The 144,179-nt window shown below is 39.3% G+C and overlaps 2 protein-coding genes, 1 long non-coding RNA gene and 1 other non-coding gene across 14 annotated transcripts in view; 1 reads left to right on the forward strand and 3 right to left on the reverse strand.

The window, feature by feature from the left end:
- ADAMDEC1 (ADAM like decysin 1) overlaps window positions 1-10,614 on the reverse strand; it is a 17,470-nt gene extending 6,856 nt beyond the window's left edge. The window contains exons 1-11 of the mRNA XM_030311855.1: window positions 10,503-10,614; window positions 8,403-8,518; window positions 6,643-6,719; window positions 5,620-5,698; window positions 4,112-4,188; window positions 2,879-3,065; window positions 2,600-2,662; window positions 1,630-1,701; window positions 1,295-1,464; window positions 854-935; window positions 6-136 (exon numbers count right to left, since the gene is read on the reverse strand). Of these exons, the coding sequence (XP_030167715.1) occupies window positions 6-136; window positions 854-935; window positions 1,295-1,464; window positions 1,630-1,701; window positions 2,600-2,662; window positions 2,879-3,065; window positions 4,112-4,188; window positions 5,620-5,698; window positions 6,643-6,719; window positions 8,403-8,518; window positions 10,503-10,551 (1,103 nt within the window). The 5' untranslated portion in view covers window positions 10,552-10,614. The remainder of the gene's footprint in view (window positions 1-5; window positions 137-853; window positions 936-1,294; window positions 1,465-1,629; window positions 1,702-2,599; window positions 2,663-2,878; window positions 3,066-4,111; window positions 4,189-5,619; window positions 5,699-6,642; window positions 6,720-8,402; window positions 8,519-10,502) is intronic.
- An 8,743-nt stretch (window positions 10,615-19,357) lies between these two features.
- Window positions 19,358-28,612, reverse strand: LOC115511464. Its single transcript, XR_003968072.1, has 3 exons — window positions 28,522-28,612; window positions 27,443-27,448; window positions 19,358-19,369 (listed from the first exon to the last, which is right to left on the reverse strand). It is a non-coding gene; the product is annotated as an uncharacterized LOC115511464 (long non-coding RNA).
- Window positions 28,613-40,419: 11,807 nt separating this feature from the next.
- ADAM28 (ADAM metallopeptidase domain 28) lies at window positions 40,420-114,530 on the reverse strand. 11 transcript variants are annotated; one of them, XM_030312365.1, is made up of 24 exons: window positions 114,396-114,530; window positions 108,714-108,817; window positions 102,032-102,108; window positions 98,890-98,968; window positions 97,426-97,502; window positions 95,628-95,820; window positions 92,851-92,922; window positions 91,880-91,951; window positions 86,777-86,946; window positions 83,750-83,834; window positions 76,231-76,361; window positions 74,776-74,953; window positions 72,423-72,512; window positions 69,755-69,950; window positions 64,801-64,903; window positions 61,997-62,156; window positions 60,970-61,050; window positions 60,583-60,661; window positions 46,584-46,692; window positions 45,476-45,554; window positions 44,732-44,797; window positions 44,152-44,217; window positions 42,808-42,867; window positions 41,902-42,018 (listed from the first exon to the last, which is right to left on the reverse strand). In XM_030312365.1, exons 1-24 carry the CDS (start codon window positions 114,451-114,453, stop codon window positions 41,998-42,000), a joined length of 2,406 nt encoding a protein of 801 aa, XP_030168225.1. In that variant the 5' UTR covers window positions 114,454-114,530; the 3' UTR covers window positions 41,902-41,997. The 11 variants fall into 11 exon arrangements, with proteins under 11 accessions (XP_030168226.1, XP_030168225.1, XP_030168228.1 ...); XM_030312368.1 differs by lacking the exon at window positions 44,732-44,797; XM_030312367.1 differs by lacking the exon at window positions 42,808-42,867.
- LOC115513207 lies at window positions 67,946-68,050 on the forward strand. The gene has a single exon (XR_003968616.1). It is a non-coding gene; the product is annotated as a U6 spliceosomal RNA (small nuclear RNA).
- Window positions 114,531-144,179: the final 29,649 nt, after the last annotated feature.

Genomic DNA, 144,179 nt, shown 5'->3' on the forward strand with positions numbered 1-144,179 from the left:
CTCACCTCAGATATTGATTCATCACACAACTCCCTGAGGGACACTTGGTGTAATATGGAACATCAGGCATACCAAGGACATGACCTAATTCATGTGACATCACTCCTACAAGAGACACACTATTCTTTTTCTTAGCCTAGAAAGAAGCAAAAAAACAAACAAACAAACAAACAAAAAAACCCAAAAACATCTATTACTTACGATATTTAGTTATTTCCTAGCTAAAAAAAATAGTTTGACAGATGAAAAATAATGAGTCATTAAGCTCTTTTCCCCGCCATTGGCTATCGTAAAATGTTGAACTGACATTTGAACTGGTTGGCCTCTGTGAATCCAACCATCTAGTCAGTGCTCAATAAATACTTGCTGAACTAATGAGGAGTTCTTGGTAAACCATGATTAAATTGAAGTAATGACATTCTTCATAGGAAGTACAATACTATGTTTTCAAAGCCCTCCAAGAACAATTGCCAGAATGGTTGGCATTGGTAATGCTTGGCCAAATGACACCAAAATGCACCTTGACTGACCTCTCTGGCCATTGATACTGAAGATGATTAATTGGAGTTGGCTCAGGCCACAGAGGGCATCTTGGTTCCCTTTCTGTTCCAATTTCCTGTTTTTACTCCCTAATACCAACTAAAGAATGAATACTTCTGGGAGGGCCAGTCTAAGGAAATATTCTATTGTATAATCTAAAGGAGCTTCAGTGTAATGATCTACCAGTAGGTTAATTTCTACTTTTATTTACTGACTCAGCAAACGTTCGTTGTGCTAACTCTGTAGAAGGCATTATTCTGGTCTATCATAGAGGATATGGAACCACAGGGAGCCTTACTATGAGTTTACCAACCTCAATAACGGCAACTGAAGATGGGGAGCACAAGGAATTCGTGGCTGCCATTCCTACACGTCGATTGGTGAAGTCAATTCCACTGTGTGAAAGTTACAGGCATATTGTCACAACGTAAGTCTTTGGAACCATTAGCTTTTGTCAGTTATGCTCTAGATTTCCTGTTTCTCTACCCTTTTCATATTCAGTAGGCCCCAGAAAGTCTTCTGCTATTCCATAGCATTGTAACGATCACAGATGGTTATCCCACATCCAGGAGTCCATTTTAGTGACCTGACATGGGTCTCCACATTCTTACAGGTGAACTCCTAATGGCAGAACTTCAGGTTCCCCGACAACGGCTTGGGGAGATAGCATTGAACAGAAATCTCTACCAAGAGCCGTTTGGGATAACTATCCACCCTACCTACCTACGCCTTGCCCTGGCCAGCACGTGCTCACCTGAGTAGCTGTGCATGATCGTGTATCTTCATTTTCTCCAGGTTGGAACGATGCCAATTCAGAAAGTTGTTAAAGGTGGCACCTGTGTTGGGTACCACCTTTATCTTATCAGCGTCAGACCAGATTTCCATACCCACCAATGCCACTTGAACATCTATTGTTTTATAGATCTGTGGGAAGAGCGTCTTTTTTTCATGAAAATGTTTACGGTTTCCCAAAACTGCTGATGTCAAGCCACTGTGACCCTCCCAACTCCTTCTTTGGCGAAAACTCCTTCTGTGGCGACTCCCCAGGCTTCTATGTGGAAATGCATGTTTACAGGGCAAATATCTTACCACATTGAGTAGGTTCATCACATCAAACAAAAAGCTTCTTATCAAAGTTAGATTCCCCTTATATATGTTGTACTGTAAAATACAAAATGCGAACACGATTAAAAAATAAAGTGGATGTGGCACAGAATTTAACATTTTAAGAAAAATTACAAATTTCAACATAAGTAAACGTGTATTCATTCATGTCTGACTTATATAACACTCTGTGTTTCAACAAATTCTTTCTAAACGTAAGAATTCTTTAGTGTTCAGTGGTTTTCATTTGTAAGGATGAAGAAATCAAATGAACAATTTCAATGTTTCTAACCAATTCAACAACATTAAAATTTGATTATAAAGCAGTATTTGCTAAGCTAGAATCACAGATTCTAGTACCTGTGTAAATATAAATATAATTTGTAAAATATATGTAGTTTTCTATCTGCTTTATGTTTACATAATGGAGTGAGAATTTAAAAAATATTTTAATAACCCATTCTTTAAATTTTTCATGATTATGGTTGATTTCTTGGAGCTATCTGGTATTGAGTATGCTTCCAATATCTGAATATACTGGCAGCAGGTGGATATTAAAGGGGGTGGGTAAGTGACAACCATCGCCCACAAGGCAGGTGGAAAAGACATGACATTCAGGTGGGCAGGGCCTGAGTTTTCAGCTAGAATAGCTTATGGCTTGTGTTCACTGGATAAGAAATCTTAAATTTTTTTTTTAACGTTTATTTATTTTTGAGACAGGAAGAGACAGAGCATGAACAGGGGAGGGGCAGAGAGAGAGGGAGACACAGAATCTGAAACAGGCTCCAGGCTCTGAGCTGTCAGCACAGAGCCCGACGCGGGGTTCGAACTCACGGACTGTGAGATCATGACCTGAGCCAAAGCAGGACGCTTAACCGACCAAGCCACCCAGGCGCCCCGAGAAATCTTAACAGTTGACCTAACTGCCCGAGAAGCACCCATATTTTATACTCACGAAGGCATTATCCAGCACCAAAAAGAGATCAATGTATTTCTCAGCCTGAAGAAAGTCTTCTTGCTTTACAAAGAGTAAAATAACATCATTAATAACTATCTTTATCCTAAAGACTGGAAAAACTTACAATATTTTTTTTTGCCAGGGGGAAATTCCATCAAAGAATAAGTAAATGAATTATAGCCTTTACCTATAGCAGTAACTGTTGAACACAATGGTATATCATACATCATTGCTGAGACAGTGGAAGAAATGATGACATAGGAAAGCTACACTTACCTCCGGGCTATTGAGTGACCTAGAGGTTCGAATATGGCCTTGTTTCTTGCCAACACTTCTTACACCACAGGTGTGATTAGCCAGGTCAAGCTCTTCCTGGTTATATGTGATGACAGCATGTTCTTCTTGGTCTGTACTTTTCAGAGGCTTTATCATGTATCTTTGGTCATGATACGCGAAGTATCCTCTGTGAAACACAGAGAATCGTATTTCAAGATTCTCTGCCACACAAAGTCACAAAACTGACCAGAATGGAGTTATACCTCTCCCTAAATCCTAAGCTCACGCACATAGTTTTCATTCATAGGCCTTCCAGCTAACTTTTGCTAATTTAAATTATAATCCATACTTGTCAATCGTCAAATGAGGGTTATATTATTTACTAGAAAATTCTAAACAAGAATTGCTCAGATGAAGCTGTCCCAAAGGATTTGACATTCAGAGCATAAGTTCGGGGAATGTTTGTCCATAGTTCATTTATCCACTTAACAAATATTTCTTGAAAGCTCCTAGGAATATAATGGAAGATGGAGTAAAAGAGTATTGAGATACTAAGAACCCCAGAGAAGAGAAAAAATGATGAGCAAATCAGCCAGAGGAACAGGTTGGAACGAGGAGTAACTTAGAGAAGTTGTCTTTTTTGGTAAGAAAATCAATTCAGAAACATAAAGTGAATTCATATGATGGAATGTGACAAATACAACATAGATAGCCATCAAACATTACATCTATGAATGCAGATGTGATATGGGAGGAGGCTTGTGATATGGGTGATATGTGATATGGGTGATATGTGATATTTGGTGATATGGGAAGAGGCTTGTGAGATCACATGATGAAAATATATGTCTATATGCACAAAGGCTGCAAGCATGACAAATAGTTAATGATAGTGTCATTTATAAGCACAATTTTGCAGTGGTTATTATTTTTTTTGGTGGTGCTTTTTCTTACTTCTCAAATTTTTCCAAACTGGCAAGAATTATCTTTGCAAACAGAAATATCACACACACAAGTGCACGTGCGCACACATACACTCTCAAAATTACGTTCAGCATAATTTTTAACCGATTATAAAATGATTCCAAGAGTGATACCTGACTCTTCATTTTAATAGTGTTTTACCCCTGCAGGAGATTTTACCAAGATAGGAAGACATGATTTCCAGGAAGACTCAGTTCTGTGCCATTAGAATGGTGCTTGCTGTTTAATATTTTTGCAAATGGCTCTCACCTCAACCCATCACAAAGACTAATGCTGGCAACAGAATCCTTTTCATTGAGGATGTGTCCTTTATAGTAGCAATGCTCCTAAAGTTGGAAACGAGAAATATACACATTTTTTTTAAACTGTAAGAATAAATGTATCACAGTTGGGGTGAAAGCTGTTATTTTGAATATGTAGGAAAATTCTTCACTTAGTGGCAGTGGCCAGACCAGTTCCCAGACACAAAAACAGTGAGAACTTCAGAGATTTTATGAACTGCTCCACTACTCACCCTGGAAACTCCATCTTTGACAGCAATGTTCTCTTTCTGGCACTCATGGCACAAAAGAAACGTCCAGGGAGTATGAACCTAAGTGGGCTCATGGTGAACTTGGACACTGCATTTTGAACACTGGCGAGTCTCCCTGGGATCGACGATGCTCCCAGAGAGCTCTCAAGTTGGAGGACCAACTTTTGAGAATTTGGCTTCCCTGTGCTGAGTCCCTAAGACACTGTGTGTCACATGTGTATAAAATGAGGAAAGCATTTTTCTAGATACCAGGCTCCTCAAGAAGCCACACTACCACTCCTGAGCCCCTCATAATTGCTGGTCCAACTCATCATTTTAATTTGTGTGCTAGTGGAATCCTAGAGATTCAGACATGGTTCATGCTCCATATGAGCAAAGTAGGGGGTCCCTTATGTAGAACGATCCAACAAAGCCATTGAAGAAACTCTTGTTCAAAATAAACTGGTCTCAGGGTCTGAAATTCCATATATGTTTTTCTTGCATTTGGAAGAAATCTTGTCATCATAACATTTTCTTGTAGAGGATTTGGAAAAAGTACCAAATTAATATGCCATCAGCCATTCACATTTGAGCCTGAATTAATTTAAATATTAGCAAAAATCAAGATATCCTTGAAATGAGAGTTTTGATGTGAGAAGGGAACAAAGAACCATTTTATTACAGAAGTTTTGTCTTTTTATAGAGACATGTTTTGGGTGCCCAAGGAGAGCGGCTCTGAGAAACTCATTTAACTTCTTAATACTCCATGATTGAGTCTTTCTGTGTTCTCTTCCTGCCCTTTCCTTGGCATTGATTTTGTATGTTTGACCTCTAGGCCTTGGCATTATCTATAGCATGGTGGTTTAACGAGGTGTTATATGAATTAAATAATTGATGTCCCATTACTGACCTCAGGATACATGCATAGATTGTTCAAAAATAATAAATGGCTACATGACTTTTCAAGAAGCTACTGGGGAAGATATTTCTAACTTTTTGATAAGATGGTCTAAGGGAAAGTGGACTGGTAGTTGCTTCTACAAATATAATACTTGAAAGCCTCCTACTGTATCCTTACCTTTCTAAAAAGCTGACTATGATTTTTTCATTTGTTCTCTCATTGGTCATAGATGAGCACCTTTGTTCCTAGTCCTTCGATTTCTTTTTTATTTGCCCTTGCATCTATGCATCGTACAACATAAGTAGTAGATCCCAGAAAAAGTCCCAGAAAGCATTCAGAACCTACCATGTTCTGAGGGCTTGTAGTGATTTTCTCCCCTCCGGGTGAGTAATACGTTTCGGTGTAGTCTGGCCCCAAGAGATGTCTGCAAAGTTCAAAAAGTTGCATGATACACGTAAGGCGGTAATAAGGGCTAATGTTCTTGAAATGCATTGCAGCACAAAAAGAATGATTATGTCTATGATGAGAAAGAACATTCTGACCCACTGATTCTTTTCTAACATTGGAACTCTGCTGCTGAAGCCAACCAAAGCCTTAGTTATACCCACTAGATCCAAGGGAAGAAATACCCCCAGATACTTTTCAGCTGCAAATTCTCTATCCTCAAATGCGTTATTTTTAGATTCTTTACAGCAAAGACACAGTCACCACAGGGTCTCTGAAGGGTGTTGGGTCACAAATATGCATAAAAGACCATTGTGTTCAGGGAGAAGTTTACTGACAGTTGTAGAACTTGGTAGAGCCCCATCCCTTGGGATCTATCTCAGGGCTGTGTGTCCTGAATGACTCCTACATATGTTCTTTTTTTTTAGAGAGAGAAGGAGCGCCAGAGGCGGAGAGGGGCAGAGGAAGAGAGACAGAAAATCTCAAGCAGGCTTCACGCTCAGCTCATAGCCCGATGCAAGGCTTGATCCCATGACGCTGGGATCATGACCCGAGCTGAAATCAAGAATTGGACACTCAACTGACTGAGCCACCTAGACGCCCCACACATGTTCTTATAAAAGTAATGGGAGGTCACGTCAAAGATTTGAGTTTATCTGGGTAGAAAAGATTTTCAGTAAATCAGGGGAAGTATGAAGGAAGAAAGGCATTATCTGTGTTCTTCCCTTTCTTTATACTTTGCATGTAATTTCCTCAGAAAGCATCAACCTTCTTAGATAACATTAGCACAGCCTAATAACATCTAAAACCCAATATACTTCATGCCTTCTATCTCAAATCACACGAAATAGAGTCTCAAGAAGGTGTATTTTTCCACATTCTCTTAATATAATCTATTGGTTAGACTCAGGAAGTACAACTTACTTGCTCTTTTGTAGGTGAAGAACAACTTCTTCTCCATTTAATGTAATCTGATACTGAAGTTCAGGTTCATATCTGTCCTAAAAATATTTAATAACAAAATGATATCAATTTATATTTCTGATATCAATTATGTGTCTGATATAAAAATGATATCAATTTATATTATATTATAATAAATGATACATGTGGTATCCATAGAAGAATAATTACAAATGCATATAGGATAAAATAATTCTTTTATCTATACAAAATATATAAAACAAAACATAAATTGAACATTTTTTAAAAATTTTTTTTAACGTTTATTTATTTTTGAGACAGAGACAGGCAGAGCATGAACAGGGGAGGGGCAGAGAGAGAGGGAGACACAGACTCTGAAACGGGCTCCAGGCTCTGAGCTGTCAGCACAGAGCCTGACGCGGGGCTCGAACTCACGGATCATGAGATCGTGCCCTGAGCTGAAGTCGGACACTTAACCGACTGAGCCACCCAGGCGCCCCTAAATTGTACATTAAGATGGAATAACAAAAAGTCCAGTAGTGCAGTAATGGTGATAAGTAATAGACTTATTCAACATAGGCAATAATATTCAATATTATTATTATTCAATAATATTCAATAATATTCACAGGTTAAACTAGTTCTAAGATGTAAGATAAGGATTTATTATTTACCTTACTATACACTATACTGTCCTATGTATCCTAATTGATCACTAATGGTATAATAATAAGTTAATATTTTTATTATTTAAAAATTTTTTTTACATTTATTTCTTTTTCTGAGAGACAGAGAGAGACAGAGCACGAGCAGGGGAGGTGCAGAGAGAGAGGGAGGCACAGAATCGGAAGCAAGCTCCAGGCTCTGAGCTGTCAGCACAGAGCCTGACGCGGGGCTGGAACTCATGAACCATGAGCCGAAGTCGGTCGCATAACCAACTGAGCCACCCAGGAGCCCCTATTTTTATTATTTTAAAACCAAACCAAATATACTAAAGAAAACCAAGTAAAAACCTACTAAGAATTAAATAAAGTAAAAAATATTTTAAAAGTAAAAGTTACAAATATTTGCAACAACGTGATAGTCGAAGAGTCAATGTCTTTAATCAATTAAAAAAATTTTTTTAGTTAATTAATTTATTTTTAAGAGAGAAAGAGAGTAAGAGAGAGAATGAGTGGGGGAGGGTCAGAGAGAGAGAGGGAGAGAGAGAATCCCAAGCAGGCTCTGCACTGCCCTCGTGGGGCCCCAGACAGGGCTGGAACTCATGAAATGTGAGATCATAACCTGAGCCAAAACCAAGAGTCTGATGCTTAATCGACTGAGGCACCCAGGCGCCCATCTTTAATAAATTTTGTAAATCATGCTACTTAATGGGATAATGTTGAGTTCTCCATTACAGACAAGATGACCATGGAAAAGGCAATTCAGTGGGACACGAGGTGAGGGTAGGGGGAATACATAGGTTTGGTGAACTTGGTAAGAAACACCTTCTAGAAATGACTGCCTTCCTATGCTCTCCCCCTATCCTCTAAATTTGGAGAGATGTCCAAACAGCTTTGTTCTTTCTGAGCAAGTGAAACAGTTAACTGCCTTCTTACGGCTTAACTGTAAAAGCATTCTGAGAAATCCTGCATTCTTTCCTGGACAAAGGGGACCTGTGGATATGGGCTTCAAAAGTCAACTATTAGACATCGCTTCCATGGGTGAAGAGGCTCTTAACTGGTTCTTTGTAAAATCCCATAGTCATTCACACTGCTTACCTCTTTGCCATTCTCTGTCTGGTTGTTTTGTATCTCCCTTTTGTGTAAAATGTGTAGTTTTTTAGGGCGAACTACTTCATAGAGCTCTAATTCAGGTGTTTGCTTTATGGCCATTGCTAGAAAGAGAGAGAGGTAATATTGATATAACACATTTAAAGTCTTTGGTATTGTTTTGGTTTGGGTTGGTTGGTTTTGTTGAAATGGTATGGAAGACCGAATTCCCGTCCAGAAAGTAAACCTTAGGAGAAACAAGTTACGCCTTCCTCCTTCTCCTTATCACCTTGGATAACAAAGAATTTTTCTTTTGCTCTATCTACCTATTCTGGAAAGATATGGCAATGCGTTGGATGATCTCTCAATATGTGGGAGATTATGGAAGCCAGGAATCCTTCCCTGTAGTCCAGTTCCCTCCTCTTCTCTTCTCTAGTCTGGTTCAAAATTGAGGATTTTTCTCTCAGTGTTCTCAGAGATTCCTTTTCTCTTTCTGTCTTTTTCTCTTTGTGGTGAAACCTCAGACTACCCCTTCCAAAAATCAAAAATTTTTTTTAATTTTTTTTTAACGTTTATTTATTTTTGAGACAGAGAGAGACAGAGCATGAACGGGGGAGGGGCAGAGAGAGAGGGAGACACAGAATCGGAAACAGGCTCCAGGCTCTGAGCCATCAGCCCAGAGCCCGACGCGGGGCTCGAACTCACGGACCGCGAGATCGTGACCTGAGCTGAAGTCGGACGCTTAACCGACTGAGCCACCCAGGCGCCCCCCAAAAATCAAATTTTTATAAACAGACAATACTTCATTCTTAAGGAAGACCCTACTGACCGCTATTTTCTTTCAAAGCGTAACAATGAACCGTTACGTTCTTTGTCTCATCAGCATTTGCCCTCAAGACTCCAGATTTCATAGGGAGACAAAGTTTTTGTGATCCCTGCCGAAGCAACTTTAAAGCATCAGATAGCAAGTAGGAAAACCAGATAGCAAGTAGACTAAGTGAACTTCGTGTCCTTCTTGATACACTTGGTATAATATTACATAGACCATTTCCTAGAGCTGATAATTGGAGCCAAAAGATGTGGTCTTAAGTCCTAGCCAAATGACCTTATATAAAAGCTATTTTTCTTTCCAATCAGGTTACTTATTTAAAAAACGGAGGTCGGTGTAAACATTGAATGACATAAAATATACCAAATTATGTAGCGCCAGTCTAGGAAGATGACATATACACCTTATGTACTTTTTCTTTTAATTGTTCGATGTAAGGTCAGTCTTGTTTTTAAATGCTCCCATTTTCAAAGATGAATGTCTGTGCTTAAAGACAATTTCCCACTGACAGACAGCGTGGCCTTGGGAACTCCAAGCAGTTTTATACCTGGCTGATGTGAAGAACCAGAAGGAAACTTCTCAAGTAAAAAATTTCTCCTAGCCAGTCCCCAAAGTTCTGCTACGATGCTATCTTAGAAAGGATTCATCACATAGGAAAACAGGACATTTATAAATTTATTACTAGAAATTTTTTTTAACGATGGAGAATGTGAATCCAATTAATGTAAAGAGTTGTGGGATTTAGAAGAGAATAAATTTTAATAGATTTTAGGCTTAACTCCATTAGTAAATTTTCAGTTGGCCAATTAATTTTTAATTTTGCTTAATGCTGCAATTATGTCTAATTTGATGCTAATTTTACTTAAGAGTTATCCATTCTAGCACAGTTTTTGGTCAAATTGTGTCTGGATAAATGATTGTCTCCTTACGGGGTAGAAAATATCAATGTTATTCGAGATAACATTGGAGATGGGGAGGAAATTCTTGATTTCTGGTCTGGAAGTGAATTCTCTGGTGTCATTTAGGCTGTGTGCCTTAGAAAATAAAATTATAGATCCAGTAGCATATTGAATAAGAGGTAAAGTTTGAGGTGCATCCTAATGAAATTATTATACCAATCATAACACCTTGAGTATGAGCGTGGAGTATATGTAGATTAAGTAAATATAGCAAAATGCAGTGATCTTTGGGTCATATGAGCATGTTATTTTCTCAAGAGTACTTTCAAATGCATTAAGCAATTTGACTTTTGTATAAAATGTCAGTATTTTGGTGCTTACCTTGAGTTGGAGTGATGAGCCAGAGGATAGAAAGTAGGACCAAAGGCATGTTGCCTCCTGCAGGTAGCTGAGAAGTCGCACACAGCCTGAAACTGTGGTCTCCCCAGCTGTCCAGCTTTATCTTCCCCTACTTATCTTTACAAATTGAAAAAAAAAAGCACAAAACCTCAAGTACTGTCTGTGAGATTGAGGAATGTTTCCTAATGGTGTTGGGAAATGGTGAAAAAATTGCAGTGACCACATCATGAGAATGTTCCTCATTTAAGAGAGGTGTTTATATCTGTGGTTACAGCTTGTGAAGGAATTTCCATCTGGACAACTGCTTGGCTCTCATGCTCCCTACAGTGGTGGGAAAGAACCCACTGAGACGGGGATGCCTGTGCACATATTTGCATATTCGCCACACGGAACCATCCCAATTGCCGCTCAGTATCCTTATAGAAATTGATCTACACATTTAGAAAATATATTAGTGGTCCGTACATTTTTGAGAAATCAGCACAGAGAACACAGAAGCTCTACAGCAAGCATTAGGCAAAGTCTTACGATATCTGATCTTTTAGTCTCCTTGTCTGTGAAAATGGCTAATAACAACACCTACCCCAAGCTTCTTATAAGGAAGGCAACGCACACACACACGTGCATGCACACATATACATGTAAGACTTTAAAGAAACGTGCAAATGTAAATTCCCTTGGCAGCGTTAGACTCAACCAAATTATACTGCACATGAAGTACACTCGAAGCATACTATGAGTTCTACTGCAGAAAAATTACCATCTACTTCTGATTACAAAAATAATGCTTTTTCATGGTCACAAATATCAAGAGAATATTGAAGAAAAAAATTGATCACCCAATGGCTCATTCTCAAGAAAGGACTTCTGCTAACCTTGTGGCATTTTTACCTCTTTTCTATGTACTGATAAAAGAAAAGAAATAAAAGAAAATTAAAATTTATAACTGTTAGTTCTTACTGTAGTGAGAAAGGGTTCGGGGAACCTGTTATATTTTTGCATAGCATGAAGCAGTTTTGCATTCATGTACGTCTCTGCGTGTATTTCTTTGAGTACCGTTTCTAATGGTTTCTTTCAGATACATCAGTAGAAATGGTATTATGTAGTTAAAATAGGGAAATCGACGTGAGATTCTTTGTATCCATTGACCTGGTACTTCTCAGAGAATTGTTGCCAAGTTCCATTTCCATTTATAGTTTTCCCAATCTAAAAAGCTATGCTTTTTAACTGCTGAGACTACTTTGCACCAATAGGTTTGGGAACTTGCTAGCTCCTGAATGCAAGTTTTGTAGAAACTTCTCTATGTCTATACGCTTTTGTGTCCTCTTACATCCTTTTGAGCCATTTAAATATTCTCTGTAATTTTATGCACATTTTGCTGGTCCAGAAGATCCACATTCTATATGCATCCTAGCGTGGTTGCCATTAAAATTTAACAACCTTAATTAATATCTCCACTATCAAAGAACACAAGGCCTTTTTGTGTTTAACACTTAACCACAACCCACCCCTTGCCTCCATACACGTTGTTCTCAAGTATTTTAGTTCCAACATGATTCTCACGCCCAAGTTAGTCATTATCATTAGTTGTATGTTTTATACAGATGATGCCATTTGAAATCACATATATGTCAATTTCTTTGTTCACAAATTTTTGAACACCAGTTTGTTTTTTCAGAGAAATTTCCTAGTAAAACATGTAGTTGACCTTTGAACAATGCAGGGCATACGGGTACTGACCCCCTAAATGCAGTTGAAAATCTGTGTGTAAATTTTGACCACCCAAAAACTTAACTATGGATAGCCTATTGTTGACCAGAAGTCTATCGATAACAGTGGATGAACACATATTTTGTATATTATACGTGTTGTATACTGTATTCTCACAATGAAGTGAGCTAGAGAAAAGAAAATGTTATTAAGAAAATCATAAGAAAGGGAAAATAGATTTACAGTACTGTACTGTATTTCTTGGAAAAAATCCTAGTAAAGTGGACCCATGAAATTTATTTATTATGAAATTTATTGTCAAATTGGTTTCCATACAACACCCAGTGCTCATCCCAACAGGTGACTTCCTCAATACCCATCACCCACCCCCCCCTCCCTCCCACCCCCCATCAACCCTCAGTTTGTTCTCAGTTTTTAGGAGTCTCTTATGTTTTGGCTCCCTCCCTCTCTAACCATTTTTTTTCTTCCCCTCCCCCATTGTCTTCTGTTAAGTTTCTCAGGATCCACATAGGAGTGAAAACATATGGAATCTGTCCTTCTTTGTAGGACTTATTTCACTTAGCATAACACTCTCCAGTTCCATCCATATTGCTACAAAAAGCCATATTTCATTCTTTCTCACTGCCACGTATAATTCCATTGTGTATATAAACCACAATTTCTTTATCCATTCATCAGTTGATGGACATTTAGGCTCTTTCCACAATTTGGCTATTGTTGAAAGTGCTCCTATAAACATTGGGGTACAAGTGCCCTTATGCATCAGTAATCCTGTATACCTTGGGTCAATTCCTAGCAGGGCTAGCTGGGTCATAGGGTAGGTCTATTTTTAATTTTTTGAGGAACCTCCACACTGTTTTCCAGAGTGGCTGCACCAGTTTGCATTCCCACCAACAGTGCAAGAGGGTTCCCGTTTCTCCACATCCTCTCCAGCATCTATAGTCTCCTGTTTTGCTCATTTTAGCTACTCTGACTGGAGTGAGATGGTATCTGAGTGTGGTTTTGATTTGTATTTCCCTAATGAGGAGCAACATTGAGCATCTTTTCATGTGCCTGTTGGCCATCTGGATGTCTTCTTTAGAGAAGTGTCTATCGTGTTTTCTGCCCATTTCTTCACTGGATTATTTGTTTTTCGGATGTAGAGTTTGGTGAGCTCTTTATAGATTTTGGATACTAGCCTTTTGTCCGATATGTCATTTGCAAATATCATTTCCCATTCCATTGGTTGCCTTTTAGTTTTGTTGATTGTTTCCTTTGCAGTGCAGAAGCTTTTTATCTTCATGAGGTCCCAATAGTTCATTTTTGCTTTAAATTCCCTTGCCTTTGGGAATGTGTCAAGTAAGAAATTGCTGCGGCTGAGGTCAGAGAGGTGTTTCCCTGCTTTCTCCTCTAAGGTTTTGATTGTTTCCTGTCTCACATTCAGGTCCTTTATCCATTTTGAGTTTATTTTTGTGAATGGTGTAAGAAAGTGGTCTAGTTTCATCCTGCATGTTGCTGTCCAGTTCTCCCAGCACCATCTGTTAAAGAGACTGTCTTTTTTCCATTGGATATTCTTTCCTGCTTTGTCAAAGATGAGTTGGCCATACTTCTGTGGGTCTAGTTCTGGGGTTTCCATTCTATTCCATTGGTCTATGTGTCTGTTTTTGTGCCAATACCATGCTGTCTTGATGATGACAGCTTTGTAGTAGAGGCTAAAGTCTGAGATTGTGATGCCTCCCGCTTTGGTCTTCTTCTTCAAAATTACTTTGGCTATTCAGGGTCTTTTGTAATTCCATACAAATTTTAGGACTGTTTGTTCTAGCTTCGAGAAGAATGCTGGTGCAATTTTGATTGGGATTGCATTGAATGTGCAGATAGCTTTGGGTCGTATTGACATTTTAACAATATTTATTCTTCCAATCCATGAGCGCGGAATGTTTTTCCATTTCTTCTTCAATTTCCTTCATAAGCTTTCTATAGTTTTCAGCATACAGATCTTTTACATCTTTGGTCAGGTTTATTCCTAGGTATTTTATGCTTCTTGGTGCAATTGTGAATGGGATCAGTTTCTTTATTTGTCTTTCTGTTGCTTCATTATTAGTGTATAAGAATGCAACTGATTTCTGTACATTGATTTTGTATCCTGTGACTTTGCTGAATTCATGTATCAGTTCTAGCAGACTTTTGGTGGAATATATCAGGTTTTCCATGTATAATATCATGTCATCTGCAAAAAGTGAAAGTTTGACTTCATCTTTGCCTATTTTGTTGCCTTTGATTTCCTTTTGTTGTCTGATTGCTGATGCTAGAACTTCCAACACTATGTTAAACAACAGCAGTGAGGGTGGACATCCCTGTCTTGTTCCACACTTCAGGGAGAAAGCTCTCAGTTTTTCCCCATTGAGGATGATATTAGCTGTGGGCTTTTCAGAAATGGCTTTTATGTTGTTTAAATATGTTCCTTCTATCCCGACTTTCTCAAGGGTTTTTACTAAGAAAGGATGCTGAATTTTGTCAAATGCTTTTTCTGCATTGATTGACAGGATCATATGGTTCTTACCTTTTCTTTTATTAATGTGATGTATCACATTGATTGATTTGCAAATGTTGAACCAGCCCTGCATCCCAGGAATGAATCCCACTTGATCATGGTGAATAATTCTTTTTACATGTTGTTGAATTCGATTTGCTAGTATCTTATTGAGAATTTTTGCATCCATATTCATCAGAGATATTGGCCTGTAGTTCTCTTTTTTTACTGGGTCTCTGACTGGTTTAGGGATCAAAGTTATGCTGGCTACATAGAATGAGTCTGGAAGTTTTCCTTCTCCTTTCTATTTTTGGGAATAGCTTGAGAAGGATAGGTATTATCTCTGCTTTAAACGTCTGGTAGAATTCCCCTGGAAAGCCATCTGGTCCTGGACTCTTATTTGTTGGGAGACTTTTGATAACTGATTCAATCTCTTTGCTGGTTATGGGTCTGTTCAAGCTCTCTATTTTTTCCTGTTTGAGTTTTGGAAGTGTGTGGGTGTTTAGGAACTTGTCCATTTCTTCCAGGTTGTCCAGTTTGTTGGCATATAATTTTTCATAGTATTCCCTGACAATTGCTTGTATTTCTGAGGGATTGGTTGTAATAATTCCATTTTCATTCATGATTTTATCTATTTGGGTCATCTCCCTTTTTTTTCTGAGAAGCCTGGCTAGAGGTTTATCAATTTTGTTTATTTTTTCAAAAAACCAACTCTTGGTTTCGTTGATCTGTTCTACAGTTTTTTTAGATTCTATATTGTTTATTTCTGCTCTGATCTTTATTATTTCTCTTCTTCTGCTGGGTTTGGGGTGTCTTTGCTGTTCTGCTTCTAGTTCCTTTAGGTGTGCTGTTAGATTTTGTATTTGGGATTTTTCTTGTTTTTTTGAGATAGGCCTGGATTGCAATGTATTTTCCTCTCAGGACTGCCTTTGCTGCATCCCAAAGCGTTTGGATTGGACCCATGCAATTTAAACCTGTGTTGTTCTGGGTCAGTTGTATTCTTTGATAAAAACTGCATTAAAATTTCCTTAGAGAAACACTTTAATTGTTTCTTTTTAAATTTTTGCTGAGAGGACATTTATTTCATCCTCTTCTTTAATGATAGTTTAGCTGGAATACAGTTTTAGAATGACAATGTCTTTCAGTATTTGGGAGCCGTTTTATTATCTTTTGACAACTATTGTTAGAATTCAAAATTCTACCTTCAATCTAGGAAGTGGAATTTATTTTATTAATTAATTATTCATTGAGATTATTTTGTTTATTAAGTATTACAAGATAAGTTAAATATTTATCGAGACCATGTTAAGTTTGAGTTCATACTAAGTTAATACTACATTTCTGGGCATTCCAAGATGATCCTGATACTGTCTTTACTATTGAGATATCCCCGCAACCAAGTCTCCTAATTAAGATAAACTTAAAACAGATACAATTTATACAGATGGTAAACATGATGGCTGAGGTTTGTGCATTGAGTACAGGTAGATTTTAGAAGCACTTCATTTGGTGGGTGGAAAGAACCAAATAATATTAACTGAAAAACAAATAGGAGAATAGATATTCTGGTGAGAGAAAATTATGTGAGCAAAGCCATGGGTATGTAGAAAATCATATTATATTTGTAGACTATAATATGTTCTCCATGGCTTGGATATAACATTAGAAATAATAGGCATATGATATAAAACTTGTGATACATGTGGGGTCAAGTTACGGGGAGACAAATGCTGAAGACCTTAAAGAAAAAGGAACACATCTGAGAAACATCTAGCTCATAAAATTGTCAGACTTGCTCACTGATGGGGTGTAGCAAGTGAGGGAGCTAGAGGAATCTGGAATGGGTTCTAAGGGTGGCCGAAGCAACTGTGTGAATCTTATAGATGGCATCCTCCAGTCTGGTCAGTTGACGGGAGTTTCATTTTAGTTATATCTCCCACAGTTATATCTCCTAAAGATATATCCTTTGGAAGTGCATCTCCTCAATGATAATAGATGTTCAAATATGTTCATTGAACACACACATTGTGAGAGAGGTTTCTAAACTGAACTTTCTGGTTGGAATACGAATGTTGTTTATTAGACAGTTAACTACCACCCTATAAATTCAAACTGTGAAAACAACAGTGAAGAGATTGTTTATTTGCTGCATCTGGAGGCAATGAGGAATGACATATATGTGTACCCTCATGAGTACAATATCCAAGGAATGACTAAACATAGGACTTACTCTATCATGATAAAACTAAGAAATCAGATCCACTTCCTGACCACAGAGAATTTTTTTCCCATAAAACTTACAACTCACATTCTGGAATTTTTCATAACAAAGCATATTTGATAATGGGAGGTGCGTGTTTAAACACTGTCTAACTAGAAAAGAAAATGGAACAGTATCACGGATAAAAATTGCAATAATCCCTTAAAAAGTCAGGATTTTCATACATATTACCTTATTTGGTCATCATAATAGATCTAAGTGGTAAGTTCAAAGATTTCAGATCCCATTTTACAGACGAGTCAAAGAGATTACGTGACTTACTTCAAATGATTTACAGAGTCTGCAATATATTTCCCAAGTCATGGAGGTAGAAGAGGGTTTGGTACGAGAACTGAAGTCATTCAAATATTTATTTTATTGTGGGAGAGATCTATGATGGTTTCAATGCCTCAGGAAGCCTATTGTGAAAATATGAGAGGGTAGGAATTAGTGGGCTGGGTAAAAATTTTGAGATGAGAAGAGAGAAGTCAGAATAATTGCTGAGAACAATGGAAGGAGAGCCAAGGACGGGTGAAAAGATTGGTTAGTATTGATAAAATAACTAAGGTTACAAATCACAGGAAGGATTAGATGTATAGGAGCTTCACATTAGAGAATGTGTTAGGTTCTCTAGTTTTCAGAAATGGAAATAAAGTTTGTTACTGTTACAGTGAAAGTTCTCCCAAGGTAAGGTCCAAGAACTACAATGCTAGTGTGCTTTTTGGTCTTAAAATCCTAAAAAGTTCTAGAATTATAGCAGAATTTATCAATATGGAGAAGTAGCATGGTACATAACCAAAGGTAATTCTAAGGGTAGGGACACGTAAATTTCAAATCCCAGTGATTATACAGATTATAGTTTATTGAAAATCCAACCAGCAGCAAGGGGCTCTGCTCCACACAGTCGTTCAGAGACACAAGATGATGGGGGGAAGGGGGTGCCATTTTCCACATGTAACTTGCAATGTTACTATGGAAATAAATACCTAGCTGGAAGATGGGGAAAGAGAAAGAATAGAGCATTTACGAGGCTCCGCTGAAAATGATGACATCGCATCCGTGGAACACCACTGGCCAGACTCAGTCGCATGCATGGTCCCACAGAGCAGTTAGAGAGGCTGGGACAACAGTCTAGCTATATGACTCAGAGGAAAAGAAAATGGGTTTGATGAACAAATATGCCACACAGCTCTAATGTGTGTTCGTTAAATAAAAAGTTGTTAGGTACCACAGATGAGGAAGAACAGAAGGTGATATAGCTGAGCAATGTGAAACTCAAGCGAAATAGAAGTGAAAAAGTAAGTTTTAAAACCATCTGTAGCGAACTTGTAGTTTTCCCGCTTATGTGGGAAATAAGCAGAGTATGAGAAAAATATCCCTGAAAGGTAACAAGGTCTTTGCATGGAGAGTGAGATTTCAGGTATTATGGATGGTAAAGGAATTGAAGATGAGGGGTAAGTTTGCAGTGAAGAAAGATCTCTAGATATTTCAGTAAAAGGAGTGAGAGAGGGTTCCGTAGAGTTTGCCCATTTAGTCAACAAGTATGTAGAACTATTTATACTCCAGGTTTTGTGCAAGTGTTTTGGGGGACGTGAGATTGAAGAGTAGAATTTGGAGAAAATTACTCTGAACAGTAAGTGGAACAATGCAAAAGGGGAGAATATAAAGTTGGGGAAAAGGGGGTATTGCGGGTATCAATGAAGGAATGCTTCCAGCTCTGTTGGATGAACTTGAATCAGACCAGTCCTCCACAAGTGATATATATATATGTATATGTATATATTATGTATATACATATACATATATATCATATATACATATGTGTATATATATATGATATATAATATATCATAAATGCATATATCATACATATACGTACATATATATCATATGTATATATATCATATATGATATACATTTATATATAAACTATTTTATAGATATACTATATATACTATACTATATATATTATATATACGATCGTATATAAAATATATTATATACGATCGTATATAATATGTAGTACATACGTTCGTATATAATATATATTATATAATATAATTATATACTATATAATATATATTATATATATGATCGTATACAATACATATAATATATATACTATTTTATAGTTTATATGTATATATAAACTATAGTATATTGTTTATAGCCAGGCACTTGGCAATTCATAGGTTTCAACTAAGACATTAAGAAGCTGAGCAGAGTTCTCAGTGGTCTTATAAGCGCTAAAAAAAGCAAAAATTGGAATTAGGTGTCCCCCAAGAAGGTTAGTTGGGATCTCTGAAAGACTTCACCATGTTAGTAAAGGCAAACAAAAAATACTCCAGTCTTTACAGAGGTTGAAAACTAGCTTCTGGTCAATTTAGTCCCAGGTTGTACTAAGAGTGATCTACATTGATACTAACTGCCTGCGAGAAGGAAAGGTACAGTTTGATATATCCACACAGTGAAATACCAGACAGCAATGAAAGTCTACCAAGTGCCACATGCAGAATCATGGATAAATATCACATACATGTTTTGAAAAAAAAGTCAGGCTCTATGATTCTACTGTAATGCATTCCCAACCTAGCAAAAATCAGTTTTTAGATATCATATAATGGTTTCCTTTGGGAAAGAAGAACTATAGTGACTGCAAAGATATATGACTGAGTCTTCCAGGGCAATGTTAATGTTACATTTCTTTTTTCTGTTTTCTTTTTAGAGAGAGAGACAGAGACAGAGACAGAGACAGAGCGCACATGACTGGGGGAGAAGGACAGAGGGAGACAGAGAGAGAGAGAATCCTAGGCAAGCTCCATACTAAGTGCAGAACCCAATGCATGGCTTGATCCCAAGACAATGGGATCACGACCTGAGCCAAAATCAAGAGTCAGAGGCTCAGCTGACTATGCCACCGAGGCAGCTCTAATGTTACATTTCTTAAGGGAGGTGTTATTACATGGGATATATGCCTTGTAAAAATTCATTGAGCTGCACCATTAGAAATTTTGTGTGTTTTTCTAAATATTCATATGCATATCACCTCTATAAAATTTTTAACATTTGTATTTATGTATATATATTTGTCTTGAATAGGATAGCAACAATTTAAAACAGTTGGTTTATTGGGTACTTTATTAAAATTTTTTTAAACTGTTATTGCTACAGGCTTATTTATGCAATAAAGAATGCATTTTAAAGAGGCTGTTATGAAATCTTCATTCTTTAAAAAGAAAACATTTCTATGAGCCTCTACACACTTTAGGCTGTTAGTATAAAGGCTTTCACTAAAGGAAATTACTATATCTTTTCAAATGTGTATACTTCATCCAGATTTATTCCTGGAAGGAACATAATGATTTAACCTATCCCTAAGATTAGCATGTCTGATAAAACAAATATTAATATCAAGAAAGAGTTATATTAAATTCTGCCAACATTCTCCATCTGTTGAAATTCCTATAATTATTCTGCAATTTCAGTCTAAGGAAGTTAAGTGTGCATTTTATTTTCCTTGGGAAAGCACTGTTAACTAATAAAAAGACCCTGAAAAAAGGTACTAAAAGACAAAAAGAGTAAGAAAAAAAGAAAGACTCGAAATTCTACTAGGACCTAATAACATTCGAGACTTGAAATTTTATACAACTTAATATACTATTGTCATGGATAGTGATCGTTTTTTTTTTATTGGATATCATGGGATGAAAGTTGGATTAATTGCAACATTTGGTTTATAACACATTCTTATCAGTCTACACATAGCTCACTTAAAATAAAGATTAAGATTTAGTTTGTCAGTTATTCATTTTTAGTAATGTGACAGTACTTGCGAAACCACCACCCAAAACCAAATCTACAACCTTTGACGATAACGTACCTCTCACCCCATCCATCAGGTTGACACATCTATTTGCCTGCTGCCCGATCTAAATTTAAGCGTTGTTTCAAATTCTGTGTTCATCACTCCTTTCCTTTCCTTTTTGCAATAATCTTACTGAATCTTCATATAGTTCTTCTTACCTATTGCTGTATAACAAACTATTTTAAAGCCTTCATGGCTTAAAACAAGAATTTATTATTATTATTGTTATTATTATTATTATTAATTATTAATTATTTCCCACTATTCTGTAGGTCAGGAATTTAGACAGGGTACAATTTGCCTCCATGCCATGATATCCCTGGGGTTTCTGCTGAACTAACCCAAATGGTTAGGGGCTGGCCAGAAGTAATCAGGTGATTACTGTCTGTCTCTGGCTAGTTTTGCCTTCTTCAGAGTATATGGGAGACTTAGAGTACACAGACTTCTGTCATGGTGGCTTAGAACTTCAGGAGGACCAAGCCAAAAGCTGTGAGTTCCCTTAAAGGCTAAGCCTACAAATGGCTTAACATCACTCAATTGGCCGGGCCACCAAAACACCGTGTAAGAGAACGGGAAACAGACTCTGATTCTTGACGACAAGAGTGTAAAAAGTTATGCATCGTGTTTCCTCTGCCACACCTTTGCACATGCGTTTTAAATCATTTTGAAATTAAAAAAAAAATCTGGGAATTTTATTGAAATTTTACTGATCTATTTTTGGATAGTTGGTATATTTAAAATATTGTTTTCCTACCCAAGATCATGATCGATCTATTAATTTGTTTAGTAATGATTTTATTATATCTAAAAAAAAACATAGTTTTTTTCTTGTAAACATTCTTCACGGCTTTCAGATTTATTGCTAGTTGTTTCGCACTACTGTTTTATTTACTGTAGTTACTTTTCTCGATATTTCTTGCTTTGTTTTTACATGTATTTATGCAGTTGTCCTAGCAGCATTAAACGTATTTTTAAATATGTTTGGCTTTTGGATAGTAGTTACCTCTTTATTCATTACTTTTTCAGTGCTGCCCTCTCCTTACTTTCTGGGACTCAAATGGAATGGATGTTGTTTTTTTGTTGTTGTTATAGCCTCACAGGGGTCTGAGGTTCTGTTTGTTAGTCTATTTTCTCAGTATTTTGTCTAAATAATTTTTATAGTTCTATCTTCAAATACACGGGCTCTTTCCGCTGTTTTCTTCATTCTCCTCTTCAATTCATCTTTCGAGGTTTTTGTTTAATTTAGGTGACCATATTTTTCAGTTCTAAAATTTCCATTTGATTCTTCTCTATGTCTTTTATTTCTTTACTGGGACTTTTTTTCTTCCCCTTGAGAAAGAGAGAGAGAGGCGGAGAACATGGGTGGCTGAGTCAGTTCAGCATCCAACTTTGGCTAAAGTCGGGATCTCACAGTTCATGGGTTCAAGCCCCGCATTGAGCTCTGTGCTGATGGCTCAGAGCCTGGAGCCTGCTTCGGATTCTGTGTGTCTCTCTCTGTCTGCCCTTCCCCTACTCGTGCTCTGTCTCTCTTTGTCTCAAAAATAAATAAATGTTAAAAAATAAAAGAGAGGGAGAGAGAGAGAGAGAGAGGGAGAGCATGTACTCATCAGGGAGGGGCAGAGAGAGTGGGAGAGAGAGAGAGACTCTTAAGCACACTCCATGCTCAGCACAGAGCTGGATGTGGGACTTGATCCCACAACCCTGGGATCATAACCTGAGCCCAAATCAAGACACACTTAACTGACTGAGCCATCCAGGCACCTCAGCGGGGACTTTCTTTTATTGCTAAGAATCTCTATTATTTTCTTTTGCTTCAAGCATGTTAATAATTGCTTCTTTATGCATCTTTATAATGACTACTTTAAAACCTTCATCAGATCATTCTATAATCTCTGTCATCTCAATGTTGTCATAAATAACGTGGGTTTTATTTTGGGGGGTGGGGGATTTTTTGTTTTGTTTTGTTTTGTCTTAATTCAGCTTGAGATATCTAGGTGCTTCTTATTAAACTTGCACCCTGGGGATATTATGTTTTGAAACTCGATAGTACTTAGGTTTTCTGTTTTACTGGCTTGTTCTCACACCACCCTGACAGGAGAAGGGGGAAACTGCCTCATTACCTCCTAGTACAGGTAGAAATCCACATTCTCTACTTGGGCTTCACTGACACCTAAGAGTGGGCGTGTTTCTCATTACTGTTGGGTAGGAATGGGGGTTCTAGCCTTCCACGAGGTCTCCACTGATACTTCCCTCTCTGGAGGGGTAGGATCACCTTGTTACTGGCCTCTGTCTGGCCTCCATGGACACCTTGATTCAGGAAGGTGGCCTTGTTACTCCGGGGAGGTGTTGAAATCCTTGATTGTCCACTGAGAGTCCTCTGACAACACCCCCTGTGGTGAGTAGGGCGGGACCACCGCCTTCTTGCCACGTAGTAGAATCTAGGCTCTCTACTTCATTCCCACGGAGACCAAGGAAAGGCGGGGCCGTCATGCTTATTACTGTCCGGTGAGAATGAAAGGCCCAGGCTTCCACTAAGCCCAGTCTCACCGCCGCCCCCCTCCCCCCCCTTCCCCAGGATGGTGTTCGGAGGGCTAGGGGCAGCCTCGCAGGTGTTGTTCCTGGTCCTTTGGCTAAAGTAAAAAGACTTTCGTTGGGACTTTTCTGTGCCCATGGACACTTTCAGGTTAATGGCTTCTAGATCCAATCTGGGCGTAAAAGAAAACCCAGCGAACCCACTGCTATATCTTTTCTTGCATCCTGAGATCCTAGAAGTTCTGTTTCCTTTCCACCTTTTAGACCTTTATTATATTTATTATCTATACTCCATATAGGGTTTTTAGTTGTATTTAATAAGGGAAATGAGGAAAAAGTGCATCTACTCCGCCTTCCTGATTCAATGGCTTTTAAAGGATTTTTTCTCTTAAAAAAAAATTTCTTTTTCTTAACGTTTATTCATTATTGAGAGACACAGAGCGTGAGCAGGGAAGGAGGAGAGAGAGAGAGAGAGAGAGAGAGAGAGAGAATCTGAAGCAGGATCCAGGCTCTGAGCTGAAAGCACAGAGCCCGACGCGGGGCTCGAACTCACGAACGTTGAGATCATGGCCTGAGCCGAAGTCGGTTGCCCAACCCACCGAGCCACCCAGGCGCCCCTGGATTTTTTCTCTTTTATCTTAGCTGCTGAATTTTTTACAATAAAGTGTTCATGCCGCTTCACTGGTATCCTTTTAATAGCTAAAGGATCTAATTGTGATGTCATCTCCTTCATGCCTAATATTGGCAATTCCTACTTGCTCTTTATACTTGATGTGTTTTGGTAAACTTTTACCAATTTAGTTTTCCTTTTCAAATAATCAAATTACGGCTTTGTTAATTCCTTGATTAGTTTTCTGTGTGTCACTTCATTTTTCCTTGTTTTTACAACTTTAAATTTAATTTACTTTGATATTTTTTTAAATCATTAACTTTTGGGGCACCTGGGTGGCTCAGTCGGTTAAGCATCTGACTTCGGCTCAGGTCACGATCTCACGGTTCATGGGTTTGAGCCCCACGTCGGGCTCTGTGCTGACAGTTCAGAGTCTGGAGCCTGCTTCGGATTCTGTGTCTCCCTCTCTCTCTCTCTCTGCCCCTCCCCCCCCTCGTGCTCTGTCTCTCTCTCTCTCTCAAAAATAAACACCAAAAATGTAAATCATTAATTTTTAATTATTCAGATAAATTATTGATTTCAAACTTCTAACATAAGCATTGGGAAGCATAAGCATCTATTCCCCAGCATTGTCCAATACATTTCTGTATCATATATTTATGTTTTTCAGTTAAAAATATCTCCAAATTTCAGGGTTTTTATTATTCATTCACGAGATTTCGAGGTGTGCTACTTAATTTCCAAATATCTGGAGCTTTCCGAGATATCACATTTTAATGGAATTCTAACATATTTCTGTGGTGTGCTGGGCAATACTTTGTAATATTTCAACCTCTTGAAATATACGAGACACATTGACCACATATTTTCTGTGGTCATGAACGTAGTATTCTTTATTGATTAGGCTCGACTAGCTGCCTCGTCAATAGTGTTGTTCAAATCTTCTGTAACTGTACTGTTAACATTTTTTCCTGGTTATTCTATCAATGACTGTGGATTTACCTATGTCTCCTTTAATGTTTATCAGTCTCTGTTTCATGTATTTTGAAGTTTTATTACTAGGTGCACAACATTTGAGATGATTATGTCTTCGTGATGAAAATTCCTCTTTATTGCCAGCTGTATTTCTTGTAAAAAAAATCTACTTTTCTCTGATATTTATATAGCCATACTATCTTTTTTATGACTTTTCAGAAACTTTCTGGAAAAATTTCTACATTTTATCTTTGCAATTTACCAATTTATTTTTCTATTCGTTCTATTTTATTCTGCATGTGAACTTTCACATTTTTTACACCTAATATATATTTTTTTTAATTTTTCCCGGTTCTGGTTTTATATTTGGAGTGTCTTCCCTTATACCTATTAATATGTTTATACTTATTAATAGTATGATGTTTGGCTCCTGTCTTCTAGCATTTCTGCTGAGGTTGGAATCTGTAATCCAATATATTGGCTTTGTTTAGAAATGTTTGTATTCTCTAATGTGCTGTTTTGGGGTTTCATTTTTACATGACGCCATTGCTGATTCTAATAAACAATGCATGTGGAGAAGGGCAGCCTATATTGTCAGCTAGAAAAGGTTAGGGGGTGGGGAGTTGATGAATCTGCTACCAGGTTTCTGGGGAAACCTAAGGTACTAGAAAACCAGTCAATTACTCACCCACAGAGAGCTCTCGGGTCAGATCATCACATTTTGTCCCCAGAGAAGCTGCATGAGAAAAACTCCTTAGATGCCACTTCCCTTGTGGGCTTCAAGGGGATGGGGTAAGACAGCCACTGCCAGGGGCTGGTCTCATTTCCCCTGGCTTTCCACGGCACAGGGCTTCTCTCTTGCCCTGATTTCATTCCTGAGCCACCAGGCCTAGTCCCCCCACCCCGCTGCAGGATACAGACAATGCCATGGGTTCAAGACAACGCTGGAAAGCAGCCGGAGAAGTAAAATATCACTTTCTCCTCCACTTTCACCCTCTCAGAGCCTTACCAAACTGCCTGCTATCTTCCAAACTGCCTACAGTCCCACACAGAAGTGTGGGAACGAACCCACCCCCACTCCCACGTTCTCCGGAGGATCCTGCCAGTTCTCCAAAGTTCTTTCTGCGAAAAAGGGCGGCTGTGTCACATTAGTGAGTTGGCTTGAAGTGGCTGGATGTTGTTTTTATGCAAACAAGATATACAGGTAGTCTTTCCTTATTAAATTTACTTAGATCATTCCATTGAGTGGATCTTTCAACACCTCTTTTTAATATAAGGCCTCTTTGTATCAGCCTAGCTTCCTTCCCTCCTCTTTGCGTTTCCATTTTGTGCTTTAAGAGGAAAGCAGAAGTCTAAACCCAAACCCCTCACGTGCTGTCAGCTGTGGGATACTGTTGCACGAAGCTGCTGGGGTTATCTGAGGTCATTTGACCTCAGTAGGTGGGAAATTCACCACTTGAGATGAAAGGATTCAAGTGTAAGTTCTCTTGTGGCATTATCTCCAGTCACAACAAAATAAAAGGGGGCTGGGTTGGGTTCAAAAGGCTGTGTCTGGCAGATAAGCACACAAAAAGTACTCATTAAGAATTAAGAGAATCAAGAATATCATTAAGAATTGCAAATTAAAACAGTGAGAAACTGTTACTACACCCCTATTAGAAGAGCCAGAATGCTGACAATACCAAATGTTGGCAAGGATGGGAAACTACGGGAACTCTCATTCATTGCTGGTGGGAGGGCAAAATGGCGAAGTTTGGAAGAAGGTTTGACATAACACGCTCTTACCATACGAAGCACAAACTGCATTCCTTAATATTTACCCAAAGGAATGAAACCTTACGTTGACACAAAAACATGAACGTGGATGTTTGTACCAGTGTTATTCATAATTACTAAAATTCAAAGCAAGCTTTAGGGAGTGGATGGATAAATAAACTGTGGTACACCCAGAAAATGGAATTTTATGTAGTGCTAAAAAAGAGCTATCAAGTATGAAAACACGAGGAAGAAACTTGAATGCATATTCCTAGGTGAAAAAAGCCTATTTGAGAAAGGTTACATGCTATAAGATTCCAACTATATGAATTCTGGAAAGGGAAAAACTTTGGACACAGTAAAAGGATCAGTGATTGCCAAGGATTGGGGAGGAGGGTACTGAATCCACGACGCAAAGAGGATTTTCAGGGAAGTGAAAATACACCGTATGGTACTATACTGGTGGATACATTCCATTATACATTTGTCCAACCTAGAGAATGTACAATACTACGTTTGAACCCTAAGACAAACGATGGACTTTGAGTGATAATGATGTAAAATGTTAGGTTCATCAACCCTACAGATGCACCACTCCGGAGGGGGATGTCGATGGAGGTGGGGAGACTGTACACATGAGGAGCAGAGAATCTATGGGAAATCCTTTCACTTCCACTCAGTGAACCAAGAACTGCTATAGATATTAAATTATTAAACAAGTTGTGTCTCCTCTGTTTGAACATGGGCATGAACCACAAAGGAACAAGGGAATGATGAGTGTGCATTACAGCTGACCAGATTACCCCAAAGTGCTTTGGCCTCCCCTACAACTGCATGCATATTCTTGTGTATGCTTGATATCCTTATACATTTTTTTTGTTTGCTTATCAACCACTAAGAGAGAAAAAAGATAGCCTCAAGTCTAAATGTTGCTTATTCTTGATTATTTACAAGCTTATTTTTCAATATGGTCTGTAGCTTTAGTTTCTAATACTTAACCTTGTTTTCCTTCTATTCCAATTAAAGCCCTGGGGTTTTATCAAGAGCACCAATGAAATAGCCTATGTTTAGAATTTAATTACAATGCTTTGGATAAGAAGTCGAGATTACTGGAAAACAAATATTTTTAAGTGTTTTTAATCCAATTACTTTTGCCCCTCCTGCATTAACTTACCTGAATAATAAAGATCAACAATGGGAATAAGATACAGGTAGCAAAGAATGGCTGAAATATTCCCATTAAGCCTTTGGTTTTTAACCAGGAGTACCCAGGGGTATTTTTTAAAGTAAGATAGATGATTTCATTGCTCACTTTTGGTCAAGAATCATTATTACATGGTGTTGAGAAAACTGGACAGGTACATGCAAAAAAATGAAACTTGACCACTTTGTTACAGCATACACATATGCATACACACACATACACAAACATGCACACTCAAATATATTAAAGATTTAAATGTAAGAGGTGAAACCATCAAAGTCCTGGAAAAAAAAAAGTAGGCAGTAAGCTCCTTGACATTGAACTTCTAACATTTTTTTGGATCTATCTCCTTGCAAAGTCCAAGAGTAGCAAAAATAAATCAATGGGAATATATTAAGCTAAAAAGCTTTTGCACAGTGAGGGAAACCATCAACACAATGAAAAGGCAGCCTCCTGAATAGGAGAAGATATTTGTCAACGATACAATGAAAGGGAGTTAATATCCAAAATATGTAAAGAATGTATACAATTCAACAAAAAACAAACAGCCCCATTAAAACATGGACAGAAGACATGTACAGACATGTATTCAGCGAAGACATCCACATGGCCAGCAGACACATGAAGAGATGCTCAACATTGCTAATCTTCAGGGAACTGCAAATCAACATGCCAATGAGCTAAAACCTCACAATTGTCAGAATGGCTATTATCCAAAAGACAAGAAATAACAAGTGTCTGTGAGGACGTGGAGAAGAGTAAACTATGGGTGGGAATGTAAATTGGTGCAGCCACTGTGGAGGCCAGGAGGAAGGTTCCTCAAAAACTTAAAAAACAGAACTACCCTATGATCCAGCCATTCCCCTTTGGGCTTTTTATCTGACGAAAATGAAAACGCTGATTTGAAAAGATATGTATATCCCTCTGTTCTTGACAGCATTCTTTACCATAGCCAAGATATGGAAGCAACATAAATGTCTACCCACTGAAGAATGGATAAAGAAGGTATGGCATATATAAATATTACTCATCCATTAAAAAAAAAGAATGAAAACTTGCCATTTGTGACAACGTGGACGACCTAAAGGGTATATGCTAAGTGAAATAAGTCAGACAAAGACAACGTGGACGACCTAAAGGGTATATGCTAAGTGAAATAAGTCAGACAAAGACAACGTGGACGACCTAAAGGGTATATGCTAAGTGAAATAAGTCAAAGACAATGTGGACGACCTAAAGGGTATATGCTAAGTGAAATAAGTCAGACAAAGACAAATACTGTATGCTTTCACATGCACGTGGAATCTAAAAAAACACAGCAGAAGGACGCACAAAAGGAAACAGAAATGGACTCATAGATTCAGAGGACAAAGGGGCAGTTGCCACAGGGGAGAGTAAGTTGGGGTTCAGGTGAAATAGGTGAAGGGGATTAAGAGGTACATACTCCTACTTATAAAATAAATAAGTCAAGGGATTTATGGACAGCATAGGGAATGGCGTCAGTAATAATGACTTCGTATTGTGACAGATGGTAACTAGATCTATCAAGGTGATCATATCATAAAGTATAAACATTTGGAATCACTATGTTGGACACCTGAAACTAATATTTCATGTCAATTGTAATTCAATAAAAAATCATTATACATGAAAACCCCTCTCATTATTGATTTTTAGAAAATGAAAAATGTTATATATAACTTTGTTGTTATTTATTTTACTCCAAGCAGAATTGATGACAGATGCAATCATTACGGGGTAAGAGAGAAAATATTGTGATACTCTCTGTATATATTAGTGAACGTAAAAGATCAATTCAATGAGCCTAGGAGTGGTTCTGTAGAAAGTAAAATAGATTAAGGCTCTCACATAATTAATTGAGATAGAAACATTTATAACTAATGTTTGTGCAGTGATAGAAAATATAAGCAATGTCACTTAGTGTAAAGCCATTGTTTTTTCAGGTATTAAATTCCCTCCATGGAAAATGTACATATGTTATGATGTACACCTGAAAAAGATTCCTGGGGTGCCCGGTTAAGTGTCTGACTCTTGATTTTGGCTAAGGTCATGATCTCATGGTTCGTGAGTTTGAGCCCGGCATCCAGCTCTGCACTCACCGCGTGGAGCCTGCTTAGGATTCTTTGTCTCCCTCTCTCTCCCCTGCTTGCTATCTCTCCCTCTCAAAGTAATGAAATAAACATTAAAAAAATTCCTTTAGGGGTGCCTGGCTGGCTCATTTGGAAGAGCATGCAACCGTTAATCTTAGGGTTGTGATTTTGAGCCCCACGTGGGGTATAGGAATTATTTAAATTAAACTTACAAAAATTCCCTTTAATACCTTAAAACAGATGAAAATGCCTATTTTATTTGCTCAAGGTTGATATGCGATCATAGCTTGAGAAGGTGCTATTACTGGGTTTCTCAATTCATGGTGTGCAGCTCAGTTAAAAATAATTACTCCATGGGGCGCTGGGTGGCTCAGTCAGTTAAGCGTCACACTTCCACTCAGGTCATGATCTCATGGATCGTGGGTTCGAGCCCCGCATGGGGCTCTGTGCTGACAGCTCAGACCCTGGACCCTGCTCGGATTCTGTGTCTCCCTCTCTCTGGGCCTCTTCCCGACTCACACTCTCTCTCTCTCTCAAAAATAAATAATAAAAATGATAAATAAAACTAAAAATAATTACTCCATTACCTTGACAAGTGGTAAAAGTCACTGACAAAAAGGTTGGGCCATGCCCTAACTTGAGTGCATGCATTGTTCCCTGCTGGGGTACCTTTCTCACTGGGTGTGAACAGAAGGGGGCTTGGCACAGGGAGCCAGGAGTCTGTATATACGAAATACCTAGGGCCTACATCAGTGTGAGAGCCCAGGGAAGAGACGTTCCCAGATTTGGTCACGAAAACTTCTTTCAGACTTCAGAGGCAGAAGAGCTGTACTCCTGAGCCACTGACTTTTATTTATTTGGTTGGTTGCTTTGGCTCTGTTTATGTGATTTTTCTTATGCTTCGTGAGTTCGACAATGTATGAAGTCATGATTCATCAGGTTTACTGAGGCTAGGCTGAAGAAAAATCGTTTTATTTATATTGAATGAGCCCCTTTTGTATGTTTTTTTTTCTTTTACAGTCTTGATAAACCACCTATGATTTCAGATTTAAATGGTACCTCCCTGAGAAACTTCTTGTGCCCTCCCTTGATGAACAGTTCCTCTGTGCTCCCTAGTGCTGATGTTTTAACAACTTGCCTCTATTTTAGCAATTATTTTATTTATGCGTTTATTTATGTCAGTCTTTAAAAGCAGGCTTAGGGGGAGCCTGGGTGGCTCAGTCAGTTAGGCGTCCAACCCTTGGTTTTGGCTCAGGTCATGATCTTGAACTGCTCGGGATTCTCTCTCTCTCTCTCTCTCTCTCTCTCTCTCTCTCCTTCTCTCTCTGCCCCCCCGCCCCCGCTCGTGCTCTCTCTCTCAAAATAAATAAATGACCTTAAAACAAAAACAATAATAATAACAAAAGAGGCTGTGAATCCCTGGAAAGCAGGGAAAAGAGTTTATTCTTCCCATTCCCAGTAGCAACATAGTGAATGAGGGTTTTGTAAATGTCTGAATTAAAGAACGACAACAAAAAAACCCATCCAGGTAAGTGCATAACTGCACAATGCATAAATCCAGGATCTTGACGGAAGACCTTTGTAAAACAAAGACTTTTTGAATACGTCCATTTTCTTAATTTTTTTTAAATGTTTATTCGTGTTTTGAGAGACACAGCATGAGTGGGGGAGGGGCAGAGAGAGAGGGAGACACAGAATCTGAAGCAGGCGCCAGGCTCTGAACTGAAAGCATAGAGCAGGGCCTGGGGCTCCAACTCACGGACCATGAGACCATGAGATCATGACCTGACCCAAAATCAGATGCTTAACCAACTGGGCCACCCTGGCGCCCCTGATGACTTGCATTTTCAAGGCTCTATGGTGATCACCAGTCAGGAGAATGGGGACAAAAATCGGAAGTGATTTTCAGAAGGAGTGGGTAGTCAGGGGGCCTAAGATTTGACTGCAACAAGAAATTGACAGCCGTACTCAAATTAAAATAAACAGTAAGCTAAAAACAGACAAAAAGTGAAATTGTAATTGGAAATAAAGTGGAATTTCTATACTTAGTACAGTAATACTAAAGCGCCTTTTGGTGCAAAATAGTTTTGCTGCAAGCAGTGTGGTTGCGTAGAGGGAACTAAACACTTGGATTCAGAATAGTCGGGTTTGAATCCCTATTCCAACACTTACTAGCTGTGTGAGGTAGAGGAAAATCACCTATCGTATCTTGGCTTCTCGTCTGTTAAATGACGACACATGCATTTTCACACCAATTTGTTGAGAGAATGAAACACATACTGGTAGAAATCCTATCGCTTGCTACAAATGTAAACTTTTATGGTTACCCTATGATAGTCTCATTTAACAAATCATCACTGCTGTAATTTCATTGTTTCTAATGGCTTTGTGGACTCAGGTACATGTTGATGTCCCTGAATCATTAATTCGGGATCACTGCCCAGGCCAGCCTCAGATCTAGGCCATTAGAATCGTCAGAATCAAGGATCATTGCACAGGACAGCCTCAGATCTAGGACAGTGTTTGATCTACCCCAGAAGTTCTGCCTGAGATTTAGATTTAATGTAAGAAGGTGGAGACCGGCTGAGGGAAGGCCACCCCAAAATGGGCCCCTGTGACATGAAGATTATTGTGCCGCAGGCAACTGAGACTCTATAAAGCTCACGAGAAACTTGTGCCCCTCTCTTAACTACCTAGGAAAATCTAAATTGGGGGTCTTTCCCAGAATAAGAATTGTTAGCAGAGATCAATTTAATCTGAGTGACCCATCTGTGTGACATCTAGTTACCCAACATCTGCCCTTTTTCTTAATGCCCCGTGAAGTGCATTCCTGTCCTCTGAAGCCCCAGAACCCCTTCTCTTTATTTCAGAGTGGCATTTATACCTCATTTTGCTTGTCTTTGAAATTCCCGTCTGGGTGGATTCCCCGTAGTCACACTCTTAAATTTGATTTCCTCGTGTTAATCTGTCTCGTGTCAATTCGATTCTTAGTCCAGCTAGAAGGACCCTTGAAGGAATTCTTACTCCCTGACACACTTCAGAGGAAGAATAAAACATCAAGAGAAATACAGGCTCACTAATGAACTATGTACAAGTAATAAGTCATTTTGGCTGGATTCCTGCTCAAAGCTGTTTGAAACAGTAGCCCACGCAGAGGGGCCTCATCTCTGACAAATCCAAGGACAGAGGCATACTTTTAGAATCTCTCTTCTGTTTTTATTTTATATTAAAAAAAATTGTTTTTAATGTTTATTTTTTTTAAAGAGACAGAGACAGAGCACGAGCGGCGGTGGGCGGGGGTGGGGGGCAGAAAGAGAGGGAGACACAGAATCCGAAGCAGGCTCCAGGCTCCGAGCCATCAGCACAGAGCCTGATGCGGGGCTTGAACTCGAACCGCGAGATCAGGACCTGAGCCGAAGTCGGACGCTTCACCGACTGAGCCACCCAGGCACCCCATTTATCCATTTTATATTTTCATATGCCTTAACGTGTGTCTTAGAAAACCCTCTTTGGAAATTGGGAAGTTGTGAATTGTTCATTCCATTTCATGGGTGAGGAAATTTAAAGATGCCCAAAGAGTTTAAATTATTGACTAGGTCTAAAAAAAAACCAGTTGTTAGAAGAGCAAGGGGTCTGTCTCTGCTTTTAGCCCTGTTTTCAGGGGGAAAAAATTCTTATTTTCGCCTGTCCATTTCAACTGAATTTTCTCTTGACCTTCCTGGTTCCCCATCTGATGCTCCAGCTCCCACGGGATCTGCTCGGCTCTGCCATTGGCAAAGAAAACAAAAGAAGTCTCTGCCTGGAACTGACTCCTGTAGACTCCATTCCATCGATAGCTACAGCATGTCCCAAAAGACACACACATCTCTGTGAGCTCTTTCACAGCAGTTAAAGAGTTTCGAAAGCCGAATTGATGGCACGCATGGACTTACAGGGAAACGTGCTAGGCGCGAAGCCACAACAGTTGGCCTGTGAATCCGGGGTCTCCACTGTGAGAAATACAAGGATTTCTGCAGTTCCGAGGCTGAGACCATTTCTCCTCAGAAATTACTCAGGAGGAGCCCACTATCTCTATCCCTAGTGTCACCGCCCTGTTTTCTACCTAAGATAGATTTTCGAACTTCCTCGCTCCTTCTCCCATCAGGGTTGTACACGGTGGATTTCAACACTGAAATGATACAGATGGTTAATAAGACGGTTGAGGCAGATGAGTCTAAGAAAGCAATCTCAGACATGTTTTTGTTTGTTTGTTTGTTGTTAAGAAGAAGATAGAACTGATCCTGATTTATGGGGCGCCTGGGTGGCTCAGTGGGGTGAGCATCCGAATTCAGCTCAGGTCATGATCTTGCAGTTGGTGAGTTCAAGGCCCACTTCGGATCCTCTGTCCCACTCTCTCTCTGCCCTGCTCAGAAGTACAGATTAAAACAAAGTCGTAAAAGTCATTATTTGGCTAGAAAATAAGCAAGGATAAAGAGCAATCTCAATATGAATGCATATGTGGAGACCCAGAAATTATCCCCAGCTGCTTCAAACAGAAAAGGAGATATATTAAAATCATATTAGTCTCTTCAACCTTAAAAAGAATGAAATTCTGATACATTCTACAACACGGAGGAACCTTGAAAACAGTATGGTAAGTGAAACAAGCCAAAATAGTGTATATTATCACTTCCGTCAAATGTGTAGAGTAGGCACATCTATATGGACAGAGGTAGAATAGAGGTTATCAGGGACTGGGGGAAAGAGTGAAGGGAAGATATTTACTGGGTAGGATGATAAATAAGCTCTGAAAATGGATAGTAATGATAGTTATACAGCATTGTGAATGTATTTAATGCACTGAACTTTAAATTTGAAATGGTTAAGACGGTAGCTTTTTTGTTGTGTAGATGTTCAAAAAATACCCCCCCAAATAACCAGATTTTAGCCTTAATGTCCATCATCTGATGAATGGATAAAGAAATTGTGGTTTATATACACGATGGAATACTACGTGGCAGTGAGAAAGAATGAAATATGGCCTTTTGTAGCAACGTGGAGGGAACTGGAGAGTGTTATGCTAAGTGAAATAAGCCATACAGAGAAGGACAGATACCATATGTTTTCACTCTTATGTGGATCCTGAGAAACTTAACAGAAGACCATGGGGGAGGGGAAGGGAAAAATTTTAGAGGAAGAGAGCCAAACCATAAGAGACTCTTAAAAACTGAGAACAAACTGAGGGTCTATGGGGGGTGGGACGGAGGGGTGGGTGGGTGATGGGTATTAAGGAGGGCACCCGTTGGGATGAGCACTGGGTGTTGTATGGAAACCAATTTGACAATAAATTTCATATTAAAAATAAAATAAAATAAAATAAAATAAAATAAAATAAAAATAAAAATAGGCAAAGGCAGGGCACCTGGGTGGCTCAGTCAGTTAAGTACCTGACTTTGGCTCAGGTCATGATGTCACAGTTTATGAGTTCGAGCCCCACATCAGGCTCTGGGCTGACAGCACAGAGCCCACTTCAGATCCTCTGTCTCCCTCTCTCCCCGTCCCTCCCCCTTGTCTCTCAAAAATAAATAAACTTAAAAAAAAATAGGCAAAGGACCCGAACAGACACATTTTCCAAAGATGATATACGAATGACTAACAAGTATATGAAAAAGTGCTCAACTTCACTAATCAGGGAAACACAAATCAAAACCACAATGAAATATCACTTTACGCCTACTGGGCTGGTTATTATCAAAAGAGACCAGAGACAGGATTGGTTTGGGGAGGGTGTTGAGAAGGGAAACCCTTTTACACTGTTGGGTGGGATGTAAATTGGTGCAGCCCCCGTGGAAAACAGTACGGAAGATCCTCAAAAATTTAAAAATAGAACTTCCATATGACGCAGCAATTCCACTTCCGGATATTTATCCAAAATAATCGAAATCAGAATCCGGAAGAATTATCTGTAATCCGCATGTGCATTGCAGCACTCTGTACAATACCAAAAATGTAGAAACCATGTAAACGTCCATCAGCGGATGAATGGGTTTTTCAAAATGTGATGTATACGTATAATGGAGTACTATTCAACCTTAAAGAAGAGAGAAAATCCTGATATATGCAACAACGTGGGTGAACCTGAAAGACATTATGCTAAATGAAATCAGCCGGCCACAGCAGGATAAATATTACCTGAATTGATTTACATGAAGTATCTAATACACGCAAACTCATAGAAGCAAAGCAGCTAATCGACGGACATACAATTTCAACTGTGTAAGAAAAAGAAGCTCTAGAGATTTGCTGCACAACATTGTGCTTATAGATAACAATGTTGTATTTATTGTACACTTAAAAATCTGTTAGAGGGTACATTTCATGTCAAGCGTTCTCACCACAATAATTTTTTTTTTAAATGGATTTAAAAAAAAGAGTTTGGACTTCAACACGAGGTGTGAGAGAGAGAAGAGTTAAATATCAACAAGGAGATGACTTCATGTAAATTACACACCAAAATTTCCTTCTGCTTAAGGATTTAGCTTCTATAACAATTTTTCTGACTTAGCGTGATAATAATAGTGATATTGTATTAGTGATGTCAGCATAGCAGACTGCCCGGGGCTAGTTGCTAAGCAATGTCTAAAGTTGTCGGTGGCAAGGGAAGGTCTTTTTCTGGAAGCAACAGAAAAAACTGGGCAAATTCAAGAGCAGATACGCCAAGATGGTTGCACAGATTTTGTCGATGGAGGCATTCCCCTAATGAAGCAGGAAAGCCTGATGAGGTAGGTTTCAGTATCACCGACAAGGTCAGCCACTCCTGGTCTGGCCCTAGTAGATGGTTTTAGCTAAAAAGCGAAGAGAATCTGGGCCGAGGAGAACATGGAAGATTTACTCATGGCCCAACTTATTTGCAGATTACACTCAGGATGTTAGCGTACTGAAGTTCTTTAGCTGAAGCGATTGATTCTTTTGACAAGGATATAAACTGCGAGAATATTACAGGTCAGGACAGAACTTTCGGGCCATGAAGGGGAGCCAACTGGAAAGTGGCAGTGCTACATCTGTGAAAACAATCGTGTGTCTGGCATCCCGGCAGTGGAGTACTCAAGCGGCTGAAGAAGGACACACTCTTGAAAAATACTTTGAGAAGCACCAACAAGGTCTAAACAGAAGTTGCTTTGTCAACTGAATTTTAATGTTTTTTTTTTTTAATTTTTTTTTTCAACGTTTATTTATTTTTGGGACAGAGCGAGACAGAGCATGAACGGGGGAGGGGCAGAGAGAGAGGGAGACACAGAATCGGAAACAGGCTCCAGGCTCTGAGCCATCAGCCCAGAGCCCGACACGGGGCTCGAACTCCCGGACCGCGAGATCGTGACCTGGCTGAGGTCGGAGGCTCAACCGACTGCGCCACCCAGGCGCCCCTGTCAACTGAATTTTAAAAGTAAAATTCTGGAAACCAAAGGCAAAACTAGGTCATTAGCAGGCTTTTACACGACTAACATAAGATGAGAAAGAAGAGACTGTTGTGGAGCAAATTTGAGAAACAACAATAAAATGCCGTAAAATTAGTAAAAAGGAGCATGGACAGTGTAAAACATAAAACCGGAAATTTGAAAGATCAACTTAAGGAATTCTTCAAAAATGCCAAGGAAACAGGCGAACAAATCTGAGAGAGAACATGATATATGAGAAGACTGGATAGCAGAGATCTCAAGCAGATCACCAATACTTTTTATTAAAAAAAAATTTAATGTTTATTATTTGAGGGGGAGAGAGAGAGAGAGAGAGAGAGAGTGCAAGCAGGGGAGGGGGAGAGAGAGAGGGAGACACAGAATTGGAAGCAGGCTTCAGGCTCTGAGCTGTCAGTACACAGCCCAGTGTGGGGCTCGAACTCACCAACCGTGAGATCATGACCTGAGCTGAAGTTGGGGGCTTAAGTGACTGAGCCACCCAGGCGCCCCAGATCATTGATACTCTTAAAAAAAAGAGAGAGAGAAGAATAAGTAAAAGAGAATAGAAAGAGAAAAAAAACTGAGATTATGGAATTCCTATTAAAGATAGTGGTTAATTCTATCTAAACCTGTCTGGAATATTCAAAACATTTGATCTCTACTCCTTTGCAGTAGTTAATCTATTGCTGAATAACAAATTTCCCCAAACCTGAGCCCCCGGGTGGCTCAGTTGATTGAGTGTCCGACTCTTGATTTCAGCTCAGGTCGTGGTCTCACGGTTCGTGAGATCGAGCCCTGTGTCGGGCTCCGCGCTGACATTGCGGAGCCCGCTTGGGATTCTTTCCTTTCCTCTCTCTCTGCCTCTCTCTCTCTCTCTCTCTCAAAATAAATAAATAAACACAAAAAACTTTCCCCAAACCACAGCAGCTGAAAAGAACATGTATTTATTCTCTCAAAGTTTCTATTTTTGTAGAATCTGGGCAAACCGGAGCTGAGTCTTCTGCTTCTGTTTTTCTCATCAGATAGCAGCTGAGGTCTACCTGGGATGGGGGCTGTTCCTGAGCTCATTCCATGTTCATTAGCAGAATTAGCCCCTTCCGTGTTGTTGGCCTGACACGTGCAGCTCACGCTGTCTGTCGCTCAGAGGCCACCCTCAAGTCGTTACCGTATAAGTGGCATTATTACTCACTTAAGTAATAATACAGTCTCACCCTGTCCACAATTTCTGATTGCAGCTAAAAGGTGCGCTCTTTGTCACCCGTACCTCACACAACTTGGTCATTTCATGCAAAGTTAAAAACATTTTCAAAACTCATAAAAAGCAGTAACTTGGTGAGGTGCTAAGGAGTATTTAGAGAAACCACATGCTACACCAGCCATACAGTACGTGAAAAAGACCATAGTTTAATCTATCATCTTAAAGCAGAGAAAGTAAAAACAACCAATTATACAAGCAGGTTCGGTAGCATACTCGAGGTAGTTAAACGTCACATCAAGGGGCGCCTGGGTGGCTCAGTCGGATGAGCGGCCGACTTCGGCTCAGGTCACGATCTCGAGGTCTGTGAGTTCGAGCCCCGCGTCGGGCTGTGTGCTGACCGCTCAGAGCCTGGAGCCTGTTTCGGATTCTGTGTCTCCCTCTCTCTGACCCTCCCCCGTTCATGCTCTGTCTCTCTCTGTCTCAAAAACAAATAAATGTTAAAAATTTTTTAAACGTCACATCGAGGAATTCTCTTAAGGTTGGTTAAGTGGCAGATCTAATTTGGAAAACGGGACCGTGAAATCAAAGTCTTTGCTTTGAACTGTCTAAATTGTCCCACAGTTTAGCTCAGTAGGAAACTCGGCAGGGCTTGGGTTCAAAGTCTTAGGATAAGAGAATCATTTTACCGTCATTGTCCTCGAGGTATCTGTCTTCATAAGGAGCTGTGAGGTCTCTGCATTAGACACCTACGGCCACCATTTCAGAATTTACAGAGAAGTTCAGATGCCTCCTCTTGAGAGCGGATGTTTGATTTTTAGCTTGGGTCATGCGGTAGCTAGTTGGAGATTCCTAAGTGAAGGATTTCTATTTTATCAGTATTAAAAAGAGTGAGATAGGGACAGGAATGAAAACAAAAACCGAAGAACAAACAAAGAAATAAAATAAACAATACAGGAAAGATCCATAGGCTTGTCATAAGTAAGACTATGGCCTTATGGGAAATAGGGATTTCTTTCTGGGTTAGGGCAAGGTCTTCTGAAATTTCACCCTACAGATAAAGCTATACTTTTTAATGTGTTCTTTAGTGTACTCCCACATGGAAGGAAAGGGTGCTATAATAGGAGTGATTTGACAGATGGATTCTGGGTTTGCTGGGGACTGAGTTTCACTTTTGAGGCCAAAATGAGCTTATATAGAAACTCACACTGCGAGAGGAAACAAATTTCTGGTGGGTAAAGTCCCCCATGGAAAGGAAGGTGTATGGGACCAAGTCCATGGTGGAAGTTGGTAAACGGGCCAAGTGTAACAAACAAACAAACAAACGGTGAAGATTAAGTGGCCCTAATTTCCCACATGGAAAGCATGTGCCCCGATAATGGTAGCAGCTACTTTATTAGATAGGATGACTTCTGAAGCAATTAAGAAAACCTGGGGGGGGGGGGCACCTGGGCAGCTCAATTAGTTAAGCCATCCAATTTTTTATTTCAGCTCAGGTCATGATTTCACGGTTCACGGGCTCAAGCCCCACATTGGGGGTCTGCACTGGGCATGGAGACTGCTTAAGATTCTCTCTCCCCCTCTCCCTCTGCCCCTCCCCTGCTCACGTGCACATGCTCTGTCTCTTGAAGAGAAAAGAAGAGAAAGAAGAGAAGAGAAGAGAAGAGAAGAGAAGAGAAGAGAAGAGAAGAAAAGAAAAAAATAAAACCCAACTTGAAATGGCTTAAACAGCAAGCAAATTTTATTGATCACATAACAGGAAATCCCAATAAAGTATAGGGTAAATTCAACAGTTATTAATCTACCAGTTCAATGACATCATCAAGAGACCAGGTTTTATTCTTTTTACCTTTCTGCTCTATCTTACTGAGTATATCAGCCTTGCCCTCATAATCGCAACATGGTTGCAACAATACCAGATAGGCTATCCAGATGCCGACAGCCAGAAGAATATATTTTGTAGAAATTTCCTAAGGTATCTTTTCTCTGGTCTCATCGGCAAAACAAAACAAAACAAAAAAGAGCGAAGTCATACACTTACCAAATCAAGCACTAGTAAAGGAAATACGATTATTATGACTGCTTTACAGTAATAGCAATTTATTCTGAGATGGAGTCTGGAGTGCCTTTTCTAAAACATGGGCAGCTGAATAAAACTGGTGTTCTGAAAGCAAGGAAGGCAACCAATAATGTTTATGCCAACACCAGTCAACTAGACTAATGGTTGCTGTGGGCAATGTGATTCCAGGGCTGCCAAATCATTTGATTACTTTTAAAAAGCTGGAACTCTGGATGTTTATGCAAGATCTCCCAATTTTTAAATATTGGCAATGCATTCAAAACATCTTAAAATACGTTATGACCAAAATCATCCCATCCAAATAAAACAACTCTGTAGTCCAGATATGTCCTGCAAACTACCAGTTTAAAACCTCTGGTTTACGTTATGAATTTATGTAACTAAAACTTTCTCCACTTAGAAAGCAAAGTTCACTTTAACCTTGCCAGTAACTGAATTATACAAATTTCTGGGAAAAAAATTAACTAATAAAGTTTTATTCACTTATAGTAAACTTCAAATGACATAGCTAATAAGGATTGCAATAAATGGTGTAGGAAAAAAGATGTTATATGAATCAGAGAATGTTTATATGATTTTGTTGTCAGTGTTCTAATTTGACAGGTTAATTGTCAAAACAATCAAGATGTTGCTAGTTATCTAATGATGAATATACAATGTTCTTCCATCCCTCTCAGTTTCCTGTAATTTACTCAGGGTTTTTATTTGTTTGTTTGCTGGCTTTAAGCAGAGGGTAAATTACTTCTTACTAAATGAGAAAATCAAGATACTCAAAATATTTGAGGAACTAGTAATCAATACAACAGTAAGAAGAGGGGGGTGTCTAGGAAAGTCATCTAATTAGACACGTCAGATTCATAGCTCTTTGTTTAGAATCATCTTCTTTCCTGTGAATATGGAGAATAGAAATCTTAAATTCATACAAAGATTCTCAAAAGTATGTCTCTCTAGAAAATTTTTGTTTAATCTCCTCAAAGTAGAACATGAATCAAGAAATGTTAACATACTCCCAGTCCCTCTCCCATCCAGAAGCAAAAAGAAAGAAAGAAAGAAAGAAAGAAAGAAAGAAAGAAAGAAAGAAAGAAAGAAAGAAAGAAATGTTAACATCCTTGGGTATCAAGAGCAAATAATAAGGGGAAAGTAAGTACATTTCTCTTCCGTCCAGACTGTCCAGTCTTCTAAGTTGATTATTACCCACCACCTGCTTAGTTGCTGCTTCAGACCTTTGGGTTGGAACCCTGAAAAAGACAAGTTCTTAAATGATCAACTTATTCCAAAAATTTAGATATTATATAACTTTTGAACTCTTAAGAAATTAAAATAAATTCTGTGTATTCACACATCCTATTTTATAGATTATTTGATATATCACAGTGAAGGGGTGGAAACATGGGAAGGTAGGGAAAGAAAGTGAGAAAAACCTCACACTGGGATCCAAATACGCATCTGACTAATTGGTATAATATGAAGGAGGTGAGGGATCAACAGAAAACTTATGAGACATTGGATGATTATTCTATGAGAAATGTCCTCTATCTCACTTCTATTTCTGAGAAAATGACGAATATTAGGATCATCATCCCTTTCCAGATAAAACCCTTCCATCTTCCTCTTGGGTTTGACCAAACTTAGAAGGAAGACATCTCAGGGGCGCCTGGGTGGCTCAGTCGGTTGGGCGTCCGACTTCGGCTCAGGTCATGATCTCGCGGTCCATGAGTTCCAGCCCCGCGTCAGGCTCTGTGCTGACAGCTCAGAGCCTGGAGACTGCTTCATATTCCGTCTCCCTCTCTCTGCCCCTCCCTTACTCATGCTTTGTCTCTCTCTCTCTCCCTGTCAAAAATAAATACACTTTAAAAAAAATCTTTTAAAAAAATTTTTAAAAAAGAAGGAAGACATCTTAGCTCCTATCCTATAATCATACAAACACTGTTCTTAGCGAATATCTTCCAGGAAGACATGGTTAGAACTTCTCTCCTTCATAGTAGGAGTGTGACAAGATTACAACAGTTTGGCTATTGATTTCTTACCTTAGGTGTTGACGTTGTTTTATCCTTAAAAACAGTAGAGGGAAGCACTTTTGTGGCATACTATATTAGGGACAAAAATAATAGTAGGTCATTAGAAATGCTATGCATTTCCAATCTTCGGTATATTTATTTCCTAATTTAAATCATTCCTTACCTCCCCATCACTCATTTAAATTCTACCCAACTTTCAGGGTCGAGTTCAAATTCTAACCACATAGTCAATGGATCTTTTTCTTACTTTAAATTAATCTGACCCCATTCATTTCCCTTTTGACCACATTCTTCTCGTTCATATGACTTGCTTTGGTGCAAAAAAATACGTGAGGAATTAAGTGCTCTATATGTATATGACTAGTTTACACACTAAGCATGTAAACTTTTTGAAAAAAAAATTTAGTTCTTTCTCATTTACCCACAACAGAGTACCAAGTATGAAGAAACAATGTGCTCAGTAATTACTCAAGTGAATGAATCCTACTTTTTACTTCGTAGTGCCTGACTTTTATTGCAGGTTTGCCTATATATGGTCTGTTTTTTATTTTTTATTTTTTTATTATTTTTTATTATTTTTTTAACATTTATTTATTTTTGAGACAGAGAGAGACAGAGCATGAACAGGGGAGGGGCAGAGAGAGAGGGAGACACAGAATCCAAAACAGGCTCCAGGCTCTGAGCTGTCAGCCCAGAGCCTGATGCAGGGCTTGAACCCACAGACCGCGAGATCATGACCTGAGCCGAAGTCGGATGCTCAACCGACTGAGCCACCCAGGCGCCCCTGGTCTGTTTTTTAATATCCTATCTTCCACAGACAATTGTGGCTAATATAGGGCTTATTCTGTCTATATCATATTAAAAAGTAAAATATAATTTATAATAAAATTTTATATTCTCCAAAGTAAGCATCTAGAAACTATCCTTTGAAGGACACTGTTTACCTCCTATAGCAGAACTAGTCATCATTTCTTGATGATTATGTAACAGTAAAATTATTTTTAACATATGGGGGGTGGGAGGGAGGGGAGGGGAGGGGATGGGCATTGAAGAGGGCATCTTTTGGGATGAGCACTGGGTGTTGCATGGAAACTAATTGGACAATAAATTTCATATAATAAAAAAAAATTTAAATAAAATAAAAGAATTATTTTTAACAACAAAAAATTAATACCCATACTAATTTATAGATAGTAAGTAGGCCTTGCTTTCTCAGATATACCTGTGTGCTACAATACCTCAGGTTGACCTAGGGAGCACATATCCTGAGAAAGAATCTATAGATTTACAGACGCCATTCACATCCAGCCCAGATGACATTTAAGGAGTCACTAGTGACTACCTGATACTTACAAGGAAAGAGGAAGTGGACACGGTTGTAGGTATTGGGGGCGGTGGAAAATCTGGCTTCGTAATTAGCTAGTGAAAAGGTAAAAGAAATAAAATAAAATAAAAAAATAATGCAAAGATGGGGCCTTGAAAAGAGATGTGCTGAATGGAAAGGCTTCAATCATTTCTAGACATGGTGAACTCATGATCCTGCCCATGAAAATAGTCTAAACCTGTAAGTTCAAGTGCTTTCATTTAGGTATGCACGTGCGATTCAGAAATAAGCTCAGCGCCAGTAGACAGACGACGAAGACGGCACTCTATACAGCAGATTTCTACTCTTCTCGTATTATTAAGTTACCAACTTTTCCTACCGCCATAATTCAGGTTCAGAGGTTAAACGTAGGAATGTAGTGGAAAAGCCCACCTTCTCACATTTTGCATTTTCAAAAAGTTTTGCAGGAAAATCTAGCTTTCATATAAATATTCGCACAGATTTTCACATTCTTCTGAGGAAACAATGGGCTATCGTGGGTTATGTCTCTTGCTAGTATTTCCCTGCTATTAGATTGGAAGCGATATTTAAGAGAGGTTGCTAACTCACAAAAGAAGCTGGAGGCTCAGTGCCCTCTACTGGCAGATCAGGTGTATGGAGCTTCATCTGAGTCATCTAAAAATAATAATAATAATATCTTAAAATGAAATGATCGGTTTCCTAAGTTCAACTTCCAAATAAGCAGTCCTCTCAAGACACGGGAGATCAGAAACTGAGATGACATAAGAGACCAGACAGGAAATCACAGTGGCCCCGCTGCTGCATTCTGCTGTAACCAGAGCTGTTAGAGACAGGTAAGTTTCCATTAAACATCACGGCCAATGGCATTGCCATTAACCAACCTCTACCCGAATTTCTAAACTTGCAAGACACAGCCAGGGCTTTAAGGGTTATACATATTATATATGCTGTTATGGAACTATACATATCGTTGTCTTTATTGGGACATTTGCAAAAGGGAAAGGGTCCACCTACAGTCAGTGTGTGTGTGGGTGGGGGGAGAGAGAGAGAGAGAGAGAGAGAGATCTGGAGTCTGCCCTCCTTGTTCTCTTTACTTCTTTGCATTTGTGAACTTCAGCAAAGAGCCTCTGCATTTTGGGAAAACTCTTTTGGATTTAAAACAAAGGCAAAGGAGAAATTTCTGAATGTGTAGTTAAGGAGCTCCCAAATTCTTACTATATACTAACTGGTGGACTGGATTTGTAAAACGCCGCTGAGTAGGAACAATAGAAGAGACAATGAGAGAATCATGAACCGGGGCCCAAGGCAAACACACTACCAACTATGGTTCACCTCTTGGGGTCGTACAGCCTTCACCGTCTGTGGGTTCTTCTTCTGTTTGCGAGGCCTGGTGCCAGTGGTAGATGCTGGCCTGTATATGAAAGCATATCATATACATTGACTTAGCAGTTCCTTCACCATGATGAGGACATTCAAGAGAAGTTTGCCAATTTCCTTTGCCTGTTGCATCATCTTTGGTCATTGACTGGCCTTTCTTCTGTTCTCTAGGACATTCTTAACGTTTCCTTGTCCTGGAATTCATAATCACCACCACGAATTTTCTTTGTGATTCTCTACACAGCCCTGAATTCCTAATAACGATGGCACTGAATCAACGGTTGTAAAAATTATGTTATTTCATTAATGATTTAGTCACTCAATATTTAGGAAAACCCATTACATGTGAGTAAGTCGGTGTTTTAAAAATGCTAGAAAGACGCTACAGTGTCAAGACCGTGTTTGAAAGACGAGGCAATCTAGGTGGAAAGCCAGATTCCACTGATTTACTTTGTAAAACTTTGAACATATTTTTAGCCTCTCTGAACCTTTGCTTCCACTTTAGGACAAGTGTAAAGTGCCTGGCTTTGCAAGAGTGTTGTAAGAATTAATATACAATACCTTTTCATCTATAAAATGGCATTAACAGTTAGTACTTCACAACCTTCTTGTGAAGATTAGAGATAATGAATGTAAAAAGACTTAGCACAGCACGTGTCATAAGCTAGCGACCGATAAGTGTTACACATTATATTCCTACAATGGCTGTAAAATCCTTAATGATGAGAGTTAGAATAACTCTATTAATTATATTATTAATTATATTTATTAATTATAAATAAATAGAATAGATAGATTAAATAAATAGAATAACTCTATTAATTATATTATTAATTATATTTATTAATTATAAATACAGTGATCAACACAAAAAGACATGTCTTACTGTGCAGGATTTCCCAGTAAAACTGACACCCAGCATCTGGTCCAAGAAAAAAATGCATCTGGACTCGTTTCAGAGTATTCGAAGGGAACCCTAATTAACTTTGAGAATTTGGGTCACCTCCTTAAATTTAAAATAAATTAAAGGCCAAAAAGTCCCCAAAGCAAGATAGAAGGCTACCTCTGGACTTTCTTCTGCTTTCGTCTGGGGCTTTGGTGCCAGATTACTATAGCAACCACCACAAATATGACAGCCACGGGGAACAGCACCCCGACCACAATGGAGAAGTCTGCAACAAAGAGAAGCAGAGCTGGTGAGGGCATGAGAAATTCACAAACATGCATCACTCTAGTCCTTATTTCTTTTCTCATCACAAATTCCACCTCCCGTTTCCCACCTGCCCCCCACCCCCCGTCCAAAACATGCATTCCCTGGAAAATCTCTAATAGTCAATAAAATAAAAATGCATTTTGATCTTGAGTGTTGTAATGTTATGCAGATAGAGAAAGTAAAGGGGAAATCCATATTTTACTAAACATTGCATATGAGGGAAGTCAGGCTTCATGCTGCTGAGAATTCTTAGAAGGCACGACGTCTGTAACCTCTGGAAAGTGTAGGGCTGGGAGAGGAGAGGAAATACAAAGTCAGGAGATGGAAGAAAAGGAGTGGCACACTTTTCACACTCAGCCTTGGAAGCAGAGAAAAAGAAACGGAAGGCTTGAGATCATATTCCTGTCGGTAGCAAATAAGGAGTGAAGACACGAAGACCAGAATTGAGAGCGACACAAGCGAGTGTCTTACTGATGTTGGCTCCAGAGCAGAATGATTACGGACAGAAAAGAGATCATGTGACCCAGTGAACTGCGGCATGATTTGAACACGTTTCCTGGATCTAGATGGTGTTTCCTCTGTTTTAATTCCTGATTTAAGTAATGAAGGCAACTTCAATCTTTTGCTACCGCAGACATTAATTTCTCTTATAATAGAAGCTTCAGAGACCAGGAGGTACAAGTGAGAGGGGGCAATGCAAACAACTACTGCTTTCTTATTAGAGCTCAGCAGAGCAATAATAAGATTAAATTTTGCAGAAACGCGAGAAAAACTCCCAAGTGTGAACACGCATACGTGCAGACGGAGACAAATATGTCAGAAGCAGAATTTTAAGATAATAACAAACATCTAATATTTTCCACCTTGCATAACAATTCCGATCCAAAAGGCCAAAGGAAATAAAATTCTGAAGGGTTTGTGTTGAATATGGTATAGATATATTCAGAATCAAAAAAAAAAAAAAAAAAAAGGACTGGCACTAACATTAAAATTGTAACTATTTTCGGAAGACTAACATGGCACCAGAAGAAATAAAGAGGAAATTGACTGCTTCACAAACACCCCTAATTCGAAAGGACAAGGTCTGCAGAGAAAGCTGGGGTATAAGACAGATGAGAAGTATCGTAATTGGAAGTAGGTATGCATTTGAAGATGGAAATAATTGAAGAGAAAATACACTCTTCTGTTTCTGGTAATGGCGGTCTGGGAAATTCAGACTAACTCTCCCACTAAGAGCAACTAAGACATTTTTCCAAAAAAAAAACAAAAGTTGTTAAAGTTATGCAATATTTGAAAAAAAAATTGGGGAACGGGCATCTCACTGGCTCAGTTGGTTAAGTGTCCAACTCTGGTTCAGGTCATGATCTTACAGTTCGTGAGTTCGAGCCCCACGTTGGGTTCTGGGCTGACAGCTCAGAGCCTGGAGCCTGCTTCAGATTCTGTGTCTCCCTTTCTCTCTGCCCCTCCCTGTCTCGTGCTTTTCCTCTCTCTCAAAAATAAACAAACATTAAGAAAATTAAATTTAAGAAATAGGGGAAAATGACCTTGGAAAGATTAGTGAGAGGGCAGGAACCCAGAAAGACAGAAAGGAAAATGATCCTGGTCTTGGAAGTTCAGAAATGCAGGAAGGAATGAAAAGTAAATAAATCAAGCATGAACCCGAATTTAAACTATGGCCTTTGAGTGACAATTGTGTGTCATCGGTTGTGACAATGTACCACTCTGGTGGAGGATGTTGATAGTGAGGAAGGCTTTGCGTCAGGGAAGGATGGCCAGGCAGAAGGTATATGGGGATTTTCTACTTTCTGCTCAATTTTGCTGTGAACCCAAAACTTTTCTAAAAAGTAACGTCGATTTTTTAAAACACCAAATAAAATGAATATTTTCATAATGGCCACTAAAATAATATAAAATAAATACATAATCTCTGAATTAATAAAAAGAAAAATAGAATGATTAAAATCCTCAGTAAGTCCATAAGAAAGCAAGGAAGAAGAGAAAAAGGAACGTAGAACAGGAGAACAAATAAAAATCATATAATATGATTGTAGATTACACCCAAGTATATCAGTAGTTACCTTTAATTTAAATGGACTAAGTACCCTGGTTTAAAAATATATATCGTAAGACTAAAAATTTAAGAATGTGTATATTTCCACACTTTTCAAAAACAAGAGACAGATATAAAACACGATGCTTCAGAAAGAATGAAAGAACAAGTACGGAAAAATGTTATACCAATGCAAAGGAGACCAACAGAAATTTGGTACAGCTATATTAGTCTTCCTATAGACTTTAAAAAGCATGAAGGGGTTCCTGGGTGGCTCAGTCAGCTAAGCGGCTGACTTCAGTTCAGGTCATGATCTCGTGGCTCGTGAGTTCAAGCCCCTCCTCAGGCTCTGTGCTGACAGCTCAGAGCCTGGAGCCTGTTTTGGATTCTGTCGCCTTCTCTCTCTGCCCCTCCCCCTCTCGCGCACTGTCCTCCTCTCTCTCAAAAAGAAGCAAACACTAAAAAAAAACTTGTAAAAGAAGAAGACCGGAGATACACAGAAGCATTGCATGCGGATTAAAGTGCCAATTCACTGAGAAGACATAACAGTTCTAAACTTTTTTTTTTTTTTAATTTTTTTTTTCAACGTTTATTTATTTTTGGGACAGAGAGAGACAGAGCATGAACGGGGGAGGGGCAGAGAGAGAGGGAGACACAGAATCCGAAACAGGCTCCAGGCTCTGAGCCATCAGCCCGGAGCCCGACGCGGGGCTCGAACTCCCGGACCGCGAGATCGTGACCTGGCTGAAGTCGGACGCTTAACCGACTGCGCCACCCAGGCGCCCCATAAACTTTTACGTAATAGTAGCGTGGTCACAAAATATATAAGCACTGGTAGAACAAGAAGTCATAACCAAGTTCACAGTTATAGTGAGGGATTCTAAGACTCCTGGCTCAGTAACTGATAGCACAAACAAACAAGAAATCAGTAGGGATTGATACACGCACACACGGTGAACAAAGGTGGCCTCACGAACATAGAAAATGCTGCACAGAACAACCGTAGAATACATATTTTTGTGTGCACAGACAGAAGACTCACAAGTATGGGCACATGCCGAGCCACGCAGCAAGCAAGTCTCCACATATATCAACAGATTCTTACCCTAGTAGTTTCTCTGATCCTTATGGGATTATGTTAAGTATTAATTAACAACACGTGGAAAGTCTGAATAAGCACACACGTTAAGAAACATATGTCTAAGCATTTCAAGGGCCAAAGAAGAGAGAAAATGGAAAACACAGTATAATTTGAATCAAACGATAATGAAAATATCCTTTAGCAAATGGACGACAACTAAGAGAGGTCTTAGAGAAAAATGTATGGATTTATAAACCTCAAAAAATGTATTGAAAAAGGGGGCTGTGGGGCGCCTGGGTGGCGCAGTCGGTTAAGCGTCCGACTTCAGCCAGGTCACGATCTCGCGGTCCGGGAGTTCGAGCCCCGCGTCGGGCTCTGGGCTGATGGCTCAGAGCCTGGAGCCTGTTTCCGATTCTGTGTCTCCCTCTCTCTCTGCCCCTCCCCTGTTCATGCTCTGTCTCTCTCTGTCCCAAAAATAAATAAAAAAACGTTGAAAAAAAAATTAAAGAAAAAGGGGGCTGAAAGTTAATGAACCAAATATCCCTCTCGAGAATTTATTTAAGACAAAATAAACTTAAGGAAAGGGACTGGAATAGGATAAATTACAGTATAAATTGAAATAGCAAACAAAATGTAAAAAAAGAAAAACAATAAAAAAATAACAACAATTGAAAATTTGTATTTGGATGATATTTAAAAAGAGAAAAAACGATTCTACAGATTACATTGATAGAAAGAAAAGTGAGGGGGAGCCTGGGTGGCTCAGTCGGTTAAACATCCAACTCGCTTTTGGCTCAGGTCATGATCTCATGGTTCGTGGGTCCAACTCCACGTTGGGCTCTTTGCTGACAGTGTGGAGCCTTCTTGAGATTCTTTCTCTCCCCCTCTCTCTGCCCTTCCCCTGCTCACACTTGCTCACGCCCTCTCTGTCTCAAAATAAATAAATAAACTTAAAAAAAGTAAATGTGATGGCCAAATTAAATTTAGATAAAGCAGAAAAACTGTGTAGGAAACCATAATATAACAAAATTTATATATGAAGAAATTAAAAACCTGAAGGGTTTTATAACTACTAAAGGAATCGGCTCTTCTATTCTTATACAAGGTATTCCAGAGAATATAAAAAATGAATACTTTCTAATTCATTTTCTATGCATAACATACCATAACAACACCCACACTGAGCAAGTACAGTATAAAGAAATTACGGGACAGTATCACTCACAGGCATAAAATAGCAAACATCATCCATCAATATGTGTAAGACACACTGTTTCTATGTTGAGTTTATCCAAAGATTGCAAAGTTAAATACATGCTCACATATCAATCAATTTATTTTGAAATACTAGCTGAATAAAGGGGTAAGAAATCTCACCCAATAAAGAAAGAAAATGTCTTTGATTTAATTCTCAGCAAAGTAGGAATAGAACTGAATTTTCCTAATCTGAAGAAGATCTAAATATGTACAGAATACCTTCAGATACCGGGGCAAAATACTGCAAGTCTTTGAGATTGGAAGAAAAACAAAGAAACTTTTTATCACGATTTCTATTCTGCGTTGTACGGGAGGTTCTATTCAGTGAAGGAAAACAAATGCAAGAATTAAAATTGTAAAGATTAGAGAGATACGAACAAAGCTGTCATTTTCTGAAATAATATGATTATGTAGGAAATCTGCTAAAATTTACAGATAAATTACTAGAATTATTAAGAGAGGTAGTATAGGTGCTTGGCACAAAAATGAATATACAAAAATTAGTTGAATTTCTATATTCTAGTAATAGCTGAAAGATATTTTTCAAAAGAGCCCATTTAAAATATACAGGAAAACTTAAATTCCTAGGAACAAACCTAATAAAATATATGCAAAATTGTTGTGGTGAAGCTATCAAGTATTAGCTGGCAAAATTAAGAAAAACTAAATAAACGGATAGACATTTTGTCAATAGATTCGGAATTCAACAGCTTGTATGTGCTCATTGTTCCCATAGAGACCACAAATGTGGTCTATGTTAAATGAAAATCCCAACAGGAATTGAGTGTGTAACTTGAGATTATATGTGAAAGTACAAAAAACTACTAACCAAATCATTCATAAAGAACAGAGTTAAAGGACCACCTAGATCAAAATTATTTCAAAGACCTGGTGGTAAAAGAGTGCCATACTAGTACACAGATAAATAGGACCACCAGAAAAGAACAGATATCCCAGAAAGACACATATATGAACACTTGCTTTATTAGATAAGTGTCACTGTGGAGCCTTAGGGAAGGATGATCAAATGAACGCTGATGTGACCATCGGGCATCCATCTGGGATAAAAATGAAATTAAACATTTGCATCATACACAAAATTTCAGATAGAGACTTAAATTTGAAAAGAGAATAAAATAATGCTTTCTAGAAGACAATACACAGATATATATTCACAATTTCAGAGTAGGGAAAATTTCCTTTAAAAAGGACACACACACACACACACACACACACAAAACTAACAATAAGGAAATGATGAAAAAATTGACTATACTGCATTAAAAACTTCTGATGATCACATAACACCACAAAAAGCATAAGAAAACTCAGAAGGAGGGAAGTTATTTTTAACGTATATAACTGAAAATAGTTTATATGAAAAATATAATATTAAAACATACACAAGTGAATAAAAAGGTGGGGAGAGACAACTCACTAGAAATACAAAAAGGCTTAAACAAACACTTCACAGAAAATATAATCCAAATGGCCAAAAGATAAAGAAATGTTCTTTTATTATTCAGAGTGGTAGTAGTTACAGAAAGCAAAATTGAAAACCCAACATGCCGTCACAAAAACTTAGCCAAAGGGGCTAAAATTTGCTATCTGCCAATGGCAAATGGCTTAAAGGTCGTAGAACAATAGGGACTTATACTCACTGCTGCTGGGAGTGTTAATTTGTACAACCACCCCGGAAACAATTTGGTATGATATAGTTAAGATAAATAGATTTGAATGTGGGGTGCCTGGGTGGCGCAGCCAGTTAAGCCTCCGACCTTGGATTTCGGCTCCAGTCATCATCTCAAGGTTCATGAATTCGAGCTCCACATGGGCTCTGTGCTGATAACGCAGAGCCTGCTTGTGATTCTCTGTCTCTCTCTCTCTCTCTGCCCCTCCCCGACTTATCCTCGCTCAAAAATAAATAAGCATTTAAAAAACTGGACTTGAATGATAACATTTATGGAAATTTTTTTCAACATAGCCTTGAAGTATCCATAAAAGCAGTAAGAAAGGAAATTGTCATATCTATATCTATCTATATCTATATCAATATCGATATCGATATATAGATATAGATATAGATAGATATATAATTACACCAATACATGACAAAATTGTGATAGTATGCACAATAGCAAAAATAAACTAATTTCAGATACATGTAAGAACATGGATGATTTTGAAAACATGGTATAGAGGAAAGGGTTAACCTTCAGAAGGAGAGAGGACATTAGGACAGGTATGGAGCCAGGGGAGGAGATGTCTGGACTGCTGGCAATGCTCTGTTCCTTTGCCCAGATTGCATTGTATGAATACTCATTTTATAATTTATATTACATATATATATATGTTATAGTATAAATGTATATAAATAATATATTGAATGTATCTATTTATATGTTTTCTGTATAAATTTTACTGAAAAAGTGGCTTTAATTAAGTAAGCTTGAAAGCCCATGGTTATATATGGCCATACTATAGAGTAGGGATCTTAACCTTTTATGTGCCACAGATCATTTTGGAAATCTGATAAAACCTGTAAGCCCTTTCCCTGAATGTTTTTTTTTTTATTAAAAAAATTTTTTTTTAACGTTTATTTATTTTTGAGACAGAGAGAGACAGAGCATGAACGGGGGAGGGTCAGAGAGAGAGGGAGACACAGAATCTGAAACAGGCTCCAGGCTCTGAGCTGTCAGCACAGAGCCCAACGCAGGGCTCGAACTCACGGACTGTGAGATCATGACCTGAGCCGAAGTCGGACGCTCAACCAACAGAGCCACCCAGGCGCCCGTCCCTGAATGTTTTTAAATTCATTAATAAAATGTATAGCACTAAAAAGGAAGCCAATGATGTTGGAATACACTTGTCAAAATATTATAAAACAATCTGTGATATAGTTAAATATTTGCTTCTTTTTAAGCCCTAAATTATAAGATCTAATGGTAGATTAATAACCACCATAATTTCAAACTAGAGATACATATATGTGATACTTAAAGATTCATGTAGCCATCAGCCCTCAACAGGTACAAAAAGATCGAGATCATACCATGCATATTTTCAGATCACAATGCTATGAAACTTGAAATCAACCACAAGAAAAAGTTTGGAAAGCCCTCAAATACATGGAGGTTGAAGAATATTCTCCTAAAGAATGAATGGGTTAACCAGGAAACTAAAGAAGAAATAAAAAATACATGGAAGCAAATGAAAATGAAAATATGACAGTCCAAACCCTTTGGGATGCATCAAAGACAATCCTAAGAAGAAAATACATTGCAATTCAGGTCTATCTCAAGAAGCAAGAAAGGTCCCAAATATACAGTCTAACTTTACATCCAAAGGAGATAGAAAAGCAAATAAAGCCTAAAGCCAGCAGAAGAAGGGGAATAATAAAGATTAGAGCAGAAATAAATGATATAGAAACAAACAAACAGACAAAATACAGAACAGATCAATGAAACTAAGAGCTGGTTTTTTGAAAGAAGAAACAAAATTGATAAACCCCCTAGCCAGACTTATCAAAAGAGAGAGAGAGAGAGAGAGAGAGAGAGAGAGAGAGAAAACCCAAACAGATAAAATAACAAATGAAAGAAGAGACATCACAACCAACACCACAGAAATACAAACAATTTTAAGAGAATACTATGAAAAATTATACACCAACAAACTGGGCAATCTGGAAGAAATGGACCAATTCTTAGGGACTCATGCACTACCAAAACTGAAACAGAAAGAAACAGAAAATTTGAAAAGACACATAACCAGCAAAGAAATTGAATAAGTTATCAAAAATCTCTCAACAAACAAAGGTCCTGGGCCAGATGGCTTCCTACGGGAATTCTACCAGACATTTAAAGCAGAGTTAATACCTATTCTTTTCAAACTGACCCCCAAAAATGGAAATGGAAAGAAAGCTTCCCACCTCATTCTATGAAGCCAACATTACCTTGATTTTAAAACTAAACAAAGACCCCCCTGAAAAGGAAAATTACAGGCCAATATTCCTGGCAAAACTGGATGCAAAAATTCTCCACAAGATACTAGCAAATTGAATTCAACAGTGCATTGAAAGAATGATTCACCACAATCAAGTGGAATTTATTCCTGGGCTGCAGGTCTGGTTCAGTATTCACAAATCAACCAATGTGACATACCACATCGTAAAAAGAAAGGATAAAAAGTATATGAGCCTCTCAATGGATGCAGAAAAAGCATTTGACAAAATACAGCCTCCTTTCTTGATAAAAAACCTCAAGAAAGTAGGGATAGAAGGAACATAATTCAAAATCATAAAGGCCATACACAAAAGACTCACAGATAATATCATCCTCAATGGGGAAAAACGAAGAGCTTCCCCTCTAAGGTCAGGAACACAACAGGGATGTTCACTGTCACCACCGTTATTCAGCATAGTGTTGGGAGTCCTAGCCTTATCAATCAGAAAACAAAAAGAAATAAAAGGCATCCAAATCGGCAAGGAGGAAGTCAAATTTTCACTTTTCATAGATGACATGACACTCTATGTGGAAAACCCAAAAGGCTTCACCAAAAAACTGCTAGAACTGATCCATGAATTCAGCAAATTCATAGAACATAAAACAATGTACAGAATTTGGTTGCATTTCTATACACCAATAATGAAGCAGCAGAATGAGAAATCAAGAAATCGATCCTATTTATAATTGTACCTTAACCCATAAAATATCTAGGAATAAACCTAACCAAAGAGGTAAAAGATCTGTACACTGAACACTTGAGAAAGCTTCTGAAAGAAATTGAAGAAGACGCACACAAAAAAGGAAAAACATTCCATGCTTATGGGTTAGAAGACCAAATATTACTAAAATGTCTATACTACCCAAAACAATCTATACATGCAGTGCGATCCCTATCCAAATAACACCGGCATTTTTCATAGAGTTAGAACAAACAATTCTAAAATTTGTATGGAACCAGAAAAGACTCCAAATAGCTAAAGTAACGTTGAAAAAGAAAATCAAAGCTAGAGGCATGAAAATTCTGGACTTCAAGCTATATTACAAAGCTGTAATCTTAAGATAGTATGGTACTGGCACAAAAACGGACAGAAATCAATGGAACAGAATAGAGAACCCAGAAACGGACCCATACATGCATGGCCATTTCCTCTTCAACAAAACAGGAAAGAATACCCAATGGAAAAAAGACAATCTCTTCAGCAAATGGTATTAGGAAAACTGGGCAGTGACATGCAGAAGAATGAACCTGGACCAACTTTCTCATACCATACACAAAAATAAATTCAAAATGGATGGAAAACCTAATGTGAGACAGGAAGCCATCAAAATCCTACAGGAGAATGTAGGCAGCAACCTCTTTGACCACAGCAACTTCTTACTAGACAAGTCTCCGCAGGCAAGGGAAACAAAAGCAAAAATGAACTATTGGGACCTCCTCAAGATAAAAAGCATCTGCACAGCTAAGGAAGCAATCAACAAAACCAAAAGGCAACCGACAGAATGGGAGAAGGTATTTGCAAATGACATATTGGATAAAGGATTAGTATCCAAGATCTATAAAAAACTTATCCAACTCAACACCCAAAAAAACAAATAACCCAGTGAAGAAATGGGCAGAAGACATGAACAGACACATCTCCAAAGAAGACATCCAGATGGCTAACAGACACATGCTCAACATCACTCCTCATCAGGGAAATCCCGATGTTTATAGCTGCACTGTCAGCTATAGACAAATTATGGATAGAGCCCAAATGTCCATCACCTGATGAATGTATAAAGAAGATGTGATATATATATATATATATATATATATATATATATGCATATATATATATATGCATATATATACACAACAGAATATTGCTTGGTGATCAAAAAATAATGAAATAACACGGATGGAACTAGAGTGTATTATGCTAAGCAAAATAAATCAGTCAGAGAAAGATGAATCTCATATGATTTCACTCATATGTGAAATTTAAGGAACACAACAGATGAACATAAGGGAAGGAAAGGGAAAAATAAGATAAAAACAGACAGGGAGGCAAACCATAAGAGACTCTTAACAATAGAGCACAAGTTGAGGGTTGCGGGAGGGAGGTGGTGGGGGGATGGGCTAGATGGGTGATGGGCGTTAAGGAGGGCACTTGTTGGGATGAGCCCTGGGTGTTATATGTAAGTGATGAATCACTGGGTTCTACTCCTGAAACCAACACTATACTGTATGTTAACTAACTTCCATTTAAATAAATAAATTTTTAAAAAATAAAGATTTATGCAGCAACCACAATGTGATATAAAAATATATATGATTTGTATGGGTGACAAAGTAATGGGAACTACTAATACCATCGTGGTTTGTTGCCTTACATCCCTGTAATCGTAGAAAATTCTGAATTCTAGTTAGAATTTAATAAAAATAGAAACGTAATTTTTCTCATTCAGGTTTAGATGCGAAGCCTGGATATCATGAAAACTGTCCGCTGAGGTCTGTCCTTTTGGAGACAGGACACTTTCCTGAATTAGAGGACTTTCACCAGTCTGGTGGAGGCTTTCCTTGACGGTTGGGTCAGAGGTAGTACCAGAAATGAAAACAAAAACAAAACAAAAAGAAAACCTAACGGATGAAGTTGAATCTTGACACAGTGGTTTTAACAAGGAGCATAAGTGATTCGGAGAAAAACGTCCCCAATTGTATCATGAACCACTCCAGCTGCCTCCTTGATTCCCTTAAGATATAAATTTGATGTAGTATAATGTATCTTTGCATCACCAGTCCTTGGATTTAAAGTTTTCAAGAAATACTTTAACAATGTGTGTTGGAGTTTATTCTCCTTTATTGGATGATATGCAATTGAGGGGAAAAAAGCATAAAAATATAAAAAAAGATTAGGTTTAAAATAATATGCAGAGGTAGAATACATATAGAATCTATGCTTTCAGAAATAAAAGCTATAAAGAGTCAAAGCAAATTTAGGGTGGCATCTGCTTGGTCTTCTGAACAAAATGACAACAGATTATAAAAAAAGAAGACATGAAATGAGAAGATAATAGAATGATATGAAAGTGGTTTAAGGAGGGGTGCCTGGGTGGCTCAGTCTGTTGAGCATCTGACTAAGGCTCAGGTCATGATCTCACGGTTCGTGAGTTTGAGCCCCATGTTGGGCTCTGTGCTGACAGCTCAGTGCCCGGAGCCTGCTTTGGATTCTGTGTCTCCCTCTCTCTCTGTTCCTCCTCTGCTGTGCTCTCTTCCTCTTTCTCTCTCAAAAATAAATAAAGATTTAAAAAAAAAAAGTGCTTTAAGGAAACTCAAAAATGTCACTGAATATTTTAAAATGTCACTCTAACTAAAAAAATAAAACATAATAAAATGTCATGATAACTAATAAATAGGAGTCTTAACATTGCCAAAAATTCACCGTATTTTACAAAAAATAATTTTGAAAGACTTTCCCAAAAATAACAGGCAATAGACAATGCCAAAAAAAAAAAAAAAAAAAGATAATAAGGCCACCTAGTCAAGATACTTGATACAAATAATTTATATTTCTGAATTAGAAACCAAAGAAGTAGAACAGAATCCATTTTAAAATCTGTAATAATAGACACATTCCTGGAACTGAAGAAACAAATCCTCACTTTGAAAGACCTCACTGTCAAACAATCGAAATAATAAAAAGAAAACATTACCCAGGCATAACATGATGACTGGTTTTCATTGAGTAGCAATTCTAAAAACATTTAAGAGAAAAGAAACATTATTGTTAAGGGGTTATTTAACGACACCAACAAACAAAATAAGGGTAGCCTCAGGTTTTGAACTTTGAATATCAGTATCTACTTCTCAAGAGTCATGAAGTTAAAACTGTGAGTTAAAAAATCTAATCCAATCCTATCCGCTATTCATGTTTTCTACTTAGCAACAGAGTTAAATCCTTAAAAACGTTAAGTTTCATGTAAAAAGAAAGAAAAAATTACTAATGGAAGTGATTTAGCCAATCAAGAGAAGAAACAAAGTTCAACATGAGGGAAGTCATAGTTTAAAAGGATTTTTAGGGGATTTAGGTGGACAGAAACAAAGTAAATTATAGCTCAGAAGCATCAGAATTATATATATATGTATTAAAGCATATATATAGTTAAGCATCAGAAGTAAATGCTATTCTTTCTTAAGAAGTCTAGCAAAGAACCAATAATTGTTTTAAATTTTTTTTTTAATTTTACATTTATTTAATTTTGAAAGACAGAGTGAGACAGGGCACAAGTGGTGGACAGGCAGAGAGAGAAGGAGACACAGAATCTGAAGCAGGCTCCAGGCTCTGAGCAAGCGCTCAGCACAGAGCCCGATGCAGGGCTTGAACCCATGAACCATGAGATCATGACCTGAGCCACAGTCAGACACTTAACCAAGTGAGCCACCCAGGCACCCCAGAACCAACAATTTTTTTTTTTTTTAAATAGCCCAAACGTCAGAAGTAGATGCCATTTTTTTCTTGGGAAGCCAACAGAGAATCTGAACTTGGGACAGATGGTTTGGTCAGGCCCGTCCCCACCTGCACCCCCATCCCTTGTGTATGCAGAATAATAGTGGGCTGTGCCTCTGGGCAAAGACCCAAGAACTGCTCTCTAGAAGCAATGGGGGATTCAAGAGCCTGAGGAACAGAATGGAGGCTAACTGCAGATGCCCACAGTAGATGAGACAGAAAAGGGAGGATCAAGGAAAGAGCGTGGAGGAAAAGCAGCTCTCTCGGGAAGTAAATGCAATGAAGAGCTCTCTCCTGGGCCAAGTACTCTTCACCATGGTGACTGGAGGTGAGGATTCCCACCCTGGCTGCTTACCACTCCGAAGTCCTAGAGGGAGGTCTCTCTATCTACCGACTGAGCTCACATCCAGATGTCCCATCCAGAGAGGTATCAGGAGGTACAACAAGCACAAAAACATACAAAGAAAACCCATGCAAGCTAATTCGAGTCAGCCTAATCCCACATTCAACAAGGGTCCCATATTCTGAAGAAAAAAACAGCACAGTGAAATAAGAGACAGGGTGAAAGACAAATCAATCAAACTCAAAAGAAACAGAGATGATTCAAGGGACAGCAGTGAACCTACAAAAATAACCGAAGCCAGATTCTTAGAGAGTTTTATGAGAGTTCTATATCTGTACATTAAGCCAAGCCCGCTATGAAAATAGAATAATCATAAAGCAAGAAAATGGGGGAAATTAAAATAAGATCGCAGCTCTAAAATTTGAGGAGATCTTTTCGTATGTCGAGCAGGAGCATAAGGACTAGAAAACATGATTGAAAAGTTGTTAGAAACCTTGAAGATTAATATTTTAGATTCAATATTTACGGAACGAGAATTCCAAGAGGAGAGAAAAAAAGGCGACGAAATCTAATGTACTACGAACTACAAGCTTGGAAGAGGAGAGCAAGATGCGTAATGTTACCTACGGAAGACCACTGTGGAGTCATCACAGTCAGGAGGGGCCCATCCTTCTTTGCACTGACACTGGAGCTCATGGTCACACACCTAGACAAGCAGTGATCCTGTCAGTTTCCACACTAGGCTGACCACCAACCCAAGGAGCCTGTTCATCCATTCAGAAGAAGGACTAACCCCTGCTCTGCACCCTTGCAACTACCTCCGTAGTGTATGGATCCATCATGGGAATTTCAATACCAGATGCCTGGAAGAAAATTTTTTACATCGAACCAAACTATTGAGCGGTTAGGCAGACTTAGTATCATTCAGCGCTGAAACGGTACTTTAGCATCGTCAGGACTGACCCGAACTTCCAAAAGATTCGGCGAGCTTGGGGAAACGTTTTCAAAACTTACGGCATGCCCTCTGCACTTGGAGGAGCAGTTGGTCGATTTGTAGGCTCTTTCGATATCCACACATTCTGCATTAATGCAAACCTGAAAGTGATGTGAAAAAAACACTGAGTTCACATCAATCCCCGATGGCTTCAGTTCTGCAAATTGCTCAGCCTTTGGAATTTAGTCTTATATTATTAGCCACTACTATTGTTATCAAACTTACCTTTTTAAAAATTTTTTAAAATTATTATTATTTTTTTTATTTTGAGAGAGAGAGAGAGAGCACAAGCGGGGGAGGGACAGAGAGACAGGGAGACCCAGAATCCCAAGCAGGCTCCAGGCTCCAAGCTATCAGTGCAGAACCCAATGTGGGGATCGAACCCACAAGCTGTGAGATCATGACCTGGGCCAAAGTCGAATGCTTAACCTACTCAGCTACCCAGGTGCCCCCGAACTGACCTTTTTATTAGGGAAATAACAACATTCTTTTGCAAATAAGAATATGGGATCTAGATAATATTTATTTTAAATATTTAGAAAGTTCTCTAGAGAATATTTCCTTATTTGACTTCATTCCTCATGGGTCTTTCTGTTTATCTACACCTTCAGTCCACTCCTGAGACAAATATTTAGCACTGAGCTAAGCATTGCACATGATACAAGGCACCCATTCCAAACAAAAACATTATGGAAAACATGTTAATATCATGTCATCTGGAATATTCAAACAATTATCATTTATCTAAAAATGAGTAGTATTTTTATTATTCTCTTTATTACTATCAGAATGGCTTATAATTTATTGAGACCCTACTGATTTGGGGGCAATAAAATTTACCTAGGTTTAATAACCTAGTACTAAGCACATAATAGTTGCTTGTTAAATAATATTGACGGGGTGATGTAGGCATGCATAAAAGAATGGCGTAAGTATTGCTTTGAAAACTGTCCTCCGTGGAACAGAAGGAGGCCTTGAGTAGCAAACATCAAGACAAAAAAACAAGACCAAAGAACATTTTGATTAAAAGCTACACTTTCAACTTACCTTCCTGTGTCCACACTTAGTTCCATTAGCTACCATGCCTATTTCTGGACTGCTGTCGTCAGGATCAAACATTTTACAGGTCAGGAAAGTTACTATATGTCCTCTCCAGGGCAAATTATCTGACCCACCTTGGCAGAACAACTTCCCACACAGGGCATCACTGAGGAAAAGCCAAAATTTGCTGCAGTTAAAATACCAGGATCCAAATTGCAGTTTTCCACAAATGTAACACAGCTCCCTATCGGTATTTAATTAATGGCATTTCTCCCTAGAGCAGAGATTCCTAGTTCTCCTTTATATCAAAGTTCCCCTTGTTCTTCGGTAATAGAACTAGTGAATAGTAACAAGAAACACTGCTACTCAAAAACAAAAAAACAAAACACAACAAAATCCTGATTTCCCAGGTTCTCGGGCAGCTAATTTTTGGCCAAGTGCCTAACTAAGTTCCGGCCAACTGCAAGAAAGCAGAATCTTGCGTGCAAATTCTTGCAGGTGGCCTTACGTGAAAGAATATGTCTTATTCCTCATTTTTCCTCATTTTGGCTTATTGGAATGCAGTGGCTGGAGCTGGAGAAGCCATGACAGACCAAAAGAAACACTTGGGAGTGAAGGTCATTTTCAAGATAAAGGAGAATGGACTTGTAACATCATGAAGGGCACACAGGGAGTCCGTTTCTATTTTGTTTCAGCTAAGGTACTTTTTTTTTTTACTTAATTTATTTGGAGAGAGACAGAGACAGTGTAAATGGGGGAGGGGCAGAGAGAAAGAGAGAATCCCAAACAGGCTCCGTGCTACCAGCACGGAGCCTGATGCGGGGCTCGAACCCACGAATCGAGAGATCATGACCTGAGCGGAAACCAAGAGTCGGACGCTTAACCGATTGAGCCACCCAGGTGCCCTAAGGTTACTTCTTATTTTCATGAATTGCACTGAGGATTTCTCCCCACTGTAACTGTGTCTATCTAAGGCTGAGTCTTGGGTGGCACGCAAGGCATCATGTGTGGTTACTGGAAGAACTATCTCCCTGCAAATAAAGATGAAACAGCTCAGCACTCAGTAAAGCCATCCACTTACTGCCAAGGTGAGTAAAGTCGATGCAAATAAAATTGGAGTCAATTGCTTCATGCAGAATTCAGAGGAGGGCTCGGAAAAACTATTCTGAGAGTGACAGAATCAGATTCTTCTGATGCTTCTGGTAGCTGTGAGGAAATGTGACTGCGGAGTGGAGAAAGGCATACATTCTCTCCAAAACGGAGAAGGTGTTTTTCTGGAGTCACTTTATACAGAAGGCTCTAGAGCACAGAGAATTCCAGGCGTAGTCTCCACTACAGCCAATGACTACTCAGAAGTGACTAGGAGGTCAGCCCGTGGAAAGAATGACACGTTTGTGCCGCTAGTTGCGGAAATGACCCAGTGCTCATACAAACGGTTATACAGGACAATAGCGTGCGCACACGCTCATAGGGAAACGGAGCTACTCTGCTCTCTTTCGCACTCGCTACCTCACAAACCACACGTTGGTCCCCCCAAAACACATACACATTTCTTTTTACATAATTGTCTTCCCTTTTAAATCTGTCCCGATTTCTTATAAAGGAGAGACCACCCAGACCCCCAAGAGATGATACTATGTCCAAAATATAGTTTGGTAATACTTATCATCTAGAACAATTATTGTTTAATAGAAAAGCGTTGAGAAATGTTAACCATCTTCAGTCTCTTGCTATGCAGTACTTTGTGTAAAATCTGGAGCAGGTACTAAGTTTAATCTGTGATAATTTGAATTTTAAAAGTCGTCTTAAAACTGTGGAATTAAAAAAAGATCTTATACAAAAATCTGAAGTCCTGGGGCACCTGGGTGGTTTAGCCAATTAAATGTCTGACTCTTGATCGCGGCTGAGGTCATGATCTCACAGCTTGTGAGTTTGAGCCTCACGTTGGGTCTGCACTGATAGCACGGAGCCTGCTTGTAAATCTCTCTCTCCCTCTTTTTCTGCCCCTCCCCCACTCACTCTCTTGCTCTTTCTTTCCAAATAAATAAATAAACATCAAGAGAAATTTCAAGCCCATTGCTTGTGATATGCTAGAATTTTCCCCACCAGAATATCAATACAAAAAGTAAAACAAATTCTCCAGATGAACTGTCAATCTTTTCTTACTGTATTTTTTTTCTTTCTGTAATACCATGGCAAGTTTTTTTTTTCCATATCTGAAATTTATTGTCAGATTGGTTTCCATACAACACCCAGGGCTCATCCCAAAAGGTGCCCTCCTCAATACCCATCACCCACCCTCCCTTCCCTCCCTCTCCCCATCAACCCTCAGCTTGTTCTCAGTTTTTAAGAGTCTCTTATGCTTTACCATGGCAAGTTTAAATAAAACTATATAAGCATTATATTGGTTATTCTTCTGCGTAGATAAATGTCTCTACTCCTTGAATCATAATGAAAGACCTAGGTGGAAAAGCACCTAAGGAATATTGTTAAATCCACATATAGATTTCCAGCCAGGCCCATTCACTGCTGCGTTTCATCCAAACATTCACTCTATTTAACAACGACTGTACTCGATGTCATCTGAAACACCGGCCGTGAGCGACTGGAAACAAGAGATCATTTCTTATTTGTCAACTCAGTCGGTAGCCTGAAACCCTAGCACATAATAGTCACCTAACGGATGCTTATCAAATGGGCGATGTCCAAATTCACTTCTGTTTAACTGGAATGAATCAGAATGTGTGTCTGGAAGAGAGTGAGTCCCCTAGTCTGTGGAGCAGGAAGGTTCAAACAACAAGGCCACTTACTTTGTTTTGCAGGGAATGCGTGTGTCATCCACTTTGCGACAGTACCCATACCTCGACCCACCTTCATTCCTGCTGTAACACGATTTATCTGCAACGCTGGTCCCTGGAACCAGGCATGGTCAGCAGGGACATATTAGAAAAGAAAAGAGATAAGGCGTTCGATGCCACAGAGGGTTCATGAAACATCAAATTAATGAAATACATAGCATGAGAAGCACTGTTAGGGCATAATCCCATTGACCCTTGTCAGAAATACAGGCTGCAATAATTTGTTACTAAGAAAGCTGGTTAGAATTTAAAATGACGTTTTAAATATTTATTTTTTGAACAATGGATAGCTACACATTTGGAAATATGGCTGACATGCTTAAGATTAAGAAAACTCCATCTAAATGTAAAGACTTAATTGGAGAGCCACAATCAGAACATTAACAACCCACAGGCAGCCATTGGAATGCTCTCCTGGTAATACTTGCCAGGAGAAATACCATTTCTTACAACGTTTAGCCAAACTGCTTTGTGCACGCACAACAATAAGCATCACGTATTTCATTTCTCATGTAATCTTTCTTAGAGCCCCATCAGATGAGCAACAGAATACAGTGGTTCAGGGTTCAGGAGCTAAATCGCAGCTGTGTGACCTTGGCCAAGTGCCTTAACCTCTGGGTTTATCTGTAACTCAACTCACTGTCCATGCCCTTCCTGAACAATGTCCAAGATGATAAAATGAGTTTTATTACCGTATTTTCTTAGTTGTTTGGTCTCAGTAATATTTACAGGCTCCTTGTTATTTAATAAAATAAAATATCTACACTGAGAAAAGTGAATAACTAGGCCTGGATAATAAGGAAAAGCAGATTCCTAATCCCAAGCTTCAGAGGTCTTGGTGCTAATGTTGTGGAAGGTATCATTCATACTCCCGGTACCACGCTGCTTCCCAATTAACAATACACTTGTCCTTTCCCCAATGACTACATATTCTGCAGAATCATAGCTATAAAAATTGCATTGCATAAATATTATATAATTTATTTTCACTCATGCTCACTCTTGGACTTTGAGATGTTTCCCAATTACTCATTATAATTTTTTTAAAAAGTGCTGGCTGAAAATCCTTTGTAAACAAATATTCCTGAATACGATTCCCGGGGAAAGGAGTGCATTTTCTTTTTAGATTCTACATACATTTTTCCAATTCTTCCTGGAAAGACTGTGCTAACTCATGTTCTTACCAGACTATAAAACTGGGTGTTTTGTCACAGCTTCACTGAAACTGAGCATTAACTGCAGAAAAGCTTTGCCAATTTGACAAACGTGGAAGGAATCAACTTTTCGCTCCTGTTTCTTACTATATTTATGTCTCCTGACTCATTAATGTGTCAGTACTTCTACTTCTCGCTAGTGAGTTAAGATGATTTTAATGTTCTTTAGATGTTTGTACTTCTTTATGACAAATTGCCTATTAATGCCTGGGCCACATTTCTAATATTTGGAACGGCAACTGACTTACAGAAATGATTTGATATTGAATAGTGATCTCGAGACCTCCTTCTATATATATGCGATAGACTTTTCAATCTTCGAAAATTAATTTGAAATAAATTTGTGAGCCCTTATGAACGGCAAAATTTGGAATTTCATTGAGGCACATCTGCTTCTCTGGTCTTTTATAAGGGCTGCCTTTGAATGTATGATTTAAAAGATCTCTCCTATTCTAATATCAGATAAATATGTTCCACATTGATTCAATAATTTTGAACATTTACTAAAGTCAGGCAATGTGTTAGGACCCCCTGGGAACACAGTTGTGAACAAAATACATAGTGTCTAGGTGCTGGGAAGTTTACAGATTCGCAGGTGAGGCAGATAGTGAAGGGTCGGGCAAAAGGACCATGTAAAAGCATTTCCTGCAGGGTTTTGTCACCAGATACTAAAGGGGAAGCTCAGAGCTTCACCTCTGTGCTCAAGTTTTTCTTTCCCCAGGTTTCTGCTATATACTGACGTCAGCCAAGGAAGCCATGTTTCTTTAACCCGCAAACCCATCCTTGTTTCCACCTGTAATTTCGCATTCGTGTCCGCCTGACCTGTGATCGGGAGGTTTGCTGAGGCCAGAATCCTGGGGTCAGCGCACTTCCTGAGGCACCAGGGGTATCCAGCGTTCTCCTCAAACTGTGTCTCAGCCCACCCTTGCCTGATCCAAAGGGTTTTATTCAGGAATTTTTTTCTAAGTTCTAGTCCATGTATTTCTCAGGCTTCTTTCTTTCTTTTTCTTTTTCTCTTTTACCGGGTGTGTTGTAAATCAGCGATCGATGTTGCTTTCCTTTCTCTTGTTTTATGTATATTTTCGGGGATTATGAAAAGTTCCTGGCATGTGGTAGCCCTCGTCAAGTATTTTCAGGAAGACGTATTTCCCCTGTTTAAAAAATTCCTTCAGCCACTTAGGTAAGAATCTGGAAGTGTTGCAGAGGAGGGTATGAAAATTAAATACACATGCACAATGGACATCCTATGCAGAAAGTCCGGAGAACTGATATTTTTAAAATTGCCTTTCTGATCAATCTGTTGAGCACAATGGAAGTTTCAGTTTATAGTTTTGGAGATTAAGTTATGCTTTTATTTTTATGGCGTAATCAGAGAATATGTCTTCTAAAATTCCAGTATGACGGACAAAACGGACATCTAAGAGATTTGGCTTTCCCAGATTGCTCCTCTGCATTCCCACAGCCCTTCTTTTCTTCCCCTTTCCTTGTACTCTGCCCATCTCCCGGCACACCGCTCCCCCCACCTCCACAGACTTCCAGGGGTGTACTCATCTGAGAAGGATCTTGATCAGGGTTTCCAGATAAAGCACAGGAGACCCAGTGAAATTTGTTTTTCTGTTAAGTTTTTATTTAAATTCGAGCTAGTTAACATAGTTGCAATGTTAGTTTCAGGTGTAGAATATAGTGAATCAACGCTTTCATACGTCACCCAGTGCTCATCACAAGTGCCCTCCTTAATCTCTATCACCTCTATTACTCATGCCCCCCAACCCCCTCTGGGAACCATCAGTTTGCTCTCTTCAGCTATGAGTCTGTTTCTTGGTTCACCTCCCTCTTTTTTTTCCCTCTTTGTTTGTTTTGTTTCTTAAATTGCACATGTGAGTGTGCTTGCTGGAGCAGCACATATACTAATATTGGAACGATACAGAGATTCACATGGTCCCTGTGCAAAGAACACATGAATTCCACAGGAGTGAAATCATATGGTATTTGTCGTTCTCTGACTTATTTCACTTAGCATTATACTCTGTAGCTCCACTCATGTCGTTGCAAATGCCAAGACCGCATTCTTTTTGATGGCTGAGTAAAATTCTATTGTGTGTATGGGGGGGTGTATATATATATATATATATATATATATATATATATAAACTGGGCCATATATATATATATATACACATACCCTCCACACACACACCATATATATATACATATATATCATATATATACACCATATATATATATACACCATATATATACCACATCTTATATGTATATACCACATATATATGTGTGTGTATATATATATACCACATCTATAAGTATATATGCATATACTTATATGTATATATATCACATATATGTGTGTGTGTGTATATATATGCGTATGTATACACATCTGTGTATGCACACACATATATATACACACACACCACATCTTATCCATTCATTACTTGAGAGACATTTGGACAGCTTCCATATCTTGGCTCTTGTAGATAATGCTGCTATAAACATCAGGGTACACGATCCCCTTGAATTCGTCTTTTTGTATTCGTTGGGTAAATACCTAGTAGCGCAATTGCTGGATCATAGGGTAATTTGATTTTTAACTCTCTAAGGAACCTCCATACTGGTTTCCAGAGTGGCTATACCAGTTTGCATTCCCACCAATAAGGCAAGAGTGTTCCCGTCTCTCCGTATCCTTTCCAGCACCTGTTGCTTCTTGTGTTGTTGATTTTAGCCATCCTGACAGGTGTGAGGTGATATCTTATTATAAACTTTGATTTGTATTTCCCCGGTGATGAGTGATGTTGAGCATCTTTTCATGTCTCTGTTGTCATCTGGATGTCTTCTTTGGAAAAAAGTCTATTCATGTCTTCTACCCATGTTTTAATTGAATTATTCATTTTTTCGGTGTTGAGTTTTGTAAGTTCTTTATGTATTTGGGATACTAACCCATTACCAGATACGTCATTTACAAATATCTTCTCCCATTCCAGTGGTTGCCTTTTAGTTTTGTTGACTGTTTCCTTCTCTGGGCAGAAACGTTTTATTTTGATGAAGTCCCAATAGTTTATTTTTGCTTTTGTTTCTCTTGCCTCCAGAGACATATCTAGAAAGAAGCTGCTACAGCCAATGTCAAAGAGGTTGCTTCCTTTGTTCTCCTCTAGGATTTTTATGGTTTCAAGTCTCACATTTAGATTTTTAATTCATTTTGAATTTACTTTTGTGTATGGTGTAAGAAAGTGGTCCAGTTTCATTCTTTTGCATGTTGCTGTCCAGTTCTCCCAACATTTGTTGAAGAGACTGTCTTTTTCCCATTGGATATTCTTTCCTGCTTTACTCATTAAATTTGAATTTCAGATAAACCAAGTTTTCTTAGTATAAGTCTACTTCAAATATTTCATGAGACATACTGATACTAAAAAACATTGTTAATCTGAAATTAAAATTTAACTGGGCCATCCTTATTTTTGTTTGCTGAATCTAGCAGTCCCCAAATTGACCATATGTCTTAAAAATGCACTTATCCCGGATTCTGAGCGGATGCACCATTTCTAAGAAAGAAGACTGGGACAGAAGACTACTTTGGCCATGATTAAACACTGTTGCCCGTTATAATACGATTTTTCCTTGCGTGCGCAGAGAGAGAGAGGCAGGAATGCCCGCAACACGGGGGTCTGCCCTCCTACCTGGTCCCCACAGCTCGGTGCACTGCTCCTGAAGAGTGGGGCACATCCCCATCAAACAGTAGCCCTTCCCATTTTGACAAGGGAAGCCGTTGATTCGGTATCTATCATCAGGGCAAATACCAGATTTGCCATCACACATTTCTGACAGGTCACACTCATCTTTTGCTGGTCTGCACACTGCACCAGGCTTTTTAAGCTGCAGGGAAATAAAAGTGAAGAGAAGTTGTGTTGTTGTTTTTTTTCCCCCACCTGACTTAACCTAATATCTCAAATTGATGCGCATAATCTTTTCCTTTTGGCCTTTTTTTGGGGGGAAAGGAGTTGCCTTTCGGTAAGATAGAATGATGCTTACATTTGCATTGTATAAACTAAAGACGTCTATCGTATCACTTCTATTGACTGTGCCCAATGGCCGGAGTCCTTAAGTAATCAATATTTCCGAATTTATAATGCAAGCACTATAGAAATATCAATGAGAAAAATACAGAAGAAAACCAAGCCTCATCTTAAACGCCAAGAAGGGATTTATCTTTTCCTTTACCGAATGCATCTTTGTCAAGATTTTCAAGATTTAAATGTGCAACTTCAGAGATGTGTTGGTGAAGTGAACCTTCTGGATTAAAGAAAATAAGTTTTTACAAGCACCAGATCAGCATGCTCTGAGACTTTCCCAGGCGTCGTGTTTCCTAATCCTTAATTCCTTTCATTGTATGCTCAAATATTTCTTTTCAACTCACTTCTTCCTATGAAATGACTTATTGTGGAGAAGAAATAACCGGATGCACATTTGATGTGTTAACTGCATCGCCATCTATTATTGCAAACCTTGGTCTTACTTCCTCAGAGAAATCTTAGTCAAACCAATTCTGCCATTTATGCAAATCTGAGGAAGGCTGTGAGGACACTGGAGGCATCTTTTTCCCTAGGTGAGGTGAGCAGGCATGCTCCCCTATCATCAGAAAACTTTCAAAATCTTTACAGTGATGACAGAATGGAATCCAAAATTTAATAAGAGCATACAAGACCCTCCAAATTCAACCCCCACTGCTCCAGCCAGACTCGCTTTCTTACCAGCTGTCCCCTGAGCCACACTTATACCTCCTGTTCTATCTTTATTCTTTCCCTCAGTCTCCTCTTTTGGGGATTTTTTTTCTTTCTGTCTGCTATCTAAAATCTACACATTACTTTAAGACTAGCGACAGCCTCATTTTCCATGAAGCCCCCTCTGTCTTCTTCAGTGCACAACGCAGTCCTTCCTTTCTACACAGGGTGGGAAGAACTTTAAATTTGGATTTGGAAGATATGGGTTTGAATCTTGGTTCTGCCAGGGGCTAGGTGCTGAAAATGGACTTCATCACTCTGAAAACCCAATTCCCTTTCTAATACTGCCTTTACAGAGCCATTATGAAAATTAAGTGAAAAGCTACACAAAGGGCATGTATCTTTATAACGTCTACCTGGGCATTTAATCATGCACGGTATTTTCATATGTTTCGGGTATGTATGTCACTACCCTAAAGAAACAGCATGTTCATTGAAGTCAAAGACTACTTTTTTTTTTTTTAATTTCCCACAATCTCTAACAAATAGCCCTTATTCAACGCTTGTTGAAAGCTACTTATGTTCTCAAGTTTTCTTCCTTTTGGTCTCTTTTCTTTCTTTCTTCTCCCTCTGATATTAAAAGAAACCAATCTCTCCCAAATACTACCCACAATCTGGTATGTTATAACTCTACACATTCCTTCTAAGAACAGTTTTTGAGCATTTAAAATGCATGAAACTCTGTGCTAGGCGAGGATGAATCAGCCCCCTGCCCTTTGGAGTCAGTCTAACTCAGGAAAGAGACACATAAACAAATAATCATAATAGAGAATCCTATGCAACAATGGAATGTAAAATTCTAAACTTGAACCTGAAAGGAAAGTCAATGAGCCCCACAGAGAAAAGGACACAGAATCCTTTATATCTGTTTTCAAGAATTTCACCCTGAAGTGACTTCTAAGTGTCAAGATAGGGGAGACTCCACAAGATTTAAAATAAAAGCTTTTCCACCAAAAGAAATATGCAACCAATTATGAGGTTTGGTGCAAGAAGGCCCTTCATCAGAAGCAGTGGCAGGTAGGAGTCCCCAGCTTTGGCTTTGGAACTGATAGTTTGGAGTTTGCCAATTCAGTGGCCCTATTATCTTACACGTTCTCTATTCTGAACCTCTATTCCCTCAAAAGCAAAATGAGATGATAATATCTAATTGAAACGGTTGTCGGAGAATCGAATAGCCTGTATTTGTAAAGCACTCATATATAAATGGTAAGCAGCAGGGGCGCCTGGGTGGCTCAGTCGGTTAAGCGGCCGACTTCAGCTCAGGTCACGATCTCACGGTCCGTGAGTTCTAGCCCCACGTCGGGCTCTGGGCTGATGGCTCAGAGCCTGGAGCCTGCTTCCGATTCTGTGTCTCCCTCTCTTTCTGCCCCTCCCCCGTTCATGCTTGTCTCTCTCTGTCTCAAAAATAAATAAAACGTTAAAAAAAAAAATTTAAATGGTAAGCAGCATTACTTTATAGACAGAAAACTAGCACTCTGCTATTTTATTCAAAGTAATCTCGGAGATTTTTAATATAGAAAAATACACAGTATTTAATTATTAAAAGAGACTAAAGTAATAATCTTACCTGGCACTTTTCACAGCATTCTCCTGATGCACATTGAAAACTTGCTTTGATTTTACAAGTTTTAGCATCACAGCAAATGTTGGTACATTCCTAAGAAATACCGGAAATAAATACAAATGCTGGTTTGGGCCTCAAATTTTGCTCTCATTTCATATTTAAAAAAAAAAATTAATGTTTAATTATTTCTGAGACAGAGAGACACAGAGCATGAGTAGGGGAGGGGCAGAAAGAGAGGGAGACACAGAATCCGAAGGAGGCTCCAGGCTCTAAGCGGTCAGCACAGAGCCCGATGCGGGGCTCGAACTCACCGCGAGATCATGACCCGGGCTGAAGTCGGACGCTTAACCGACTGAGCCACCCAGGCGCCCCTAGTTTCATATTAATTCAAAATATTATTTGTTCATCACATAAACCCTACTTTGGTAAGTCTGAATATAATTTTCATGAAAATAAAAGAACAAAGTTTAACATTAAAAAAAAAAAAACAGATTTTGGAGCCACTGGTGATTTGTTATGAACTGAATGCTACTGACACCTTCTTTCTTTAATTTGAATATCTCTTCTAGTTTGCTCAGCCTCCCATTATAGTGCTGCAAGTGATCTATTTTTAGTAGAATATGAGTGAAAACAAAAGGAAAAGGAACAGTCTTTTAAAATAAAATTTATCGGGGCGCCTGGGTGGTTCAGCTGGTTAAGCGTCCAACTTTGGCTCAGGTCATGATCTCACAGTTTGTGGGTTCGATCCCCGCATCGGGCTCTGTGCTGATGGCTCGGAGCCTGGAGCCTGCTTCAGATTCTGTGTCTCCCTCTCTCTCTGCCCCTCCCCTGCTCATGCTCTGTCTCTCTCTGTCTCAAAAATAAATAAAACATTTAAAAAAATAATAAAATAAAATTTATCTAAATAATTAAAAACATAATTAGTTGAAGTCATGAACCTACCCAGCAGTAAATTTAATCTCCAGGGCAGACACTAAAAAGCTAAAAGTGTAGTTCTTTATCCAAGTTTGACTCTTAATCCAACTCTGTGTTAAACAATAGACTTTGTCTTGCTCTCCCCACCTTGCTTCTAGGAAATCAGGTACCTGCATGAGGTTTTGGGGAAATTCCTACCTCAGAAAGTTCCTCTTATAGCTGCTTAGTATCCCTAAGATATATTTAGAGTTACAACTTGTTAGGGTTAAAACTCTCACCCTTCTTTCTTTTTCTTTTTTTTAACGTTTATTTATTTTTGAGACAGAGAGAGATAGAGCATGAACAGGGGAGGGTCAGAGAGAGAGGGAGACACAGAATGTGAAGCAGGCTCCAGGCTCTGAGCAGTCAGCACAGAGCCCGACGCGGGGCTCAAACCCACGAACTGCGAGATCGTGACCTGAGCCGAAGTCGGACGCTTAGCCTCCTGAGCCACCCAGGAGCCCCTACCCTTATTTCAAATATACACATCATCTTGGAAAAGATTCTGCTTTCTCACAGAATGAATAAATTTATGGTCATATTTTGAAGTTACTGAAAAGCTGACCCCTCGAGGGCTTGACGTGCTACTCATGTCAAGTTTTCACAAAATGGGGGCAAAGGTCCCATTCAGAACCCTGGCTGCCAAATCAATACGGTGGGATCAAGCCAGGACTCCTAACGATAAAAACTCTTCAGTCCCAAAGGGAAGAACTCAATCCCAGGGCAGGGTGGTTCTGGGATTGCTGACACAAACACCTGGGTCCATGTCTCGGCTCCTCCCTTCACCAGCTCTGTGACCTTGGCCAAGCTATTTGCACTCTGAGCACTATCACAGTGCTGTGCCTCAAGTAACCTCTCAAGAGGTCGTAGGCACATAGGAGCCATTAAGTATGTCTGCCAGATGGGACGGAAGAGAGTACAAAACTCAATTGTTGATTGTTCTTAAAAAAAAAGAAAAAGAAAAAGAAATGGGGAAGGGACCCCAAGATGGAAAGTAGGAACTCTTTTAAGCAATGCATCATTCATTGTTAGAAAAGCCGGCCTGAACATATGCAAAATTATAGAAACACACAATTTCAGAGTGAGCCTGCGTAATACAGGTTTATGGTTTATCTTCTTAGCAACTGAAAAACTCATTCGATCATTTTAGAAAGTACTTGGTTGGGGGCGCCTGGGTGGCTCAGTCAGATAAGTGTCTGACTCTTGACTTTGGCTCAGGTCTCACGAACTGTGAGATCGAGCCCCATTTCGGGCTCCTCACTGACAGGGCAGACAGAGCCTGCTTGGGATTCTCTCTATCCCTCTCTTTCTCCCCCTCCCCTGCTCACGCTCTTTCTCTCAAAATAAATAAATAAATAAACAAACATTATTTTAAAAAACCACAGAGAGTACTTGGTGGTACCTCGGGAGTCCCACAGTCACAGTCTTCTCCCATTTCTACCAACTGGTTCCCACAGATTGGGGTGGATATGATATCTGTAGGCAATGGAACATTGAGGACGCAATTTGATAATTTATCTTCAAAGAACTTATCATAGCTGACACGGCTGCAGGAACTGAAGTCTGTAGGAATATAGAAGCTGTGAAGGCAAGGAAGAAGAGAATGAAACACAGTCATGCTGAGCATGAAGGGAGCAATGTCACACATTGGGGATGATACACCCCAAACCTGCCCTAAAAGATGAAATCCAATCCAGTGCCCAATGGCTAAATCATGAGCTCATTTCTGTGCCTAAATTAGCCCTTCCGGATGGACACAAACACCTCCAACTTTTTTTTTTTTAATGTTTATTTTTGAGATTGAGAGAGACAGAGCACGAGCGGGGGAGAGGCAGAGAGAGGGGGAGACACAGAATCTGAAGCAGGCTCCAGGCTCTGAGCTGTCAGCACAGAGCCTGACGCGGGGCTCGAACCCACAAACCGCGAGATTTTGACTTGAGCCTAAATCAAGAGTTGCACACTTAACCAACTAAGCCACACGCACACCCCGGATGAATTACTTTTGATAGAATTTCTTCTTTTCACAAATAAAGATGAGGTTTAAAAATGCAGTAGTATCTGAGAGAGATAACATAAGATATGTAGCTGGCATGCTGCCATAATACAATTTTGTGGAACCCTAGGTTGAGTGAGCTGGGAAAGGGAAATACAAGAGAGGAAATATATATATGAAAGGGACTATGGGATTTTTAAGGATAAAATTCCACAGTAAGTTTACTTAGGCAAGGCAGGAATGTATAATCTCTTTATCCTTCTGGGAGAACGTTCTTCTTCTTTTTTTTTTTTAATTTTTTTTAATCTTTATTTATTTTTGAGAGAGAGTGTGTGCAGGGGAGGAACAGAGAGAGGGGAAGACACAGAATCTGAATTCAGGCTCCAGGTTCGGAGCTGTCAGCACAGAGCCCGATGCGGGGCTCAAACTCACAAACCGTCAGATCATGACCTGAGCCGAAGTCGGACGCTCAACCGATGAGCCACGCAGGCTCCTCGAGAACGTTCTTCTTTAATTAGATTTTTCTCCCAGAACTTTCTCCCTACCACTACCCAATCTGAATTTATTGAAAATGTGATAAATACCAATTATTTTCCGAAACCAGATCTGGTGTAGATAATCTGAAGTTAAAAATGTCAAGTCACCCCAACAGCAAAGACACAATATGTTTAAATGATGTCTTTAGTTAATGAAAAAAAAAATGCGCATAGATGAGGGGGAAGGCGGTTTGGTGTATTCATTCATGATTATGCTATATGATATTTAAAGGCTTGGATGTGTTGCCAAAGATGACATAAAAGAACAGCACAGTCCAGAGTGAACCAAAAACAGGGATATGAACGCATCTTTCCAAGAAAGCCTCACCTTAGTGCTCTGTCCATCACACATATTGTAGAAGGGCACTTGCAAACATAGGAGTCATGAAACATTCCAAAGTTATGGCCCATTTCATGGGCCATCGTTCCTGCTACTCTAAGCACGTTTTCACTGTGGTCCTAAGGGCAAGAACAGGGAAAACAGATCCTCTGGTTTTTAAAATAAATTATCACTCAGGGTATAATTAAATAGTTCCACTAAGTGGGGTAGATTGAATGGTTCCAGCTTCAGATTTTTCACTAATCACCATCTCTCTTTCTCTCCCCACCTTTTCCTCTCCCCTCCTGCCTCTGTCTGTCTCTATTTCTGTTTGTCTGTTTCTCTCTCTCTCTCTCTCTCTCTCTCTCATACACACACACACACACACACACACACACACACACACACAACTTTGGTACTGAATGCCCATTACAGGGCACACTGCTTTCTCTTTATTCTTGTAAATGGGGAATATTTTTAATGAGAAACATTTTGTGGTTTCCTGCCATGAGAGACAGTGGCAAAAGGTCTTCAAAAATGATAAGGAATCAGAATTGCTTAAAACTGATCTACCTCCTTCCCCTTGGCTTGTTTTTCAATGCCTTCTAATTGACTGGAGGTCTTGGATGTGTTTAGCTAATAGGGATCCAAAAGTGTTTGTTAACCTAGGACTTTAGTACCGTTGGTATCTCTCTCAGTTCTGTTACTGCCAAGCTAGACCTCAGTCAGTTCTAGACTTGCCCCATGGCATGAAGTCCAGCCCATAGGCAACTTCATTACCAGATGATTTCTGATTAGAAGTGTTGGACTGGGGGCTCCAGGTTTTTCAAGAACAATAACACAACACTAGAGAATCACTGAAGGTTGTTAATTTCCCACAGGGGAGACAGGAATCTGCCAATGACACCCACGCACAGACGCCTGATTTCCTTATCTACTTCATGTCAAAGAACGAAATAAAGAGATCCAGAAGGCACGGTACAAGGCTGGCAAATAAGGAACACCTGTGTAAGATGGGAAGCTCATATTTACAATTCACGATATTGTATCGTCCTGTCAAGAAGAACCAGTAAAGTTTGCTATTTTAGTAAGATGGAGTTACTCAAACGGGGACAAAAACAAACCAAAAAAAAAAATTGGAAAAAAATGTAAATGTGTTTAGACTTTGCAGATTGCCTTATTTGAGGTCCCTTTAAATGCATGGTGTCTTCCTTTAATTCATTATTCTCTTAACTGAAATGTTTCTTTCCTTTGGAATGACCTCTATTCTCTCTTCCCCCTCTCCACCCTTTGAAGTTTATTTTCAAGCAACTTTTCCTGACCACGTGAATCTTCATCAGTAATTCTCTCCTCTGGATTCCTACTGCAGTTTTCAATTCTATTATCATATATTTTAAGTATTGCTTTAAGTAGTCCGATTCCACTTCTGACTTTATGGTAAACTCTTTCAGGTTAGAAAGTACATATTTTATCTCCTCTGTTCATCTTACAAAGCTTGTCACAAACCCAGACTTATAAGATATATTATACACACACACACACACACACACACACACATATATATATATATATATTATATATATTCCACTTCCACCTAGGATGTACAAAGCTGGAAAAAGCATTATTCTTGTACTAACAACAAGGGCTAGCCAGATAATGATAATTTTCCTTGACTCTATCAGTCAGTTGTGGTTGCAGAACATCCACAGAACCTGAAAACTAAAAATAGGCCCTCCCAAGGACAGACGGAACTGGCTTGTCTCCAGCAAAGTGTAGAGGAGGAGATGCCAGGGATCCTACAAGTGGGGAAGTTAATTCACTTAACTTCTTAAGTGAATTGTTAAAGGCCTGGGACAGGCCAGTGCCGGGGTATAGAATCCGCGGGACCTCAGAAACAAGGGTGCTTTGCATACACTTAGAGACTCTTCTCCAAGGACCTCCTCTAGGAGCTCAGGGCACACTTTGGGAGCCAGGTAGTAGAACAGAAAGAACTTGTCTTGGTGGAGTAGTCCAGAAGGAGTAAAGTAGCAACTGCTGCAAGAAAAGAGCCTGAAGCCATATCTAGAACCTTCTCCTTTAAGGAATAGAAACCTAAAGCCACTGGGGAAAGAAATAGTAATCTCTGACAACCTAGGGTAGAACGGAAGACCCAACATGGTTAAGGGATGGGTTTAAACACACACACACACACACACACACACACACACACACACACCCTCTACTCCTGAAACAAAAAGACAAACATCTTGAGCCCAGGATCCTATAGTAATATTCATCGAGATTTTCTCCTACTGAGGGATGGTCAGAAAACTCTTCCTCAAAAGATCTGCAAAAAATAGAAAGCAGAATTTTGCTGCTGTGGGAAGGATGGAAAGAATCCCTAAGAAAGCTTTGCTTCTGACACCCAGGACCTGCCTAAGACCAAAACGAGACAAAGGCAAAGGAGAACCCCCCCCCCACCTCTGTTCCTTACCACCACATTGTAGAAGTCTGGGGAGAGCATCACTTCCAAACTTACAATCAATAAAAACACTGGACCATCAATTCACAATTTTCTAGAACTCATCCAGAGCTGAGGCCACAAGGCAACCTAAGGAAAGGTAGGCTGGCAGCTACAGGGAAAGTCAGGACATGAATGTTTACCTGGAACAGACCAGGTTCCGGCAATAACTCGTATAAAATAATCTTAAAACCCATATAGTTAGAGTGTGTGTGGTACAGCAAGAAAATACACCAAACGTGGGAGCTTCAGACATAGGGGAATTCTCACCTACTCGTGGGTTTTTCTCCACACAGACCTCATCACGTGAAAGCTCTGAGAAAGCCTCCCTCATAGTGTGGGCCTGGGGGAGGGGAACAGGAGCATGAAAAGGCATGAAATCACTCGAAGATCATTCTCCTCTCTCTGCTACGGCACAAACATGACAAGGTCCAGGGTGAAATGAGCGTGTCACTCGCCTCATTCTAATTCTAGCCCTAAACCAAGGGCTTAAGCTTCTGAGAGAAAGAGCAACAAATCCTGCCACCCAGGGCACTGGTAAAGTCTCAATACAACTATAGAAAAGGAACAGGAAGGAAAATAAAACACGTGGAAAGCTTCTACCCCTGGAAGGAAGGAGAAGGAAGGGCAGGAATACATATTGGGCTATGTCCATTAGAGGTCGCTACCTCTGGCAGTGGAACAGGAGCACTAAAAGGACCTACCCCTGACACTATAGGACACAGGACTTACCAAAGACTGAGGTTTAATAAAGCGAAAGAAAATGCCCTCTGCCCACCAAAATTCTAACGATCATCCAGTAACAAGTAACAACCACCTACCAAAGGGAGAGAGTCTGCAGCACAAAGAAACTCTCTGGGGGATCCAGTAAAGACCTAAAAATGAGTATGAAGCACACACCGAGAAAAAAACCCTCTGGAAAACCAGCCTTCACCCTAAACATAAAATAATGTGAGAGGAATTTAAAGCCTGTGATGCACTGAGGCTAGTCATAGCAACAACAACAAAATCCCCAATCCAACTCAACTCCTGCTAGATTGATTCAAACCTTACTCAAGAGGCCTAGAGGAAGGAAAGAAGTGATGATTTCCAGGCAAGGAAAAAATACACACGCACACACACACACACACACACCCCTCAGATAATGCCTTTCACAGGATGCCTGACTTTCAACAAAAAATAATAAGGCATCCAAAAAAAAACAAAAAAGAAAAAAATAAGGAAAAAGGCCTACCTTGCCAATGAACATATCCAGACTCATATCTGACACAGAGGTTAGAACTATCAGATGATACTTTAGAATAACTACGATTAATATGGTAAAAGCTCCAGTGGAAAAGATGAATAGCACACAAGTCTGGATGACAAATTTCAACAGACCTGGACACCATAAGAAAGAATCAAATGGAAATGCTAGAAATGAAAAAGACAGTAACTGAGACGAACGATATCTTCAACAGGCTTAACAATAGATTTGGAATAGCTGAGAAAATAATCACTTGACCTAACAGTTCAACAAAAATTACCCAAATGAAAACACACAGTGCAAAAAGGATAAAAAAGAAAACAAATAGAAAAGCAGAGCATATAACTTTTGAGGGGCAATATAGAATGGTCATAGATATAGGAATTTGTATCCCTGGAAGAAAAAAGGAGGAGAATAAAATAGAAGAAATATTTGATGAAGTAACGGCCCAGAATTTTCCATAATTAATCACAGATACAGCCCCAGGCCCAAGAAGTTCAAGGAACACTAAATGTGATATATTACCCATTTCTCCCAAAGTCCACTTAGTTATACCATAATTATGATCGAACTAAAGAAAATTAAAAAGAAAGGGAAAATCTTGAAGTAGAAAACAAAAAGATACATTTCAGAGCAACAAAGATAAAGTTTACAGCAGACTTCTCATCAGGAACTCTGTAATCCAGCAGAGAGTGAAGTGAAATTATTAGAAGTACTGAAAGAAAAAACATTACTAAGCCAGAATTACAAACTCAATGAAAATGTATACAAAAAAGAAAGAGAGATAAAGTCATCTGAAAGCAACCAAAAAATTCATCCACACCACACCTGTGTTACAGGAAATATTTTCAAAGAATCTTTGGGAAGAAATAAAAAATATCATACCAGATAGAAACTCTGCAAAGAAATGGAGAGGGTTGAGAATGAAATAAAGGTGAGTGTAGATAAAGCTAAGATAAACATAATACTCTTTTTATTTTCTTTTATTAAGTTTAAATGTTTATTTATTTATTTTGAGAGAGAGAGGTCAGAGAGGGGCCAGAAAGAGAGGGAAAGAGAGAATCCCAAGCAGGCTCCATGCTGTCAACACAGAGCCCAACACAGGGTTCAACTTACAAACCATAAGGACATGACTTGAGCCTGAATCAAGAGTTGGGTTCTTAACCAACTGAGTCACATAGGTGCCTCAATTTTTTTCTTACTTTAAACTGTGCTGAAAGATGACTGTCTAAGAAAAATTAGTAACAATATATTGTGTATTTATAATGTATGTAAAGTTAAACAAATGATAAAAATAGCACAAAACTGGAAGGGAGTAATTAGAGGTGTACTCTTATAACATTCTTATATTACAAGTGATGCAGCTCAGTATTATTTCAACGTAAAACAAACAGAGGTATATAATAAACCAGGGCAACCATTAAAAATAAACAAACAAAGGTAACAGTGAAAAGCTAATAATGGAGATAAAGGAAATTATTTTTTAAAAATCCACAATCCTAAAGAAGGCATAAAAAATAGACTAGATGGAATAGAAAACATCTAGAAAAAAAATTGAAGCTTTTAGTTCAATATCAATAATTATATTACACATAAGTGATTTAAATATAGGAAATAAAAGACAGAGATTGCAGAGTAATACTCCATTGTATTACTATTATACATTATATTATATAATGTATTACATTAATACATTAATACATTAATATATATTGTATTACATTATATATGTGTGTATATATATATAAATATGTACATATATATTTATATATATATATATATATATATATATATATATACACACCACATTTTCTTTATCCATTCATGCATCGATGGACATTTGGGCTCTTTCCATACTTTGGCTATTGTTGATAGTGGATGTAAATTTTAAAAAATAAAAAATAAAATTAAAAAAAAAGACAGATGGTCAGGTTAGATAAAAAGTAAAACTCACCTCTATGCCAGAAACTTTTAAATGTAGAGAAAAATATATGCTAAAAGTAAAAGTAAGGAAAAAGTTGCATCAAGCAAACTTTAGCCACAAAATGTTGGAGTAACTCTAATGATACCAGACAAAGTAGACTTCAGAACAGGAATATGTCAGGAAAAAAGAGGAACATGAAACAATAATGGATTAATTCTCCAAAAAGACATGACAACTGTTTTTGTGTATTTGCTTAACCATAGAGCTTCAGAATACATGAAGTGAAAATTTGTAGAATTGAAAGAAGAAATAGACAAATCTACAATTATACTTGGATACTTAACCACTCTCTATAAACTATTCAAAAGAACTGAACACTGTAAGTTAACTTGACATGGTTGCCAGTTATAGAATGCTCCATTCAATAACAGCAGAAGGTAATCTTTTTCAAGTTCATATGCAGTACTGACCAAGAACAAACCTCAAAAAATTTTAAAATATTAACATTCTACGAGGTATGTTCCAGATTATTAGGAACTGAATTGTGCCCACCCCCCCCCCACACTCCAATTCGTATATCGAAATCTTAACCCCCAACATGACCGTATTTGGAGATAGGGCCTCTAAGGTTAAATGAGAATATAAGTTAGGATGGGGCCCTAATCCAACATGACTGAAGAGGAAGGGATGTGTGCAAAGAGGAAAGGTCATGTGAGGGCACAGTAAGAAGGTAGCCATCTGCAAACCAAAGCGGGAGGAGACCTCAGGAGAAACCAAACTTACCAATACCTGGATATTGGATTTTTAGCCTCCAGAACTCTGAAAAAATACATTTCTGTTGTTTGAGCCATACAGTCTGGGGCATTTTGTTATGGAAGCCCTAGCAAATGAATACTCAGATCATAATATAATGAAACTAAAAGAAAATCATAATAGAAATCATTATAGTATACTTCTAAACAATACATTAGCCAAAAAGGAGATCCAAAAAGAAATTAGAAAATATTTTTAACTGAATGAAAATAAAAACACACATATCCAAATATCACAGATGCAGTCAAGCAGTGCATGGTAGGGAATTTATGCAGTAAATGTTTATATCTGAAAAAGAGAGAAGCCTCAAATGAATAATCTAAAAATGTTCCTTAAGTAATAGAAAAGAATAGCAAATTAATGGAGAGAAAGCAAAAGAAATTCAATAATCAAGAGCAGAAATCGATGAAACTGAAGGCAAGAAAACCGTAGAGAACGTCGATAAAGCAAAAGCTCCTTCTCTGAAATCAATAAAATTAATAAGTCCTTAGTAAGATCATAAGAAAAAGACATAAGTTGCTAATATCATCTGAGAAAAGATAAATAACCTGAACAGTTCTGTTATCTATGGAAGAAATTGTATTCATAGTTAAAAACATAAAGAAATGCCAGACCCATATAGTTTTACTGATGAATTGTACCAAACATTTTAGGAAGGAATAATACCAATTTTACTAAAACATTCCATAAAATTGAAACGTTGGGCACACATCATTTTATGTGGCCAGATTTACCCGATATTTGTTCTAATAACACAACATGAAAAACACATAACAGGAAAAGACAACTACAGACTAGTATCCCTCAGGATTAAACAGAATATAGAAATCCTCAAGATATGTTAGTGGGTTGAATCCAGCAATAAATAAAAAAGATAATACGTTATGGCAATGATGTGTTTATATTTGATATGCAAGACTGTTTCAACATTTGAAGTTCAATCCATGTTATTTGCCATAGCAACAAAAAAACCCTACATGATTCAGAAAAAAAGAGCATTTGACAGACTTGAACTGCAGAAACAACTATTTATCTTCAAACAAACCTGAACAATGCCAACAGAATGATAAGGAGAGCACATTGTAGACATGAAGGCAAGGCCCACGGTTGTTCCAGAAAGTTCTGTTGCTCTGAAAGAAAGAAAATAATTGATATAACAACTTATGATTCTAAATGATATTTTCTATAAACAACTCATCCAGGACTCTAAATCGTTAACAGAGAAACTCACATTGTAAATAATAACTCTTAAATATTTCCTTTAGTGTTTGAATTTGCATTAGGCATTTTTTTTAATGTGCAATGGTTGCCATATCAACTAAATATAAGCACCTGGATATAATCACCGGATATAATCATTTTTAATATTTTATATCTCTCATTCATTATTTTATATTTTTTGTTGTGGAATTCATCTCTTGCCAGGAAGTAAATAAACAGGAATGTTTTTGTCCATATATATATATATATATATATATATGTAATTTGAATATTAATATTTTCACATATGCTTTGTTTTAATTTATATTTTCTCTCATATATTTTTATATCATTTACTTTAGTTCACTTTTAGCACTGTTTTAAGCTATAGTGGGATTTGGAATTTGGGCCCATTCTGAATGTATTTGCGTTATGAAGCGTTTATGTTATTGAAATATTTCTTAAAAGGAATTTGAGCCACTTACATTTATTTGCATAGACTATTGGTTTGGTTCTAGTAATGTTAATTTCTTTTTTTAGTCTTCTTCACTTTTTTTTCTTTCCATTTGCAATGATTCCATGTGCTGCCTTTGTTATTATTCTGTGATCTGATCAAGATCCTGACCCTGGGTTGCCTCTAGTAATTTTCAAAGAATGCATTACTTAAAAAATGCCCTTAGTAGATGCATTTACATAAAAAGTTGAACCTATATTTTCCCACTTATCATAATCAAGAATGGAGAGTACTGATTTTGCCATGCAGAATAAGGAAAATTAGAGAACTTCGTCCCACTTTATACTTCCTTTGGACAATTTTCAGATATCTATTGTTTTGAAATGATATTTTGCATTATACCTGATATTTTAAAGATTTGCAGTATTTATATCCTCTTTAAAAATTATGTTATAAAGTTACTTATACTTCACTGGGTGTTGTATGGAAACCAATCTGACAATAACTTTCATATTAAGAAAAATTACTTATACTTAAGTCTGCATTTGTGTGGGTTCAATTCTCACTACCAGCTCATTTATAATAAATAAATCTTCCCCCGTTACAGAGTTAGCTATTTACTCTTTTTAGTGGATAGATTATAGCTGTACCACAAAATTCTTACCTTGTTATGCCTAGGTATAGACACAACCTTTTGTTAATTCATTAGGTATTTTTTTTTCTTTTTTAAAAAAAATTTTTTTAATGTTTATTCATTTTTGAAAGACAGAGAGAGACAGAGCACAAGCAGGGGTGGGGCAGAGAGAGGGGGAGGACACAGAATCTGAAACAGGCTCCAGGCTCTGAGCGGTCAGCACAGAGACCGATGCGGGGGTTGAACCCATGAGCCGTGAGATCATGACCTGAGCCGAAGTGGGAGGCTTAACCGACTGAGCCGCCCAGGCGCCCCGATTAGGTAAATTTTTTAATGAAAGTGCAATTATTTCTTTCCACCATATCTTTTTAGTACTTTTGTCCTGTTTATTCCAGTCTAGACAGGAAATCTACTCTTCCTGTTGGCTTGTCATTTTTTATCTATGCATTTGTCATCTTGTCTGTGATTTTTATCTCTCTACCCTATTGGTTCAAAGTATGGGAATTTACTATAATTTGAGCATGGCCCTGGAGGCAGTCTGGTAAGAGTTGAATTACCTTACTACCTATGAGCTGTGAGTCCTTGAAAAAAAATACTAACTTTCTCCAAACAAAATGAGCTCACCCTGCGGTGAACCCTTGAAAATTTAAGGAACTCACCTTTCAAAATTAAGGAACTATGGCAGCTATTCTTCAGATATAACCCCCAGAGAGCTAGGCTTGCAGTATCCCTATCCTGTGTAGTACCTTCCCTTGAATATGGGTAGATCTACGACTTGCTCTTGACCAACAGAATATACCAGAAGTGATGCTGTAATTTCTGAGGTTTGCTCATGAAAAGACTTGAGGCTTTCTCTTGGTCCTCTTACAATGCTTCTTCTGGGTGAAAACTAATCACCTTGTAAGATGCCCAGACCCCTGAGGCTGCCATGCTGGAGGCAGTCCAAGTTAGCCACTTGAAAGTTATATAGACAGAGATGACCAACCAGCCCCTGTGCTCCAGCCCTACCAGGCAGGGAACCAGAAACATAAGTCAAGAAGACTTATTTTAAGTCAGGGAGTTGTGGGTTGATGTGTCATGTGTAGTAAATAACCAATTCAGAATATTAATTAATTCTGACAGGACCTAGTCCTCTTATGTGCTATGACACCTACTGTTTTCTTAGGAAGTAACTCTTGAATAATTTTCAATTATTCATTGCTGTTTCCTTCTATCTGATTCCAGCTGCAAACTATTCCAGGCATATTCATATGCCTCAAAAGAAATTTCTCGATTTCTTTTGAGGCATATGCTCAGCAGTTTTGTGTTAATTTATAGTCACTAGATTTATTTCTCCTCCTTGCCCCTGTTTTTGATTAGTCACTTCAGCAGTACGGTAGAGAGGTGTGGGATTAGAATATGATACACAGTTTTCTTTATATCCTAGAAGTTTGTCCTCACTAATACTTAAAGCTAGTCAGGACTTTTAAAACACTGAATTGAAACTTCTCTTGCCATTATCTAAACCCGTCTTTCCTTTCTGTATACCCAATCAAAACAGACTTCTGATGAATCATTTTTAAATTGTTAGCTTTTCTTTAAAAAAGAAAAAAAGAAACACTTATAACAAAAGTTAGGGCATATTCAACACAAGATTCGATCTAATACTTTTTAAACTTTTATCCCCTTTGTGTAAGCCACTTCCTCTTACCCTATACCCCAAGAAACCACCTGCTTTGCCCAGGCTTTGGAAACTTTCTACGCTAAATACCATTTAACACACAAAAGGGAAAAACTCTACATACGTGATTAACTGAGCGATATCATGACGTTTTCTTCTTGGGAGGACACTTCCCCTCCATTTAGAAAAGTTTTCCAAGGTGAAGCTTGCATTTGGGGTTATCTTTATTTTATCCTTGTCATTCCAGATTTCCATACCAACTAAGGCCACATGAGTATTTAGCTTTTTATAAAGCTGTCCAAAGAGAATACATGTCAAAGGAATGACATAGGAGGTAATGTTATCTTTCAATATTTTCAATGTACTTTAGATTTTCAAACCTATTTCTCCCAGCACGGTAAAAACTTTCTTTCCAAACATACTTGTGAAATGGAAGTTACCACCTCTTTTCACGGATGCTAGCACCCCCATAGTCAGGCAAGGCAGACACCCTTAGGTATTTCAGGTCTGGAGACTGCTGTTTTTCAGAGCAAAAGTCCTGTCAAAATAAACTTCTCTTGCTTGCCACCTTAAGGCAGATTATAATTTTCAGTTAGTAGTTCACTACTATGACTTCAATGTAAGTGTAATGACTCAAATGCTTTGCATTGTTCCCTGAGTCAGAACATTCCAGAATTAGCAAGGTTGACTCAGTGCTGGTTTGGACATTGGAAAAAGAGCGTGCTATATGAAAAAGTTCTGCACCCGTGAGTCGCAATGAAGTGGTCCTCTGATTCTTAAACCTGGAATGAGCCAAATAACCAATGATGCATACAGGGTAACTTTTAGAAATAATCAATTAAACTTATAAGACAATATGCTTACTCTCAAAAGTTTAAGTTGCTACTATAGTTGATGTAACTGCAAAGTGTTGGTAAGAGTACAAACTTCCAGTTATAAGATGAACACGCTCTGGAGATCTAACGTACAGCTTGGTACTTATAGTTAATAATACCATATTATATACCTTAACGTTGGTGACAGTAATTCGTAAATGTTCTCACCGCAGAAAAGCAATGGTAATTATATGACGCTAACCTATGGTGGAAATCATTTTGCAGTGTTATGAGTATATCAAACCAACATACTGAACAGCTAAACCCACACAATGTGCTATGCCAATTATATCTCAATAAAGCTGGGGGAGAAAAAAAAACCCATGGTGACAGGCTTCCTCATGGGTCAACTTTGTGCTGAGAAACCTGAAGAAATGTTTTTAAGTAGTTTGGAAAATAATAAAAGCATTGAGGAATGCAGTAACCATCAAAAGAAAAGTCAAAATCTGGGGTGCCTGGGTGGCTCAGTTGGTTAAACTTCCTGATCTCGAGGTTCATGGGTTCGAGCCCCGTGTCAGGCTTTGCTGACAGCTCAGAGCCTGGAGCCCGCTTCGGATTCTGTGTCTCCCTGTCTCTCCGTCCCTCCCTCCTTGCGCTCTGCCTTCCTCTCAAAAAGGAATAAACATTAACAAAAAATTTTTTTAAAGTATTGAAACCTCACTTTGAGCAGATGCCCTTGCTTCCAAACTCAGAGTAAAGAGGCAATCAGAAGAGAACTTTGACTGGCTCCCACCACTGTCTACCTACTGAGCTAAACCTCTTCCAACAACCTGTGCTCACCTTCTTTACTCTACAGAGGAATGCTCGTGTGAGCCGAAGGCCAGCTTCTCTACTCATGCGCTAGACCTCCAATCTCTCCCCAGATCAAGGAGATGATTCCACAATTCTTCCAACCTCCTTGCATTGTCTCTGCTTAGCCTTCCACGGACTGTTCCCATCAGCATAAAAAGAATGACCCATCACAGTGGGGAGGATCTCTTTACGACCCTTTCCCCCGTCACTTACGCACCATTTCTCTGCTTCGATTTATAGCGAAATTTTTGAGGAGAATTTTCTGTATCTGCTGTCTCTAATTCCACTTCCTATTCTCGTTGGGCTCACTCTAATCGTGCCCGTACTCTAACGCTCCACAGAAATGTGCTTCATGCAGGCGACTGGTAACTTCTACGCTATTAAATCCGATGGCCAATCCTCAGTCCTCAGAAGCATCTAACGTCATTGATCATTTCTTCCTTTGATGGGTTTTTGTCTCAAGCGGCTTCCAGAACCACACTGTCCCCTGGTTTTCCTTGAAGCTCTTTGTCTCCTCTTTCCTGGTCTCTATCGGTTTCTCCTGTACTCTGACCTCTCCTCAAAGAAGCACTTCAAGGACCTGTTCTTAGGTCTCTTTTCTACTTATCTACACCATTCCTTTGGTTATCTTACACCAAGGTTGGCAAGCTTATTCCTTAAAGGTCCGGATAGAGACTGCTTCAGGCTTTGAAGCTGCGTGGTCTCTGTTGTAACTCTTCCTCACCACTAGTACTGTGGCAGGAAAGCAGCCACAGATAATGTGTAAACAAATGGTGTGGCCATGTTTCAATAAAACCGTTTTATAAAAAGGCAGCATGCCAGATACGGCCCACAGGCTACAGTCCGCTGGCCCACGTCTTATGCCATTCTGAGCACTGAGGGGCACCTGGGTGGCTCAGTCATTTAAGTGTCCGACTCTTGATTTTGGCTCAGGTCATATCCTCACGGTTCATGAGTTCAAGCCCTGCATCAGGCTCTTCACTGACCGTACGGAGCCTGCTTGGGATTCTCTCTCTCTCCCTCTTTCTCTGCCCCTCCCCTGCTCATGCGAGTTCTCTCTCTCTCTCTCTCTCTCTCTCTCTCAAAATAAATAAATAAACTTGAAAAAAAAAAGACTTTTGGATTTATCTCTCCACCCAGACTTCAAAACTTCAAACAATCTTGTATATCTAGCATTTTTACCTGGATATCTTTTTTTCTTTTTTCACCCACGAATCTTCTCTTTAATCCTTAATGATCCATCGGCACATACATACAATGATATAATGTGGCACCTCGTAGGGTCTAGACACGTGGGGGTCATTGTCAATATGGACATGTCTACCCCTGATCTCAGGGAAATTTCCTAGCATTTTCTCTGATTTTTGAAATGTAGGGTCTCCAATATTTTCATTTTTAAATATAAAAATGTAACACGAAACATGAACGTATTTTTAAAAAGTACTCAGTCATAGAACAGTTAATAAAAAGTAGCAACCCACTGCCCATTGTCACCTCCGCTAAGAAACAATACTTTTGTCAATCCAATTGACCTATGACATTATATTTATTTTAGGTATACAACATAATGATGTCCCCTGGAAATCTTTATACAAAAAGATATCTCAAAATGAATGTGTACAAAATGGAAATGCTAATCGTTCCTCTGAGTCACTATTGCCAATACATTACCCATTCTTCAAGTTGCTCAGGTCAAGATCCTTGATGTCACCTCATCTTTTCCTTTTCTCACATGTCTCATCTCTCATCTACCTCATATACTCTGTTGACTGTATTCAGAGACCAGCTAGTCTCAATAGATCCACCATCACTGCTTTTTCTCAAACCACCATCATCTCTTGCCTTGAATTAGGGAACAATCCCCTATCGGGTCTTATTTCTGCCAATTGCTTTCCTTCAGTTTATTTTCAATGCAGTGGCCAAGGTGATTTTTTAAGGACACACATCAGAACATGTTACACCTCAGCTCAGTCCCCCAATGTCTTCCTCACCCATGCGGCATAACAAAGTCCTTACATAGGTCTACAAGGACCTGCAGTTTCCAGCCACTGCTGCCTGTCATGTGTCATCTGCTCCCACCCTTTCCATGGCTTACCGCATACAGCCACAATGGCCATCCCACTGTTCCTCAAATAGGACAATCTGGGTTCTGTCCTCAGAATCTCACTCTGCCTTGCACATCCTCCCTTAGGGTCAGATGCTTCTCTCCTTTCCTTTCCATACTCAAATGTCACCTTGGACATCTTGGACTTAGGCTTCCCTATTTAACACAGCACCCAAGAGGAACCTGCCTCTCTCTCTCTCTCTCTCTCTCTCTCTCTCTCTTTTTTTATCCTGCTTTACTTTTTTATAGCATTTATAATCACCATCCTACCTACTCTTTATTTGGTATTTTTATGCTTGTCTTGGACAAGAATGTAAACTCCCTTGAAGGGAGGGATATTTGTCAGTTTTGTTCCCCACTTTATTTCTGTCATCAAAAAGTTCCTGTCACAAAGGAGATGCTCAGTGGGGCACTGGGGTGGCTCAGTCGGTTGAGTGACCGACTTCGGCTCAGGTCATGATCTCGCGGTTCGTGAGTTCGAGCCCCGCGTCGGGCTCTGTGCTGACAGCTCAGAGCCTGAAGCCTGCTTCGGATTCTGTGTCTCTCCGTCTCTCGGCCCCTTCCCTGCTCATGCTCTGTGTCTCTCTGTCTCTCAATAACAGATAAATGTTTAAAAACAAATTTACAAAGGAGATGCTCAGTAAATATGGCCAATTCTTGGGGTTCTTTGGGAGAAGTCTTTGTGGTGAGAAGACGAGACCCAGATGATGTTGGTCATTGAATCCACTTTCATTTTTTCCTCTATCCTTAGAGAACTTTCAGGCTGCCACAAAGTGACTCACCCATCTAAGGAGGCAGACTAACTAGATGTTTAACTAACAAGACGCTAACAATTAAGATTTAAACAGAAGGGATACGGAAATCATTTTTTAAAGATTTTGTGGATTAGATGATAAAATCATGTTTACAGACCAAGATCAACATCTTTCCAATAGAAATGGACTCGGAAATCCAACCAATCTAAGTTCAAATCTTATGTCTACCATTTCCTAACTTTGTGATTTTAGGCAAGCTCCTTTGCTTCCCAGGATTTAATTCTTTAGCTATAATATTAAGGCTTAGAAATATCTCAGAGTTGTGTTGAGGATTAAATGAAATAACTCTGTGCCAGCGTTCAGCTGATTTTGTTTGTTTTTCCATGTTCTTCCATAGATTTGGATTTCTGTTGGGATTTGCTGGTCAGTGATGTCTCCCCAGGCTTTAGAAAAACAAAAACGATTCAAACAAAATCATCTCTTATACGTTCTTCAACCTGAGAACAGTGTGGCAAGTAGGTGAGAAATATCTCTATCATGTAATATTAATATTCAATTAAGTAGCAAAAGTTCAAGAGCCAATCAAGCATTGTTAGTCAGGAGTGGTGACTTTCTTTCCCTGCTTCAAGAGCATTCGTAGAAAAACCCAATGGCACCGCCTCACAAATTGTTGAAATTGCACTTAATAAAATATACCGTACCATATTGACATAATTGGCCATTTCAAACACCCTCTTTCTTATTTCCTCTGGATCTTGATTGTGCTTTTTAAACTACAAACAAGAAATGAGACAAGATATGGGCATTGATAGAAATGAATATCATTAGAAGTGAAAAAAGACAACTTCAGGTTATTTTGCTTATCAGTGGTTATAATGAACAAACAGTTATGAAAGTTAACAGTTAAAAGATGCAAAATGCTTCCTTACTGCTTTAGCTAAATTAAAGCACTTTTGGAGTAGAGATGATGTTTTACGCCTTCAGTAGGAGCTCAGTATAAGTCTCTATGGAATTATCCCAAATGTATTTCCACTTAAATACCATGGTTTCATAAGCTGTGCAGATTCAGTGCAAGGAATATGCTATTCATTAAAAATATATATATGAATGGTAAATGGTAAATGAACTTAGTAGAATTAGAGGCCAAGCTTTATGACTTAAACAAATTAACTTAGATTATCATAGCATAAAACTTCTCCTTGTGGGAGCATACATGTGAACCTTAGATTTCCAATATATGAAAATGAATTCTTGCAAAAGAATATGAACAATGAATATTACCCCCCAAAAGTGCCTTTTTTCAGAAGATTCCATTCATGAGTCCTATGCATTTACCACTTTCTGATGAGCATATATTCTAACTTGCCAATGATTTAACCGCTTAATGAAAGACAAAATAACAAAGGAACTTAATTGGAAGCTAAGTTTGGAGACAAAAAGAAAGGATAAAGTGCAAAAAATTCACTTTATACATATCATATCAGGTGTACCTTCCTGAAAAGGAGAAGTCATTAACACTCTAATTAAATGTCAAATTTCCTAGGGTCAGAACAATTCAAAAAAAGGAAAAGCTCGTATTCATGATTTTTGAAAACTGATCCATATATTTAATATTTCACACAATAAATTTATATAGGAGATTTGAAAAGACATAGGTATCTGGTATAATTACCTCACCATTATCCAGGACCAAATAAAACTCTATGTATTTCTTACGTTCCCGACCCTTCCGGTCTTTTGATTTCTATAATAAATATAAAAAGGAAAATTACTGAGACAACATCATTCTCCGCAAAAGTCATTCTTTTCTTTGAAATGTGTAATTTTCTAAGAGATGGGTTGGTATCTGGCAATAAAGACAACATTATCATTTGAACTCTAACCAACCAGAATTAACTATGATGAGAGGCTCAGAATACCAGAACTAGCAGGGATATCAGTGATATTCTAGTCTGACCCCTTCATTTTGTCAGAATTTAAATGATTGCACCACTAATAAGTGTGCTGGAACTAAAACCAAAGTCTTTGGATTTTTTTGAACCACGGACTCTTCCCACTCTCCTGCCCTGAAATAGAGAAACTCTGACTTCCGCAACCTCCCAGTGTTTTCTTCTTGTAGCTTTTGTTTTTAAGTAGCCTTTCATTCCTCTCCCAGTGAATACCTCCTTCCTTAGCAATGGTGCAATGTCCAGAGCTACCATGGCACCTAGTCTGCTCTTTTATTTTTATTTTTTAAATGTTTATTTTTGAGAGAGAGAGAGAGAGAGAGAGGAGGGGCGGGGCGGGGGGGAATGGGGGAACAAAATCTGAAGCAGGCTCCAGGCTCTGAGCTGTCAGCACAGAGCCTGATGCAGGGCGGGGCTTGAACTCCTGAATCAGGAGATCATGACCTGAGCAGAAATTGGACGCTCAACCAACTGAGCCACCCAGGTGCCCCTCTGCTTGCTTCTCCTTAGGCAGGACTAGATCTCTTTCCCACATTCCAAGCTTCCCTATTTTCTGTTCCCTTTTCTCCACTAAACCACGACAACAAAAGACACATTTCATAGTGGATTGTGCCACTGAAAAGCAGCAGATACATTATTCGTACTAACTGATAAACTATCAAAGTTTATCATGTTGCATTTCAGGAAGTGCTTGTCTTTTAACAGGTGAATAAACTTCCATGAGCAAGACTTCTAGGCGTCATCTAGTGAGCTATGCACTTCCCTCCCACCCTCCACAGGAGCAGCACATTCATTTAGCACCTAACCCCACCACCAGTGCTGGGGGCACCAGGCATAAGGTAGTGAACCAGGCATGGTCCATGGGCTTAAGGAGCTCCCAGTAGACAAACAGGCATAGGGCTATCAGGTGGTGATCTTAGCGTTACTCGAAGGAATAAATGGAGTGATGGGATATTGAGTGACAAGGGAGTTATTTCAGAATATATGGCTAGTTCTGAAGACTTGGTCGTGCAGCAGACATTATTAATGAAAATGAGAAACCAGGAAAGGGAAGACACATTGGAAGATAATTCCAGCTGAGGAAAAAAAAAAAAAAAGTGAACAAGACTCTAAATCGAATTGATATTGGCATGTTGAAAGCACAGAGAAAACAGGTTGTGTTTGTCAGAACATAATGGGGGAGGTCATCGGTGGGTGGGGAGCAGAAGGTAGGTGAGGTTACGGAGGGAAGTGGGGCCCTAACCATTTGGGGTTTGTAACTCCTGTAACCCTCTCCTCTGTTTGACCACTAAGTATCAGAGGCTGTCATTAAAGCTCAACCCTTTGCTTTACCCGGGCAATCTTCCTAGGGAATCACAATGTTATACTATATTCTACTGCCATGAGCTTGAAATTATGTGGCATCGGTAGCTTTTTATGTGTTCTGCCTTATTTAAATAGGAACCCTGCACTAATCACTATCAAACGTATATCTCCAGTCTTGGCCTCTTCTCTAAAGGCCAGACTCTTATAATTACCTCCTTACTTCATGCATCCATTCGAATGTCCGATACCACAACTTAACGTGGTCAAAATTACAACCACCGATTCCCAAACTGCAGACAAAATCTGCTTCTCCCTCATTCTCCCACCTCAGTTAACAGTACCCCCATTCATCATTTGCTCAGGCCAAAACCTGGAAATAATCCTTGAGTCTTCGTCTCTAGGAGTGGTTCCTCTGGGTTCCTAGATACCATATCACGGGTAGAATTTAAACCCACAGCAAAGTGAACTCAAATCAAACCCAGCGGATTGAGATTTTCTTTTATTCAGACCACCTCTGCCCCGTGCTTAATGGATTCTGAAAACAGAAGAAATGATTAGATACAGTGTCTCCGGAAGGAAAGGAGAGTAATTATGGCAATGACCTTTTAGATCCACCTGTGGCTTCAAACAAGCCATATTCACTTTTCTTCTGTGACCGGAAGATGAATTCATGTATGTAAGAGCATTCTAAATTCCTCTGGACACATCCTGTGTTTATTTTTGCTCACTGCTACACCCCCAGCACCCATGGCAGCACTCCAAGAAAGAAATCTGTTGAATGAGTTCATTCATGAAGACGGCAGGATATTTAACGTCAAAGTAATGCTTTAGACCTTTGTCGTGTGTTGTAGCATTGGCGAAGTTGCCTTTTCCTAGAGGGCAAGCGTCATATTTACACTTCATTTTAACCTTACGCATCGATAGGTTTTAACCTTACGCATTTTAACCTTGCGCATAATAGTCGATCCGTAAATACTTATTAAATAAATCATCAATGAAAAAATCAATCAATCAATCAATCAATCAATCAATCATCAATGTACAACAAGATGTTAGTGTCTCTAGAGCCTACCATAGGGCTACTAGTTCGACAACGACTATCGAGTTTCCATTAATCGCAACTACTGAGACTGGAAGACGGGGCAACCAGGATGACATACATGCGAGCGCTGCAAATAAAAAATAAAAGTATACATACCACCAGACTGGTGGCAGGTGGAACCACATTCTGCCGAGATCCGTGTACCCACAATGTGTCATCCGTCCCGCAGGTGCTGTTAGCCTTCTTTTCCTCGGGATCATACTTGAAGAGCGCATGTTCTTGTGCATCCTGATTTGTGGGGCTTAAAGGTTCAATGAAGTACCTTTGATCTCCCTGACTGAAGTAGCCCCTGGAAAACATGAGAACCCAGGCTTCTTAAAAAATATTCCTGCTTTTGAAAGCACTATAGACTTAGAGATCGCAAAAAGTTACCAGTGCCATATAATTTCAAGCTCACGGCCACGGAAGATAGGGTAACATTGCAGCTGAAGATATACTTAGAGATGACCTCAACTTATTTTTTCTATGAGGAAATGGGGCCCGCTGGAGAGAAGCGACTATTGTGATGTCAATAGCTTACCTGTTGTGTTAGAGCTGACACTAGAATGGAAATTTCCTGATTCTCACCCATTGTTCTTCCAATTCTCAAGCCTTGTCTGCATTAAAGGTGCCTGCAAATTAAGACTTTGGAGTCCTATAAATAAGGATTAAAAATCTGGGTCTATAACTTTTTAGCTCTGATTCCATGGGAAAAGTACCTAGACCCACACAGCCTCAAGTTTCTCCTTTTATAAAATGAGAATAGTACCTACCTATTAGAATGATTGTAAGGATTGAAGGACATAATATATAAAGCACTTGAACAACAAATATTATCAATTTCTTATCAATTATCCCTGCTGGAGCCCCAAGCTAAGATTCATTTCACCAATATTTAGGGCTTTCCCATTATTCATTAGTCATTGGATTAAAGGCAGACAGGAAGAAAGAAAAGAGTTGTGGTTTCTCCTCTTGGTGGAGCTTATAGTCAAACAAGGAAGATGGATGTGGATCAAAGAGTCACATTTAACCCACAAGTACATATATTATATGTAATATTCATAATTACAGATAATAGCTATGAAGAAAAAGCATAACAATATATAGCAAGAGACTGGACTAAGTGTACATTGAATTAGAAGACAAGACTGGATGTGAAGAGAGAAGTAGGTGGTTTGTTGCAATGATCTGCATAAAGGATCATGCTACCTTGGACTAGGATGTGGCAGTGAGTGAGAATGTATTGAATAATCTCAGTGAACATTTAGAACATATAATCAATGGGGCTTGATAATGGATTGAAAGTGGGTAGTTGAGAGGCAAGAAATCATCAAGGAACCTAGGTTTCTGGATTGGGCAAGAAGTTGGTTGATTATACCATTCATTGGCATAGGGACCACTGGAAAAACACCAGATTTGGGAGGAAATCATTAGTTTGATTTGGGGTTCATCAGGATTGAGATTTCATTAAGCTATCTAGATATGGAAGAGATGTGGAGATATGGAAGACAAAATTAGATAATCAAGTCTGGGCATCAGAAGAAATATCTCACTGTAGACAGATGCCTACAGAAGAAAATGATGTCATAGGCTTGGATAGGACAAGCTGGAGAGGGAATTTAGAGTAAAGAGAGAAGGTGGAGAGGAGCTCCTGTTTCCTAAAGATTCGAGCTCAAAAAAAAACCCACTTTTTAAAAAAAGCAGACAAACAAACACACTTCTGCAAGTAATTCAAATGTGTAATTTACAAACCACTATCAAGAGACCTGTTTCCTTCAAATTTCAAATTCTTGATCCCTTAGGATTCATAATTAACTACAATATAATTCATTATATTTGAGATTCTTCAGCTTTATTAAAACACACACACTCACCCATCACCGCAGATATACGCAAACCATTCTTGAAGCCTTACCTTAGGCCCCTACACGTGCTTATGCTAGCATCAGAAACTTTTTCATTAATGACATGTCCTTGGTAATAACAGTCATCCTAAACAAGAAAAAAAAAAGAGTTTTGTAAAGGAAAGTGTGTGTGTTCTTAGATCCATTCCTAAATCTGAATTTGAAATCTGGCAACAAGATCTATAATATTTTCAAATCCTTTTATGCTGAACAACAGTCAACTTAGAGATACAAAAAAAAAAAAATGGTTAAGAAGCTTTTTATGGTTAAAACCTTTAATATTTAGTTAATTAGCCCAATGCTTAAGGAACATTTGTTAAATGTTGGTGTAAATATAAGTCTTGCAGAAAAAAGGGTAACAGGGGTGAATTCAGTCTGGAAGAAACAACATGCAGATGAAAATTGAAAACCCAAGTCCCCAAAACATCAATATTCTTTCCCTGGGCTGATTGCTCATTAATTATTTTTTCTGACACCTACAAGCTCTTTCCAATGAATAGGTTTTCCAGATTGTGTTGTTGTTTCTTGATGCAATCAAAAAGTTTCAGCAGATTAACTGGATTAGTATGACATCTCTGCTTCCATTTGGAGAAAAATGCCCAACTGTAGCACTTTTCCATATGGATGTACTTTAATCAAGCACACCTTTCTGCTTTGGGACCGATGAGTATTGACCCACATAAATGTCTGTGCCATCACTATGAGGAGAATGAGTGAAAGCCTTCCAAAAGTAAAATGGAGCTCAGAAAAAATGGAAATGATAAAATACCCCTCACACTACTTAACACAGTTGCCTTCTCTAAATAGGAGTTAAGAGTAACAAAGTATTTACAAAAAAACAGAATTCTACAGTTCTGTCATTGAGGAAATAGTCTTGAGATCAAGAGACTATACAATCCAGTGAAGTGATTGGCATTGACTAAAATCATGAGATGTAGGGGCGCCTGCGCACCTCAGTTGGTCGAGTGTCAGACTCTTGATTTTGGCTCAGGCCATGATCCCAGGGTTGTGGGATCAAGCCCTATGTTGGGCTCTGCACTGAGTATGGAGCCTGCTTGGGATTCTCTTTCTCTCCCTCTGCCCCTACCCCCTGCTCTCTCTCTGTCTCTGAAAGAAAGAAAGAAAGAAAGAAAGAAAGAAAGAAAGAAAGAAAAGAAATGGGGAAAAAAAAAGGACACAAGACGTATTCAATTTTTCACTCTTCTAATGAAGATGAGCAACTCCTGGCTACTCTCCTAGAGAGAGCCCCTGAAGGCTGGAAAAGGTTACCATGGGTCTTGACCATGGGTCAAGAAATGCGTTTGTTCTTGTCAAACTGTACGAATATTGGAGGATCAATTAAGAAATTACAACTGCTGGAAAAGGCACCAATGTCGTAAATGCTTTCACTTTCCCTGTTTGTATGGCAATGACACTGCCTTTGGGTGTGTGAGTCATACCCTGATTGACAATGAACCTAGGATATTCTATTTTACCATGATCTGTGGGCTGGTGGTGACCTCCCCTCCAGTGGAATTATAATGTGTTTCCGTGTAACCTGGTGCAAGGAGACCCCTGAAGAAAAAAAGAAAAACAAATTCATGGTTACTCACGCTAATTGAAAAGTCCAGTGATCAGGGGTGCCTGGGGCAGGTCTGTTGAGTGTCCAACTTCAGCTCAGGTCATGATCTCGCGGTTCATGGGTTCGAGCCCCATGTCGGGCTGTGTGCTGACAGCTCAGAGCATGGAGCCTGTTTTGGATTCTGTCTCCCTTTCTCTCTGCCCCTCCCCCGCTCACATCTCTCTCTCTCTCTCTCTCTCTCTCTCTCTGTCTGTCTCTCTCTGTCTCTCTGTCTCTCTCTCTCTCGCCAAAATAAACATTTAAAAAAATTTTTTTAAAAAGTCCAGTTATCGGGGCGCCTGGGTGGCGCAGTCGGTTAAGCGTCCGACTTCAGCCAGGTCACGATCTCGCGGTCCGTGAGTTCGAGCCCCGCGTCAGGCTCTGGGCTGATGGCTCGGAGCCTGGAGCCTGTTTCTGATTCTGTGTCTCCTTCTCTCTCTGCCCCTCCCCCGTTCATGCTCTGTCTCTCTCTGTCCCAAAAATAATAAATAAACGTTGAAAAAAAAAAAAAAGTCCAGTTATCAAAATGAAAGCTTTCACTGGATGCGCAGGAATGTTCTAGCTCCTGAGCTCATCCTCCTAACCCCTCAAGACTAATACAAGCATGAAGACTGAGAGGGCTAGAGATATGCCTGACTAGCATGGAACAGTATCTGCTTTTTCATCAGACTTTTATACTTATTTAGGGGAGATAAATTTCCATTTCCAAATGGAAGTGAGAAGGGTAGAGTTGATAAAAATGACTAAAAAGGGCAGCGTCCCTCACCAGTTTACGATAACTATATTTTCGCCAGTCCTTTTCAGTTCCCAGCGACTGCTAACAACTGTAGCAGTGAAAGTCTATTGGGAACTGACCTGCATTTGGTAGGTAGGGCCCTTCCAGAGTTTTCACCAAGCTTTTTTGAGTTCTTTCAGGGACCCACCAGCACATAAGAGTCTGGATATACCTTTTATTAATTTTTTTTTCAACGTTTATTTATTTTTGGGACAGAGAGAGACAGAGCATGAACGGGGGAGGGGAGGGGCAGAGAGAGAGGGAGACACAGAATCGGAAACAGGCTCCAGGCTCTGAGCCATCAGCCCAGAGCCGGGCACGGGGCTCGAACTCACGGACCGCGAGATCGTGACCTGGCTGAAGTCGGACGCTTAACCGACTGCGCCACCCGGGCGCCCCCGGATATACCTTTTAAAGAGGCGGGGTGGGGAGAAAAGGAAGAAACTAGTAGGTGTAAAATGCCACCTGAGTTACACACTTTACATGGATCATTCATTTCATCCTTTCTGAAGTCTTACATGGTAAATATGACTCACATTATTTTCCAGATGAGATTATGATAGGGAAAAATCTGTTATAAGGTGGCCGACAGGACTGATAGGGAAATTCCAGCCCCTGCCCAAAGACTCCCCTTCCCGGTTCCTCTTCCTACCCCTCTTGCCACACTGGCCAAATTACTACTAATGCGGAATGCGTAAGTCACAGACTATAAATTGTTCCCTCTGCTTACGAACTCAGACCTCTGGAGAGTGACCTTCTCTGAGCCCGCCTGTGTGAAATAAACCTCCTGCCTTCCGAGACCCCTGAGTGCCGCCTGGTTCTTCGGCTGGGTGGATCCAGGCCAGGTTCCTTAACAATTACACAGTTCCAGTGGCAAAGGATCATATCCAGGTCTGCTTCAAGTCCACACCTGTACTATTTCCACCCTGCCACGTGATTTCCAAACTCCAGGCTGTTGTGAAGTTTTGCAAAAGGCAAAGAGTCTATTTGAACGAAAAAAAATCTTGCTGTACTACATAGGATAATTAAAGGATTGAAAGAGCTTGAAAGCACAGAATTCGGTGGGGAAACTACGTTTGAAATAGTCAAGATGTAGGATGATCAAGATCTGGGCAAGAGCAGAGGCCATGAAATTTGCAAGAAATGTTGCCTGTGGCTGGCGTGAATAAAGAGAATGAGGAGCACGAGGACAATGTAATTGCATGAGAAAGTGGGCGGGTTAGTGTGTAACTGGGTGGGAAAGAGCACTGGGGTTGGAATCAGGAGAGCCCAACTGGTCCTAGGGGTTATTTAACTTAGATATATCTTTTTTTGTTTTTTTCCTGATGGAAATGACTGCGAATTGTTTTAAAACCTAATCTTTCAGGGGGCACCTGGGTGGCTCAGTTGGTTAAGTGTCAGACTCTTGATTTCAGCTCAGGTCATGATCTCGAGGTTCATGGGATCAAGCCTCACTGTCAACACAGAGCCTGCTTAGGATTCTCTCTCTCTCTCTCTCTCTCCCTCTCTCTCTTCCCCTCCTCAGCCCATGTGCTCTCTCTGTCTCTCTCTCTCTCAATAAATAAACAAATCTAATCTTTCAGTACTAGTAAATAAAATACAATAATGTCATATAATTTCACTCATATGTGGAATTTAAGAAACACAACAGATGAACACAGGGGAAGGAGAGGAAAAATAAGTTACAAAGAGAGAGGGAGGCAAACTGTAAGAGACTCTTAAATACAGAGAACAAACTGAGGGATGCTGGAGGGGTGGTGGGCGGGGGGTGGGCTAAATGGATGATGGGCATTAAGGAGGGCACTTGTTGAGATGAGCACTGTGAATTATATGCAAGTATAAATCATTGGGTTCTACTCCTGAAACGCATACTACACTGTACGTTAGCTAACTTGAATTTGAATAAATAAATTTAAAATTAAAATATTAAAATAACAAAATAATGTAGGGGAAGGTCTAGAAATCTGCCTTTTCCTTGAACTTGATAAAATGTATATCTGCTTGTACCTCATTCACTGTGTTTTATTACTAGAAGAATTGAAACACTAATAAACTATTGTTTTGCTCAACGTAAACCACTTCAGTAGGAACATATATTCACCCAACCCCGTGGGCCAGTCGAGAGAAAAAGCTTATTAGCCGAGGTTTTTGAGAGCCTTAGGCAGAAACAGACTCATTCAGCACAGTTTCCACCTGCTAACGTTTTGTTGATGAGGGTAATGTGAGAAGTAAAAACACTTACTTGCTTTTTTTCAAGTAAAGCACTGCAATTTTCCCATTAACTGTCATTTCGTACTTCAATTCAGTTTCAAATTTTTCCTGCAAAAATGCACAAACATTCTCTGGTAGTTATAAATACACAAATAATTGCTTTGGCTGTGTTCATCTTCTAATCATCAGCAAACAATGCCTGCTTTCTTTAGCAGTAGTCCACATAATAGCAAATGTCTGCTTCTGGTCTCTTTTAACAAATCACACAACTCTGCCACCTGAATGGACAAATTACCTGAGATCTGTATATCCATCCATCTATCCATCCATCCACCCATCCACCCATGCATTTTACAAATATTATTTCAGTTACAGGCATGATATATACAAATATTATTTGAGTTATAAGCATGACTCTATTTGGTTCCGGAAATTCAACGCTAAGCAAGAAAAAAATTGATGCCAACTGTCAGGAAGCTTAAAATCTTGTGGAAATACCGATAATAAAAATGATTTATATGATAAGGGACATAAATATGAATGCAGTGTAGGGGGTCTAACATCTTAAGGTCAGAAAAGGCTTTCCTGAGGAAGTAACATGTAAGTGGAGACATGAATTAGCCAGGTGAAGCAGGGTGGGGAAGTTATTTGAGAAGAAGGAATAGTAAGCACACAGACCCAGAGACCTCAAAGACTCTTACGGATGATTTTTGGTCTGGAGGTCTTCTCAAGGCTAAATGGAAGCTAGAATATGGACAAAACAACAGAAATATGTATTCGAAAGCAGAAAGAAGTCATCAGGAAGAAAATAAGTCTTAGGAGTTCAGAATGGGAAAGTATTACCTCACATAAACCTCATGGAGAAAAGGAGAATGGTTGGAAATTGAGATTTTTTTTTTATATACAAGAGGAGATAGGACTGTACAGAAGTGTGTTAAAGAAGATGTTATTGTGTGCTGAATGTTGATTCTGTTCTATAAAACAGTGAATCTAAAAACTCCCTGCGGAGTGCCAGGACATTGTTATTAAAGAGATCTAAATATGGCAGACCAAATATGACTGAGTGCGGTTTTCTCTGCTTTTCTTCTCTCCTCCGTCTCCTGGCCAGAGCAATACCTGAGCTCAGCAAGGGACGATAGTGAATTTGGGCCTCCAGATCAGGAGGATTGTGCCGGGGTTTGCCACCTCCAAAGTCAACCATTATGGCCCACATTCCCTTTAAATGATCAATTATTGGAGTCTTCTCTGAAGTCGGAAACTCCTAAGTACAATGTGTGGATCTAGATGAGGAGAGGCTGCTGTAATTCACTTCATGTTTATAAACACCAGGAGCTGGGGGGGAAAAAACCTGAGGGTTGAAATAAAAATTATAGGGAATCATTGTAACCACTTATTATTCAGGTTTAAGAAAGGCCAGATGGAATTAAAATATTTGGAGGATAGTAAATGTAATCTTCCACCCAGAAGAGGCTTCCAGATATGCATTTCCTGTCAGCAATGGATTTTTGTAGATTTTCACCTAAAATTTATTTGGTGGTGGTTTTAGAAAAGATTGTTGCTTTTGGACTGGAAGTTTTAGCCAACACTAGCATAGAGATTATAGATGAAAGGAAACAGCAAGGAAGAAAACAAGTCTTTGTGAAAGAGGGTGTTCTAGGTGATGTTATAACTGTACTTTCCAAGTACAAGTCCATGGTGGAAAGCAATGCCTGCTAATAAAAAGCGTATCCTACTTGTATACAACCTGGGTCCTGAACTATGGGTTAGGAGAGGAAAGATGCACCTTGATTTGGACAGTGTCCACTAGATGGAAATTATTTGGAGCCCAATGAATACGGTTAGCTGGCCATAGGGACATATAAATAAACACTTCCTCCAGGAGAAACACCATCCATGGGTAAGGTTTAGTGGGTGGATTGAGAAGGCCACCATCCTGGACGTTTCTGGGAGGGGAGCAAGAGGATGAAGTCAAGATGATGCCCATGCACACAGAAAATAAATAGCCTAGGAAGCCCTCGAAGTCCCAGGGAGGTGTGGTTCCAGTATTACAACTGTTGCCATGACATACAGTAGTCTGAGGCCTCCAGAAACGCTGGTGGACCCAGCTAACACCTGAAATTGTTCCCAACATAAGGAAGGTACTGTGCCGCCAGATGTTTTATTTTGTGACATGAGCCAAGAGCCTGGCAGTTTGGGCCTCAAAGGAAGTGTGTGGGCTCTATAGGCAGAATCCTGGGAAGATAGGAATTACCTTTGAATATTAAGTTCCCAACACCCGGGACCTTAATTAAGTACTTACTGAATACATTTCTATGCAGATATATGGGTAATATATTCCAGTTACACTAATTCATGGATGTGCCCATCTGTTCATTTGTTTATTATCCATTTGCTCATTTATTCAACAAATACTTATTCACTTTTCTTTATGCCATGCATATACAGCATAACCAAAAATACAATAATGAAAAAAACATGCAAGTTTCTACTCAGCCCCTGAGTATTCCCTCCAGAAAATTTTTCAGAGGACTATTTCATGATGCCAGACGTGATGAAGTCAGAAGGATGGGGCCATGCTCTTGGCACAGCTGAAGGTAAAGCCAGTACCTGTTCTCTAGACCAGTAGAGGGCACAGTTGATTAATAGTACGTATGTTGTTGATAGCGCTGCTATTAAACATGGGGGTATATGTGCCCCTATGAATCAGCACCCCTGTATCCTTTGGATAAATCAACAATAACCAAATTATAGAAAGAGCCCAAATATCCATCAACTGATGAGTGGGTAAAGAAGATATAGATAGATAGATAGATAGATAGATAGATAGATATAGATAGATACACACACACACACACACACACACACACACAATGGAAAACCTCTTGCCATTTGCAACAACATGGATGGAACTGGAGGGTATTATGCTAAGTGAAATAAGCCAGGCAGAAAAAGACAGATATATCTTTGTATTCGTATGTGGAATTTGAGAAACTTAACAGAAGACCATAGGGAAAGGGAAGAAAAAATAAGTTACAAACAGAGAGGGAGACAAACCATAAGAGACTCTTAAATACAAAGAACAAACTAAGGGTTGATAAGGGTGGGAGGCAGGGTAGCAGGGCAGGGAAATGGGTGATGGGCATTGAGGAGGGCACTTCTTGGGATGAACACTGGGTGTTGTATGGAAGTGATGAATCACAGGAATCTACTCCCAAAGCCAAGACTACACTGTATACACTATATGTTAGCTAATGTGACAATAAATTATTAAAAAAAATAAAAAAATATTTAAAAAATAATAATAAGTATACAAGTCCTCATCTTCCCTGCTTTGAGAAGTGATTAATTTCACTGAGAATGTATATAACATCTTCAGGATGTAGAGATCCCTTCCGTCACATGCATTCCAAATTCTAGTTATTTTGAATAATTGCTAATCAATCCTTTGCACAAGGAGGACCAATAGTCTCAATGCAGAAGCCACGAAGAGAGCTTCTTTTTTTTTCAATATATAAAATTTATTGTCAAATTGGTTTCCATACAACACCCAGTGCTCATCCCACAAGGTGCCCTCCTCAATCCCCATCACCCACCCTCCCCGCCCTCCCACCCCCCATCAACCCTCAGTTTGTTCTCAGTTTTTAAGAGTCTCTTATGCTTTGGCTCTCTCCCACTCTAACCTCTTTTTTTTTTCCTTCCGCTACGAAGATAGCTTCTAACAACTTGGCTTATTTGTATAACAGAGTTCTTATTGGCCATAAGCTGAACAAAAAGAGAAGATTCTGTGGAAGGGAAGAGAATGTGCCTGCTGCGTGTTAGATAGACAAGGAGGCCCTGGCTTCTATGGTCTATGCTTGTGAAACAAGTGTCATGGCAGAACTCAGCAAGCCTGACCAGGCAGGCCTGAAATATCAGACATGCAGCAGCACAGGACCTTATATTTGTAGACAGAACACGTTCATAGGGACGTGAAAAAAGCCCCATGGTATGATCGCCACCTAGAATACAGGGCATTGTTAAATCTGAATTCCAGATAAAGTGAATAATTTTTAAATACAAACATGACCCAGATGATATTGGAGATGACGTATACAAAAAAAAAAAAAAAAGCTTTCATTGTTTATCTAACATCCAAATTTAACCGGGTGTCCTGTATTTTTATTTGCTAGAATCTGGTGATTCTATACACAGTAGTCCAGGAACTGTAAGAATGAGAGCTAGACATCTGTGACGAGGGAAAGGAGGTGAGATTCTGAAATATCAGAGGATGAAAACAGTGACTGGGAAAAGCAGATCAATGCCTTTGGAATGTTTCTTCAGCCAGGAATTGTTTTTTGTGGTTTTTAATGGTTTGATCACATTCTTGCTGGCCGGTACTTCAAAGGCATCAACCAGCACCTGAGAACATCAATGCTAGTTGAATAATACTAAAAGGCAAATATGACCGAGTTACATGTATTTGTGAGATGGTCGGAAGCATTCAGTCCTCGCCCTGTCACATTCTTCATGGCTAATCACATGTTACCTCCTACTGTCGACAACTGAAGGCAGCAAGGAGACTCTTGCAAATATACTCCACAAAACGACAAAAATAAAAATAAAATTCACCCTATAAAGGAACATTAAACCCCTCCAATCGTTTAGGCGCATTTCCCTTTGGTTGTCTATGGAATTTGGTGTAATGTTTTTATTTCCTCCAAAAGGTAAGATGGATGTGTTCTGTGGGGATTTCTTTGAATCAATGAACATTTATGGAATACCTTCCTTAGGACAGATTGAGAGGTGAGGGTAAGGAGGAGCAGAGGATGTTAAAGGTAGAAAAAAAACACTTTTTTTTTTATTGACGTGGGCAGTTTCAACCCAGATGAGAAGATTAAACTTATTCTCACAGTCACTTGGACACACACACACACACACACGATAATGATAGTGAAATCAATATTAAGAGAAAATCAAGAGCCAAATGGTGTAACACTGGCCATTCCTGAAGCATGACTCCAGGAAAATGATCTATCAGTACATATACAAATATTCCATGTTTACTTTACAAGAATAGAATATGAACTGGGTGTTACATAGGGGGAGAACATGTTAAATAGGAAAAAAAATCCATAAGAAGGGCCGAGTGGTAGAAATAAACATAATGCCAAGAAAGGCTTTGAGATTACCAAAGCTGACTAAAAAGGAGGTTGTGTTGAGAAGCAGAAAGATAATAAAATGGCTTAATAAACCATTATATTAAGCAAAAGAGCCATGACAGTTAGTCAGAAGTAGAAGGTGCTGAGTTATATAAGACAGTGCCATAGCATAATCATGAGCAGGGAGTTAATAATTGCATCCGGCTTTGCTTTGCACGTAAGTTTTCTCCAAATAGCCATATAAAATAAGCATTCCTATTATTATCTCAATTTTAAGATGAAAAAAATTGAAGCTCATCAGTGTCTAACAGAGAAAATTAACAAAGTTAAGATGTGAATATAAACCAGCCTTCTGAATTCGGATCCTTTACACTTTTACTATGAATCAAGAAAAGATAAGGCTTATACAATCAGTGAATCGAGTTGTGGACTAGAAAAATAATGTATTGGCAATAAATATCAACTGCATCCATCCACTCAATTCTTCCAAAACTTAAGATTGATCATCTAATAGGTGTCAGTAATTATTCTAGAGTTTTTCAACAAAATAAACTGTTCAAAAGCTTAAATTTGTTTTATGAGGGATTCACTTTAAAACACTGGACGTGTATTAACTTTCCTCAAAATATTCAGTGACAAAAGGTATCTGGCGTTTTTAAGAGAATACTGGAAAGCATTTGAAGAGGGCCATACTGATGAGGAACCCAGTGCATACAGGTCCCATTTAAATTTACCAGAAACATTTTGTTGAGAGAGAATCATTTCAATAAACAGGGTCTCCTATGAGTTCTGCTATTATAAACATGTTTGCTTTAGAAGAAATCATCTGTGGGAAAGCTTATCCAGTGGGGGGGGATATGTACTCCCAGTGAGTTGCATCTTACAATATTTCTACAAGTTATTATTTGTGTCTCATTTATCTGAATTTTTCCTGTCTCCCAGCAGAAGACTCCTGAGTGCAGGTAATGAGAAAACTGTTGAATGGATCATCATGTTTTAGCTTTTAGCTTTTGACTGAGACTGTGTTGTTTCATTAAGTAGTAAGAATTCTACAAACTTTAATAACTTTCTCTTTAGGAAAGACAAAAATAAATTTCATGTTTAATTACAGTAATTCATCTTAACTTAATATGCATATATATATTAATTGATTCACAATATTTTATTTTCTACTTCAGTTTTAATGTTCATGGTTTTGTTTGTACGTGTGTACATAGATATGCAGATGATCGATAAGTAGATAATAGATAGATAAAATAAACTGTATCTAATTTCTTTGGAAGTACACAGAATTAGAAATTACCATAAAAGTATTAAGGTTTACTCTCTGTGTGACCTTGGACAGTTTATTTCAACTGTCAGAACCTTAATCTGCAAAAAAATGAGGCTCAAAATAGAACATTGGGTTATTGTGACGATTAATAAAAATAATATAGGTCAAATAACAAATGAAAATGTCTCTATATAAATATGTGTATATATTTATATATTAGAGTTATATATCTATATGTATACCACCTGTAAATATATGCTTTTTTTTTTTTTCAAGACTCTTCGTTAAGTCAAAAGAAGTACCTGTTGTTCTGGCTCCTTGACCTCTCTTTTATGTAGTGAATGAAGTCTTCTGGGATAAACCACTTCATAGTTCTTCACTCCAGAGAGTTCTTTTATCGCGTTTACTGAGGAGGGAAAAAAAGGTAAGAGCAGATTGAGTGAAGCAGAAGAAATAAACAAGCCGGTTGGTAATAATCAGCCGTATTGCGTTTCGGCAATAATGCCACATACAGAGGCTTAACTGAGTTTTATGCCAGAGTAATTTAAGAGTAGAGAGACAAAATCAGAAACCCACTCTTCCTCTCAGATCTTTAGCCTAGACCTTCGCATACATCCCCACTGAAAGCTTGCAAGTGTATCTCTATTTGGTGAAAGTATTTCTTTTGGATTTTTCCATTTCTCTTTGCTACCTTGAATCTTCTGTGGAGGAACGTAGCAAGCAATACAGGCCAGCACAGGAAGGCAGAAACCAAACTAATCTTCTAAGACAATCTTCTATCAGTGTCAGCATAACTGAGTAGAAGCACTCTGAAAACTACACAGTGCTACAAAAATGAAATCAATGATGTATGCCATTTCTGATTCTAATATTTTTTCGTATTGTCCAATAGCAATATTTTACATTAACGAAGAAAACTATGATGCAGTAATAAAGCTCCAATGCCAGCTCCATAGAATGCTTGGCTTTTGCAATACAGGTAAATTTATTTTTGCATACAAAGCATGAAAAGAATAAAAATTAGAGAAGCAAACAATTAGAGCACTATTACTGGTCCGGAAGGGAACTTTGAGCCTGGAGCCATATGGAAAGACAATTGAACAGTTATCTCATCCAACCTTCTATCTACATTTTGAATTCTCATCTCAGCATTGTTTCTACAAGTTATTTTTGAGATGGATTCAGCTTTCCGAAAACTAACACTGAATTTTCTATTTTCTTTTTTATTTTCCCACTTGATGGAGTCCTTCCTCCGTGTAGAATAGTGTCTAAGTAAATGTCAATAGATCAGCTCTTTGGCTTCTGAAGGGGCTACTGGTCTACCCAGAATATAGATGCAGTAGAAACCAAAAATCAAAGTATGGGCCCAGGCAGGCAATTTACTAACACTGTGGTCTGGAAGAGCTTTAGTTCTCTGGGTAATGAATGACTAGAGTGCTTTCTAAAGATAATCCCAACTTATTAAAGCACTCAAACCTAAATTCTATGGTAATATAAATTTATATTATTTTTTGATCTTTTAACAAATAACATTGAGTATTTTTTGTCAGTCATCTTGGGTGACTTGTACGCTTATCCCAAAGATGTACCAGAGAATATTTGTTTTTAAATGTTGTTTAGAAACTAAAGCAGAAGCTTTAATTTTTTTTTAATGCTTATTTATTTTTGAGACAGAGAGAGACAGAGCACGAGCGGAGGAGGAACAGAGACAGAGAGGGGGACATGGAATCCAAAGCAGGCTCCAGGCTCTGACGCGGGGCTTAAACTCACAGACCGCAAGATCATGACCTGAGCCGAAGTTGGATGCTCAACTGACTGAGACACCCAGGCGACCCTAAAGCAGAAACTTTAAAAAATTCCTAGTTATGTCCATTTTCTTTTATCATTTTAGGATGGCTAAATGCACTTGACCACTTAAGAGCCATTGGCTAAATCTCATTAGGTAAAAACCAGGCCATTAAAGGGATATGCAATAGCTTTTCTTTCAATGAGATTTACTTGAGATTTACTCTTGAAAACATTTTGAAAACATTTAAAATCATGGAATCAACCCTAGGATACTGGAACTTTGGGTTTGGTTCTAATTTTTTAATTGGTTGAAAAGACAGAAGATTAAATGACCTTTAAGGACAGTTCATGTAGTCTATGGTTTTCTGCAAACAAATACCGAATTCTCTGTAATCTCTTTGAAGAGATGAGGATCATTTGGATAAAGTTTTGATTGGTTTAGATAAAATAAGTCTCATTACATAGACAAGACTTCAAGAACTAGATAAGATACCTCAAGACCTTCTTGCTGTTGCAGAGATATAATCACTGGGCATTTTTATTTCTATTTAATTTATTTTTTGTAAAGACCTTCTTGCTGTTGCAGAGATAATCACTGGGCATTTTTATTTCTATTTAATTTATTTTTTGTAAAGGAAAACAATAATATTATTTATCAAAAATTTTTATAACAGAAATTAAAAAGCCTAAAGGAACATTAAATCGATCATTTTGGCATTGAGTTAAAACTTTCCTAATTATCATAATTATGTCAAAATAATAAGATGCCAAGAGGTTCAGAAAATTACTCTTGCCACAAATTAACTGACGGTATTGACACAATTCCCTGAAGCTTCTTGCAAACCTGTAATACCAAACAAGCACACCATAAGGCAACCACATGCTGTCTTGTGGGTTATGTCCAATCAGTGCAATTAGTCCCATTAATATGGAGTTCATGAAGCCATATAGTCACCACTGTGCAGCCAAAGTAACTCTTCTGACAATGCTGTTTGAAAATTGGTTTTCATCCATGATACACTATTCCAAGAGTAAATATCAGCCCAAGTTTCCCTTGGGTCATAAAATAATAACTATCCGGCGGATTCTTTTTATCAAAGCAAAAAATGATAGCCCACACACATTCCCCTTTCAGAAGGGGTGAGGGAAACAGGCCATTCGGCCAATGCAAGTTTTCTTGACATATACACGCATCTCCATACTTCTACTTAGTATCTAAATCTTAACATTTCATGAAATCGGAAACTACCAATTGACTTAAATACGAAGTCAAATATGTACATTAGCGGAGAAATTTACCTCCAGCCCTTTGACGGCTGCACACTTCCAAATGGCAAATAAAATCTATCAACAAAGAAACCAGAATATTTTTTTAAACAGCCTCTGGCAACCTCTCACTATCTTCAGTGTGCAAGCAACAGATTTTCGGTGCTCTTGCAACATAGTACATTCTCTACAGGAAACAGACTTTCTCTTAATGGCTCTTATTTTTGTGGGACCAAGAAGGCCCCTGAAAGAATGAGATTCAAATGATCACAGATGACACAAGTTAGAGATACACAGTAGACCGAAATATCGTTTGGCTCAATCATCCTTCAGGTTGATGGAAATGACGCAGCCTCCTCCCAGCTGAATAAAATCAGGCTAATTACTTGGAAGCCTGTGGAACAAACACAACTAACTGCCATCCTGGGATTACACAAATCCGAGATGTAACACAATATGTTTCTACTAATTCATTTTAGTACTCGCTTTCACTCTCTCCCACAGAACTCACACATTGGATTACTTCTGGCCGGCAACACTAGATCGAGAAAAAACAAAACTATGATTTTGGATTGCCTGAGATAATGATTTTACTGTATATTGGTTTTAGAAAAGTGAATACTCATTGGCAAGATTAATATCACAGGCACTGGTCTGGATTGCCATGTTCTGTTTTAATGTGTTTGGGGGCAATTTTGGAGTTTAGCACATTTGTGTATAATATTTGGCATTTTCATTTTTGATCAAATCTGTTCCAAATCGTTTAAAGAATGTCTTTCCAAACTAAACACATGACATTAAGCCCTGGATCAGAGTTTATTCAATATTGACTTCAGATCTGGGCTACGCTGCACCCCCTCAAACTCTGGCGATTTGAAGCTTAGTGTAGTAAAAGTGACGTCAAACATCGAGGAAAAATCCATCCTCTTAAATCTATCATTTTGGCTATGAAGATTAAATTATAAATGCTCTTGAGGCTCATCCAGTCATTTTATGAAGATAAGAAAGAATTGTTAATTTGAAACAAAATGATTTTAAAAAGTACTGTACCCTCTGGATATCCTGTTGAAATATATTAAAGAACTTTCTCTTTTGTCAGTGCACGTACATCTCACCCCCAAACAACTGTTACATCCTTTTAAATATTTGGGTTTTTTCCTATGATGAAATCCTAGAAGTTATTTTTCTCAGGGGATGGTGAAGTGCGTACAAACAGCTGGCCTAATTATACTTCATTCTTTTATTTCATGTCTATGGAAACTGGGCACAAGACGTGGTCCGAGGCACATATTTTTTCTTTGAATGGTGGGGGCAGATCAACAAAAAGGAAGAGATGAGAAAATGAGAATTGCTTTATTTTTTACATTCTGGCTGGGAAAGAAATCCATGTAGGAATAATATCAGTGGGAATAATACTCACTGCCAAGGAGACAGTCTTGAAAATAAAAAATGGAAGGTAAAGTGGGAGGGGGGACTCTCTGTTCAAGATAGAAGATGAGGGGGTAACTGTCTGTCGGTCACCCTGTTCTCACAAGAGATACTGCAAACCCTCTGTCCCCACCACCAAATACTTGAAGACATCACAGTTTTAGGCATGGTTTCTAAGGAAGCTGTCTCTTGGTGCCATGTTGTGAATGCAAAGATGAGAGAACAGAATCAGCTAGTATGCCCAATGTGGTGAAAAGCCTGTCATGTGGGTGGACTCCAGGGTTAGCTGTTAATGGATCCTGCTTGATCTTTATGCTGTTCAATAAAGCTAGTTCCCAAGCAATTCTCAGGGGCCAACCAAGTGAGGGATCCCAAAGAATTTTTAGAGATAGCACTTTTGGAGACATGTAGGGAAAGAAGGTTTCTATTAAGGTTGACTCCCAAAGTAGCAATTGAAGTCAATAACTTAAATGCCCAGTACAGTTCTATAGTTAATGATGTGAAGTAAAACTCTCACAAGCCTGGAAAAGAAATCAGAAACAGTGGGGAGGAGGTGGGGAGAATTACTTTTAGTGACCAAGCAGGGAGAGTGCGAGAGAGAAGAGAATCTTTCCCTCCCTAACCCTATACTTCTTGTTGATGATCTGTTCCCATTCCTACGTCTCCGCAAGCACTCTAAAACCCAAGAAAAGATTGAATGGGAAGGATTTTCACACACCGAAGCTAATGTGGTGACTTAAATAAGCTCTGGAAATAGAAATAAGTTAAGGAAATGTGTTACCCAATTAAATTTAACCAACATCTAATTGGTGAATTTCTCAGAAATGGAGGGACATGCCAGAAGTCACTTATTATGGAGAAGTAAAATTTCTCTCCTTTTGAAGTCTTACGTGTTTGATAACCAGCAAAATAGAAATAAATGATCCATTTAAGCTTAACGATAACCTTGTTTTGATCAGGTAATAGCACAATGCTTTAGAAATATCAAGCTGGTCACCTGTTTATTCCTAATTAGTCATACTTATTATCACCAGTAATGGCGGGACCAAACATAAAAACGTGCACTCAAAAGGAACACGACGAGCCAAACTGGTCCCTATAATTACAGCGGATACTTTCTGAAAGCCTTGTGCACAGCGGTAGCTAGTCAAATCCTCTGCATCTTTACTGCTCTGAAAATGACAAGCGGGATTTGACGAATTCCGCTTTGTGACACGAAGATCATATTCTCTGCTTCAATTAAGCTGTATGAAGTTTTCCCTTTGATGGCTATGTATTCCCATATCAGACATAGGAAAATGGATTCAAGTTGTCTCCTTCCCTCTCCTTTACATTGAGGGTTTACAGCAGTCACAGCCCCCCCCCCCAAACAGCAGACTAAAACCAGCCCAACTGGTGAGTAAAATTGGTTTAAAAAAAAAAAAAAAGCTATTGAGAGAAAGTGAAAAGCAAGCAGTTCACTGGCGTATCTAACAGAACCCGAAAAGGAATTAAACACCGACCTGGAACTGGAGAAAGGAGGAACGTGACCGTGACCGTCAGAAGAAGCCCCTGCAGCATGCTGGTTGAGCCCAGGGGCAGAGTGCCTGCCCTTCTCGCTCAGGGTGCACTGCTTGATCTGTTCCTGACTCCTCTCAAGTGAGACAGAATGAAACTCCCGGGTTCATTCTTGTCTCTGCGTCAGGAAGTGTTTACTAAAGGTGTTGCACAACCCTGAAGCTGTTGTCCTGCAACAATGGCCCTGCAGGAGGAAGTTCTGGCTGCCTCCTGGCTCTAAGGCTCCTTTACCATAAGCTATTGTTTCTCTTTCTTTCGTGCTTCCCGCATTCCCCACTCTGGAGTAGTACATTTCCAGTATATGACTATAGCCCACGAAGCTACCTTGGGCTAACTGGCTTGGATGGACCTTGGTAAGTGTGCACATTTATTATGTATGTTATAAATGTATGCAAATATTTATATATGTATTTGCTATGTATTATATATGCATTGCTAAATATATGCTATGTTTACAGATGTATTTGCTATATATGTATTTGCGAATGGCATTCTTCCCGCACATACAGATGCGGTTCAGTGAAGCAATTTCTAATCCACTCCAATTATTAGATAAAATTCTCTTTTCCAGTTACCTTGTATTCTGTTCTCACACAATGGTGCTCTCAGGGAGCTTGAGCCATCCTGAAATAAGAATGTAGGACAATACAAGCTCAGGGTTGTTCAGATCTCCAAGGGCATCTTCAGTATCATCACTAACAACCAAGAGTGGGAAAAAGCCTTATTAGACCCAAAGGACGTAATTTCCAGAAAAAACCTTGAGGGGCTGTCATTGGTGGTAGTGAGGCTGAGCAGGCATGTCCAGATAGCACAGTGTATGACTCACTAAATGGCTCGTGGTGAGCTCCCTTACTAAGTTCCAGGTCCTTGATATTACGATCATATTAATTCTTACGACACTTCTGTATGATAAATGCCATCTTACCCCTATTTTGTTGATAAAAACCTGGGATTTAAAAAGATAAAAGATTCAGGGGCACCTGGGTGGCTCAGTCAGTTGAGAGTCCAACTCGTGACTTCAGCTCAGGTCATGATCTCACGGTTCATGGGTTCGAGCCCCACGTTGGGCTCTGCCCTAACAGTGTGGAGCCTGCTTGGGATTCTCTCTTTCTCCCTGCCCCTCCCCACCTTTCAAAATAAATAAACTTTAAAAAAAAAGCCTCTTCAAAATAAAAAGATAAAAGATTCAAAAGATTGAGACTCAGCTGTCCTCCTTTATATAGTAAATAAGAATAAGAAGTTTGCCCAGGGGTGCCCGGGGGGCTCAGTCGATTAAGCGTCCCACTATTGATTTCGGTTCAGGTCATGATATCAGGGTTCCCTGGTTCGAGCCCCAAGTAGGGCTTGGGATTCTCTTTCACCCTCTCTGTCCCTCCCCTGCACTCCCTCTCTCTCTCACACACACACAAAATAAATAAAAAAAAAAGTTTGCCCAAAGTCATTTTATCTAGTAAGTAGCAGAAGTGGAATTTGAACCTAGTATTGTTTGAGCTCTTAGTCACACATTCTAACAGCTGATTTATACACTCAGTCTTATTTCTGTTGAGAAATTATGTATATATATATATACATATATATGTATATATATATATATATATTCCTATAAAATACACATTCCATGAGCTAATCCTGAGGTTATTACTATTAAATCCATTCTTAATCCACTAAAATTAGGCATTATTCTATGGATTCTGAAGCGCATTTTTGTAATAGAGCGATTTCAATGAAAAGGGATTTCTCAAAATGTCATATAGGCATCAGCCAACAACCACAAGGGAATTTTTGTATCTACTTACTGAGCATTTCAGCTGTAGGATTAGGAATCTCCCGGGTTTCTTTTCTCTCAATCCAAGTTCTACTGCTTTGTCTTTTTCAGGGAACAGAAAGTTTATACCCACTTTTGGGGCGCCTGGGTGGCTCAGTCAGTTGAGCATCCGACTTCGGCTCACATCATGATCTCACGGCTCGTGAGTTCGAGTCCCGGGTCGGGCTCTGTGCTGACAGCTTGGAGCCTGAAGCCTGCTTCAGATTCTGTGTCTCCCTCTCTCTCTGCCCCTAACCCACTCACATTCTGTCTCTGTCTCTCTCAAAAATAAATAAACATTAAAAAATGTTTTTTTTAAGTTTATACCCACTTTTTAATTATTACATGATTTCCCCCATTAATTCCATGCACATTCATTAGTACCTATAAGGTGAAAGACCCTGAGATCACAGTTGAAAATGTAGTCATTCCCTTTGAGATGCTTACAGCCTGGCGAGGGAGATAGGCAAGGACACGTCCCACAAAGATGTGCTAAGTGAGTGCTGCCTATACATTATGATACACTGTGCTTTAGGCTAGGAAAGATGCAGGCATGGGGGTCAGAGACGACCCTTAGCAGGACAAGGAAGACTTCCTGGAGGCAGGAACAATGAGGTCAATGAAAAATTAACCTTGAGAAAAAATGAGGATGTAATGTCGTTCTCGTTTACGGTAATACTTTAGCATCGTTGGAGCAGAGTACCTGGAAGAATGGGAAGAGATCCTACTAAACAGAACAAGTTCATTTCTGGCTTTGTCCCTGTAGGGAATGGGCACCACTGACAGGTTCTAATCAATGTGGCAACTTGCACACTTGCCCATTTCAGTGGGCAGTGCATTGGAAATGAAGAATGATCTCGGTCTGCGTAGGGATGCATACGACATTTTTAAACTGACGATCGTCCTTCAGTTCTCTTTAAATCTGTAATCATACCATGCCTTTCCAGCTGTCATTCTCAGAAGTTTTGGTCACTCTGCATAGCCTAGAATTATATTTATAGTACCCTCTCATGTCAAATAATTTAAACCAATCTCTAAATGAATTTTATTCTCTATTTTCCTCATTATTTCTTAGAAGATGTATGGAGCAAACATAAAAATTGAATTTTTTTTTAGTTTATTTATTTTGAGAAAGAGAGAGAGAGAGAGAATGTGTGCAAAGGGTGGGGGGGGGGGTAGGGGAGGGGCAAAGCAAGAATCTCAAGCAAGCTCTGTACTCTCAGAGCCAGGTGCGGGGCTCGATCTCACAAACTGTGAGATCATGACCTGAGCTGAACCCACGAGTCAGACGCTTGACAGACGGAGCCACCCACGTCCCCCAAAAGTTGAATTCTGACATTTAGTTTAATTTTCCCCTTTGTTTCTTGTGATAGATGCGACGTTACTGCTTACATCTTTCATCGTTACTGGTCAAACTCTTTGCCGGAGCAGAAAATAAATGACAGAAAGAATAGCTAAATGAGTGAGCCACATACATTTCATAACATGCTTAGCTCAGAGTACTGCGGTACAGTGTGAAAAAGCACAAGTTAGCACTCAGAGACTGTGATAAACTATAGTGATCAATGGTGCCATACATATTTATATATATATGATACATATGATATAGGTATATGTCTGTTTTTTTTTCAACGTTTATTTATTTTTGGGACAGAGAGAGACAGAGCATGAACGGGCGAGGGGCAGACACAGAATCGGAAACAGGCTCCAGGCTCTGAGCCATCAGCCCAGAGCCCGACGCGGGGCTGGAACTCACGGACCGCGAGATCGTGACCTGGCTGAAGTCGGACGCTTAACCGACTGCGCCACCCAGGCGCCCCTAGGTGTATGTCTTATACACACACTTGTACTATTCCCTGAGAGGGTGGATTCATGCAGTAAAGCAGGTAAGAAGAAAAATACCAGTTTGGGATGTGTCACATGGAGACAGGATGTCCAGTTGTTAATTAAAAAATAAACAAATAGATAGGTCTGGAACCAAGCTAGAGATCTATTTCAAAGAATGATTGTTCACACGTATTGAGTTTTTATACGTGAGTTAACGTATTTTTATCCTCACAACTTTCTTGTGAACTAAGTAATACTTTTATTAGCATTTTTTTTTTAAAAGGAATGCACTAAGGTAAAAAGATGTGAGGCAAAACCATGCAGTTGTTCTGCAAAAGAAGCAAGCTTTAGACCCAAGCAGCATGCCGTAAGGGTCAGACCTGTACATGGCCATCTACAGGGCCTCTTGAATTCTCTGGCCTGTCACAATCTCTAATAAGTTTCTGTGGATGAATAAACTTCTATGCTATCTCAAATTATTATTTTATTCATAAAAAAAGAGCCTCTTTACTTAGATTTCAAAATAGGGGTTAAAAAGCATGTCACGGTCTTTGCTGTCGATCCCCACAATCTTGTGCATCCCAAATCCTTAAAGAATTTTTATTAATCTATTTTTAAAATTTTTTTAATTTCAATTTTAGCCACCATACAGGGCAGTATTGGTTTCAGGAGTAGAATTCAGTGATGCATCACTCACACACAACACCCAGTGTTCATCACAAGTGCCCTCCTCAGTGCCCATCACCCATCTAGCCCATCCCCCCACCCACCTCCCTCCATCAACCCTGTTTGTTTTTTATCATTAAGAGTCTTTTGTGGTTTGTTTCCCTCTCTTCACTCCCCCCGCTTCCCATATGTTCATCTGTTTTGTTTCTTAAATTCCACATATACGTGAAAGCATATGATATTTTTCTTTCTCTGATTGACTTATTTCACTTAGCCTAATACATTCTAGCTCCATCCACGTCATTGCAAATGGCAAGATTTCATTCTTTTTGATGGCCAAGTAATATTCCATTGTGTGTGTGTGTGTGTGTGTGTGTGTGTGTGCATCACATTTTCTTTATCCATTCATCAGTCAGTGGACATTTGGGCTCTTTCCATAGTTTCATAGTTTGGCTACTGTTGATAATGCTCTTATAAACACTGGGGTGCATGTGCCTCTTAGAATCTGTATTTTTGTATCATTTGGGTAAATACCTAATAGTGCCATTGCTAGATTATAGGGTAGTTTCTATTCTTAGTTTCTTGAGGAACCTCCACACTGTTCTCCAGAGTGGCTGCACCAGTTTGCATTCCCACCAACGGTGCAAGAGGGTTCCCCTTTCTCCGTATCCTCACCAACACCTGTTGTTTCTTGTGTCGTTAATTTTAGCCATTGTGACAGGTATGATGTAACATCTCATTGTGGGTTTTATTTATATTAATTCGTCTTGCAAAAAGTTCTTTCATTACAACTACTACAGGGACCACGAATATCACACGACATGTGGTTTGGGGACATGGTCCCCTACTCCTATTGAGTGAAACACATGTCACATTATCCCCACGCCCAAGAGAGAACTCCTCCTGTGCTACTCCTGCTCCACGCACACTAATTTATAACAATGCTATGGACTGAGCTTACAGTCACCTTGCAAGGGATTCCCAGTTATTAATCCACAGAAATAACTTCTTTCTAATAGCGCGATTGGGTATTTTTGTTCAGAAAAAAATTAGGTTTTCCAAATTCACATTGCAAGACATTATCAGAATAGAGATTTAGACGACTACCCCTAAAAACAAAATAATGATGGTGAGAGCTAATTCTTTCAACACGTACTAAGTGCCAGAAACCTGGCTAATGCTTTGAAGATGCGATCTCCCTTGTTTCTCACCGAAATCTGGCAATTACAGTAGTAGATGTTGTTGTGTTGTTGTATCGTGAGGAAGAGCACAGGATCTTGGTTCGAGTCCCACTCTGCCTCTTGCTGTATTATATAGGGATTATGACTTTCTTGTAAACCTTGATTATAGATAAAGTTAGGTTCCAAAGTCATGTAACGGGTAACTTTTAGCATTCTGCTTCGCTGGAGTTGACAAGGATCAGAGGCTATCATACATTTGAAAAGCATTTTGTAGACGTGCCCACAATACCGACTCCACACTTGGCCCTTCATCTCGTCCATGTTCGTGAGATGACCTTCCCTGGGTTACATGTTCCAGGCCCCTTGGACATTAATGGAGACCCCAACAGAAACGCAGGGAGGCTTATTCTGCTCTTCCCTAAAGTTGTTTAGATAACTGGTAGAGATAATATAGGTCCCTCCCCCCCCCACTCCTGTGCACCAGTGGTATCGCGAGATCTGTTAAATGTTAGCTACCAAGTAAGTGGACCCTTTGACTTTGCCACACACCCTCTGCAGATCCCCTCACTTTACAAAATCTGCAGACGCAGGTTTGGACTTGGTGGAGAACGTCTGTGCAGGTGTCAGGATCATCATCCGCCAGATTCCCCCGTCAGTAAGTTACTCTGAATAGAACTCTGCGTAAACTGTATGCGGGGTCCTGCTTTGTGTTTTGGTCTCCAAGTGCCTTCTCAGTTTGGAGGTTACTCTGCTGCCTCTCCTCCATCTTCTAACAGTTGGCCAGCCAGCCAGGATATGGAAAAACGAAACAAGCATGGGTAAAGGGGCCCTTCCCCAGGGAAAGCCTCTTTCTTGTCCTTGGGGGAAATCCCAAGCTGGCCAGTCACCTCTATGTGGAGAGACTTGTCCCGGCTTTTTGACCAGCACATGAGTATAAGGACGCCCCCCAAAAGCCCAAGGGATTGTTAGATATCCTATTGGAAATGGTGGAGGAAAGGATGGAAGGGAAAAGGGAAAGTGAACAAACTGTTGCTGCAGTAGTTCGGCCATGGTTCTGTGTATTACAAGACACCACAGGAAAGGGATTACATGAGACAGCACTTTGAGAGCAATCTCCCTGTCTCCTTGCTAGTAATCGTTGCTTTCAACACTCCCTTGGGTGATGTTCAATTTAAAGCACCCCAAGCAGTGAATCCTTTGAGTTCAATTACAGATTTGGGGAGCCAGGCGAGACCTCTGGCCTAACCCCTTAGGGTTCCCCCAGCTCCCAGTAAGCAATGCAGTGGGCAGCCGCAGCTCAGCTGGTCCAGCTCATCTATGTTGCAGGAGCCGGTGGTGGGGGGCATCGGAGAATCCTCCTTGGCACTTGATTTGTCTAGTCTGTGTACCTTGGTTTACTGAACAGTTTCAGTGGCCACTCAGGAGCTTTTAATCAGAGAATTCCTTCAGAGAGGTGAGAGGCAATTACCCTACAAATCAGCTTTAGGGTTTTGCCCTTATCTAAAGCAGTGGGGGGGTAAGGGAGATCTCTGGGGAAGTGTTTTAAGAGAAATACCCTTTTAGGGGAAAAAAAAAGAGAAAGAAAGAAAGGAAAAGAAAGAAAGAAAGAAAGAAAGAAAGAAAGAAAGAGAGAGAGAAAGAAAGAAAGAAAGAAAGAAAGAAAGAAAGAAATTAGAAAGAAAGAAAGAAGAAGAAAGAAAGAAAGAAAGAACAAAAGAAAGAGAAGGAAGGAAGGAAGGAAGGAAGGAAGGAAGGAAGGAAGGAAGGAAGCAAACAAGCAAGCGAGACAGAGAGAAAGCCCCCCTTTGGTAAATGGACTGGCAGATTGAATACTTCTGTTCAGGCAGAGCCTAGAAATTCCCAGATGAGGAATGTCAAAAGAAAGTTTTAAGAAGATTACACTGAGGATGACTTTAACACGCAAATGGCCTAAATGAGGATCTTTTAAAAGATATCTAATGAGTGTATACACGCACCCAAATTGAGAAAGCCAGCTATTAGACTAAACAACCTGAGCAGGATGCATATTTTCATTGGTACTTGGAAGCTTCTAGAAATACTCACAGGATGAAATGGAACCAGATGGGTATAGCAACCTACAACGTCTTTTGGGTTGACATCCCTTGAGGTATTGAAAGCAACTGTCCTTACCTTGCAACTCTTTGCAAAAATTAGAAATGAGGCCCCAGCAACAATACAGTTTTTCAACATGGCTGGGAACTCTTATCTAGATCATTCCCCATTCCTAAGACTTTAAAAAAAGGGAAAAAGAGGTCTTTTAAAATACAAAAGGCCAGAAAAGCACCTGATGAGGTTTTGGGGCGATGGTGGGGCAGTTTGGAGCCAAAGGCCAAGAAAGAATTCTTGAGACATCCTTGGTGCAAAAAAAGGTGATTTTATTATATGGTAGAGCACCTGCCTAAGGAATGTGGTGAAAACCTCAAGGGAAGGCAACCTGGCTCTATGCGCATGTGCGACATTCCTCATGACTCTGTAACAGAGACCGCCCATTCAGACCGTATGTTATCATATACAGGAGACTTTAGGGTCTTAGCCCGCTGAGCCCCTGCTGCTTCCTGGAAAGAAAAACCTCGGTGTCCCCCAGGGACTCGCTATGTGTGACTCACCACTACAATTAAAGCACAGGGACAGGATTTGGGGGCAGGAAGAGCTGTCCCAGGACCCTGAGGAGAGACTGATTGTATATCTGGGAGTTGGGGAGGTAAAGTCAAGAGGAAGTTTTCCAAGAGATTTTCATATGCTAAAGAAGACACAGATGACTGGAGGCCTAGCTATTGTTAAGCTAAGGTTATTTTTCCCTCTAGCAAAACGTTAGCCTTAAGACAGTAAGGAGATCCTGGAGAAAGCTTTACTCTGCCTTCCTCAAGTAGTTGTCAGTGGCCTGCAGGTTATAAGGAAATTTCATTGTATCTGCCATTTCCTTCTTGCCTTCGGTCCCTGCCGTCACTATGGAGGGGTGATGTTGGGGCTCCAGGAAACTGAGTCTGTTTCTGGTTCTTACTGGAGCACCAGGAAGACGTTACTGTAACTGTTTCACTCCCAGGACCATAATGCCTCTACTCCCAGGTTTTCTAGTCACTAAGGGCAGAAAAGGAATTACACATGTGGAAGATGATATCTTTCCTCGCTTTACGAAAATCTCTTTTCAACCCAGAATCCTCACTATCCTTTCTGCTTTCCAATTTAATTGTTTCAAAGACGGTCGTGTAGAAATACGAGCAGAGGGTGTTAGTACCGGAACCAGGAGGAAAAGATAATTCGGTCCCCACCTACTTAGGCCAAGGATGCAAGGTCTTCCTAAGAGGAAGAGAGAAGGGAGCAAAGTCCTTCTGGGTGATCAGAGTATGCCAGTCTTCACATTAGCATGGATCATTCCATCTTTTTGTTTGTTTGCTTGCGTGCTTGCTTGTTTTATTTCGAGAGACAGTGTGCAAAGTAGGGAGGGGGCAGAGAGAGAGAGGGAGAGAGAGAATCCCAAGCGGAACATCCAGAACTGTCAGCGCAGAGCCCGGCGCGGGGCTCGAACTCAAGAACCGTGAGATCGTTGCAGGGATCCATTCTTGCCACAACCTTGAGAAGGAAGTAGCATTGAAAAATCAAAGACGGTTGATCTTTTCTAAGCATGTGGGACAAATCCGGGCACCCTTGAGTACAGGATCTTTAAGTTTTCACTTAATGAAAACTTTTCTAAACTGTCGTGCCGTTGCAATTGCTTCTGGAACAGACACAGCCATACCGCTCCTTCAAGCCAAAGACGGACTATAAGGTGCCTGAACACTGAGGCACTGCCTCCACTGTTTAGCCTGCACCTAGAAAAAAAACACTCAGAGCTGGTGCTGAGTCAGCGCCTCCAGGGATGCTATTAAAGGCTAATGGCAAGGGGCATACGGAGCGCAGGTTTTAACTTGGCTGGGTATATTCCTTCTCTCTGTCCTCTGCACACGATGCACACATGTTGAAATTTCACCTAGTCACGTCTCTACCTCCACTTCCGGTGACAGAACAACCAAAAGCACAAACTTAAAGTGGGAACGTCATCTCCAAGAGCAGGCAGACGGGTCGTCAGATTCAACATTTTTAAATATTTTCGTATATTTGAAACAAGGAATTCCACCACTGAGAATCACTCTAAGAAAATTGTCTGAGGTAGCAAACGGGCTTGATGCAGCAAGACGTTAATTACATTATTTTTAAAGGAAAAGGTTAAAACCAGATTATCCCCCAAATACGAAGGTAGCTATGGAACCTGCTACACTCAGTGACATATTAAACCATTATTTTAAATTACCTGTGCAATGAAGTTTGGTACTATGGGAAGTCTCTACATTATGATCCTAGAACAAAAGTAAAGCAATAAAGCTATATACAAAATGATCAAAATCTGAATAGAACCTCACAAACCTATTCGGAATGAAAAACAAAAGCAGGAAAAAAAAGCCAAAATATTTGGAGAAGCTTTTCTTTTCTTATGTATTTATTTATTCATTTATTTACATTTTAGAGAGGGGGGGTGGGGAAAGGTAGAGAGAAAGACAATCTTTTTTTGTTTGTTTATTTAGAGAGGGAGAGAAGGAGGGAGGGAGAGACAGAGAGAGAGACAGAGAGAGAGAGACAGAGAGAGCATGCATGGAGGAGGGGCAGAGAGAGAAGGAGAGAGAAATCTCAAGCAGGCTCTCTGACCCAGGTTTCAAGTTCATGAACCATGAGATCATGACCTGAGCCAAAATAAGTGTCAGATGCTCAACCGACTGAGCCATCCAGGTGCCCCTATACGTGCTGGGAGATGGACGGTTTCTATCTCTTTCTTTCTGTATTTCTTGATTCTTAAGTAGTGGTTGCTATTTTGCTTTTAATAATTTAAACCTTATATAATCAATACCAAAAAATCAAAATATTTTACAAAATTATTGACAGGGCTTCCCTCCCCTAAACTGAGCTCTCCTTTAGGATGTGGGCTGGTCATCATCATATCCCAAGACCCCAGCGTAATTCTTCGAAACGAGTAGCTACTAAATATGTGTTTGCACACTGAATTAATGGTTAGAGGAGGATCACTTAAAAAATAAGCAGGGCCTGTGAACCACAAGCCATCAACAGCCGAGTCTTAGAATAAAAGGAGGAAAAATAGCGATTAGTCTTTTAAAACCAAAACCCCTTTAAAGCCTCAGGGTTCCCTTTTCTAACTTATCATATTCCTACCTGTGGTAAGTAGATACCATGACACGAATGAAAGAAAGCGATTTGCTTCTAAGCTTAGTAAATACATTTTTACATAAGAAGGCCGAGAGATTTTGTTATCGCCTTTCAGGTACTATATTTACATAAGAGTTTAGTTTCTTGCTTAGGTTTTGCTATTATAACCAGCCAATAACCCTCTGGCACAAAATTATTAGCTAGTTTAAAACCTGCTACATTCCATTAGGTTCTTTGTACAGGCATATCTCGTCTTACTGCACTTCGCAGGTATTGTGTGGGTTTTTTTGTTTTTTTTTTTTTTACAAGTTGAGGGTTTGTGGCCACCTCGTACCAACAAAGGCTATTGGTGCCGTTTTTTCCAACAGCATTGGCTGACCTCATGTCTCTGTGTTACATTTTGGTAATTCCTGCAATATTTCAAATTTTTTTCATTATTATATTTGTTATGGTTACCTGTAATCAGTGGTTATGACTGACTAAAAGCTCAATAACGATTAGCAGTTTTTAGCAATAAAGTATTTTTTTAACGTTTATTTATTTTTGAGACAGAGAGAAACAGAGCATGAACGGGGGAGGGTCAGATAGAGGGAGACACAGAATCTGAAACAGGCTCCAGGCTCTGAGCTGTCAGCACAGAGCCCGACGCGGGGCTCGAACTCACGGACCGCGAGATCATGACCTGAGCCGAAGTCGGCCGCTTAACCGACTGAGCCACCCAGGCGCCCCAATAAAGTATTTTTTTAATTAAAGTAGGTATGTTGTTTCTTTAGACGTAATGCTATTGCACACCTAATAGACTATACAGTACAGTGTAAATATGATTTTTATATTCATTGAAAATCCAACAAATGTATTTGACTCACTCTATTGCCACATTCACTACATTGCGGTGTTGTGGAACTGAACCCACAATATTTCCTAGGTATACGCATAATACAACGTGGTCTTTCCTTTCCGCATGCAAAATCTGAATCTAAAAGCAATAGGTGATCAGCAGAGACTTATTGGGTCTAATCAAGCTGATTCGCCATTTGCATAATCTAATGTAGTTAACAAGCTGACGAGGGCTTATTAAGTACCAAGGGCTAGAAGATCACTTTGTCATCCAGGTTCAATGAGGATGGGCACTGTCCATCTTCATAACGGATCCTTCAATTTCTGTGCTCCATCCTGCACCCCCCACCCCCAGCCCTCCATCTGGCATAAGAACTAAAATTAAGATACGATATTATGCCTTCCTTGACATCTGAGGAAACACCAGAGGGCCTGGATTGGCCTAACTATGAGTTTCCCTCTCTACCCTTATTTCCGTGGGTCAGACCCCCTTGGTTAACAGGACCAGGCAGGCACAGTTCCTGCTTATCTCCTGAAAAGCAGGCTTCAGTTCCCTATGAACCTACAGAATTATCCAAACAAGCCAATCACATACTTCCATGGGAACCGGGGCAGGGGGAGGGGGGGGGCTCGGGGTGGTGGTGGAGAGTACCCCATCCCCTGGATACTACTAAGCCTACCTCTCACAATCCCTGGTTCACTCCATGCCCAAGTGCAACCCTTGGGTGTTTGGGTGTGGGGTGCATGCCATGGGCATTCTCCAGCTCTGGGTTGTATCTGTGACATAAATTGTTGTTGATCTCATCTTTCCAGTGTATGGGGTTATGTTTCAGCCATCCCCATAACAATAGGGCAGGAATCTCTCCCTCACCAATGGGGTAAGTAATAGGCATTATTAAGCACTCAGCACAGACATCTCCAGTAACAGTTACATCAGGTATTTGGGCCAACATAGCCTTCTCGATGAGAGGTAACCTGATCAGAAATTTTCATTTTTCTCCTCTCTAGCACAACCTATCCCCCCTGTGTTTTATTATTTTTTTCTGCTGCAATTATCACACACTAGCATTCTACATTATTCATTTGTTTACTTATTTCCTCATTTTTATTGTCTGTCTCCTGCCCACCTGAATGTCAAGTTCCATAAGGGCAAGTAATTGTTCAATAAGTTATTCCCAGGACTTGTAACTGTGCTTGCTTCAGAGCAAGTGTCCAATAAATATTTGTTAATATTGGTTAAATGAGCAAATTTAAATTAAAGATTGTTTAAAGTTTTTCTAGGAAGAATTCTGTTATTTATTAACCTAGAATTTTGGTACAGATTTTTCACTTGAGAAAAGTTTTCAGTAACCCGTATGAGCCCTCCTTACACACTATTATCAGGAAGTCCATCGTATTTCTCTTTTACCCCCACTCCCAAAAATCATTCAATAACTTTTACAGCTTTACATAGTTGATAGAATGGCATGCCCTTCCAAGATATTGGGCGTAGAATGAGGATTGGATTCTGGCTGGTCTGTTATTGCAATTGTATAGTTATTGATCTGAAACTGGTCCATACTGTAGAAGCATTTTTATAGGCCCTGGACCTTCCCTACACTTCCCTACGATGGTGTTTCAGATAGGGCATTAAGGTTCTTAGTTCACGTGGGCTTAGTTAGATGCTGTTCACATTGACTTGTTCGTTCCAGAGTAACTAAATCTAAAGGCGATAACAGTTCTATACTGCTTCAAACCTAACTCTTCTCAATCAAACTTAAATCTTTATCTAAAGCCCAGCTCTCCAGCTTAAATTCCCTTTTCTCCCGTGTGACGTAATTCAGAGGCCCGAAGCATTCCCTGAGTTGCCTCACACAATTCAGGAGGCTGGCAACTCCAAACTCTGCGGGGTATGCCAGCGGGCTGGAGACCCAAAAGAGCTGATGTTAGCTCAAGTCTGAAAGCAGTCTGCTGGCAGAATGCCATCTCTCTCAAGGAAGGTCAGTCTTTTTTCTATGAAGGCCTTTAACAAATTGGATGAGGCCCACGCATCATATTATGGTGGGTAATCTGCTTTACTAAAGTCTATTGATTTAAGTGTTAATCTCATCTGAAAAAATACCTTCACAGAAACAGAATATTGTTTCACCAAGTATCTGGGTACTACGGTCTAGCCAAGTTGACACATGCAGTTAATCATCACAGGGCATAGAGGTTGCGATTTGACCTTTTCCTCCTTAGAAAACCCAGTGCTCTTTATTTAAATCGTCACGTTCGCCACAGAGATCTACTGCATACCAAATGGGTATTGCAACTTTTTAACCATTAAGAAGAGAGAGAGAGTGAAAGGACTTATTATATACTAATCCACTATTCCTAGAAAAATGTGTCCTACATTTGCATATCAAAGAAGGCCCTCCAAGTGATCCTTTGTAGGACAAGGAGGGCCAGCTTCTCCGGATTAGAAATCCTGAACCCATTCTACAAAGTAAGGGATACCCCCCATGTATGGGGGGCTCCCCAACGTATGGGAGCACCCCCCATAATGCCTGAAGATGTGACAGGTTGGTAGAAATGAACTAAAAACAGCTGGAATTGAGCACCAGATGCTGATGGCAAGTCCTGAGTAAATGTTTTTGTTTTTTGTTGTTTTTTGAGTAGACTCTGAGACCCAAACATGCTTCTTTTGAGCAGGTGGGGATCAATATAAGCCAGGAAGAACAAAAACTATATATTTCTCTTTCTGTATCTAACTTATTTCATTAATATAACTTTCTCCAGGTCCATCCATGTTTGTCATAAATAGTAGGATTTCCTTCTTTTTTAAGATTGAAAACTACTATATATATATATATATATATATATATATATACACACACAAATTTTTCTTTATGCATTCATCCATCAATAGACATTTAGGTTGTTTCTGTACATTGGAGGAACTCTAAGATTAATGGTGGGGGTCTTACTTTCAAACAAACTATATGGAAGAACATTGTTTGACGAGAGTAACTGTTCAACTAATTGATCAATTTTATATCTAAGTCATTTTACAAATTCTGTTTCTGTGTCACATGTTGCTGGGTTCCTAAGAAGTGTTCGGTAAGGTTGATAGGATCAAAATACAGGACAAAGCGATCTTTTCTGATTTCTCTGCCAACGTAACTAAGCAACATCGTTAACCCATGCTCTTATCAATGTGTGATCATTTATACACTACATGTATCAATGCAAACCATCCAATTATTCATATATTCAATTAATTTTTGGATTACACAGGTGGCTTAATAGGTCAAGAATGAAGCCATATCTGAGAGTGCCTTAAGAAGAGAGGAGATAAATGTAACTAAATGTCAAGGAACTGAGAGAAAAGTGTTTGAGGAAATTAAAATTCAGAATATCGTTTAAAAATATTGATGGTTGGTTAATTTTATGTGTGACCTTGGCTGAGCCATAATGCCCACATATTTGGTCACACATTATTCTGGATATTTCTATGAAGGTATTTTTGACGAGGTTTACATTTAAATCAGCAGACTTTTTTACAACCACTTTAATGAAGTATGATTGACGTGTAAAAAAAAAGCTGTACATATTTAATGTATACAAGTTGATAAATTTGGATATAAGTCTACATCTATGATATCATCACCACTATCCAGGACATAGACCTATCTAACTCCTCTTATAATTTTGTGGTAGGGTCCCCTCCCTAAGGAGAAAAAAAAAGAGAGAGAGAAAAGAAAAAAACAAAAAACAAAAAACAAAAAAACTTCAAGGTAACCTGGCTATGCGCCTACGTGACAACATCCCTCATGACCTTGTAAACTGAGACTACTTAATCAGACTACATGTTTGTGTGTGTTACCATATACGGAAGACAAAGAAATAGAAAATGTATAAAAAAAACTATGCTGCTGGTCGTTTGGGGCTCAGTTCTTTGGGTGTGAACCCAATGAGTGGTGCCGGCATGAATAAAGTTGCTTCCTGGAAAGAAAAGCCTCGGTGTCACGACTCTCTGTGCAAAAATCCTGCTACCATTTCCTCCCACTCCCACTCCCATTACCATCATATTATTATTATTATTATTTTCCCAAGGAGTTTATTTGGGCATACCTGGGGAGAGGGAGGCTCTGCATCTTAAAGAAAGTGTTGGGGCTCTTGGTGGTGAAGCTGTGTCTTGTGCTGGTGATGCAGGGTCCAGGGGGGCAGTGGGAACTTGATCGCCAGTTCGGAGTTTGACCGGGTGGGAGAGCAGCATAACAAATTAGAACCTTCACAGGCTGTTTTGCAAAACCGAGAGGGCCCGACATGCCTCCATTTAAGTCCCATGCACTGGTGCCAAAGCTGGATTAGAACACTAAGAAATGGAACATCTGAGAAAGTGATGAAAATAAAGAGGAGGGTGTTGTAATTGACGTGGCAATGGACAAAATGCCCCATGCCTTCTGACCCCTAAGACAAAGGAAACATTAAATAGGAATCACCCCCAAACTCCTAGGAGAAAACTTGCATTCTTTCTCTGTCTTTTCAAGTTGTAAATCTTTTCCTGTCTTTGAAGATAACAAAAACGCTGCCCACAGAGACTAAGGAAAAAGAAGGGAGGGGGTTTTTAAAACGTAGAAATTCCCTTGTCAATTGCTTTATAATGCACCACCACAACTAACTAAATACCAAATACATCCAAGTGTTCCAAAAGGGACTTGTATGGTTAAAAGCTGTGCTTTTAATCCTTTTGTTTTTTAGCGAGTGCTGCTGCGGGAGGTCATTGAGAAGCCGTGACCACAAGATGACCCTTGAGGTGGACTCATTCCATTTGTCCTGGTATAATGTCATCAGTCAACATTTTAAAATGTAAGCATGTATGTCACAGAAATAATCAAATTCCTTTGTCAATTGCAATACAATGAACTCTCACCACGTCTTTAATTGTGGCAATTTTTAAGTCTTTGGTCATTTGCAGACAATTATCGTTTCACTCCGATGCTTTGGAAAAAAATGTATTCCTACAAAAGTGCTTCATCTTCTGGGGCTCCTGGGTGGCTCAGTTGGTTGAGCATCTTGATTTCGGCTCAGGTCACGATCCAGTGGTTGTGGGATCGAGCCCTTCACTGAGCTCCACGTTGAGCTTAAAAATTGCTTCCTTCAGCGACATGCATAGAAATGACTTTAACAAGGACAGGTTTCTGATAAGCGAAGATCAATTTGCTTTCAGGTAGGAGGGACAAGGATGAACTTTTCAGCTGCTCCCACAAGGCTGCCTGCACAGATACAGAATATGTGACAGGATAGTAGCTGGGACCCCTCCCTGTTCTTCCTCCATCAGTAAAATGGGCCCATTACATTGATAGTAGAATGTTAATTAGTGAAGATTTGCCTCCGCAGCAGGCCACCTTACAGACTTTGCTGGGCCATCTGTGAGGGCTAAGATGGGCAATAAACCCATGAAAAACTCAAGGCCCAGGCACCACTGTAAGGTTTTGGGAGTCATCTGGTCAGGTCAAATGGATGTTGTACCAAAAGCTGTGATTGATAAGGTCCAAATTCATACAACCCTTAAGAATGTGAAAGAGGTTGGGATGCCTGGGTGGCTCAGTTGGTTAAGTGACCGACTTTGGCTCAGGTCACGATCTTTCAGTTTGTGAGTTCGAGCCCCGTGTCGGGCTCTGTGCTGACAGCTCAGAGCCTGGAGCCTACTTCACATTCTATGTCTCCCCGTCTCTCTACCCCTCCCCTGCTCACGCTCTGTGTCTCTCAGTCTCTCAATAATAAATAAACGTTAAAAAAAGTTAAAAAAAAAAAAAGGAATGTGAAAGAGGTGCAAGTCTTTGTAGGGATTTGGGGGTTTGGGAAGATTTTTAATCCACACCTGGCACAGTGCCCCCATCCCTTGTGCTGTCTGATAAAGAAAGGGCATGTGTGGGACTGGGAATCAGAGCAACAAGCTGCCTTTGAGAAGGCAACAATACCAACAAAGCAGATTAAAGTTCTGGGATCCCCTAAGCAGGGTTAACATTTGAGTTAGCTGTGTCTTTGAATTTAGAAGGTATGGACCAGACCCTCTGGTAGAGACAATAAGGGAGGAATGCCCCCAGAATTTTGGCCCCAGCTCTGGAAGGGGGTAGAAACCCAATATCCCTTCTGGGAGTGGACGTGGCACGCCTCCAGCTAAAGCCTTTCACAAAGCCACCAGTAGGCTGAGCTCAGAGCAGTCTGGCTGGCGATCAATCCCTCAGGAGCCCTAAACATTAACCCTTTGCACTGACAATTGGGCTACTATAAAGGGATTATTCCTATGGCTTGGACAACTGAGGAGCGAATGATCATAAATAAGCCCTTCTAGGGACAAGATCTGTGGAAAGACTTTGGGGTCTATCTACAAGAGCCTAAGGCAGCCGTCAGTGTTTTTCATGTTTCCGCTCATAAGACGCTGAGAGCCCCTGGTAATTAGGAAGTTGATGTCCTAGCTTGGGTATGAGTCCTAGCTATTGACCACATCAGTACATACAGTTGATTGGGTATGTAAAAAGAGCGGCTACCATGGTCCCCAAATAAGATGGCATATTGCCAGGAATCCCAATTGCCCTTGAAGAATAGTGACTTGGTTAATGTAGTAACAACATGTCTTGTGCGTTTTAAACAATGCCCAAGGCAACCAACCAAAAGAATCCTGAGTTTCCAACCAGTGAGGGATTGGCATACTGATTTTATTGGCTCTTTCCTTCTGAGTAAGGGATCTAAATATGCCTTGATTTGTGTGGACACTACGTCTGGCCTAACCTAAGCTTTTCTCTATTATTGTGCAGACTAGGCTGCCACCATTAGAGGATTATAAAAGGTATATACCACCTATGGATACCTTCATTGACAAGACAGTCCTTAAGGAATACATTTCAAAAGCCATAACATGCAAGACTGCTTTTATATTCCCTATAACCCACAAGCAAAAGGGTTGGCCGAGAAGAAAAAATGGAATATTAAAGCAGTAGGTTAAATTATTAACAGGTAAAACCATCTCGGCCAGGTAGACTGAAGTATTGGTCCAGGCTTGAATACATGTGAATAATCACCCACTAGGTCCTGTTGCCCCACATTTCAAGCAGGGGACCCTTGCCAAGGCACCCAATACTGTGAAGGTATGGAGGTTATGGGAAACAACCATGGTTGTGGAGGTTTCCACCATGGATAACCATGCTGCAAGATCATTCTGGAATTTACAGTGGGAGGTCTTGCTGAGATGGGTGAGTTATTCACACCCCCAGGTCAAGGGGAACTACTCAGTCTCCACAAGGATCCCAATGTCCTACTTCAACCTGGACCTGCTAAAATGTCTCATACCTGAAATGGAGCACACATCATTGAAAGAGGGAAAAAGGCGGGGCTCCCGGTCTGGCATATCCCACCCCTAGCCCATCACTTCATGCCTGATAATGCTGCCTCCCCTAGCCAACATGTACACTAGGCAAAGCCAAGTCAGCTTCCTAAAACTACTAGCCTCCCTCTTTTTAAGGCCAATGGATACTATATTCCACTAGTATGATCAATTGGCAGCCATCTTTGTCTCCTTGATTTGCCTGGAGGATAGTATAACGCACATAGAAACCTTTACTAAATTCACCCAGCAAGCCATAACTGCTAGCCAACGAGACCCATCCTTACTGAACACTGAAATGTCTCTCATGAGAAAAACTGCTTTCCAAAACGAATAGCCTAAGACATTATATAGATAGATAGATACATAGATAGGTAGATAGATATAGATATATATGCCTCCAGGAGACATCTGCGCCATTATCTAAACAGAATGTTGTGTGTTCATACCTAAGTCACATGGGGACACAAGTAAACATCCTGAGTGATCCGACCCGCAGTTTAAGGAACTTGATAAATCAGTGGTTCTGATCATGGGGCTCTTAAGGGAAAAAGCTGTCACTGATTTGGGGCATCATTATTTAATCTCTGTTTTCTTATGTATGTGCCTGTATTGTGGTCGTAGCAGCTGCCTTCAGTGCAACCAGACAGCCATCGAAAGGGCCACTTCCATGCTCGGGAAGCCCCTTGTTGACCACGCAGGGCCATGGCAGAAGAGGGTGGCTTGTGAGATTGTAAGAGCTGGCCACAAGGGGTGGAGTGTTGGGGAAGGTCATCAAAAAGATGTGACTGCCGGTTGCCCTGTGAACGGGACCCGGGCAATCAGAAGCTTCACACCCTCTCTTCTATCCTTGGAATGTGGGTTCCACCTGCCTTTCCCATTCCCAGAAGCTGCTCCAAGGACACAGCTTTGAGATAGTGATGTGGCGAGGAGAACATCTGCAGAGTGTACATGACTGAACCCCGCGAAGGTCTCTTTATGAACGTTTAAGATTGGGGGGGGGGGCAGGTGCGAGGATCCGTTTGTCTTGCTGCTACTCAAGACGAGCCTTGTATGCAAGTTCCCTTTGCTTCTTAAAACTGCCACCTACTAGTGTGGAGTGGCCTGCCTCTTTCTTTGGTCTCTCCCAGCCCTCCACGCTCAGGGACCAGTTTCGGATTACACCCAGGGAGCTCCTGAGGAGGTTACAACCCAACAATTTTGTTGATTGTTTCTTTTGCCATCCAGAAGTTTTTAAATTTGCTGTAGTCCAACTCATTATTTTTTGGCTTTTGCTGATGGTGCTTTTGGTGTCACGTCCAAAAAGTCATTGCCAGGACCACTGTTAATGAGCTTGTCCCCTGTGTTTTCTTCTAGGACTTTCATGGTTTCAGGTCTTCTACACGTCTTTAATCCTTTCCTTGCGTTTATTTTGTGTGTATGGTGTACAATCAGGGTCCAACTTCATTCTTCTGCGTGTGATTGTCCGGTTTTCCCCATACCCTTTACTGAAGAGTCTAAGCTGTCTCCACTGAGTATTCTTGGTTCCTTTGTCAAATAACAGTCGACCACTTATATGAGGGTTTAGAAATGGATTACACTGGAGTTATAGATATAAGTGGCTACACATACGGAAACAGCTAAAAAATATTGGCAGCTAATGAAAACAGTACACACACTATGAAAAATATTTCTTCTAAGAAAAAAAAAAAGAGCCAAGTCTCCTGCTCTGGGTGAGGGACTTGAGGAGCATGTTGGATGTTGGGATCCGTAAATCTGCAGCGCAGTGCCATCCACATACGTATTAGAAAACATCAGAACTAGAAAGATATCTTTCCATCCAAGCTGAATATAGATAAAATAACCAGCTTGGAGTCTATGAAAATATGTACTGAATTAAGGCAATGGAATGCTCTCATTTAATCAAAAAGCGTGAATGTTAAAGTAATTTTATGAAAGGAATAGAAACGATTGAGGAGGCATATGCTGGCCTCCAAAATGTATTTTTAAAAATCTCTGAATGGAAAGAGAAAGGCATGGGAAGGAACCACACTCAAACATGCAAAGAGAGCTGCCTGTAACGAGAAAAACATGCGAAAGAAGACTATGTAAGCCGGCAATGTGAGCATAGGGACCAAATATTTCTGCTCCGGACACTCCAAAGTCCCCTGGAGAGGTAGAGAACACAGGGCTGTTTAGATGTCCTGCAGGACAGTTGGTATACCGCTGCTTGTCACACTCTTGGCGATTATTCAAGAGCTATAGGCAGTTAAAGAGGTCTTCCATTTAGGCGATGAAAGCTAATATATCTGAAGTGGTGTATTTCTTGCTCAAACTGGCTTGGATCAAACTATTACAATTTTGAAAATTCATCTACACAGCCCTTTTCCAGAGCACATGCTTATTCCTAGCAGGTTGGGCCACAATGGGCTACATGCCACTTCACATAGACATAGACAAAATTAGGTATGTATGTATACCCATATATTAGTATATGTGTGTTAGGGTGTGGCTACGGGTGTGGAGAGGAAGAATTACAGATAAAGAGAGAGCTAGATTGCTAGATGATAAATAGGTAGCTGGATAACATACATATGAAAAATAATAAATAGATGTTAGAGAGATAGATACATATATAGAAGATAGATGATAGATAGATAGATAGATGATATGTAGATAGATAGATAGATAGATAGATAGATAGATAGATGATAGATAGATGATAGATAGATAGATAGATAGATAGATGATAGATATTGGGGTCCATATATAATACAAATTGCCAATATCATGAGCTTACTGGTGACTTGTATTTTCTTTATATATTTGTGATCCCTTAATATTTTCTAAAATAAGCACAATTATTTTTATAACATAGGAAAAAATCAAAACTTTTTTTAAATGTTTCAAAGCTGAAGAATTTTAGAGTGATGAACAGGTCAAGAATGAAGTTATTTCTGCAAACAGCGTAAGAAGAGAGACGATAAATGCAACTGAACATCCAGAAACTGAGAGATAAGCTAAGGTTTTCTATCAGATTACGTGAACATCGTAATCATGTGCGATGATGGCAGGAACTGGGTGCGAAAGAGGAAACACTGTGAAGTGTGTACTAAATTGTAGGTGAAAAGGGAGAAATAGCGTGGAGGCTAAGGACATGTAGAGGGGCTGCCTGATTGCAAGGAAAAAGACATGCTTGCAGCATGTACAAGAGTTGAGCATTTGCAAATGGCAGTGGGAAACTTAGGAAAACTAACCACACTGCTGCGTTCCTAGGAGGTAAAAGAATGAGGATTGTCTACAAAGAAGCTACAGATATGCACCCTTCTTGGAGTAGGTGGATCAAGTGAAGAGATGTTAAAACTATGCAGGTTTTGTAAACCGTGAAACTCATTCTGGAAGGCATGTTGGAGAGCTTGCATGACAGAGCAGTGGGGAGGTGACAAGATAGTGGAGAAATTTTTAGACAAGAGGATAGAAAAATATTCACCAAAGTACTTTCCATTTGGAAAGATAACCAAGGATACCAGGACTTGACAGAGAAATGTACAATTCCAGGAGACAAGATGCAATTGTAGGAGAAAAATAAGAAGAATGCAGAAATGGGAGATGAGAGTTTTCATGTAAAAATATTGCCTTGAATTATCTTCACGTATCACAGAAACTTCCAGAATAATCTCAAATGTCTAAAGCCATCCTAATGAATCATTGCCAGAATTGCTTGACATACCTTAGCTTCTGGGTACACACCTTAGAATGTGTTTACTGTAGGAAAGGTATTTATCAGGAACAGTGATACCTTGTGAATGAGATCAGAACAGTAGAATAAATAGAATGAAACACAAACCACAGAATCCAAGGAGCTATAAGAACATTCTACATTGTTATTGCTTGTTCCTAGGAAATAAGCTGAGTGGCAGAGAGTAAGGAAATTTATAGCAAAAAAGCTGATTAGGAGAAGCACTGATCTGCAGATGAAACCTGTCTATGCATGTAAATAAGTCATAATGAAATTACTGGCCCGGAGACCTGAGGAAATATATCAGCAATTTACCTGTGTCAAACTTTGTAAATGGCCCTTTCATTAAAGTGAGAACAAGTGAAGGTAAATTTTCAACGGATGTTAGAATCAATCATGAAGCTTTGTATTTAAAAGTCTTGTATAGGAATAGTAATAGACAAATAAGAGAATCAAAGTAGACAATCCAGGAATGAACCAGAATATATTTTAAAATTTAGTGCAAAATAAGGTTACAATTTCATATAAGTTTAGAATGCTCAATAAATGAATAAATGATATTAATTAGTAGGTTTACTAATTAGTAAGTCTACTAATATAGAAAAGGAAAGTATTACCTTAGAATTTCTGTCTAATATGAATTCCAGATTGCTTAAAGATTGATATATAAAATATGAACATAAATAAACATTTTTTCACCCATCAAATTGGCAAAATTAAAAAAAATTAGCATTTATTCATTTTTGAGAGACAGACGGAGACAGAGCATGGGTGGGGAGGGGTAGAGAGAGAGACACAGAATCCTTATCAGGCTCCAGGCTCTGAGCTGCCAGCACACAGCCCAATGTGGGGCTCAAACTCACTGACCGCAAGATCATGACCTGAGCTGAAGGCAGACACTTAACTGAGCCACCCAAGCACCTCAGCAATTTTTTTTAAATAATGCTTTATATTGCCAAGGGTACAACCGTTGCAAAAAGTTCAATACTTTGTGCATGTTGTACACATTACTAATATTTTCTTGAGTTATATTCCAAAGTATAAAAATTTTCTTATGCTGAGGGCATGATGATTCCTGGGCTTTAAAATGCATGGCCAAATGTCCTTCCTGTGATGTTAATTCATGTTGAATACAGAAAAATGTAATGTACCAACAAACAAAAAAGAAAAATAAAGGGCTTTTAAAGGTCCTATTTCTCCAAACCAGAGACAAGTTATCACTCCAGGGTATATTCTTCTAGAAAATTCTTCTACACATCTATCTATCTACACATGTGTATTGCTTTTTCCAAAGTGAGATCATGATATTAAGTTTTATGGCATTCCTGTCATTTACGAATTTATTGTGAGAATCTTTAAATTAATGGGTACAGTTCTGAAGCACTTGTACTGATCCATTGTATGGACATGCAGTTTAGCTAATGCCCTTTTGTTGGGATTGTTTCTAAAATTTCACTATGACAGGGGCACCTGGGTGGCTCAGTCGGTTGGGCGTCCGACTTCGGCTCAGGTCATGATCTCAGGGTCCGTGGGTTCGAGCCCCGCGTCGGGCTCTGTGCTGACAGCTCAGAACCTGGAGCTTGTTTCAGATTCTGTGTCTCCCTCTTTCTCTGACCCTCCCCTGTTCATGCTCTCTCTCTGTCTCAAAAATAAATAAATGTTAAAAAAAATTAAAAAAAATAAAATAAAATTTCACTATGACACTGTTACAGGGAATGTTCACGTATGAGCATGTGAACGCTCTTACCGCTTGGAGACAGACACAGTTGAACTAGAACATCTCTTGTTACTTCAGCTACTGGCAAATTGGATTGCAGTCTTGGTTAGCTGAGCTATTGTTTACTGGGAAAGTAAACAACACTTTCCCAGTCTTTAGTATATCGATGGATTGATCAATATACATGTGTTTGTATATGCATATCTGTACCCACAACATCAGAGCAAATTAGTAATCTATAAATTAGTCCCACTCTTGCCAAAATGGGCAACAACATTCACTGGAAGCAAAAATGTGCAGTTGACTCTTGAACTGTGCCGAGGTTAGGGGTACCGACCCCCTATATAGTCAAAACTCCCCATACACCATTCGACTCCCCCAAACCTTAACGAATAGCCTGCTGTTAACTGGAAGCCTTAGAGATCATATACACAGTTGCTGAAAACATATTTCGTATGTTATATGTATTATATACTGTGTTCTGACAATAAAGTAAGCTCGAGAAACGAAAATGTTATTAAGAAAATAAAGAAGGGAGAGAAGATATATTTCCGGTACTGTACTATATTTATCAAAATAAATCTGTACATAAGTGAGCCCAGAAGTCACATCTGTGTTGTTCAAAGGCCAACTGTATTTAGTGGCAAATCTATCTGTGGTCAGTGTAGCATACTCATGCAGTCCCTAGCAACGCGACCTGATGGTCATCTGCAAATTTGCGATCAACTAATTCTTAGCAGAGTGATATTTTCCAGAAGCATGTCTTATTTTACTTCCATTTAGAAACCTTACATACACCTTCTGTGAAGGTGTGGGATTTAGAACATTTCAAAAGAACCCTGAAAAGTGGGAGCTACAGAAATCTTACTGACTTTTTCAAAACTTTGGCTTTTCTTAGAGAAGTCAGTCAATTAGCAGGTGAATGCGTTTCTCTATTCCATTTATTAACTGAAAATGACACTTTTAATGCTTCATTGGTTTTCTTATCTTTTTTTTGAGATTCCTATTTTTTAACCAGTTTCATTCATTCACTTCATAAGTGATTACAGATTACCCTCTTGTTATAAGCACAGTGCCAGCGGTTTTGAAGAAACTCGAGCAAGGTAGGAAAACAGCTAATATACTACAGGTATCATTAACATAAATTTGCACAGGTCATACAGCAGTTCCTTGCCGGAGATCACACAGCCCGTAACAAATAAGCCTGAGAATTCAGTTCGCATACGCCCAGCACTCAAGTGCAGAACATTCTCCTCCTCTGAGACTTTATAATCAAGGGTAGGCAATCCTAGATAGCATACCGCGGATGGGAGAAGATGGAAGGGAAGAGGCAATGTCGCCATTGGTCATGTTTGGGTTAGTCTTTCTGTCCAGGCAGGACGCACTTGTCATAAGAAGATACAATGCTTCGAGAGGAAGAAGCAGGCTGAGGACATAAGTAACAGTTCCAGTGATTGCTAACAACCTGGATACAAGCCTGAAGGTTGAGAGAGAGGAGCCGATGAGGAAATGAGGAGAAGGTATTTAGAATTTAGAACTAATGAAAAGTAAAAGGGACAGGAAGTCCAGGAAGGCTGGTCAGGGCAAAGTTAGCACATAGTGTGTGTGGGGAGAAGAGAATTTGAAATCGGTGGAGGAGACGGAGAAGACAGAACCAGGAAGGGGAAAAACTGAGCTGTGAAAATCAAACCCACTTTTCACAACACGACATACCATTTTTAACCCCAACAGAGTGCGGCTGAATGCACCAGGGATCTGAGCTACCGAAGGACAAGTTCGGTGGGAAGAATCCTTAGGGAGCCTTTGAGCTAAACCCACTTATTTTCCTAAGAAAGCTGAAGTTGGTGAGGCCAAGTCACTTAAAAAAAAAAAATCCCACCATCAGTTTTTGCCAAAAAAGGAAATAAACTTAGTTTTCCTACCTCTCAATCAAGAACTTTTTTTTTCCCCTTCAAACCTCTGCTCCAGTTACAGCCTTTCTCATCTGTTAATTTAGGCAGAAACAGACGAGGGCCAGGGCATGAGATTTGTCAGCGTAGACTGAGAGAGGTTGGCATCCCTTAACACTGTGATAGATAAAGGATTTGAAGGCCTTGTGCTTAGAGGTAGAGCTCACGTAAAAAAGTGCACTAGAATATTCAGAAGCTCATCTTACAAAACAAATCTCTCCTACCCATCTGTTCCCACCAGTTGTGGATGGAAAAGAGGAACAGGGCTGGCCACATCTGACATAAGAGGGTGTGGCTTGAACCAGATTACAAAGCGAGTCGTGACTAATGCACACTTGTCGTTATCGTTTCTCGTTAAAGCCAGATCTCAGACTGAATTGTGTATTACTCATCACCGTCTCCAAAAGCCCTACGTGGTTATTATCATGGTTCTGTGCCCCTTACTATTGCTCCAGCATTGTTTCAGCCTGCTAATCTTTACTTCTCATAAACTTCAGATGGCATTTTGAGATCAGAGCTAGAGACTCTCGAGACATCTAGGTAGATCATTTGGGCTTAGGCTACCCACAGACTTGAGTTTTATTCTGTTCCAGCCTAATAATCTGTGCTGTAAGCCCTGGGTTCTGTCTAGCCCATTCTTCAGATAAAGACCTTGACTGGTCCAGAAAGGAGATTTGGTGAATTGGAGCAAAAGGTTTTATTCAGTTGAACAGTATCTATTTTGGCCAAATTAGAAAGATAGCGATGCACATAAGAGTGTGAATTTAGCTCGTAATGAGATAATTCGGTAACAACCTGCAATATAGAATAGAAATAGAGAGCTTTTCTAGTTTTTTTTTTTTTTCAATACTCTCTGTGAAAATGTGTGATTCTTTTGATATTACGAGTTGTTTCCACCAAAACGGTGGGGCCGAGGTGGTCATTGAAGGCACCAGTTACGACAGATCAGCTTTCTCGACTGTAAGACCTATCAGAAACTTCAATGTTACTATATCTGGTAACATGCCGAGATAGTATCTAGAATTGCCAGAAGATATTTGGTCATGGAACTCTTTTTTTTTTTTTTTTTTTAGTGGAAGAATAGTTTCCATCTATTCCAGTTATCTTTTGCTGTGTAATATACCATCTCACACCCACCAATACTTATAAAACGATCATATATGAGTGTTGTTATCCCTCACATTTCTGGGATTTGCCTGGGCTAGGCAGTTCTTGCTTGGGATCTCTCATACAATCGCAGTGTGACAGCAGCTGGGGCTTGAAACACGAGAAGGATCATTTTCTCCGTGTCTGGAGGTCAGTGCTGGCCGTTGCTTGGGACCCAAGCTGGGTATCAGCTGGGCCACATGCCTAATGTCTCTCTACATGGTCTGGACATTCCCTCAGAGCACTGCCTCTCAGTTCCAAGGGCAAGTGTCCCAAGAGAGACCTGGGGGGAAGTTGTATCTATAACCTGCCCTAAAAAAGCATGCAGTAAAATTTCTACCATATTCTATTTATTAGAGGCAAGTCACTAAGAGGAGGGAATTAGACTCTTCTTCATGGAAGGAATGTCAAAGAATTTGAGGACATGTTTTAAAACCACCATATTATTTCAGGTAGCATTTCTTACAGTATGGTTTGGGAAACTCTCTTTCAGATAGTTTTTGAACTAGTTAGTATGAGTGCAAAGCCTTGAGCATTACAATACTAACACTTCACATATGAGTCATAGTAGCTGGTATAACAAAATGGGTCTAAAAAGTAGAAATAACACATACTTAGGTGATTTAACACCCCTGTGATCCCATACCACACAAAGGGTGAGTAAATTCAAAGTGCTATTTCCTTGTATGCTGGATTGGATTTTCCCACGAGCTGATCAAACCGGAGAATCCTTCTTGTACTTTGACCCCATATCCAGACCAGACATCTAAACATGCCAGGACAGCCCCCATTTACCCCTGTTGTCTTTGCCTACCTATTGGTATTACCACTTTTTACTCTCAATATGGCTTGATTTGGATGGTAAATTATATAATGACTCATCTGTACCTACACTCTTTATAAATATATACACATACATATATATATACACACACATACATATTTTATATATATATATATATAATTTATTGTCAAATTGGTTTCCATACAACACCCAGTGCTCATCCCAACAGGTGCCCTCCTTAATGCCCATCACCCACTTTCCCCTCTCCGCACCCCCCCCCCATCAACCCTCAGTTTGTTCTCAGTATTCAAGAGTCTCTTATGGTTTTCCTCCTTCCATCTCTGTAACTTTTTTTTTTGCCCCCTTCCCCTCCCCCTGGTCTTCTGTTAAATTTCTCAAGATCCACATATGAGTGAAAACATGGTATCTGTCTTTCTCTGTGTGACATATTTCACTTAGCATAACACTCTCCAGTTCTATCCATGTTGCTACAAAAAGCCATATTTCATTCTTTCTCATTGCCAAGTAGTATTCCATTGTGTATATAAACCACATCTTCTTTATCCATTCATCAGTTGTGGCCATTTAGGATCTTTCCATAATTTGGCTATTGTTGAAAGTGCTGCTATAAACATTGGGGTACAAGTGCCCCTGTGCATCAGCACTCCTGTATCCCTTGGGTCAATTCCTAGCAGTGCTATTGCTGGGTCATAGGGTAGATCTATTTTTAATTTTTTGAGGAACTTCCACACTGTTTTCCAGAGCGGCTGCACCAATTTGCATTCCCACCAACGGTGCAAGAGGGTTCCCGTTTCTCCACATCCTCCCAGCATCTGTTGTTTGCTGAGTTGTTAATTTTAGTCACTCCGACCAGCGTGAGGTGGTATCTCAGCGTGGCTTTGATTTTTATTTCCCTGATGATGAGTGATGTTGAGCATCTTTTCATGTACCTATTGGCCATCTAGATGTCTTCTTTAGAAAAGTGTCTATTGATGTCTTCTGCCCATTTCTTCACTGGATTTTTTGTTTTTCAGGTGTGGAGTTTGGTGAGTTCTTTATAGATTTTGAATACTAGACATTTGTCTGATATGTCATTTGCAAATATCTTTTCCCATTCCATTGGTTGCCTTTTAGTTTTGTTGATTGTTTCCTTTGCAGTGCAGAAGTTTTTATCTTCATGAGGTCCCAATAGTTCATTTTTGCCTTTAATTCCCTTGCCTTTGGAGATGTGTCAAGTAAGAAATTGCTGCGGCTAAGGTCAGAGAGGTTTTTCCCTGCTTTCTCCTCTAAGGTTTTGATGGTTTCCTGTTTCACATTCAGGTCCTTCATCCATTTTGAGTTTATTTTTGTGAGTGGTGTAAGAAACTGTTCTAGTTTCATTCTTCTGCATGTTGATGTCCACTTCTCTTAGCACCATTTGTTAAAGAGACTGTCTTTTTTTCCATTGGATATTCTTTCCTGCTTTGTCAAAGATTAGTTGGCCATACATTTCTGGGTCTAATTCTGGAATCTCTATTCTATTCCATTGGTCTACG

Source organism: Lynx canadensis, chromosome B1, assembly GCF_007474595.2.
Source record: "Lynx canadensis isolate LIC74 chromosome B1, mLynCan4.pri.v2, whole genome shotgun sequence".
Lineage (NCBI taxonomy): Eukaryota > Metazoa > Chordata > Mammalia > Carnivora > Felidae > Lynx > Lynx canadensis.

What these genes read in the sequence shown, in the direction of transcription:
- ADAM28 (XM_030312365.1), bottom strand. Translation starts at nt 114,453, where the DNA reads ATGCTGCAGGGGCTTCTTCTGACGGTCACGGTCACGTTCCTCCTTTCT. An exon ending in TGGCCAATTATGTCAATATG is followed by an intron (nt 86,947 to 91,879) that starts GTACGGTATATT and finishes CTCTTTGGACAG; the next exon opens with CTTTATAAAAAGCTAAATAC. An exon ending in CCAAGTGCAGAGGGCATGCC is followed by an intron (nt 60,662 to 60,969) that starts GTAAGTTTTGAA and finishes CTGCTTGTCTAG; the next exon opens with GTGTGTGACCATGAGCTCCA.